Source organism: Haliotis rubra, unplaced genomic scaffold, assembly GCF_003918875.1.
Source record: "Haliotis rubra isolate DU_JTF1 unplaced genomic scaffold, ASM391887v1 Scf2, whole genome shotgun sequence".
Taxonomy (NCBI): domain Eukaryota; kingdom Metazoa; phylum Mollusca; class Gastropoda; order Lepetellida; family Haliotidae; genus Haliotis; species Haliotis rubra.
The window spans coordinates 7,353,761-7,497,939 of NW_025766002.1; the positions used below are offsets into that span (position 1 = coordinate 7,353,761).

At 39.0% G+C, this 144,179-nt stretch overlaps 7 protein-coding genes and 2 long non-coding RNA genes across 10 annotated transcripts; 2 read left to right on the forward strand and 7 right to left on the reverse strand.

Annotated features, from left to right (window-relative positions):
* Positions 1-4,762: 4,762 nt before the first annotated feature.
* LOC124275447 (pathogenesis-related protein PRB1-3-like) lies at positions 4,763-10,961 on the reverse strand. The gene is made up of 6 exons (XM_046711014.1): positions 10,874-10,961; positions 7,770-7,950; positions 6,796-7,020; positions 5,954-6,066; positions 5,425-5,459; positions 4,763-4,874 (listed from the first exon to the last, which is right to left on the reverse strand). Exons 1-6 carry the CDS (start codon positions 10,948-10,950, stop codon positions 4,867-4,869), a joined length of 639 nt encoding a protein of 212 aa, XP_046566970.1. The 5' UTR covers positions 10,951-10,961; the 3' UTR covers positions 4,763-4,866.
* Positions 10,962-16,278: 5,317 nt separating this feature from the next.
* Positions 16,279-34,330, reverse strand: LOC124275448 (peptidase inhibitor 16-like). 2 transcript variants are annotated; one of them, XM_046711016.1, is made up of 6 exons: positions 34,226-34,330; positions 30,705-30,885; positions 29,733-29,957; positions 28,712-28,824; positions 16,935-16,969; positions 16,279-16,396 (listed from the first exon to the last, which is right to left on the reverse strand). In XM_046711016.1, exons 1-6 carry the CDS (start codon positions 34,300-34,302, stop codon positions 16,389-16,391), a joined length of 639 nt encoding a protein of 212 aa, XP_046566972.1. In that variant the 5' UTR covers positions 34,303-34,330; the 3' UTR covers positions 16,279-16,388. The 2 variants fall into 2 exon arrangements, with proteins under 2 accessions (XP_046566972.1, XP_046566971.1); XM_046711015.1 differs by lacking the exons at positions 16,279-16,396; positions 16,935-16,969 and adding exons at positions 27,572-27,683; positions 28,221-28,255.
* Positions 17,459-22,623, reverse strand: LOC124275450 (peptidase inhibitor 16-like). Its single transcript, XM_046711018.1, has 4 exons — positions 22,532-22,623; positions 19,271-19,451; positions 18,312-18,536; positions 17,459-17,576 (listed from the first exon to the last, which is right to left on the reverse strand). The coding sequence occupies exons 1-4, from the start codon at positions 22,606-22,608 to the stop codon at positions 17,460-17,462; spliced, it is 600 nt and encodes a 199-aa protein (XP_046566974.1). The 5' UTR covers positions 22,609-22,623; the 3' UTR covers position 17,459.
* Positions 28,851-29,554, forward strand: LOC124275457. Its single transcript, XR_006898293.1, has 2 exons — positions 28,851-29,254; positions 29,443-29,554. It is a non-coding gene; the product is annotated as an uncharacterized LOC124275457 (long non-coding RNA).
* Positions 34,331-44,535: 10,205 nt separating the features above from the next.
* Positions 44,536-51,080, reverse strand: LOC124275451 (GLIPR1-like protein 1). The gene is made up of 6 exons (XM_046711019.1): positions 51,036-51,080; positions 48,510-48,680; positions 47,663-47,887; positions 46,324-46,436; positions 45,234-45,268; positions 44,536-44,683 (listed from the first exon to the last, which is right to left on the reverse strand). Exons 2-6 carry the CDS (start codon positions 48,678-48,680, stop codon positions 44,679-44,681), a joined length of 549 nt encoding a protein of 182 aa, XP_046566975.1. The 5' UTR covers positions 51,036-51,080; the 3' UTR covers positions 44,536-44,678.
* Positions 51,081-53,850: 2,770 nt separating this feature from the next.
* Positions 53,851-62,169, reverse strand: LOC124275449 (venom allergen 5.01-like). The gene is made up of 6 exons (XM_046711017.1): positions 62,091-62,169; positions 57,970-58,150; positions 57,210-57,434; positions 55,427-55,539; positions 54,266-54,300; positions 53,851-53,958 (listed from the first exon to the last, which is right to left on the reverse strand). The coding sequence occupies exons 1-6, from the start codon at positions 62,165-62,167 to the stop codon at positions 53,951-53,953; spliced, it is 639 nt and encodes a 212-aa protein (XP_046566973.1). The 5' UTR covers positions 62,168-62,169; the 3' UTR covers positions 53,851-53,950.
* Positions 62,170-67,432: 5,263 nt separating this feature from the next.
* On the forward strand, positions 67,433-84,911 carry LOC124275229. Its single transcript, XR_006898242.1, has 3 exons — positions 67,433-67,444; positions 82,297-82,302; positions 84,812-84,911. It is a non-coding gene; the product is annotated as an uncharacterized LOC124275229 (long non-coding RNA).
* Positions 84,912-91,174: 6,263 nt separating this feature from the next.
* On the reverse strand, positions 91,175-95,527 carry LOC124275460. The gene is made up of 5 exons (XM_046711027.1): positions 95,412-95,527; positions 94,206-94,332; positions 92,537-92,695; positions 91,710-91,794; positions 91,175-91,261 (listed from the first exon to the last, which is right to left on the reverse strand). The coding sequence occupies exons 2-4, from the start codon at positions 94,314-94,316 to the stop codon at positions 91,717-91,719; spliced, it is 348 nt and encodes a 115-aa protein (XP_046566983.1). The 5' UTR covers positions 94,317-94,332; positions 95,412-95,527; the 3' UTR covers positions 91,175-91,261; positions 91,710-91,716.
* A 28,052-nt stretch (positions 95,528-123,579) lies between these two features.
* LOC124275459 lies at positions 123,580-128,659 on the reverse strand. The gene is made up of 5 exons (XM_046711025.1): positions 128,549-128,659; positions 127,604-127,739; positions 124,923-125,084; positions 124,054-124,156; positions 123,580-123,663 (listed from the first exon to the last, which is right to left on the reverse strand). Exons 2-4 carry the CDS (start codon positions 127,721-127,723, stop codon positions 124,076-124,078), a joined length of 363 nt encoding a protein of 120 aa, XP_046566981.1. The 5' UTR covers positions 127,724-127,739; positions 128,549-128,659; the 3' UTR covers positions 123,580-123,663; positions 124,054-124,075.
* Between the last annotated feature and the right edge of the window lie 15,520 nt (positions 128,660-144,179).

Consider the following 144,179-nt stretch of genomic DNA (forward strand, 5'->3'; position numbering starts at 1 on the left):
TGCACAATCTGTACTGGCTTACCTTATGATCGGCTTATATTAGCCCTTCGGGGAAGAAATTATAATTATTATTACATAAGTTTAATTTTAATAACAATGTGATTTACATTCTAGAGAAAGTGGGTACTGTTCAGAATGGAGCACCATATTATACTCTAATTCTCCCTGTGATGGCTCGTGACCATATTCCAGCAATATTCCAGCGATATAACGGCCGTCTGTAAATATTGGAGTCTGGACCAGACAATCCAGTGATCAACAGCATGAGCATCGATCTACGCAATTGGGAATAGATGACATGTGTCAACCACGAGCCTGACCACCGATCCCGTTAGTCGCCTCTTACGACAAGCATGGGTTACTGAAGATCAATTCTAACCCGCATCTTAACGGGTTGTGAAATATTAACACTCCAAAGACCGAAGCTCAAAAAATATGGCTCAACTAGAATTCAAAGAAAGGTGACACCATGCTGTCGTTTGGGCAATATTTCATCACTATGAATCTTTATGTAAAGATGGATAATTTGAGACAGTTGTTTGAATGGTTTCTCAGGTGGGTCAATCAGTGGAAATCTCCCAAATCATTGGAAATGACATTACACGATTTCACCTAACGACTTAAGAGCACAAGTGAAAAGACCCAAACGAGGCATGATAAAGTAATTGAGATGTGAGCTGTTATAAACATTAATGTGATACAATTATGATAAAATCATTTGGAAAAGCATAATTACATTTGTACTCTGAAATTCTGCCAGTTGGATAGAAGAACGTATATCACATCCTTGTGTAAGGGTCCTGTTAGGTGCTTCATGGTGCACAATTGTGAAGCCAATATATGACTATAACATTAGGATGGTGAGTATATCTTGACAATTCCAACTATTGCCGTATAATGTTATTATAATAGAGGGGCATCTCATTCAAAGACATATATGATTGATTTCTCACATGATTAACTATCTGACTCTTGCTTCATACCCGGAGGAACTGGCAGGATCGTGGGTTCGAACCCTAGTTTCCGATTATATCATAAGCACCATGCCACTGCTCGTGTAACGACCAGCATTGTTCCAAAATTTAGCTAACATGCTGTTGTGAAGCACGGTTACACTGGCATGGTGTTGAACCCAACGAACCAATATAGGAACTGTTTTTATTTGATGCAATTATTTGTCGGATAATGGTACGTGTACTCATTGGATGGCAGTTGAGTGACGTCTTAGATTACATGAAGCGCAGATTTGAGTAGAGAGAACGAATATTAACCTGATGTATCCTCGTAAGTGAAGACAGGCACCGTCATCACTATACGACTGTCTTTTCTTTAATTCAAAATTGTTTCGAGGGAGAAATTATCACGACATCAATAATAATATGGATTCTTATATTGCGCTAAACTCCACACCAAAGTGTGCTCAAAGCGCTAACAGAGTTCACAGATATCACATGTGTGTTTACAATCCATTTCTGTTGATCAGGTAGGTCTTAAGATGCTTCTTGAAACAAGCCTTTGGGAGAGCGTTCCATTTAACGGCAGCATTATATGCGAAGGATCTTCCGCCTGATTTTGGGGACCTTTAGTAGCATTTGTTCACTGGAACTGAGAGTTCTTGTAGGGACATAGTCTTCTACTAGATCACACACATAACCTGGAGCTGTATCATTGATACACTGATATGTGAGGATGAGGATCTTATGATGCATCCTTTCTTTGACCGGCAGCCAGTGGAGATACCTGAGTACTGGAGTGATGTAACAGTGTGACAATTCTAGCCGCTGAGTTCTGGATGTTTTGCAGCTTTCTGATTTGCTGCGCTGGAGCCCCTACAAGCAGACTATTACAATATTCAATCCTTTCTAGGATCATTGAACGTGCAAGTGCTGCAGCTGTTTGTTCTTTGAGAAGGTGGCGTATGTTACCTATGTTTCGGAGGTGAAAGTAGCATTTTTTGGCGAGGTCATTGATGTGCTTGTCCATGTTGAGTGATGAGTCTACCTTCACACCCAAGTTTCTACCATCTGTCAAAATATTGATTTTATCATTGTCGACTGTGATATGAGTTGCTTCGATCTTTTGCAGGCTTTTGTCAGGTCTTATGAACAAAGCCTCTGTCTTATCGTTCTTTAACTTCAGCATGTTCGCGTTCATCCAGGCGCTAACTTTGGATGTTCAGTCTTCCATCGCACTTAGTCCTGACTTCTGTGATTGGTCAAAAAGAGCAAAACTATTGTACAATTGCGTGTCATCAGCAAAAGAATAATCATTGATGGCACAGTTACTAATGACTTGTGAGACAGGCTTGCTGTAAAGCATAAATAATACTTGGCCCAGTACCGAACCTTGGGGTACGCCACAAGTCAAAAGAGTGTTGTCAGATGATGTAGCATTAATGCTAACTCTCTGGTATCTGTCTCTCAGGTACGAGCGGAACCAGTCCAAAACAACGCCGTCTAAACCATATTCAGTATGAAATCGGTCTATTAGCAAGGTGTGGTCAACAGTATCAAATGCCGTTAATAAATCTAACACGAGCAAAAGCGCAACATTTCCTTCATCCACACTGGTTCTAAAATCGTTTAATACTTTATTGAGAGCTGTCTCTGTACTGAATCCACTTTTGTAAGCCGACTGATACTTATCAAGCAGCCGCCGAGACTGAATGTGATCCAGCAATCTTGTGTTAACAGCTTTCTCTAAGATCTTGGATGAAAATGTCAAATTTGATACAGGCCGGTAACTTCGCAGTTTGTTGCGATCAAGAATAGACTTTTTAATCAGCGGTTTAATGACAGCAGTTTTCATACATTTTGGGACTTGTCCTGAAGTCAAACTGAGGTTTACATATATGCAATAACAGGCAGGAGACAGTCCAGGACTTTCAGAAACAACTTGGTAGGTATGGGATCAAGCTGACAGGATGTTGGTTTGGAACTTTGGATCAACTTCAGTATTTCACTGGAGTGAAATAGAGTGAATACTTCCATGGTTACTGGAGTACTGTCTGTGTGAGGCAAAGTGTTTGGATCACATGCACTAAGAGAACTCCGTATCTTGCAGATCTTCTTGTTAAAATACTGGTTGAAAATTTGTGGAGTTTCAACAACCTCTACAGTTTTACCCATCAGAAAAGACGTGGTAGAAAATTGCGCTTTTGGATTCTGCAATTGGGAGACAATGAATTGGTGGAAATAATCAGATTTCAATCTTTTCAAAAGTTTAACTGAATTGAAAATGTGTCTGTCAATCTCCCAATCTTGTCTTTCGCCACCGCCTTTCAGCCTTCTTGATTTTGGCCTGATGAACTTCACCCAAATACCAGGGGTTTTGATTTATTTTCACCATATTTTCACCTTTATTTTATTGAGGACAATGGACTTCAAGAAACCTCGAATAATGTGTTTGAAAATGTCAATGGATTTGAATGCTTTAGTAAACACGTTAAGGTAGCCTTGTAAAAGGGCCTTTGCAAACTGGACATGGCAGTCTATCAAAAACTATAAACATAGTATCCGATTCGAGTTCCAAGTTTGACCTTCACCATACACATTTAGTGTTTCATCAATAATTGACTTGTTTTTGTTTTTTTCATTTTTCCGTTGAGTGCTGCTGATCAGGAAAGATACACTCACCTTTTGCTTAACAATTGGTATCATGCTTTAGATCTACAGTGGATTTTGTTGTTAATAGATATTTCAAGTGATTATGGAAGACTGTTATCGCTATATTTACTTTGTAACATCTGCAGCGCAAGGTAGAAAAGAATGTAGGTCTAGACATGGTTAAAGTGTGTCTGGACATTGCCAATTTGAGTTAACAGTATTCAACACCCGATGACTGTCTTAAGAGGGGACAAAAGGATCGGGTGGTCCGCCTGGTCCCGACTCAGTTGAGGAATTATTATCGTGTTCAGATAATATCGTGTTCAGATAAACAGGACAGGGTAACTGATCTATTAACGTAAATGTACCATTGGGATTCATGAGTGTAGTTACTGTGTACAATGCGGCGATGACATCAGTATAGAAATTGCTCACAATTACTATGTTTGAATTTGGAAAGCAATATGATAATCGGAATCCGGTTATGCACATGCGCTATATAGTTCCGTCATCACGGTATAACGTTGTTACAAATTCAAATCCTCATATGTACTTTTAATTTTCCATTACTGCAGATTAAGTACGGTGCTCATGACTACTTATGTATATTGGAACTAAACTGGGTTGAGAGCAAGAAATCTATATCTCCAAAGCTCTCACTGTATTCCTCGGGTGGCTGGTTCGATTCTGCAAACCCATAACCATAGGGTTAATACATTTCGTGTAAAATATGCATCCTTGACCTGTATCTCTTAGTAACTGTGTCGACCCGTGAAGATCCGGGTTAGAATTGGTCTTCATGTTTGTCGTTAGAAGGGACTAATTGGATCGGGTGGTCAGGCTCGCTTACTTGGTTGATGCAGGCCATCGAATACTATTTGCATAGACCGATGCTCATTCTAGCACTAGACAGTCTGGTGGAGACAGATTATTTACAGACTGTCGTCATTAAGATGGAAAACTGCTGAATGCGGTATTCTGAATTGTACAAACTAACCAACAAAAATCGTGCGAGAGATCCAGAGAGAAATTGGAGTGGTGTCACCGGCCTCCGATTCACGGCTACAGGAGTGTTGTAAGCAAGTAACTAGAACTAAACTGACCTGGGCACAAACCCAATTCAACCTGGGTTCAGATGATATAAAACAGAGTCGGCATTGTTTGTGTTTGCTACTTTTGCAATCACTTTGCTTTATTTAAACACTTCGAACAGGCAACATCCGGTCGAAAGTCGTCCATTAGTATCCATCGTACGAAGCCTCTATTTCGCTGTAAATAAATCAACCAAACATCAAACGATGCCTGAAAGATCTTGTAAAAAGGCGAATTCCTTAATTTTCGATAGCATCCTGAATACACATACACTCACGCACACATATATCTGTCTATCTATCTATCTATCTATCTATCTATCTATCTAACTATCTATCTATCCATCTGCATTGTATGTATTGTGAACATATGTGTTATTCCCAAAGATAAAAAGTGAGGTCGGTTTCCTACTAATTACAGGTAGGATATGTGTACAGTAAAATCATTAAAATCACATCACATCAAGGGTTGGGGGTCAAAGAAACATGATGTCTACACATTATTCTTTTTGCTGTGCCAATTGCTATGTTTCCGTCACTTGTGGACGAACATATATTTAACGAGGAAAGTATTCAACCATCTTCTAAAGTCAGATGGCGTTCTTGATTTCAACACGCCGTTAGATCAGCAGCGAAATACATGATAATAATTGCAATTACGGCTTGTATCAAAGCTTTACTTTAGTAAAGACAACCCAGTTGTTGAATTTCAAAATGTTGGCATTTACCTGGTTCGTAAGCTTCCTCTCCCATCCAGTTACCCCTGGAACATGAAGTAAAATATATTATGTCTTGGACGGAATTTTGTTGTTGTGATGGAATATATCATTGAAGGGCGCTTGAATTGAAATACACCAAAGGCATTGAATTAAAGGAAGTTAATAATAATATGAATGTTGGTATTGTTGAGGATCTGAATGCAACATCTAATGAATGCAACATCACAGAACACAGTGCATATTACACGTGCAGAAAAGAGTGTGTACTTCCACCTTCAAAATCATTTCAGCAATTCCCTTCTGAGGGTAGTACATGTATTCTGATTGACAAGATCACACATGGACCATTATTATTGAAAACATACTCTCGAATTACATGATCCAGTCACTTTCTGGTTGTTGGCTGTGGCGTTACACTCACTATTTTGTCATGTCACGGGTACCCAATGAGTTGCTGCTTGCATGAACAAACACCACTGGAATCTGTGGGCCGTGAATGACCACACACGGACAGGCAGATTAAAGGACAAATACTTACCTGGGCTCATAGTAACACACCAGGAACCGTACGTCATTGTCCTCTCGGAACTGAGACATATAGTTGCAGTTATTCATTGCACAGCCAAATTCCCGAGTCTCCTCCCAGTTGACCTGGATGATAAATCCATTATTTAGACGTTGCACTGATTAGAATATCATAAATAATAACGACAAAAGCCAGTTCAGTCCATAGGAATCTTTAGCATTTTGTTTTTAAATGACCATCAAGTAGTGATGATACCAATTATTGAATTTAGTATTGACGGAATAACTAAAAGGAGAACGAACGCCAATGAACCGACTAGAGGAGATGCATGTCCTAGCTGAATAACGTTGTAACTCGCCTATCGTCAGCCTGTAAGTATTGGGACACGTGTCATACAGATAATGATTTTTAATGATATTTTATAATGATTACCCACTGGGTCACGATTACAGGTAGTCATCCAGATAACACTTTGTAACCATTTCTGACTCAGTACCGGGAACTCATCACAACTCGGCATACTGGGGTACTGGTAGAATACAGAACAACAGGGAGACGGTTAAGGAAAGCCACCTGAACGGAATGCTGTGAGGAAAATATCTAAGAAGACATCTTTAGAAAACCTATGCGATAAACATGAACACCTTCAACCATCAAATGCAGAAAGGGATTATACGTACAAAAATCAATCTGAAATCTGTTTGGCATGATTGTGTTTACGAATCAACATCAGACAGTGTTAACACCAAGTATTCGCAAACACTTAAAGTCAGTCCTTCCCCACGTGTAATGTAAGATAAGTTTGTAATATATGTGTGTAGATAGTAGAGTGCACCTTTGATTCTCAACAATACCTGTGAGTAATAGCAGCTCTGGGAAGGAGAGCATTCCCTGTCATCGAAGCGGAATGAGTCGACCCCGTTCCTCCAAGCGTTATAGCCTCTATTCATGACCCCTTCCTCCGATCGGGACGACTGCTCAATGTAGAGGTTCTCGCCGAACTCGGGTCTTGATGAGTATCTGAACTGACATCTGTTTGCATATCTCTGGGCTTCTCTTGCTAAATCTTCGTTCCATCTCTGCAACAAACAGTATTTAAGCTTAAGAAGCAATTCGATGTATCCACGAGACCATTGCCAATATGTCTAAAGGCTTACTAGACTGTGCTAGGGCCTACATTTCGTAAAGCAATATACATTTGATTTTGACTTGAAATATAACACATGTGAAACGAATGCTCATGAAGTAATACGTTCTCGTGTTGACAAAATTCAAAAACTGCTATTTTGTTTGACAACATGAATCCAGATGTTTTTATTGGGGAAAGTGTGAATAAGCAGTTCTTCTAATCTAATATAAACCTTCGTATTGGTACAGTGCAATCCCTTTTATTAATTTCCTTTCAGGAAGTGCATGGAAATTCCATATCATTGTTTAATGCATTCACCAAACCTTCGGTATGTGACTTCTTAACATAACACGAACGGTGTTTAAACTCTCTTATCTCCCCGATCGACATTCGGCTCGTACAAGCAGCATCCACATCAGTCCATCCACACATGCACACGCGCACGCACGCACGCACACATACACGCATACATACATGCATACACATCTACATTTTGAAAGCGACCTTAAACTCCATTACTCCTCATGTGAAATATTTTATTGATGCAATGCTGCAGATTGTTGACAGATTCGTAAAGCTGAGAGTGATATGGTTAAAGAAAAAAAGGAAGAAAACAAAACATATACGTAATCAAATCAACAATATTTTGAAATGCTTTGTCTAATGTCATGAAAAGGGACAGTAGTTTCAACTACTTACGAGAAAGGGATAGCTTTCCTCTCCGTACTCATTAGGGAAATCTCCCTCACCCATCATCTGGCGTCCCTCGTTGTGTAGTTGAAGCATGGTGTTCTGATATTCTGGCATCATTACATTCGCCATGGAGACGCCCAAGACACCCAGAAAAACTACGGTCCACATCATTGTGATATTGGAAGATCTGTCAACGTGATGAAACTAAATTTTTACTGCTCCTGTATTGCAGTCAAATAAGTGAATTAAATTTTAATTCTTCACTTATCAATATTTTAGCTCGGACACACCGACATTGAAACGGTTAATCCTTCAGTTATTAATATTTTAGCTGGGACACACCGACATTGAAACGGTTAATCCTTCAGTTCATACGATCGATGCTGGCGAAGAATAACAACTGACCATATAACACCGGAATTTAGAGAAATACTGAGCATATTGCTTGACGTTTAACGCTGACACTCGGATATATTCTAGCTATACAGACGGTGTTCTGTACATAATCGAATATTGACGAGTCTATTGGTTGACTTCATGAGCACCTATATCCGCAACGTAGATACATGTATCACGTAGTCACCTAGCCTGACCACCCATTCCCGTTAGTCGTCCTTTATGACAGACAGGTGAGCTGAAGATCAGTTGAACCTGGATCTTCACGTATATTTGGAGTGAGTGAGTGAGTTTAGTTGTACGCCGCACTCAGCAATATTCCAGCTATGTGGCGGCGGTCTGTAAATAATCGAGTCTGGACCAGACAATCCAGTGATCAACAGCATGAGCATCGATCTGCGCAATTGGGAACCGATGACATGTGTCAACCAAGTCAGCGAGCCTGACCACCCGATCACGTTAGTCGCCTTTTACGACAAGCATAGTCGCCTTTTATGACAAGCATGGGTTGCTGAAGACCTATTCTACCCCGGATCTTCACGGGTTAAGTATATTTCGAGAAATAGGAACTACAGTTATCGAAACAAGCGCAAACACTTGTCATTATCAACTTTACGCGAACACCTGCTCGTTAATCTTTGATACAGATAATACATATACACATGCTTATAACATAAGTAATCGAAATGGCACAAAGGACTTTCTTTGCCAGTGATTTCTTGATTATGGAATAAAGTCATCTTATCTACTTTTTGAGTTGATTACTCTTTTATAACAAAGTAGACATACACGAATACTGTAAAGTCAATACCATTTGAACTACAGTTAGCGGAAATGAGAAATTGCTTACTTCATTTCGAAATGAAAGGTAAAATGCATTTTGTCTAAGACTCTACAATTCACCAGTCAACCATAACACACGGATTCTCCAGTTGACATAGTGTTTTCATTTGAGAAAATTAACACCAATTGTCTGCCTTTATGATTATCAGGCTCCCATACATAGATTGCCGAAGAAATTACCAATGGATAGGCATGAACACGAGCTGAGGTTTGGAGCAACGCATGTTAAGGCTTTTGAACCTACAGTCTCTTTGTTTACATTTTATCATGACACACATACTCCTTTACTAAACAAACCTCCTTTACTTCTGTATTTTTATCTGGCGTGAAACAGTGGCATATGAAGTCAGCCATGAAAACATGGAGATAACTGTTATTATTCTGTACTATAAACATTTCAATATACCATTGTGTTATATGCTTATCAAATATTACGTATCTATACAGACTATGCCAGAGACTATGTTTGAATATGTGAATATGTTTAATATTATATCCTGAGATGTTTTCATATATGTACTCTGCGTCTTAATGGAAGAAATAAAGCACATTTATTCATTCATTCATTCATTGTGATGTAGGAAAATATTTTTAGAAATACCAGAAAAACCAGAACTCCAACTTACAATCTCATTTTGAAAACGAAATGAGTGTAGGCTATTCTGTGTGTAGAAACCAATATGCATACAAAATGAAATCATAAATAAAACTACACAAAATGTTACACAATATCTATCAGAAGAATGCTCCAGATATGTACGTATACATCTCTCTTCCCCCCAAATAGCATAGACTGCAGTAATGATGCAAACATTATGTGAATGTACTATTATTAATTATAATAAATGTTTTAGAAAGCTAGAAAATGAAAAGGAAAGGAACGTTTAACCAATGAACAGAGAATAAAATTGTGTCAACAGAGGGAAAGTAAGACGAAGTCAAGGTAGAAGCTACTCGTGTTGGTTGCCTTGGTCTGTATACATATACAAGTCACAAAACGATCCTGTATATAGGAAATCAAAATGTATATTGGATCTATATGTCAACAGTAAATACTGAAATATATTGACTATTGTACTGCTCTGCCTCTGATATCACTTTCCGCCTATTAAGATTTAAATTGAATGTTTTCCTCAGAAAGTCCATTTCGACATTTCGAAAATATGTATATTAGTTTGTATGAAAATCTTCCAACATATCCGGTTTGTATTTAGGGAAATGATTAATCTTTGATATCCATGTGATGTCAAGGCTATAATCTCTTCCGTTGTCATGCCTAACTTGTACAAACAAGGAAACTACTGGAATTGACATTTTGGGACATGGCAGTCTTTCTTAGCAGTCACACATTAATTATCATTTATGATCCCGTAACAAATACCATCCATATGAATATTGAATATACATACCGAAAATTGAAAACAGCGAGATATTGTATTCAGTGATGTTTCCTGTTAAAATTTAATTTCTGAAATGATTTCCCCCTGTAAATCAGGGAATCCATATCCATTGCTTACACAATAGCACTACTTAAGCACTAAGTTAAATCATGAATTATTCAGAGAATGTCCATTACATAAAACTGCACAAATACAGTTTGAGAAAACGAGGGTGCCCCTGTAATGTCGGTTTTACAAAATGGAGCTCCCATCTCAACTGAACGAGAATGTCCATAGGTAGGTGTTTCAACAGGATTGATATATTTAAATATATTTGAAATGAATAAATTCTCAACGGCTTCTTCTGTACACAGTTCAATTGTTATGTTAAATAATGCTAATGACGTTAATCCTTTGTAAAATTTGCCAAATTTGTGCCTAGTCCTAATAGACAATGTCAAAATGAAGGTCGGACATCACACGTGTTCTTACCTCAAGGGAGCTGATTCCACTGTTCGAAGACTTGGGTGGGCCTGCCTATTGAAGCCCTTCTTATATAATTGTACCATTAATTAAAATGTATTCATGTCCTTTAACTATGCAGATGTTACTGATTAACACTTGATCATTTTATGACATGCTTTGATGTTTAATGTGTTGATCATTATAATATTACGTAGTAGGTGCATATGTATCTTATCGGAGAACATTACGGACAATCACTTTCAGTGTTTAAATCATTATAGCGATGTTCAGAACTGTAAACATAATTGTATAATAAATTTGTTTCATTGTATCGAGAAAAAATTTGAAAATGCACCAAAGAGCGTTTGTTTCGGACGATCCTGCACAATCTGTACTGGCTTGCCTTATGATCGGCTTATATTAGCCCTTCGGGGAAGAAATTAAAATTATTATTACATAAGTTTAATTATAATAACAATGTGATTTACATTCTTGTGAGTGAATTAATATTTAACGTCACATCGGCAATATCTCAGCCATATCGTGACGAGATTTACATTCTAGAGAAAGTGGGTACTGTTTCAGAATGGAGCACCATATTATACTCTAGTTCTCCATGTGATGGCTAATGACCATATTCCAGCAATATTCCAGCGATATGACCGCCGTCTGTAATTAATCGAGTCTGGACCAGACAATCCAGTGATCAACAACATGAGCATCGATCTACGCAATAGGGAATAGATGACTTGTGTCAACAAAGTTAACAAGCCTGAACACCGATCCCGTTAGTCGCCTCTTACGACAAGCATGGGTTACTGAAGATCAATTCTAACCCGTATCTTAACGGGTTGTGAAATATTAACACTCCAAAGACCGAAGCTCAAAAAATATCGCTCAACTTGAATTCAAAGAAAGGTGACACCATGCTGTCGTTTGGCCAATATTTCATCACTATGAATCTTTATGTAAAGATGGATAATTTGAGACAGTTGTTTGAATGGTTTCTCAGGTGGGTCAATCAGTGGAAATCTCCAAAATCATTGGAAATGACATTGCACGATTTCACCTAACGACTTAAGAGCACAAGTGAAAAGACCCAAACGAGGCAGGATAAAGTAATTGAGATGTGAGCTGTTAAAAACATTAATGTGATACAATTATGATAAAATCATTTGGAAAAACATAATTACATTTGAACTCTGAAATTCTGCCAGTTGGAAAGAAGAACGTATATCACATCCTTGTGTAAGGGTCCTGTTAGGTGCTTCATGGTGCATAATTGTGAAGCCAATATATGACTATAACATTGGGATGGTGAGTATCTCTTGACAATTCCAACTATTGCCGTATAATGTTATTATATTTAGAGGGTCATCTCATTCAAAGACATATATGATTGATTTCTCACATGATTAACTATCTGACTCTTGCTTCATACCCAGGGAGGAACTGGGAGGATGATCGTGGGTTCGAACCCTAGTTTCCGATTATATCACAAGCACCATGCCACTGCTCGTGTAACGACCAGCATTGTTCTAAAATTTAGCTAACATGCTGTTGTGAAGCACGGTTACACTGGCATGGTGTTGAACCCAACGAACCAATATAGGAACTGTTTTATTTGATGCAATTATTTGTCGGATAATGGTACGTGTACTCATTGGATGGCAGTTGAGTGACGTCTTAGATTACATGAAGCGCAGATTTGAGTGGAGAGAACGAATATTAACCTGATGTATCCTCGTAAGTGAAGACAGGCACCGTCATCACTATACGACTGTCTTTTCTTTAATTCAAAATTGTTTCGAGGGAGAAATTATCACGACATCAATAATAATATGGATTCTTATATTGCGCTAAACTCCACACCAAAGTGTGCTCAAAGCGCTAACAGAGTTCACAGATATCACATGTGTGTTTACAATCCATTTCTGTTGATCAGGTAGGTCTTAAGATGCTTCTTGAAACAAGCCTTTGGGAGAGCGTTCCATTTAACGGCAGCATTATATGCGAAGGATCTTCCGCCTGATTTTGGGGACCTTTAGTAGCATTTGTTCACTGGAACTGAGAGTTCTTGTAGGGACATAGTCTTCTACTAGATCACACACATAACCTGGAGCTGTATCATTGATACACTGATATGTGAGGATGAGGATCTTATGATGCATCCTTTCTTTGACCGGCAGCCAGTGGAGATACCTGAGTACTGGAGTGATGTAACAGTGTGACAATTCTAGCCGCTGAGTTCTGGATGTTTTGCAGCTTTCTGATTTGCTGAGCTGGAGCCCCTACAAGCAGACTATTACAATAGTCAATCCTTTCTAGGATCATTGAACGTGCAAGTGCTGCAGCTGTTTGTTCTTTGAGAAGGTGGCGTATGCTACCTATGTTTCGGAGGTGAAAGTAGCATTTTTTGGCGAGGTCATTGATGTGCTTGTCCATGTTGAGTGATGAGTCTACCTTCACACCCAAGTTTCTAGCATCTGTCGAAATATTGATTTTATCATTGTCGACTGTGATATGAGTTGCTTCGATCTTTTGCAGCCTTTTGTCAGGTCTTATGAACAAAGCCTCTGTCTTATCGTTGTTTAACTTTAGCATGTTCGCGTTCATCCAGGCGCTAACTTTGGATGTTCAGTCTTCCATCGCACTTAGTCCTGACTTCTGTGATTGGTCAAAAAGAGCAAAACTATTGTACAATTGCGTGTCATCAGCAAAAGAATAATCATTGATGGCACAGTTACTAATAACTTGTGAGACAGGCTTGCTGTAAAGCGTAAATAATACTTGGCCCAGTACGGAACCTTGGGGTACGCCACAAGTCAAAAGAGTGCTGGCAGATGGTGTAGCATTAATGCTAACTCTCTGGTATCTGTCTCTCAGGTACGAGCGGAACCAGTCCAAAACAACGCCGTCTAAACCATATTCAGTATGAAATCGGTCTATTAGCAAGGTGTGGTCAACAGTATCAAATGCCGTTAATAAATCTAACACGAGCAAAAGCGCAACATTTCCTTCATCCACACTGGTTCTCAAATCGTTTAATACTTTATTGAGAGCTGTCTCTGTACTGAATCCACTTTTGTAAGCCGACTGATACTTATCAAGCAGGCGCCGAGACTGAATGTGATCCAGCAATCTTGTGTTAACAGCTTTCTCTAAGATCTTGAATGAAAATGTCAAATTTGATACAGGCCGGTAACTTCGCAGTTTGTTGCGATCAAGAATAGACTTTTTAATCAGCAGTTTAATGACAGCAGTTTTCATACTTTTGGGACTTGTCCTGAAGTCAAACTGAGGTTTACATATATGCAATAACAGGCAGGAGACAGTCCAGGACTTTCAGAAACAACTTGGTAGGTATGGGATCAAGCTGACAGGATGTTGGTTTGGAACTTTGGATCAACTTCAGTATTTCACTGGAGTGAAATAGAGTGAATACTTCCATGGTTACTGGAGTACTGTCTGTGTGAGGCAAAGTGTTTGGATCACATGCACTAAGAGAACTCCGTATCTTGCAGATCTTCTTGTTAAAATACTGGTTGAAAATTTGTGGAGTTTCATCAGCGTTTCCAGAATCTGGAAGAACAACCTCTACAGTTTTACCCATCAGAAAAGACGTGGTAGAAAATTGCGCTTTTGGATTCTGCAATTGGGAGACAATGAATTGGTGGAAATAATCAGATTTCAATCTTTTCAAAAGTTTAACTGAATTGAAAATGTGTCTGTCAATCTCCAATCTTGTCTTTCGCCACCGCCTTTCAGCCTTCTTGATTTTGGCCTGATGAACTTCACCCAAATACCAGGGGTTTTGATTTATTTTCACCACATTTTCACCTTTATTTTATTGAGGACAATGGACTTCAAGAAACCTCGAATAATGTGTTTGAAAATGTCAATGGATTTGAATGCTTTAGTAAACACGTTAAGGTAGCCTTGTAAAAGGGCCTTTGCAAACTGGACATGGCAGTCTATCAAAAACTATAAACATAGTATCCGATTCGAGTTCCAAGTTTGACCTTCACCATACACATTTAGTGTTTCATCAATAATTGACTTGTTTTTGTTTTTTTCATTTTTCCGTTGAGTGCTGCTGATCAGGAAAGATACACTCACCTTTTGCTTAACAATTGGTATCATGCTTTAGATCTACAGTGGATTTTGTTGTTAATAGATATTTCAAGTGATTATGGAAGACTGTTATCGCTATATTTACTTTGTAACATCTGCAGCGCAAGGTAGAAAAGAATGTAGGTCTAGACATGGTTAAAGTGTGTCTGGACATTGCCAATTTGAGTTAACAGTATTCAACACCCGATGACTGTCTTAAGAGGGGACAAAAGGATCGGGTGGTCCGCCTGGTCCCGACTCAGTTGAGGAATTATTATCGTGTTCAGATAATATCGTGTTCAGATAAACAGGACAGGGTAACTGATCTATTAACGTAAATGTACCATTGGGATTCATGAGTGTAGTTACTGTGTACAATATATACTTACTCTGTTTCAGTGAACATGCGGCGATGACATCAGTATAGAAATTGCTCACAATTACTATGTTTGAATTTGGAAAGCAATATGATAATCGGAATCCGTTTATGGACATGCGCTATATAGTTCCGTCATCACGGTATAACGTTGTTACAAATTCAAATCCTCATATGTACTTTTAAATTTCCATTATCGGGTGGTCAGGCTTGCTGACTTGGTTGCCACATGTTCATGCTGTTGATCACTGGATTGCCTGGCCCAGACTCGATTATTTACAGACCGCTGTCATATAACTGAGTCATATAGGAATATTGCTGAGTGCGGCGTAAAACTAAACTCAACTCACTCACCCCATTATTGCAGATTAAGTACGGTGCTCATGACTAGTTATGTATATCGGAACTAAACTGGGTTGTGAACAAGAAATCTATATCTCCAAATCTCTCACTGTATCCCTCGGGTGGCTGGTTCGATTCTGCAAACCCATAACCACAGGGTTAATACATTTCGTGTAAAATATGCATCTTTGACCTGTATCTCTTAGTAACTGTGTCGACCCGTGAAGATCCGGGTTAGAATTGGTCTTCATGTTTGTCGTTAGAAGGGACTAATTGGATCGGGTGGTCAGGCTCGCTTACTTGGTTGATGCAAGCCATCGAATACTATTTGCATAGACCGATGCTCATTCTAGCACTAGACAGTCTGGTGGAGACAGATTATTTACAGACTGTCGTCATTAAGATGGAAAACTGCTGAATGCGGTATTCTGAATTGTACAAACTAACCAACAAAAATCGTGCTAGAGATCCAGAGAGAAATTGGAGTGGTGTCACCGGCCTCCGATTCACGGCTACAGGAGTGTTGTAAGCAAGTAACTAGAACTAAACTGACCTGGGCACAAACCCAATTCAACCTGGGTTCAGATGATATAAAACAGAGTCGGCATTGTTTGTGTTTGCTACTTTTGCAATCACTTTGCTTTATTTAAACACTTCGAACAGGCAACATCCGGTCGAAAGTCGTCCATTAGTATCCATCGTACGAAGCTTCTATTTTGCTGTAAATAAATCAACCAAACATCAAACGATGCCTGAAAGATCTTGTAAAAAGACGAATTCCTTAATTTTCGATAGCATCCTGAATACACATACACTCACGCACACACATATCTGTCTATCTATCTATCTATCTATCTAACTATCTATCTATCCATCTGCATTGTATGTATTGTGAACATATGTGTTATTCCCAAAGATAAAAAGTGAGGTCGGTTTCCTACTAATTACAGGTAGGATATGTGTACAGTAAAATCATTAAAATCACATCACATCAAGGGTTGGGGGTCAAAGAAACATGATGTCTACACATTATTCTTTTTGCTGTGCCAATTGCTATGTTTCCGTCACTTGTGGACGAACATATATTTAACGAGGAAAGTATTCAACCATCTTCTAAAGTCAGATGGCGTTCTTGATTTCAACACGCCGTTAGATCAGCAGCGAAATACATGATAATAATTGCAATTACGGCTTGTATCAAAGCTTTACTTTAGTAAAGACAACCCAGTTGTTGAATTTCAAAATGTTGGCATTTACCTGGTTCGTAAGCTTCCTCTCCCATCCAGTTACCCCTGGAACATGAAGTAAAATATATTATGTCTTGGACGGAATTTTGTTGTTGTGATGGAATATATCATTGATGGGCGCTTGAATTGAAATACACCAAAGGCATGGAATTAAAGGAAGTTAATAATAATATGAATGTTGGTATTGTTGAGGATCTGAATGCAACATCTAATGAATGCAACATCACAGAACACAGTGCATATTACACGTGCAGAAAAGAGTGTGTACTTCCACCTTCAAAATCATTTCAGCAATTCCCTTCTGAGGGTAGTACATGTATTCTGATTGACAAGATCACACATGGACCATTATTATTGAAAACATACTCTCGAATTACATGATCCAGTCACTTTCTGGTTGTTGGCTGTGGCGTTACACTCACTATTTTGTCATGTCACGGGTACCCAATGAGTTGCTGCTTGCATGAACAAACACCACTGGAATCTGTGGGCCGTGAATGACCACACACGGACAGGCAGATTAAAGGACAAATACCTACCTCGGCTCATAGTAACACACCAGGAACCGTACGTCATTGTCCTCTCGGAACTGAGACATATAGTTGCAGTTATTCATTGCACAGCCAAATTCCCGAGTCTCCTCCCAGTTGACCTGGATGATAAATCCATTATTTAGACGTTGCACTGATTAGAATATCATAAATAATAACGACAAAAGCCAGTTCAGTCCATAGGAATCTTTAGCATTTTGTTTTTAAATGACCATCAAGTAGTGATGATACCAATTATTGAATTTAGTATTGACGGAATAACTAAAAGGAGAACGAACGCCAATGAACCGACTAGAGGAGATGCATGTCCTAGCTGAATAACGTTGTAACTCGCCTATCGTCAGCCTGTAAGTATTGGGACACGTGTCATACAGATAATGATTTTTAATGATATTTTATTTTATAATGATTACCCACTGGGTCACGATTACAGGTAGTCATCCAGATAACACTTTGTAACCATTTCTGACTCAGTACCGGGAACTCATCACAACTCGGCATACTGGGGTACTGGTAGAATACAGAACAACAGGGAGACGGTTAAGGAAAGCCACCCGAACGGAATGCTCTGAGGAAAATATCTAAGAAGACATCTTTAGAAAACCTATGCGATAAATATGAACACCTTCAACCATCAAATGCAGAAAGGGATTGTAAGTACAAAAATCAATCTGAAATCTGTTTGGCATGATTGTGTTTACGAATCAACATCAGACAGTGTTAACACCAAGTATTCGCAAAACACTTAAAGTCAGTCCTTCCCCACGTGTAATGTAAGATAAGTTTGTAATATATGTGTGTAGATAGTAGAGTGCACCTTTGATTCTCAACAATACCTGTGAGTAATAGCAGCTCTGGGAAGGAGAGCATTCCCTGTCATCGAAGCGGAATGAGTCGACCCCGTTCCTCCAAGCGTTATAGCCTCTATTCATGACCCCTTCCTCCGATCGGGACGACTGCTCAATGTAGAGGTTCTCGCCGAAGTCAGGTCTTGATGAGTATCTGAACTCACATCTGTTTGCATATCTCTGGGCTTCTCTTGCTAAATCTTCGTTCCATCTCTGCAACAAACAGTATTTAAGCTTAAGAAGCAATTCGATTTATCCACGAGACCATTGCCAATATGTCTAAAGGCTTACTAGACTGTGCTAGGGCCTACATTTCGTAAAGCAATATACATTTGATTTTGACTTGAAATATAACACATGTGAAACGAATGCTCATGAAGTAATACGTTCTCGTGTTGACAAAATTCAAAAACTGCTATTTTGTTTGACAACATGAATCCAAATATTTTTATGGGGAAAAGTGTGAATAAGCAGTTCTTCTAATCCAATATAAACCTTCGTATTGGTACAGTGCAATCCCTTTTATTAATTTCCTTTCAGGAAGTGCATGGAAATTCCATATCATTGTTTAATGCATTCACCAAACCTTCGGTATGTGACTTCTTAACATAACACGAACGGTGTTTAAACTCTCTTATCTCCCCGATCGACATTCGGCTCGTACAAGCAGCATCCACATCATTCCATCCACACATGCACACGCGCACGCACGCACACATACACGCATACATACATGCATACACATATACATTTTGAAAGCGCCCTTAAACTCCATTACTCCTCATTTGAAATATTTTAATGATGCAATGCTGCAGATTGTTGACAGATTCGTAAAGCTGCGAGTGATATGGTTAAAGAAAAAAAGGAAGAAAACGTAATCAAATCAACAATATTTTGAAATGCTTTGTCTAATGTCATGAAAAGGGACAGTAGTTTCAACTACTTACGAGAAAGGGATAGCTTTCCTCTCCGTACTCATTAGGGAAATCTCCCTCACCCATCATCTGGCGTCCCTCGTTGTGTAGTTGAAGCATGGTGTTCTGATATTCTGGCATCATTACATTCGCCATGGAGACGCCCAAGACACCCAGGAAAACTACGGTCCACATCATTGTGATATTGGAAGATCTGTCAACGTGATGAAACCAAATTTTTACTGCTCCTGTATTGCAGTCAAATAAGTGAATTAAATTTTAATTCTTCACTTATCAATATTTTAGCTCGGACACACCGACATTGAAACGGTTAATCCTTCAGTTATTAATATTTTAGCTGGGACACACCGACATTGAAACGGTTAATCCTTCAGTTATCAATATTTTAGCTCGGACACACCGACATTGAAACGATCGATGCTGGCGAAGAATAACAACTGACCATATAACACCGGAATTTAGAGAAATACTGAGCGTATTGCTTGACGTTTAACGCTGACACTCGGATATATTCTAGCTATACAGACGGTGTTCTGTACATAATCGAATATTGACCAGCCTATTGGTTGACTTCATGAGCACCTATGTCCGCAACGTAGATACATGTATCACGTAGTCACCTAGCCTGACCACACATTCCCGTTAGTCGTCCTTTATGACAGACAGGTGAGCTGAAGATCAGTTGAACGTGGATCTTCACGTATATTTGGAGTGAGTGAGTTTAGTTGTACGCCGCACTCAGCGATATTCCACCTATGTGGCGGCGGTCTGTAAATAATCGAGTCTGGACCAGACAATCCAGTAATCAACAGCATGAGCATCGATTTGCGCAATTGGGAACCGATGACATGTGTCAACCAAGTCAGCGAGCCTGACCACCCGATCCCGTTAGTCGCCTTTTACGACATGCATAGTCGCCTTTTATGACAAGCATGGGTTGCTGAAGACCTATTCTACCCCGGATCTTCACGGGTCACGTATGTTGGGAGAAATAAGAACTACAGTTATCGAAACAAGCGCAAACACTTGTCATTATCACCTTTACGCGAACACCTGCTCGTTAATCTTTGATACAGATAATACATATACACATGCTTATAACATAAGTAATCGAAATAGCACAAAGGACTTTCTTTGCCAGTGATTTCTTGATTATGGAATAAAGTCATCTATGGCTTGAGTTGATTACTCTTTTATAACAAAGTAGACATACACGAATACTGTAAAGTCAATACCATTTGAACTACAGTTAGCGGAAATGAGAAATTGCTTGCTTCATTTCGAGATGAAAGGTAAAATGCATTTTGTCTAACGCTCTACAATTCACCAGTCAACCATAACACACGGATTCTCCAGTTGACATCGTGTTTTCATTTGAGAAAATTAACACCAATTGTCTGCCTTTATGATTATCAGGCTCCCATACATAGATTGCCGAAGAAATTACCAATGGATAGGCATGAACACGAGCTGAGGTTTGGAGCAACGCATGTTAAGGCTTTTGAACCTACAGTCTCTTTGTTTACATTTTATCATGACACACATACTCCTTTACTACACAAACCTCCTTTACTTCTGTATTTTTATCTGGCGTGAAACAGTGGCATATGAAGTCAGCCATGAAAACATGGAGATAACTGTTATTATTCTGTACTATAAACATTTCAATATACCATTATGTTATATGCTTATCAAATATTACGTATCTATACAAACTATGCCAGAGACTATGTTTGAATATGTGAATATGTTTAATATTATATCCTAAGATGTTTTCATATATGTACTCTGCGTCTTAATGGAGGAAATAAAGCACGTTCATTCATTCATTTATTGTGATGTAGGAAAATATGTTTAGAAATACCAGAAAAACCAATAACTCCAACTTACAATCTAATTTTGAAAACAAAATGAGTGTAGGCTATTCTGTGTGTAGAAACAAATATGCATACAAAATGAAATCATAAATAAAACTACACAAAATGCTACACTATATCTATCAGAAGAATGCTCCAGATATGTACGTATAAATCTCTCTTCACCCAAATAGCATAGACTGCAGTAATGATGCAAACATTATGTGAATGTACTATTATAAATTATAATCAATGTTTTAGAATGCTAGAAAATGGCAAGGAAAGGAACGTTTAACCAATGAACAGAGAATAAAATTGTGTCAACAGAGGGAAAGTAAGACGAAGTCAAGGTAGAAGCTGCTAGTGTTGGTTGCCTTGGTCTGTATACATATACAAGTCACAAAACGATACTGTATATAGGAAATCAAAATGAATATTGGATCTATATGTCAGCAGTAAATACTGAAATATATTGAATATTGTACTGCTCTGCCTCTGATATCACTTTCCGCCTATTAAGATTTAAATTGAATATTTTCCCCAGAAAGTCCATTTCGACATTTCGAAAATATGTATATTAGTTTGTATGAAAATCTTCCAACATATCCGGTTTGTATTTAGGGAAATGATCAATCTTTGATAATTTATCTCCAATAGTAACGTCTAAATCGTCAAATAAAGGATTATTTCATTTTATAAAAATCGTTTAGAATATCAAACTTGTATACAGGCTAATAGTCAAGGCTATAAGCTCTTCCGTTGTCATGCCTAACTTGTACAAACAAGGAAACTACTGGAATTGACACTTTGGGACATGGCAGTCTGTCTTAGCCGTCACACATTAATTATTATTTATGATCCCATAAAAATATCATCCATATGAAAATTGAATAAACGATAATATACCGAAAATTGAAAACAGCTAGATATTGTATTCAGTCATATTTTCTATTAAAAAGATTCTGAAATGATTTCCCCCTGTAAATCAGGGAATCCATGACGTTAAGCTCCCATTCTTACTTTTACTGTGGCTGAAGGAAGTTCAGTCTATTGCTTACACAATAGCGCTACTTAAGCACTAAGTTAAAGCATGAATTATTCAGAGAATGCCCATTACATAAAACTGCACAAATGAATTTGAGAAAACGAGGGTGCCCCTGTTAAGTCGGTTTTACAAAATGGAGCTCCCATCTCAACTGAACGAAAATGTCCATAGGTAGGTGTATCAACAGGATTGATCTAAGTAAATTTTAATATGTTTGAAATGAATAAATTCTCAACGGCTTCTTCTGTAAACAGTTCACTTGTTATGTTAAATAATGCTAATAACGTTAATGCTTTGTAAAATTTGCCAAATTTGTGCCTAGTCCTAATAGACAATGTCAAAATGAAGGTCGGACATCACACATGTTCTTACCTCAAGAGAGCTGATTCCACTGTTCGAAGACTTGGGTGGGCCTGCCTACTGAAGCCCTTCTTATATAATTGTACCATTAATTAAAATGTATTCACGTCCTTAACTATACAGATTTTACTGATTAACACTTGATCATATTATAACATGCTTTGATGTTTGATGTGTTGATCATTATAATATTACGTATTAGGTGCATATGTATCTTATCGGAGAACATTACAGCCAATCACTTTCAGCGTTTAAATCATTATAGTGATGTTAGTTAGTGCATTGATCATTTCACAGAACTGTAAACATAATTGTACAATGAATTGGTTTCATTGTATCGAGAATAAAACTGAAAATGCACCAAAGAGCGTTTGTTTCGGACGATCCTGCACAACTGTACTGGCTTGCCTTATGATCGGCTTATATTAGCCCTTCGGGGAAGAAATAAAAATTATTATTACATAAGTTTAATTATGATAACAATGTGATTTACATTCTAGAGAAAGTGGGTACTGTTTCAGAATGGAGCACCATATTATACTCTAGTTCTCCGTGTGATGGCTAATGACCATATTCCAGCAATATTCCAGCGATATGACGGCCGTCTGTAAATAATCGAGTCTGGACCAAACAATCCAGTGATCAACAGCATGTTAGCATCGATCTACGCAATTGGGAATAGATGACATGTGTCAACCAAGTTAACGAGCCTGACCACCGATCCCGTTAGGCGCCTCTTACGACAAGCATGGGTTACTGAAGAACAATTCTAACCGGTATCTTAACGGGTTGTGAAATATTAACACTCCAAAGACCGAAGCTCAAAAAATATCGCTCAACTCGAATTCAAAGAAAGGTGACACCATGCTGTCGTTTGGGCAATATTTCATCACTTTGAATCGTTATGTAAAGATGGACATTTTGAGACAGTTGTTTGAATGGTTTCTCCAGTTGGTCAATCAGTGGTGCACAATTGTGACGCCAATATATGACTATAATATTAGGATGGTGAGTATCTCTTGACAATTCCAATTACTGCCGTATAATGTTATTATATTTCAGGGTCATCTCATTCAAAGACATATATGATTGATTTCTCACATGATTAACTATCTGACTCTTGCTTCATATTCGGGGGAACTGGTGATCATAGGGTTTCAGGGACCGGAAACTACATTGCAGAGATTCTACTGATCTACTGATCGTGGGTTCGAACCCTAGTTTCCGATTATATCACAAGCACCATGCCACTGCTCGTGTATTGACCAGCATTGTTCCAAAATTTAGCTAACATGCTGTTGTGAAGCGTGGTTACACTGACATGGTGTTGAACCCAACGAACCAATTTAGGAACTGTTTCTATTTGATGCAATTATTTGTCAGATAATGGTACGTGTACTCATTGGATAGCAGGGGCGGTGGGGTAGCTAAATGGTTAAAGCGTTGACTCGTCACGCCGAAGACCCGGGTTCGAATCTCTACATTGGTACAATATGTGAAACCCATTTCGTGATGTTGCTGGAATATTGCTAACAGAAGCGTAAATCCAAACTCAGTCAGTCAGTCAGTCATTGGATGGCAGTTCAGTGACGTCTTAGATTACATGAAGCGCAGATTGGAGTAGAGAGATCGAATGTTAACCTGATGTAGCCTCGTAAGTGGAGACAGACTCCGTCATCATTATACGACTGTCTTTTCTTTAATTCAAAATTGTTTCGAGGTAGAGATTATCACGACATCAATAATAATGTGGATTCTTATATTGCGCTAAACTCCACACCAAAGTGTGCTCAAAGCGCTAACAGAGTTCATAGATATCACATGTGTGCTTACAATCCATTCCTGTTGATCAGGTAGGTCTTAAGATGCTTCTTGAAACAAGCCTTTGGGAGAGCGTTCCTTTTAACGGCAGCATTATATGCGAAGGATCTTCCGCCAAATGTCTTGAGCCTGATTTTGGGGACCTTTAGTAGCATGTGTTCATTGGAACGGAGAGTTCTTGTAGGGACATAGTCTTCTACTAGATCACACACATAACCTGGAGCTTTATCATTGATACACTGATATGTGAGGTGAGGATCTTATGATGCATCCGTTCTTTTGACCGGCAGCCAGTTGAGATACCTGAGTACTGGAGTGATGTAACAGTGTGACAATTCTAGCCGCTGATTTGCTGCGCTGGAGCCCCTACAAGCAGACTATTACAATAGTCAATCCTGGCTAGGATCATTGAACGTGCAAGTGCTCCAGCTGTTTGTTCTTTGAGAAGGTGGCGTATGTTACCTATGTTTCGGAGGTGAAAGTAGCATTTTTTGGCGAGGTCATTGATGTGCTTGTATATGTTGAGTGATGAGTCTACCTTCACACCCAAGTTTCTAGCATCTGTCGAAATATTGATTTCATCACTGTCGACTGTGATATGAGTTGCTTCGATCTTTTGCAGCCTTTTGTCAGGTCTTATGAACAAAGCCTCTGTCTTATCGTTCTTTAACTTCAGCATGTTCGCGTTCATCTAGGCGCTAACTTTGGATGTTCAGTCTTCCATCGCACTTAGTCTTGACTTCTGTGATTGGTCATCAAGAGCAAAACTATTGTACAATTGCGTATCATCAGCAAAAGAATGATCATTGATGGCACAGTTACTAATGACTTGTGAGACAGGCTTGCTGTAAAGCGTAAATAATACTTGGCCCAGTACCGAACCTTGGGGTACACCACAAGTCAAAAGAGTGTTGTCAGATGATGTAGCATTAATGCTAACTCTCTGGTATCTGTCTCTCAGGTACGAGCGGAACCAGTCCAAAACAATGCCGTCTAAACCATATTCAGTATGAAATCAATCTATTGGCAAGGTGTGGTCAACAGTATCAAATGCCGCTGATAAATCTAACACGAGCAAAAGCGCAACATTTCCGTCATCCACACTGGTTCTCAAATCGTTGAATTCTTTATTGAGAGCTGTCTCTGTACTGAATCCACTTCTGTAAGCCGACTGATACTTATCAAGCAGGCGCCGAGATCGAAGTTGATCCAGCAATCTTGTGTTAACAGCTTTCTCTAAGATCTTGGATAAAAATGTCAGATTTGATACCGGCCAGCAACTTCGCAGTTTGTTGCGATCAAGATTAGACTTTTTAATCAGCGGTCTAATGACAGCAGTTTTCATACATTTTGGGACTTGTCCTGAAGTCAAACAGAGGTTTACAATATATGCAATAACAGGCAGGAGACAGTCCAGGACTTTCAGAAACAACTTGGTAGGTATGGGATTAAGCTGACAGGATGTTGGTTTGGAACTTTGGATCAACTTCAGTATTTCACTGGAGTGAAATGGAGTAAATGCTTCCATGGTTACTGGAGTACTGCCTGTGTGAGGCAAAGGGTTTGGATCACACGCACTAAGGAAACTCCGTATCTTGCAGATCTACAGTCTTACCCATCCGAAAAGACATGGTAGTGAATTGCGCTTTTGGATTCTGCAATTGGGAGACAATGAATTGGTTGAAATAATCAGTGTTTTACCTGAATTGAAAATCTGTCTGTCAATCTCCAATCTTGTCTTTCGCCACCGCCCATCAGCCTTCTTGATTTTGGCCTGATGAACTTCACCCAAATACCAGGGGTTTTGATGTTTCTTCACCACATTTTCACCTTATGTTATTGAGGACAATGGACTTCAAGAAACCTCGAATAATGTGTTTGATAATGTCAATGGATTTGAATGCTTTAGTAAACACGTTAAGGAAGCCTTGTACAAGGGCCTTTGCAAACTGGACATGGCAGTCTATCAAAAACTATAAAAATAGTATCCGATTCGAGTTCCAAGTTTGACCTTCACCATACACATTTAGTGTTTCATCAACAATTGACTTGTTTTTGTTGTTTTGTTTCATTTTACGGGCGATTGCTGCTGATCAGGAAAGATACACTCACTTTTTGCTTATGATGCTTTAGATCTACAGTGGATTCTATTGTTAATAGATAGTTTAAGTGATTATGGAAGACTGTTATCGCTTTATTTACTTTGTAATATCTGCAGCGCAAGGTAGAAAAGAATGTAGGTCTAGACATGGTTAAGTGTGTCTGGACATTGCCAATTTGAGTTAACAGTATTCCACACCCGATGACTGTCTTAAAAAGGCACAGATGGAATCGGAAGGTCCGCCTGGCCCCGACTCACTTGAGGAATTATTATCGTGTTCAGATAAAATCGTGTTCAGATAAACAGGACAGTTTAACTGATCTATTAACGTAAATATACCATTGGGATTCATGAGTGTAGTTACTGTGTACAATATATACTTACTCTGTTTCAGTGAACATGCGGTGATGACATCAGTATAGATATTGCTCACAATTACTAAGTTTGAAGTTGCAAAGCAATATGATAATCGGAATCCGGTTATGGACATGCGCTATGTAGTTCCGTCATCACGGTATAACGTTGTTACAAATTCAAATCCTCATATGTACTTTTAAATTTCCATTATTGCAGATTAAGTACGGTGATCATGACTACTTATGTATATTGGAAGTAAACTGGGTTGTGAACAAGAGATATATATCTCCAAAGCTCTCACTGTGTCCCTCGGGTGGCTGGTTCGATTCTGCAAACCCATAACCATAGGGTTAATACATTTCGTGTAAAATATGCATCTTTGTCCTGTATCTCTTAGTAACTGCCTCGACCCGTGAAGATCCGGGTTAGAATTGGTCTTCATGTTTGTCGTTAGAAGCGACTAATTGGATCGGGTGGTCAGGCTCGCTTACTTGGTTGATGCAGGCCATCGAATTCTATTTGAATAGACCGATGCTCATTACTTCTAGCACTAGACAGTCTGGTGGAGACAGATTATTTACAGACTGTCGTCATTAAGATGGAAAACTGCTGAATGCGATATTCTGAAGTACAAACTAACCAACAAAAATCGTGCGAGAGAGTGGTGTCACCGGCCTCCGATTCACGGCTACAGGAGTGTTGTAAGCAACTAACTAGAACTAAACTGACCTTGGCACAAACCCTGGTTCAGATAACATAAAACAGATTCGGCATTGTTTGTGTTTGCTACTTTTGCAATCACTTTGCTTTATTTAAACACTTCGAACAGGCAACATTCGGTCGAAAGGCGTCCAGTAGTATCCATCGTACGAAGCCTCTATTTTGCTGTAAATAAATCAAACAAACATCAAACGATGCCTGAAATATCTTGTAAAAAGACGAATTCCTTAATTTTCGATAGCATCCTGAAAACACATACACTCACGCACACCCATATCTGTCTATCTATCTATCTACCGATCTATCTATCTATCCATCTGCATTGTATGTACATGTATTGTGAACATATGTGTTATTCCCAAAGATAAAAAGTGAGGTCGGTTTCCTACTAATTACAGGTAGGATATGTGTACAGTAAAATTACATCACATCAACCACATCAAGGGTTGGGGGTCACAGAAACATGATGTCTACACATTTTTCTTTTTGCTGTGCCAAATGCTATGTTTTCCTAACTTGTGGACGAACATATATTTAACGAGGAAAGTATTTAACCATCTTCTATAGTCAGATGGCGTTCTTGATTTCAATACGCCGTTAGATCAGCAGCGAAACACGTAATAATTGCAATTACGACTTGTATCAAATCTTTACTTTAGTAAAGACAACCCAGTTGTTGAATTTCAAAATGTTGGCATTTACCTGGTTCGTAAGCTTCATCTCCCATCCAGTTAGCCCTGGAACATGAAGTAACATATATTATGTCTGGAAAGGGCGATGGAAGTGAAATATACCAAAGGCATGGAATTAAAAGAAGTTATTAATATGAATGTTGGTATTGTTGAGGATCTGAATGCAACATCTAATGAATTCAACATCACAGAACACAGTGAATATTACACGTGCAGAAAAGAGTGTCTACTTCCACTTTCGAAATCATTTCAGCAATTCCCTTCAGAGAGTAGTACATGTATTCTGATTGACAAGATCACACTCGGACCATTATTATTGAAAACATACTCTCGAATTACATGATCCAGTCACTTTCTGGTTGTAGGCTGTGGCGTTACACTCACTATTTTGTCATGTCACGGTAACCCAATGGGTCGCTGCTTGCATGAACAAACACCACTGGAATCTGTGGGCCGTGAATGACCACACACGGACAGGCAGATTAAAGGACAAATACTTACCTGGGATCATAGTAACACACCAGGAACCGTACGTCATTGTAACCTTGGAACTGAGACATATAGTCGCAGTTATTCATTGCACAGCCAAATTCCCGAGTCTCCTCCCAGTTGACCTGGATGATAAATCCATTTATAGACGTTGCACTGATTAGAATATCATAAATAATAACGACAAAACCCCGTTCAGTCCATAGGAATCTTTAGCATTTTGTTTTGAAATGACCATCAAGTAGTGATGATTCCAATTATTGAATTTAGTATTGACGGAATAACTAAAAGGAGAACGAACGCCAATGAACCGACTAGAGGAGATGCATGTTCGGTTGAGATATAGCTGAATAACGTTGTTACTCGCCTATCGTCAGCCTGTAAGTATTGGGACACGTGTCATACAGATAATGATTTCAATGATATTTATTTTATAATGATTACCAACTGGGTTATGATTACAGGTAGTCATCCAGATAACACTTTGTAACCATTTCTGACTCAGTACCCGGCACTCATCACAAACTCGGCATACTGGGGTACTGGTAGAATACAGTGAGTGAGTGAGTATGGTTTTACGCCGCTTTTAGCAATATTCCAGCAATATCACGGCGGGGGACACCAAACACATTGTGCCCATGTGGGGAATCGAACCCGGATCTTCGACGTGACGAGCGAACGCTTTAACCACTGAGCTACCCCACCGCCCTGGTAGAATACAGAACAACAGGGAGACGGTTAAGGAAAGCCACTCGAACGAAATGCTCTGAGGAAAATATCTAAGTAGACATCTTTAGAAAACCTATGCGATAAACATGAACACCTTCAACCATCAAATGCCGAAAGGGATTGTAAGTACAAAATCAATCTAAAATTTGTTTGGCCTGATTGTGTTTACGAATCATCATCAGACAGCGTTAACACCCAGTGTTTGCAAAACACTTAAAGTCAGTCCTACCCCACGTGTAATGTAAAATAAGTTTGTAATATATGTGTGTAGATAGTAGAGTGCACCTTTGATTCTCAACAATACCTGTGAGTAATAGCAGCTCTGGGAAGGAGAGCATTCCCTGTCATCGAAGCGGAATGAGTCGACCCCGTTCCTCCAAGCGTTATAGCCTCTATTCATGACCCCTTCCTCCGATCGGGACGACTGCTCAATGTAGAGGTTCTCGCCGAACTCGGGTCTTGATGAGTATCTGAACTCACATCTGTTTGCATATCTCTGGGCTTCTCTTGCTAATTCTTCGTTCCATCTCTGCAACAAACAGTATTTAAGCTTAAGAAGCAATCTGATTTATCCACGAGACCAGTGCCAATTTGTCTAAATGCTTACTAGACTGTGCCAGGGCCGACATTTCGTACAGCAATATACATTTGATTTTGATTTGAAATATAACAAATGTGAAACGAATGCTCATGCATGAAGTAATGTTCTCGTGTTGACAAAATTCAAAAACTGCTATTTTGTTTGACAACATGAATCCGGATGTTTTTATTGGGGAAAGTGTGAATAAGCAGTTCTTCTAATCTAATATAAACCTTCGTATTGGTACAGTGCAATCTCTTTTATTAATTTCCTTTCAGGAAGTGCATGGAAATTCCATATCATTGTTTAATGCATTCACCAAACATTCGGTATGTGACTTCTTAACATAACACGAACGCTGTTTAAACTCTCTTATCTCCCCGATCGACATTCGGCTCGTACAAGCAGCATCCACATCAGTCCATCCACACATGCACACGCGCACGCACGCACACATACACGCATACATACATGCATACACATCTACATTTTGAAAGCGACCTTAAACTCCATTACTCCTCATGTGAAATAATTTAATGATGCAATGCTGCAGATTGTTGACAGATTCGTAAAGCTGCGAGTGATATGGTTAAAGAAACAAAGGAAGAAAACAACACATATACGTAATCAAATCAACAATATTTTGAAATGCTTTGTCTAATGTCATGAAAAGGGACAGTAGTTTCAACTACTTACGAGAAAGGGATAGCTTTCCTCTCCGTACTCATTAGGGAAATCTCCCTCACCCATCATCTGGCGTCCCTCGTTGTGTAGTTGAAGCATGGTGTTCTGATATTCTGGCATCATTACATTCGCCATGGAGACGCCCAAGACGCCCAGAAAAACTACGGTCCACATCATTGTGATATTGGAAGATCTGTCAACGTGATGAAACCAAATGTTTACTGCTCCTGTATTGCAGTCAAATAAGTGAATTAAATTTTAATTCTTCAGTTATCAGTATTTTAGCTGGGACACACCGACATTGAAACGGTTAATCCTTCAGTTATCAATATTGTAGCTGGGACCCACCGACATTGAAACGGTTAATCCTTCAGTTATCAATATTTTAGCTGAGACACACCGACATTGAAACGGTTAATCCTTCAGTTATCAATATTTTAGCTGGGACACACCGACATTGAAACGGCTAATCCTTCAGTTATCAATATTTTAGCTGGGACACACCGACATTGAAACGGTTAATCCTTCAGTTATCAATATTTTAGCTGGGACACACGGACATTGAAACGGCTAATCCTTCAGTTATCAATATTTTAGCTGGGACACACCGACATTGAAACGGTTAATCCTTCAGTTATCAATATTTTAGCTGGGACACACCGACATTGAAACGATCGATGCTGGCGAAGAATAACAACTGACCATGTAACACCGTAATTTAGAGAAATACTGAGCGTATTGCTTGACGTTTAACGCTGACACTCGGATATATTCTAGCTATACAGACGGTGTTCTGTACATAATCGAATATTGACCAACCAGTCTAGTGGTTGACATCATGGGCACCTATATCCGCAACGTAGATATATGTATCACGTAGTCACCTAGCCTGACCACACATTCCCGTTAGTCGTCCTTTATGACAGACAGGTGGGCTGAAGATCAGTTGAACGTGGATCTTCACGTATATTTGGAGTGAGTGAGTGAGTTAAGTTGTACGCCGCACTCAGCAATATTTCAGCTATATGGCGGCGGTCTGTAAATAATCGAGTCTGGACCAGACAATCCAGTGATCAACAGCATGAGCATCGATCTGCGCAATTGGGAACCGATGACATGTGTCAACCAAGTCAGCGAGCCTGACCACCCGATCCCGTTAGTCGCCTTTTACGACAAGCATAGTCGCCTTTTATGACAAGCATTGGTTGCTGAAGACCTATTCTACCCCGGATCTTCACGGGTCACGTATGTTGGGAGAAATAAGAACTACAGTTATCGAAACAAGCGCAAACACTTGTAATTATCACCTTTACGCGAATACCTGCTCGTAACTCTTTGATACAGATAATACATATACACATGCTTATAACATAAGTAATCGAAATGGCACAAAGGACTCTCTTTCCCAGTGATTTCTTGATTATGGAATAAAGTCATCTATGGCTTAAGTTGATTACTCTTTTATAACAAAGTAGACATACACGAATACTGTAAAGTCAATACCATTTGAACTACAGTTAGCGGAAATGACAAATTGCTTACTTCACTTTGAGACGAAAAATAACTTTGAGATGAAAGGTAAATGTATTTTGTCTAAGACTCTACAATTCACCAGTCAACCATAACACACGGATTCTCCAGTTGACATAGTGTTTTCATTTGAGAAAATTAACACCAATTGTCTGCCTTTATGATTAGATTGCCGAAGAAATTACCATGGATAGGCATGAACACGAGCTGAGGTTTGGAGCAACGCATGTTAAGGCTTTTGAACCTACAGTCTCTTTGTTTACATTTTATCATGACACACATACTCCTTTACTACACAAACCTCCTTTACTTCTGTATTTTTATCTGGCGTGAAACAGTGGCATATGAAGTCAGCCATGAAAACATGGAGATAACTGTTATTATTCTGTACTATAAACATTTCAATATACCATTATGTTATATGCTTATCAAATATTACGTATCTATACAGACTATGTCAGAGACTATATTTGAATATGTGAATATGTTTGATATTTTATCCTGAGATGTTTTCATATATGTACTCTGCGTCTTAATGGAGGAAATAAAGCACGTTCATTCATTCATTTATTCATTCATTCACTCACTCATTCATTCATTCATTGTGATGTAGGAAAATATTTTTAGAAATACCAGGAAAACCAGAACTCCAACTTACAATCTCATTTTGAAAACGAAATGAGTGTAGGCTATTCTGTGTGTAGAAACAAATATGCATACAAAATGAAATCATAAATAAAACTACACAAAATGTTACACTATATCTATCAGAAGAATGCTCCATATATGTACGCATACATCTCTATGCCCCCAAATAGTAATGATGCAAACTTTATGTGAATGTACTATTATTAATTATAATCAATGTTTTAGAATGCGAGAAAATGACAAGGAAAGGAACGTTTGTCGAATGAATAGAGAATAAAATTGTGTCAACAGAAGGAAAGTAAGACGAAGTCATACAGTTATCAAGGTAGAAAGCTACTCGTGTTGGTTGCCTTGGTCTGTATACATATACAAGTCACAAAACGATACTGTATATAGGAAATTAAAATGAATATTGGATCTATATATGTCAACAGTAAATACTGAAATAAATTGAATATTGTACTGCTCTGCCACTGATATCACTTTCCGCCTATGAAGATTTAAATTGAATATTTTCCCCAGAAAGTCCATTTCGACATTTCAAAAATATGTATATTAGTTTGTATGAAAATCTTCCAACATATCCGGTTTGTATTTAGGGAAATGATCAATCTTTGATAATTTATCTCCAATAGTAACGTCTAAATCGTCAAATAAAGGATTATTCCATTTTATAAAAATCGTTAAGAATATCAAACTTGTATTCAGGCAAATAGTCAAGGCTGTAATCTTTTCCGTTGTCATGCTTAACTTGTACAAACAAGGAAACTACTGGAATTGACATTTTGGGACATGGCAGTCTGTCTTAGTCGTCACACATTCATTATTATTTATGATCCCATAAAAAAATCATCCATATGAAAATTTAATAAACGATAACATACCGAAAATTGAAAACAGAGAGATATTGTATTCAGTGATGTTTTCTGTTAAAATAAAATTTCTGAAATAATTCCCCCAGGGAATCCATAACGGTAAGCTCCCATTCTTACTTTTACTGTGGCTGAAGGAAGTTCAGTCTATTGCTTACACAATAGCGCTACTTAAGCACTAAGTTAAAGCATGAATTATTCAGAGAATGTCCATTACATAAAACTGCACAAATGAATTTGAGAAAACGAGGGTGCCCCTGTTAAGTCGGTTTTACAAAATGGAGCTCCCATCTCAACTGATTGATCTAAAAAATATTAAATATATTTGAAATGAATGAATTCTCAACGGCTTCTTCTGTACACAGTTCAATTGTTATGTTAAATAATGCTAATGACGTTAATCCTTTGTAAAAGTTGCCAAATTTGTGCCTAGTCCTAATACACAATGTCAAAATGAAAGTCGGACATTACACATGTTCTTACCTCAAGGGAGCTGATTCCACTGTTCGAAGACTTTCGTGGGCCTGCCTATTGAAGCCCTTCTTATATAATTGTAACATTAATTAAAATGTATTCATGTCCTTCAACTATACATATATATCTGATAAACACTTTTAACATTATAACATGCTTTGATGTTTAGGTAGCTGATTATTATAATATTACGTATTAGGTGCATATGTATGGTATCAGAGAATATTACGGGCAATCACTTTCAGTGTTTAAATCATTATAGCGATGTTCAGTTAGTACATTGATCATTTCACAGAACTGCAAACATAATTGTATATACAATAAATTAATTTCATTGTATCTAGAAAAAAAATACAAAATGCACCAAAGAGCGATTGTTTCGGACGGTCCTTACACAATCTGTACTGGCTTTCCTCATCATCAGCTCATATTAGTCCTTCAGGGAGAAAATATAATTATTATTACATACGTGTAATTATAATAACAATGTTATTTACATTCTGGAGAAAGTGGGTACTGTTTCAGAATGGAGCACCATATTATACCCTCATTCTCCATGTCATGTCTTGTGACACAATCAAGGCCACAAGGCTTATCACCTTATCCGTTTAGCTGTCTTACAACAAGCACATACTGTCTATTTTGAGATGGAATCGACAGATGATATCCCAAATTATTACATACGCTCAAGACACTGTTACGCTCCTAACATGTTACAACCAGCCAGTACACTCTGAGAATCGTTTAAAATACACCCATGGTGTTTTGAAGTAAATAAATGGACAGAAAACACTTTGTATGTGTAAACTGTTGCTGTATAACTTTAGGGAATAAGACAAGTGAGTGAGTGAGTTTAGTTTTATGCCGCACTCAGCATTATTCAAACAATATGGCGGCGGTCTGTAAATAATCAGACCAGACAATCTAGTGATCAAAAGTATGAGCATCGATCTACGCAATTGGGATACGATGGCATGTGTCAACAAGTCAGCTAGCCTGGCCGTTAGTCGTCTCTTACGACAAGCACGGGTTACTGAAGACCAATTCCAACCCGGATCTTCACGGGTTGAATAAAGACGATTTACTATACACTAATATGCATTAAACCACGATCATGACAAAAAACTCAACACGACAAAACACTCTGTCAATCATATATAAATCGACAGTAAAGATTTCAATAGTCATTAAAAACTCACTCAACCCATATACGTATCTGACTATTGTGTTTGTGAATCACGATGAAATAGTGACTATGCGTGGCAGTAACACACGCACAGGAAAGGAAATAGTTTACCTCGAAGGACAAAAACATGGGAAATATAATATCCTAAATGTAAAAAAAATCATTATATATATTAGAGCAGCAAGAATCACGGATCGGTCTCCGTATTAGGGAACCCGAATTGGCGACATGAGTCACCCCTCCCCCATCGGTCAAGAATCCGATGGGGAAGATATAACCCTGGCGAAAGACACAAACTGACCACAGGGACCTACACCAAACATGGAATGGGGGAAAAGCCGGGTACGGGCAAGGAATGTCAGCTATGTCAATTAATGGATGGTATAAATGATTGTGAACCAGCAGTGCTGGGCAGTTCGGACTGAAACTCAGAGTTCAGAGCCACCCCTTGTAACTAGACCAGAATAAATCGTGTGGACCCCAAGACGGACTTGTGTGCTGATTAGAGTCATATCCCCCAGAGCATCAACCTACTGAGGCGGATATTTGTTGGTCGAGTGCTGCTGATGGGGAAAGATACACTCACCCTTTACTTAACGACTGGTATCATACTTCAGATCTACAGTGGATTCTGCTGTTAAGTGATATTTCAAATGATTATGGAAGAGTGTTATTGCTTTGTTTAATTTGTATTCTCGGCAGCGCAAGGTAGTAAAAATTCAAGGTCTAGACATGGTTCATGTATGTCTGGGACATTGCCAATTTGAGCTAACAGTATTCCACATATGTCATATAAGAGAACTAATGGGTTCAGGTGGTTAGTTGAGGAATATTATCGTGTTCAGATTTTGTAGGTAGATGATAGTTGTAACGAGATCAGTACTATTCCGTGTTAGATAACGATCCTAGCTTTGTATGTATCTGGCTGTGGATGTATGTTTAACCGGGTCCGTGTACACGCGGCCATAATAAATAAAACGCCAAGAACAGGAACATGGTGTCAGAAGTGGCGCGTTCATAAGCACTAAATTTCGACTCCACCCGTCGCAACGAAATGTCGGAGACCTCCGTTACAAACCTTACCTCAGTATGTCAATACCTGGCCTAACCTTTATACACTCAAAAGATTACTTTGTTCAAAGAAAGCTAAATATGTTAAACACTTGTCAAAATTTATTAAATGTATCAATAGAAGTTTAGATATAAATATTTATGTAATTAAATGTTTGTATCATTCTCTAATGACACCCTTGTATATATGAATATGTATGTACATGTATATTGTATTGTACATTATCCTGCCTCAATTATATCCCTCCGATGCCATCTTGGTGTCTGTGTGTATATAATGTTTTCCAGTTCACTCATGTACCACCGTTGGTGGAAGTTGAGAAAATAAAACCTTCGAGACCTTCCTACAACTTCGATTGGGTGTCAAGCCTGGATGCAGCAGCTTGGCCTGAAACGACCGGGTCAAGTCTGCTTTACAGTTCTGAAGTTTTGCGGAACTCGTACACGTGGTTTCGTCAGCAGGTTAGCTATACAGCAGAGGTCTTGCAACATAAACATTTGAGAATTCTTCACTCAAACATGGCGCTTTATGGTATTAGAGAGCTTGATCTATACTAAGCAGTAAAAACCCCGTCAGTTTGGAATTTTCCTTCGCAGAAACGAATAACTGTAAACTCATTTAATGTTTTGATTTAGTATTTTTTGACAACATCTCCAACTTTACCTGAGCAAAGACATTCCTTCCCAAACTCAGAATTGAACCCAGGAAATGGTCTCAAAACGCAACCTCATCTCGGAGATGGTACGGTGTTCTCCATGTTTTCGTGCAACTCATGCTGCACGTGCTGTTCACAAGGACCAGCCGTATATAATGCACCCCCAAACCTGGTTGAAACATTTACATTACAACATCAGCAGGATGCCGCGACTCACGACAGCTGGGAGGAACCAGGCCACACTGCACAAGCCATTGCCAATCACTTCCACGTCAACGTTCGGACCATCTACAGGCTGCAGCAACGTTTCCGGGCCACCGACACCACAAATGATCGCCCCTGTACTACAAGACGACAAGACCGCCATGTTGTACGACAGCATGTACTGAATCCCTTCATGCAGGCATCCGAAACAGCACGCCACGCAGTGGGAACCTCCATTGCCGTAGACCTTACCGTGGACCTATCCTCACCCCTCGTGGTAATGGAGAACTGTTATGTTCACAGATGAGAGTCGGTACTGCGTATCAACTGCAGATGGCAGAACAAGAATATGGCGACGACGTGACGATCGTTACTCAGACCAATGTGTTATGGAAAGAGACTCGTTGGGAGGTCAAGCAACATGGTATGGGATGGAATAGCCCAGAGAGTGCGTCCTGTGGTGTTCTAGAGCCTTGGTCAGGGGAGAAGAGGCGGCATCACAGTGGTGCGCTACATCGACCAAGCTCTCAGACCCCACGTCATACCACATTTCGCACGTCACCGGAACAACATTTCCCAGCATGGTAACGCCCGGGCCCATACTGCCAGAACTTAACGGGACTTCCTACAGGTGAGGGTGAGGTGAAATTGGGTTTAACGTCGTGCTTGAGAATATTCGCTCATATGACGATGTGCATGCGTGTGTATGTGTATGTGCGGCTGCTTGTACTAGCCCAGACTTAAGCTGGTTTTATAGTGCTAGCACACTGAAACCATGCCGCAGTGAAGCATGAATACCCCACTCAGACACATTATACTGACTCTGAGCCGACCAGTCCTTGTTGTACCCATAAATGCCGAGCGCCAGGCAGGGACCAACAAGTACCATATTTTAACGTCTTTTGTTATGACGTGGTCGGGGATCGAACCCGCGACCTTCAAATCTCGGGCGGAAGCTCTAACCACTACACCACGTAGGCGGTCGACTTCTTACAGCAAAACGGTGTCAACTTTAGGCGTGACCAGCCTTTAATCCTGATTTAAACCCATTTGAACATCTTTGCGATGAAATTCAGAGGAGACTAAATAATTTCATACCAAGGCCGAACACAGCCGATTTATTGCGCCAGGCCTTTCCCAGAGTCTTGTTCCAGGTGCCAATGGCCTTCATCAATCGATTGGTGCACTCAAGCATAGAAGCTGTGCTGCAGTTATTGCCGCTCGTGGCGGTCACACTAGATACTGAAGTCAAGAGTCTGAATGGACTGCAAATGTTCACGCAATGTCTTGAAATTGTACTTAGTTATTCATTGTTGTATCAAGATATTGTACACAAAAATGTTTTTGATCCGCTTATTATGTCTATTTTTGTAATGTGCCTAATTATATAATTTCGAATTGTACCCACGTTTTTGCTGCTGAGTATATGTGTCTGATGAACTCTTGATATCTGCATTAAATGTAAAGCAGTGAAATCTTGACAACTATACAGACTTTACCGTAAACACTTCAAAATGTCATCCAGCAACTTTCCCGCGCCTACTCCTATGGACTTTAAGGGATCTAGATGTAAACTGGACATTCTTTTGCTTTCAGTGGGAAAATTATGCAGCTGCTGTTGAACTTAACACAAAAAGTTGTCAAAATCGTGGCTGCAACTTTATTGAGTTTGATGGGTAAAGAGTGCCTTAGAGTGCAAAGAGTACTTGGATCTCTCAGATTAAGACAAAAAAGGACCCCAACCTCATTATCAGAGCATCAGAAAACATTTTTCTTCCGACAAGGAACGTCATGTACGAACGGTATATATTTAACACCACAAACCAAGAGAATTCAGAAAGCCTCGACCAATACGTTGGTATGCTCCGTCGACTCGCCTCCTCATGTGAATTTGGCATTCTACACGATGACCTTATCAGGGATCGAATAGTATTAGGCACTAAAGATACAGATGCACGAGCACGGATACTCCGTGAGTCGAAACTCGACCTTAACCATGCCATTGACACATAAAGAGAGCCTGTGAAATTGCTGAGAAGCAGTTACAGAAGATCACACCCGTCGGCAACGAATCTGTTCATAAAGTTAAACAAGTGAAGAGAAAAAGTGCTGAAACAGAAGCAGAAGTCACAGGGCCATACCGATAAACCCATATATGGTTAAAAGATTTGCATTTCAAATGTAAATATTACGGTGGACAGCACAAAACGACAGAGAGTCGCGTCCAGCTTATAACAAAGAGATGCACATTTTGCAAAAGACTTCATTTCGGCAGTTGTTTAAAAGATCCAAGGAAAATTGCATGTGAACTATCTTGATACACACGAAGACTCTGATGAAGATGAAAGTTCAGGTTAACGTGAAAGTTCAGATGGACGAATATACTATGTATCACATGATGTTGGTTCTTTGCAGTCTCGTGGAAAACAGTGGTTTGTGGACTTAAACTTGAGAGTTCCTAGTGAAGAATGGAAATTTGATTTGGAGTGTCAAGTACACCTTGCAACCAAATGAGCTTCAAAGACTATTGCTATTTGGCTCAATGCGTCCATTATGAAATCTCTAAGCGAGGCAACTTAAAGTGTGTGAACAATGGTGAAACTCATATCCTGAAATTCCAAACTTTTGAATGGGCAACAGAGACAATTTCTGTCTGCAGAAACATGTGAAGTCTTGAATCGCATGAGTCGGAGTGACAGCGTCTACAGTGTTTGTGAAGTACAGTCTCAACACTAGTTGACTACTTTCCCCTTGGTTGCTATCGTTGGTTACGTATGCCATCTGGCATAGCCACAGCTCCTGAAGAATTCTAAAGACGTCAGCATGAAGTCTTGGAAGGATTATTCGGTGTTGAGGTAATCCATGATGATATTCTCGTGTATGGATGTGGCGACACACTTGAAGAGGCAACATGGACCGTGACAGGAGCTTGATCAGTTTACTTGAGAGAGCCAGAAACTCAAAGTCTAAACTACGACTTCGACACTCAGCAATGCACTACCTTGAACACCTCCTCACAGCCGAGGGTCTGAAACCAATTGAAAAGCCGGAGAAGGTGCGTGCAGTCACAGACATGCCCAAGACTAACAGACGCAAAGAGTGTTCAACGCTTCATTGGATTCACCAACTAGCTATCCAATTTCTTGCCCCGCCTCTCCGAGATATGTGAACCTCTCAGACGTCTTCTTGACAAAGACACAGTATGTTAGCAGAGTCAACATGAAAAAGCCCTTGAACAAATCAAGGAAACGATCACAAGTACTCCTGTGCTCAGGTACTATGATGCCGAAGATGAAGTGACAATCAATCTGATGCAAGTGAAGTAGGCCTTGGAGCTGCCCTACTCCAAAATGGACAGCCGGCATGCTTTGCCTCAAGATCACTCTCTCAAACTGAACAGCGCTACGCACAAATTGAAAAAGAATGTCTAGCCATTGTGTTTGCTTGTGATGTGAACACTTCGAACAGTACGTCTAAAGACACAACGTAATTCATGTCGAAACCGACCATGAGCCTCTGGAAAGAATCTTCAAGAAGCCTCTTTTGTCGGTTCCGAAGTGACCACAGAGAATGCTCCTTCGACTACAAAAGTATCACCTTGACGTCAACTACAAGAAATGCTCTGAAATGTATACTGCAGATTTCCTCTCACAGACTTCGCTTCCAATGGGAAAGGTGGAACCTTCAACTGAAAGACTATGAGATATGCTCCATCTCCAGTGAAACCTCATTCATCAGTGAACCAGAAGAAGTCAACGCAGCCGAGTACATTCCTGTCACTGATCAGAGACTTGATTCAACGCTTAACAGATCAAGACACCACTCTACAGGCTTTAAGGTCAACGGTTCTTGCCGTATGGCCAGAACTACGAGAAGAAACGCCTTTATGCATCGGAGATTTCTGGAACTTCAGAGAGAAATTACTTAGAGAGGACTTTGCGCAACTTAAAAAAGCAAATTCTGTTATGACCGTGAATCGAAACAGCTTCCTGAACTTACCAATGGTCAAGCTGTATGTGTCCAAACATCGCAGTGGAAGGTGGAAGCTAGGAACATGTATACAACAAGTCTCACCGAGATCCTACATCGTCAACATTGATGGGAAGCAGTACTGTCGTAACCGCAAATTCCTGAACGGAACGGCAGAGAACATTCTGAAGGCTACGAAGATTTCCGAAAATAAAATAGGACTATTCTACATTTTGGATCCAGACATGGTTATCCCCCTGTGTCAACAACACCAGAGAAGGTTGTTAAACAACAGCCACAACTTGACGTACAAACAGAACCTGGTACCCGAGGTGTCCAAAGATCGACCCGATCTGTGAAACCACCAGACTGATTCACATGAGACTATGTTCTTTTTAATAGTGTTTGGATCAAGCTAATGTTCCAGCTTAGTGTATTCTTCAAATTACATTTTATCAGGAACATTAAAGATTACAAGCTAGCAAAGTGCTAAAATCTTTTTACAGTTTTATTGAGTCCCAGCTATCACTGAATATTTCAAAGACTCTAACGTGAAATCTGAAATAGCCTTTTCAGTCTTAAGTGCATATTCAATGATGCTCATTCACAGCAATGTGATTGTTGCAGTTATAATCATTCAAGTTCTGAAATTGAAAGTTCTAAAATTCTGTTAAGTTAAGTATGAAAAAGGGAATGTTACGTATGATTTCAGTTGCTGCCATATTTTGTATATTTGTGAATGTTTCTCTGATATTCGAGAGAAATATATTGTGAAATATTTAAGTCAGCCTCCGACGATAAACAACTTTATACATACTACGCAATCTGCTAATGTCGATGTGATTAAGAATGTTTCTTTATTTTTATATTATGTACAAATTAGAATTAAGAGCAGAACATTTTGATAAATCATTGTGTACCATTCATGTGATGTGTGATCATGCATTTGACTGTATTATGGGCCAGTGGCCTTTTACTGAATAAAACTGTCTGTCTGTATGTCTGTCAGTTGCTGCTGCTGCTTTGTCTGCATCAGTTGTGTAGATGCCGCTGTAATATTGATAGAGAAAGTGTGTGCGGAGCGTTCAGAAACCGTCACTCACTCACACAGTAGCAAATATTGTTCACTCTCATGTATAGCATAGGGTGTCAGATTACACCTCTCTGTACGATATTTGTACTGTCAGGACATTTGTATTCCTTTGTAGAGCAAACACAACAGGACACGTTAACTGATCTAATAATGAACATAAATATGTTATTGGGATTCATGAGTCGTTACTTTGTTCAATGTATACGTTAATGTCGAGATTTTCGTTTGTTTGTAATAAACAATTAACCGGCTCACGTCGTCAGAAAATAATGCTGTCTTCACTCACCATCATCTGATGTCTCTTTCGGGCGTTCTTGCAATGTTATTTGGCATGTTCAAGGCTTCAAAATATTGACGATATTTTAGTTAACATACGATGACATCATTAAATAGATATTGCTCACTAATGCAGTGAGTGAGTATGTTTTTACGCCGCCTTTATCAATATTCAGGCAATATCACGGAAATGGGCTTCACACATTTTACCCATGTGTGGAATCGAACCCGGGTCTTTGGCCTGACTAGCGGTCGCATTAAACAGTAGGCTACCCCACCGCCCCTTACTAATACAGGGTTTCAATTTGGGCAGCAAAGTGCATGATAATCTGCATCCGGTTATGGACATGCGCTCTACAGTTCCGCAATCGCGGTATAACGTGGTTACAAATTCAAATCCTCATATGTATTTTTAAATTTACATTATTGCAGGTTAGATACGGTGTTTATGACTACTTATGTATATCGTAATCTAATTCTCCAAAGTTCTCTTTGTATCCCTTAGATGGCATTAGTCGCAGATGCCATTCTGCATATCCAGAACCATAGGGATAATATATTTCGTGTGAAATACCGATCTTTGACATGTATCTCTTAGTAATTCTGTCGAGCCGTGAAGATCCGGGTTAGAATTGGCCATCGCGGTTGTCGTAAGTAGCGTCTAACTTTTTATATTTTTTTATTTACGCTTTTTTTGCTTGTTTATAGGTACAGTACATGTGGTCAACGTATAACATTGATAGGTACAATTGAGCTGATATACAAGATTACAAAAGCAATCAATGATATTTCTATAAAAAAAGTCTGCAAATGGCATCACATACCATGATGCCATATGTATGGGTACGGGTATGTATGTATGTATGTATGTATGTATGTATGTATGTATGTATGTATGTATGTATGTATGTATGTATGTATGTATGTATGTATGTATGTATGTATGTATGTATGTATGTATGTATGTATGTATGTATGTATGTATGTATGTATGTATGTATGTATGTACGGGTACGTATATGTGTGTATGTATGTAGATACGTATGAATGTACAGGTGGATATGCATTCAATTTGTATCTATATGAAATAAGGATGACAGACAAAATCATTCATCCCTCTCCTTATAGTGCTGGAAAAGTGTATGTAGAGATGACCAAAAGGAGAAAAATTTGTCAACACCACAAGAGGAAGAATAAACATATCTTGTAATGTCATAATACTTAATTATCTCCCTTTTCACATGACTGATAAAGGGTACAGTTGAATTTCTGCTGTGTCTAAAGATAACTTGCTTTACAAGAAGTATTATGGCATTAATTGGATTATTATTTTTTCCTCTAATTCCAAGTAAGACATTCTGTTTTGTGAAATATAACGGAATATTCAAGTCAGTGAAAAGCCATGAAAGTAGCGTCTAACTGGTGGTCAGGCTCGCTCACTTGGTTGACGCCTGTCATCGAATCCCATTTGGGTAGATCGATGCTCATTACGTCTATCACTGGATTGCCTGGTCCAAACTGGATCTACACACAGTACATGGAAAACTGAGTGCGGCGTTAAACTACCAAACGAACAAGTAAAACTCCCACTTTTAGTAAATGTTCCTGGGATCTGTTAAACGCGCCGTTAAAACGGTAACAACCTGGTTACCAAAGTTTAATTTATTTTGTGGGTAACAATGACTTCACTGGGGGTAATCCTGTTCTATGCCAGTTTTGATGGTTGCCTGTACCTAAAACTACTTGAAAGAAGACTCGAGTATTCCATTCCACATAAGATCAGTCAGTAAACATTGCTTCGTAATACGCTCAGCAGATAAAAGCAACAAAAACAGTCCCATAATATGATTAAGTAACAAAGAAGCTTTGTAGCCATTCTTTAATGACATGGAAATGAGATGTGTACATAGTTTGCAAGGACCATTCAGTATATATCCGTGAGTGTGATTGATGTGTTGTGCCGGACCATCCATGAACCTCAGCCCCTCAGTTCCAGTTTGAGAGGTTTTATGCTGCAACAAATGAACAAACATTAGTGTGGTCACACGTACATGCAACGGTGGAGTAGCCTAATGGTGAAATCGTTAACTCGTCACGGCGAACGCCCGGGTTCGATTTCCCACATAAGTACAATGAATAAAGCCCTTTCTGGGGTCCCCCGGCATGATTGTACCGGAAAATATTTAAAACGGCGTAAAACCCGACTCACTCACTCACACAAATAAGTACAATCTAGCAGGTTGTTGTACTCCAGGTTGGGGAATCATCTCATGGCGAATCTCGTATTCGTGATCCTGAGTGAGTGAGTGTGTGAGTGAGTGGTTTTACGCAGATTTTAGCAATATTCCAGCAATATCACGGCGAGGGACACCAGGAATGGGCTTCACATCGTGATCCCGAAACACACCCACTGGCTGTCCCTCATTTGACTATACATCATGCACGGCATGGATATATCCCCCTTTTATGATGTTTGCAAAATATGAGAAATATAATGACTGTTGTTGGTTATCACAAATAAGATAAATATCTCTAATAGAGAGAAACAGTAATGTAACCGACCTTGTTGGTATGGCTTTTCTCCGTACCAGTTGCCCCTGTAAAACAACAAAGAGATATCGTTATGACATCATTGCATTACAGAACGTTTGTCATCAACTATTTTTGTGATCCTTTCACCACTTTAACTTCTTGTACGCCCAGTGGAACCATGTTTCGTGATTCCATAAATATCGGGACTCATCAATTAGCTTGACGTTAGCTGCGTTGTCAGATTATTCAAGCCGTTCCAGAGTAAATTCTGACATAAATGCCCTTGCAACGTTTCTAGTGTACCAGAAAACTATGTTGTCACCTCCAATCTGTATGATCACTTTCATGTTTGTTCAGAACTGAAACCTAACACCTGAAGTGATTTAGTTCCAGATTTCAGGAGACTTTGAACACAAATGACCAGAAGTTTCAGACCCATTCAGGTTACACATCGTAACATCTAAATATCTATTCATTCCTACATCTCAAAGCCATATCTATGGCAAAAACGTGAATGATAGTATAAGGTCTGAATTGTTGAAATGCTTTGCTTCTTAGCCGCGTCAAAACTGAATTACTCCCTTACTAAACTATACTGAAATTTAAAACCTAATGGATATTCAGTGGCATATTCAGATGTAAATATGAACTATTTCAGGAAATTGTTATTTACATATTCCCATTTATAAAAATGCAATACACATCGAAGAATATATAACACTGTAACCTTTTACTCCGCACTCAGCAATATTCCAGCTATATGGCGGCCGTCTGTAAATAATCGAGTCTGGACCAGACAGTCCAGTGATCAACAACATGAGTATCGATCTGTGCAATTGGGAACCGATGACATGTGTCAACCAAGTCAGCGAGCCTGACCACCCGATCCCCTTAGTCGCCTCTTACGACAAGCATGGGTTACTGAAGATCAATATTCTAACCCGGACCTTTACGGGTAGTAATGCTGTTAAATCCGAGGAACTTACTCGTGGTGTTTCAGTGATTTGACTCACATTATAGTAAACACGCTTCATGATTCCATGCGCAGTTGATACTAAGGGAAACATCGAGACAGGTTTATGTGTCGTGTTGCAGTTATTACAGAGGTAATTTTACTCACTTGGGATCGTAAAAACATACGAGGTATTGAATATTCTTTCCTCCAGGCATCTGGGGTATTTGTCTGCACTTCTTCATTGCACAGCCAACCTTCCTTGTTTCGGCCCAGATCACCTGAAATCAGTCAAAAACATTAAATAGATAAATGGTATATTCATTGGATAGGATACATTTGGATATGTATGTATTAATAAATGACATTTTGTGTTGATGTTTAAAGTCTTAGACCTAAGCTAAGAGGTTGACTTGAGATCAGTGCTGGTTATTGATCAGATGTCATGATTACTGTTAGTGACAGAGTGAGTGAGTGATTGAGAGAGGGTGGTTTTACGCCGCTTTTAGCAATATTCCAGCAACATCACGGCAGCGGACACCAGAAATGGGCTTATTTTGTACCCATGTGTGGAACCGAACCCGGGCCTTCGGCGTGACGAGCGAACGCTCTAACCACTAGGCTACCCCCAACGCCCCTGTTAGTGACAGAAAGGAAGGGCACATGTGAGTATGGCCTTCTAGATTAAATACGCCGCTGCAAAAGTTGAAGAGACACACGACAGTTAGATTAAGTAATTTTTGTAAACTATTTGCACAAATGTTTTAGCTCTCAAACGTAATTCAGCGTATTCACTTATCATAAGGTAAATGGGGGTGCTAAGATGTTGGTTGCAGAACAGGAAGAACAATCCCAGCTGATGTGGGAGTCCAATCACCTGGGGCCTCATAGGGTTTGAACTATATCGGTTAAACCATACCATCGTGATCGGACCATTTTCCGCCCCCTTCAAATACACCAAAATCACTGTGCCGAACTTTAATGTATCTACAGTCCTTTGCACCAGCCATTTGTTTAATCTATCATAAAACGTCAGATTTCAGATCCTGTTGGATACAGAGGTTTCAGGACCATGCATCTTATTTATGTTTTGTGCACTTATCCCTATTTCGAGTTATTTAATCATTCATCGTTCTCATTTGAGTGAGTGAGTGAGTTTAGTTTTACGCCGCTTTTAGCAATATTCCAGCAATATCACGGCAGGGGACACCAGAAATGGGCTTCACACATTGTACCCTTGGGGAATCGAACCCGGGTCTTCGGCGTGACGAGCGAACGCTTTAACCACTAGGCTACCCCACCACGCCCGTTCTCACTTGAACCCAAACGAGTGTCACTTACTTTAAGTAAAACCCTGGTATTTCGCATTCCTATATTTTCCGATTGTGTTGAACCGTGCACAACTCAAAGTGTATTTAGGTAGTCCCTTCAACATCCACACAAGGTTGTGTGCCTGTAAATTGAATGTTGTTGTATGGTATTGAACCAACAGACGAGGAAAACACACCTGGGAGTAGTGGCAGCTGCCAGTGTTCATGCAGGAAGCCCCGTTGTAGTTGAACTGACCCACTTCATCCCACCACCCTTGGAAGCCGTTCACCACGATGTCCTCCTCCGGCTTCTGAGACATCTCCATGTAGAGGTTCTCACCAAACTCCCCTGCGGAGGTGTGCTTGAACTGACAACCATCGGCCCATGCTTTCGCCTTCCTGGCAAGACGCTCATCCCATGTCTGAAGGCATGAACAACTGGTATTTATTTATTTTGTGCATTTATTGCTACACGAAACTAGGAAACGAATGTCATTAACACTATTTAGAAGCATTATGAATTGTTAAGAATTTTCAATATTTTTCGTGGAAACATGATGTTAACATAACTCAGAAATTCAAAACAGGCATAACTGCATCTTGTAAAATGGTAAAGGTTGGATCATGACACTTTAAATGAGTAGATGCAGTGAGTATGGCTTTCAGCAATATTCCGGCAATATTATGGTAGGGGACACCAGAACTGGACTTCACACATCCGAGGAATCGAATCAGGAACTTTGGCGTGACGAGCGAACGTGTTAACTCCTAGCGTACCCATAGCATGTTCGTGAAACAGTGAACGCCAAAATCAGGGAGGAACGCCAAGGCACCAATCCACGAGCACTGGGTGCCACCCGTTCCCCCCTCGCCCCTGGGGGAGGATGTATCTTCAGAAAGATGAAATTATGACATACTGCAACCTGACATAACGCCCCTTTACAAACATATCAAAGTTTTCCCATCATTACCATATTAAAGTCATGTTTGAGAAATGACACCTGTACATAGGGTCTCTACACTGGAATGGTAAATAGGTTTTACCAAATCGGGAATTCCGCCTGCCCTTGGTTGCCCGGAAACACGGCCGTCGTTGAGTAGATGTCGTCCTTGGTTGTGTATCCTCAGTAAGAGGTTCTGTAAGTTTGATTTCATGACCCCACCCTGACAAGCCACGGTCAGCACCGTGAGGACAGCCACACCCAGGAAGTTCATCTAGGAGGGAATAAAAACACCACGTAACGAAACACGATGGCAAGTTTGCAGTTTGATCAGGGATAAATCATGCAACTCTTTAGTAGAGCTTTCAAAACGTCATATGGCAAACATATGCATTTACAAATTACAAAGCATCAGGGACCCAAATGATGTCTGATGCTTTCCCCTATTTTGACTTGCATCATGTCTGCCCGTGTTTTCTAGCTGACTTGCACGTGTTTAGGATTAGTGCCACGGGACGGGTAGGATACACTCACTTTTTTGAGAACACATGGTAACATCACAGACCTATGACTAAGTCAGAATGGTATGGTGGACATATATTTAGTATTTGACGCTTACATAAAAGAGATAAATCAAAACAAAAGAAAGCAAATATTTCATTGTTTTTTTAATTCTTTTACTTCTCCCAACCCTTGTAAAACATATGCCATTTTTCTTAACGTGTTTCTTTTCGGCAAGTAACGTTCCGGAAACACCCATGAAACATCTGACAAATATGACATGTACATGGAATATGTACATAAACACAATGTTTCCGCATTCATGCCATTGACTAGACTGCTTCAGTGGGGCTGTCTTCTTAGCGAAGGTCTGCGGTTCGAATCCAATTCAAGGTCACTTTATTCCAATAAAAGCGACAAACCCTTTTCAACATCTATAAGATATCTGCCCAAGGCAGATTGTACGATTCCGACTATATCCTGAGCATGTGTATATCAGTGTCAAATGGTGATGTTACTCGTCACATACAATTGCAAAGGCCTTTCCATTGTTCGACTGGAAAAAAACACCGGCACAGGAACATATGGTCAGATTAGGTGGCTGAGGGTGTGGGTTCGAATCCCGGAGTGGACTCAACCAAATAGGTACTAGAATTTGTGCTTTATTAAGAAAGTGTAATCCCAAATATAACATGTGTAACAAACACACACTCATCAAGCAACAAAGACAATTGTCAAGCAACACACAATCGCCAAGCAGCAAACACACAATCATCAAGGAACAAACACACGTGTTTAGCGACAAACAATCGTTAAGCGACAAACACACAATCATCAAGCAACAAACACAATCGTCAAGCAACAAACACAATTGTTAAGCCACAAACACAATTGTTAAGCCACAAACACAATTGTCAAGCAACAAACACACAATCATCAAGTGACAAACAGTCGTCAAGCGACAAACATACAATCTTCAAACGACAAACACAATCGTCAAGTCACAATTACATATCGTGTAAGTGGCCGATGGTTCCTGAGGTCAACATGTATGCTTTAAGTGATTCTTTCATAACATTATCACTGTATTATGTGTTTCCGCCCCGTGGAATATGTTTCGTAAAATAATCGAGACTGACTTTCTCTGGCGTTTGTTTTAATTTACTCAAAAAAGATACGATGTACTGTTTTCATCAAACATTTCAGTTTATGATGGTTTCAACATTCATTATATAGAGCACCATTTCGTTAAGGTCATAATCACATTGCATGAAAACATTCGCTGATTCCCGATGCAGATTCTTCATCTTCCGTTCAAACGGGCACTTTCTACAATAAGCAAATATTACAAGGAAATGGAAAAGGAGTATTACTTTCTCTTGATCTGGCTGATATATCATCTAAATATACGCAGGAACTACTAACTTTGTTTCACAGATATGATATACATAAGTTCTAAACAAGGGCATCTTTGAATAAATTTAAATAGCTGTCCAAATCAACAATGAATATACTTTGAAACATATACCGTTACGATGTTTGATCATCATTCCATGTTAAACTGTAAACTTCGAAGCCTTACAGTCCTCAAATAAACTGGTTTCTGATTGTCAATTATAGCCAGTTTCTTGCTGGTATTCAATGTAAAGAGAGATACAAAGATCGGTTTGACTATTGCAGGATTTGGCGTTAATGTATCCTCTAAGTTGTGCAATACTGAAACTAAACGTTTTAAGCCTACCGACAGTTTTTCACAAGTCTTGGAGTGGCATTCTAGAAGTTGGGTGGATGAAGAATAAGGACTATTTTAATGGATATACAACTTCTTTATTCTATATAGGCGACGTTTCTACACAGATTCTAATGTCGATTCTTGTCGAAACGGCGCCTATATAGAATAAAGAAGTTGTATATCCATAAAAATAGTCCTCATTCTGCAGTTTTTCAAAAGTGTTAAATTTGCTGCTGTCACGATAAGGCGATCATGCCAGTGAGATTTTTCATTTTAACTCAATATTAGAGGAATGGGTTTACATATTTCAAACATGAGGAGAATCGAACCAGGGTTTGAGGTGTAACGAGCAAACCCCGTAACCACTGTCCCAATCAGAAGGAAATACTCCCTTACCTTTATGACAGTCGTTTCTACGGGAGCAGCACTGACAGCAATGTGGAGATACATGTAGTCGCTATTTAAACACACTGCTTAATTGATTAATTAGAAACAATTGTCTTCTAAACATGCAACGATTGCCCAATGCAGAGATAACAGCTGTTATAATGCGTGCAATTATAACCATCTAGTGGCATTGCGGACACCACAGAGCAGAAGTTGAGACAGCGCGTTGTCCATAATGAGCATATGGAATGTGTGAGAGGGGGGATATAGGAATATCTGCATAATAATTTAACGACTATAGCGTTAGCAAGGTAACACTGGCTGAGGAGTGAGTGAGTGAGTGGGTGAGTGAGTTTGGTTTTACGCCGCTTTTAGCAATATTCCAGCAATATCACGGCGGGGGACCCCAGAAATGAGCTTCAAACATTGTACCCATGTCGGGATTCGAACCCGGGTCTTCGGCGTGACGAGCGAACGCTTTAACCACTAGGCTACCCCACCGCCCCCTGGCTGAGGAAACAGTGAAGTTTAGTTAACTGTTACAATGTAGGTGTGTGATATGAAAGTACTTTATCACAATTATGAATATCGGAAATGTTTGTAGTTTAGCCGCACTCTTCTCTATTCCCAGGTGGTGGGGTAACCTACTGATTAAAACGTTCGCTCGTCGCACCGTAGACCCAGGTTCGATTCCCGCTTTGTAGAATGTTTGAAGCACTTTTCTTCTGTTCGCCTTCATGATTTTTGTGGAATATTGCAAAAAGCGGTGTAAAACTAAACTCACTCACTCTTCTATATTCCAGCTTTACCACGTCAGTCTGTAAATAATCGTGTCTGGACCAGACACTCCAGTGATTGACATAATGAAAATCCATTTACGAAAATGGCATTTTGTAAATGATGTAGGATATATTTAGCGGTATATGTTTATTGTTTTCATCATAAAGTCGACTTGAGTCATATTCCACACGGCGCTCTTAGATTACGACTGCTGAGTCATACGTTGTTAACGTAAGTGACTTACTCCATGAACAAGTCAACCCTTTGTGAGTCGAGGCCCAGGACGTTGACATCAACATTAACATCCATGCATGGAAAATTACTCGCAAATTATATATTATCCACAACTGGTCGCGTTAACCACAGGATTAAACCACAGCTCTTCACAGAGATATAGCTGAATAGTGTACACTTATAGTTGCTTGGGCATCTAGACGAGAGTTTTGGAGAGTTCCTGTTGTAATTTGCGGTGGCCCAAAATGTTGATGTTTGTGACGAACGGCGCCCTGTTATTTCGCTTTATGATTCCGTGAAGGGTGTTTAGAATGTATTGACACACAGCTGATTATCGGTTATGTTAATGACACGGGACACATATCTCTTTAACGTACGTTACAGCGACAACTATATAAATACATAGTGTATATATATTTGTCTGAATCTAGCCCTTCGTCTTAGGTGCATACTGTTGCCCTAGGATATGTTTCCGTGTAGGGTGTTTAGAATGTATTGACATACAGCTGATTATCGGTTATGTTAACGACACGGGACACATATCTCTTTAACGTACGTTACAGCGACAACTATATAACTACATAGTGTATATATATTTGTCTGAATCTAGCCCTTCGTCTTAGGTGCATACTGTTGTCCCAGGATATGTTTCCGTGTAGGGTGTTTAGAATGTATTGACATACAGCTGATTATCGGTTATGTTAACGACACGGGACACATATCTCTTTAACGTACGTTACAGCGACAACTATATAACTACATAGTGTATATATATTTGTCTGAATCTAGCCCTTCGTCTTAGGTGCATACTGTTGCCCTAGGATATGTTTCCATGTATAGAGGATGTGTCGATTTCTTTTCCCTATCATTGAACTGACTGACGAGAGTTTGTCGTCTTTATTTACAGAGGAACCCAATGCATGGTGTGTGTTATTTCTTGTTGTTTGTTGTAGTGTATGTGTGTAGTTTAATGATTTCCTTCCACGTTTCAATGTTTAATTAATATGTGTCTTCAGAAACCTAGACAACAGTGTAACCAACAGTATTGCCTTGGTAAGATACAGAATGTGATGCAGTGAGAGGCGGAGGGCTAGGATTCGATTTCCACATAGGTACAATGTGTGAAGCCAACTTCTGGTGTCCCCCGTCGTGATATTGCTCGAATATTGCTAAAAGCGGCGTAAAACCATCCTCACTCACTTGAACTAGAACACTAGAAATGAGAATAAGTCCCTTCGGCAGTGTGTCGGCAATACACTACATTATTTCGCTACAGTATCGCACGCTAAAACAATTCGACAATTTAAAGGTTTCACATGGACACTTCATTTGTCGAATGTTGAGTGAGTGAGTGACTTTGGTTCAACGCCGCTATGAACACTATATTCCTGTTACATCAGCATGGTGTAGAAGGAAAGGGATGCAGGTATTAGACATTTACCTCTTTGATGCCACCCATGATCACAGGTACTGTGATGACAAAACTAGAAACATTATCGGAGCGAACTGGGATTCGAACCAATTATTGGACAGTCAGTGGTTCACCAAGGGATGCAACTCTGTACGGGCGCCAAACGTGCCCCAGAGTACGTGAATGAGTTTGGTTTGAAAATGGTTCCATCATATGAGCTTGGTGTGAGAGATACCTGGACTGGAAGGAGTCGTATCACGCCTGCAGATTCACGGCGGCAGGAGGGATGTTAGCAACTAACTAGCTACAACTAAACTGACCTCGGCACGAACTAAACTGACCACACCACAAAACCATTTCAAACCTGGTTAAGATAACATAAAACAGAGTCGGCATTGGTTGTGTTTGCTACTTTTGCAATCACTTTGCTTTATTTAAACACCTCGAACAGGCCGCATCCGGTCGAAAGTCGTCCATTATTATCCATCCTATGAAGCCTCTATTTCGCTGTGAATCAAACAAACAAACATTAAACGATAGCCAACACCACGCACGCACGCACGCACACACACATTAAATTAGAATTAAACATGATGTGGATGCAGTATTTTTTGCTGTGCCGAATGTTTTTCCTTTTGGACGAACGACAACTACAGGTATTTAACGAGGCAAGTATTCAACCACCTTGTATAGTCAAGAGGTTTTCCAGATTTCAACACGCCTTTCGCCTACCAGTAAAATATATATGTGTTTATCACAAATCTACTTCAGTAAAGGCATCCCGATTGTTGAATTTGAAAATGTTGGCATTTACCTGGTTCGTAAGCTTCCTCTCCGATCCAATTACCCCTGGAACATGAAGTAACATACATAATTTCTTAGACGGGATATACTGCTGCGATGTAATGTATCATTGAAAGGTCCTGGAATTGAAATAAACCAAAGACATGAAATTAAAGGAACTAACAATTTGAATGTCGCTATCGTTGAGGAGAACGTTTACGATATCATGGCGTTGCATCTGACGCAACATCTAATCACAATGGCATTTCACATCTCACATTATCAGTACGTATTACACATGCAGAAAAGAAGTGTGTGTCTTCTAGCCAGTTGAGCTAAGCACACGCTTAATAATGCTTCCGAGTGAGTGAGTATGGTTCTTTGCCGCATTCAACAACATTCCAACTGTGGCATGGGGTGGGGTTGGGAGTCTCAATTAGAGGCAAACCATAGATGGACAACAAGGGGATGGTTTCGGCAATACCAGGACGGGTTTTTCGGTAATGGCCGAAGCAGAGGCGAGTGGTATGCCACGGCAACCATTCTTGACCATAATCGGTATGGAGGCGGTTGTGTCATTCATAACTGGCCAACTGATTTGGTTATTTTGGATAGACGTCTGATTGGCCAGCGATATTTTGCGTTGTTCCAGTCCTTAGAATTATTGTCAGAACTTTTAAACAGCAAGATGACAATGCCAGACCACATCGTGACAAGGTCGTCACCGAATATTATATCTCCAACGAGACAGCAAACGGACATTAGACTGTCCCGCTAAGTCCCCACTGACATATCCCAGTAGAGCCTCGGACGGGGGACCAGAGACCAAGCAGGAACCAGCTGTAGTGGCTCAGCTTGGGGCAGCTGTTCATGCGGAATGGAGGTCTTCACCAAACGCAATCATCCGTAAGCTAACGAACAGTGTGCCATCAAAAAACTTGTTAGGACATTTTTCGCCATTCCACCTTCGAAATTATTTCATCATTTCCCTTCTGAGGGTAGTATATGAATTCAGATTATCAAAAATGGACCATCGTTAATGAAAAAATAATGATACTAGAATAACACTTTCTGTAGGCTGTGGCGTTACACTCACTATTTTGTCGTGTCATGGTCGCTGCTTGCAAAACACAAACACTGGAATGTTTGGGCCGTAAATGACCACACACAGGCATTCAGGCCAAGTACTTACTTGGGATCGTAGTAACACACCAGGAACCATACGTCATTGAAACCTCGGAACTGAGGGATTTGGGGGCAGTTCTTCAAAGCACAGCCAAGTTCCTCAGTCTCCTCCCAGATAACCTGGATGATAAATCCAATATTTTGAAGATGCACCGATAAGAATATCATAAATAATACCGACAAAACCATTTTCATTTCACAGGAATCTTGAGCATTTTGTTTTCAAATGACCATCAAGTAGTGATGATGCCAGGTGTAAGCAAAAAGGTGTGCATATCTTGCCACTGCGATGGTATCCGGCATGAAGACATGCAAAGGCAAGGCAATGTTTCACTTGAGAAAAATCCACAGACGTTCATACAGCCAATCTAATTAAGGGTTTTACCTGGACGGTTGGGTCCAATTTGGCAATATCCGCCATATTTCTATTCTTAAGCTTTTCAAACGTTCATCAAACAACATGTGAGCAAGAGTGGTATGACGCTCTTTGAACTCATCATGCAAAGAGCATGCGCCCTCGTACATCAAGAGTTGTGACATCAAGGCCCTAAAGCTGGGAAGCAGCATAAAGGGAATCATGACAATTGAAATATTGAACTCATCCCTCTTGTTAATGTCTTGTGGAAACACTTTTGTCGCCCTACATCTAAATTCGAATGCGAAATTGCTTCGAAACCCGTATCTTCTATAAATTTAGTATGGCGGTGTTCGTCTGACTAGGAGATGCGCGTCCTGGTTGAGAAGAAGCGGAATTGTGTTGTTCCACGTCGCACTGAGCTCCATCCACGGCGGCCAAGTAAGTATTGGAACACGTGTCAGGCAGATAATGAATTTTATGCATTACCCACTGGGTCACGATTACAGGTAATCATCCAGACAACACTTTGTTACCATTTGTGACTCATTAGCCGGCGCTGATCACAAGCTCGGCATACTGGGGTACTGGTAGAAAACAGAGCAACAGGGAGACGGTTAAGGAAAGCCACGTGAACTATGAAGGCGCTTGATTTTGCTACAAGGTGATCAAAAGGAAAGCGACTTCCACTTTGAAGGCAACTGATCTCGTAAATAGGTGAAACAAGTTAATTAGCACGCATTTTATTGCAATAGTTAATTCATTTTCGTCAGATTTGCATTAGAAAACCGTGGCGGGAAGTAGATGACAAAACATTGAATTATTATACATTTGACAAAGATTCAATTCTTGCTTTCTATCAAAACGATATATATGTTATCTTTGAGGGTCTATTGTATGAAACCAATGTTTCTTGTACACCGTCCGACATATATATTTTCAGGAACTGCTATTCGAAGTTTCTCGAGAATTTATACAGATCCAACGTACATGTATTCGCCATGTTGCAACTGAAACTGATCACGTAAATATACTGATTACTGTAAACTGATGACTACGACGATCTAGAAAGACTTTGTACTCAGTCATGTGATGCTGTTTCACGCGTATTAATGTCAACATGTGTATGTCTCTTATTCGCAGAACAAAAACCCCCAAAGTATTCGATATAACATATATAAACCACAACAGAATGTTCTGAAAACAATCTCAAGAATATAAAATTAGACATCTTTGGAAAACCTATGCGATTGACATGTACACCTTCAGCCATCAAATATGCAGAAAGGGATTCTAAGTACAAACAATAAATTAATATGGAATCTGTTGAGCATGATTACCACCAAGTGCAGTCCCCATCGGTAATGTAAGATGAGTGTATATAGTTTCCACAAAATATGAAACGTAAGAAGGAACCTTGGATTCCCAGCTATACCTGTGAGTAATGGCAACTCTGGGTAGGATTGCATTCCTTGTCACTGAAGCGGAATGTGTCAACCTCGTTCCACCAAGCATGGAAACCTCTACTGATGACCTCTGCCTCCGATCGGGACGACTTCTCAATGTAGAGGTTCTCGCCGAACTTTGGTCTTGATGAGTGCTTGAACTGACATGTGTTTGCATGTGTCTGGGCTTTTCTTGCTAATTCTTCGTTCCATCTCTGCAACAAACAGTATTTAAGCATAAGGAGATTTTGATTTATCCACGAGACAGTGCCGATATGCTCAAATACTTACTAGACTTGGGCCTACATTTCGTACAACAAATATACATATGATTTTGACTTGAAATATAGCATTGCGACACGAATGCTAAGGAGTAATATGTTCTTGTCTAACAAAACAAGAACTGATATTTTGTTAGATAACATGTCTCCAAATGATGTTTTATGCAGGAAAAAAGTATTAATAAGCAGTTCTTCTAATCCAATATAAACCTTCATATCCATTTTAGTAAGTTCCTTTCGAGATGTTTCCAAAGTGCAAAGCCATAACTTCTCGCCCGCACGCACGTACATACCTACATCTTGAAAGCGACCCTAGTCTTCATGTCACATATTCAAATGATTCAATGCCCCAGAGCTGCAAATTGTTGACGGATTCGTAAAGGGACAAGTGATAATGGTTAAAAAAATACATATCCTTAATCCATGTATAGTAATGTCGTATAAGGGGACAGTAGTTTCAACTACTCACGAGAAAGGGAATGTGTTCCGCTCCAGGTTCGTAAGGGACCTCACCCTCGTTCAGCATCTGGCGTCCCTCGTTGTGTAGTTGAAGGATGATGTTCTGATTTTGTGGCGTCATTACATTCGCCATGGAGACGCCCAAGACGCCCAGAAAAACTACAGTCCACATCATTGTGATATTGGAAGATCTGTCAACGTCATGAAATCAGATTTCTTAACTTTGTTTCTGTTTTGCAGTCGAATAAATGATTTAATCCTTCAGATATCAATATTTTAGCTCGGACTAACCGAAATTGAAACGATCGATGCTGGCCTGGAAGAACAACTGGTTGGTATTATTGGCATCAACTCACACCGTTGGCGTACGATACCACACAATTACCAAACATTTGTCAACGTCATGAAATCAGATTTCTTTACTTTGACAGTTATATTACAGTTAGTCTATCATACATACTCTGAAACAAATATATCCAATGCAGCCATTGCTAGAATGTGTGACAAGTCTATATTACCACAGTTTCAGCGGTTTATTTTATTTTATTTTGAATTAAAACTTAACTGTAAAATATGTTCATGTCAGAAACTAGGTGTTAGTCTATATTACAGTCGAAAGAATCCATTGACAAATTTCAATAAATCATCTTACACTATTAATTTTATCAATGGTAGTCATCTTTGAATTTGTAAGAACCCTAAACAAACACTTGTCACACCATCTGACTGCGGTCTGTAAATGATCGAATCTTGTCCAGGAATGCTGTGATTGATTTCATGACATTAACGGAATTATATATAACTATTTACGGAATTCCAGAATAGAAACTGATGCCGCATGTGCATTTAATGAACACTTCGTACACGAATCTACAGTAGAGAACCCTTCACAAGCCTTACCTCCATTACCTCAACGAATACAATTCAAATTTAACGAAATTATGTTAACTCCTAACGAGATTCTAGATATGTTAAAGTCTGTTAATACATCCAAAGCATCGGGCCCAGCTACGGCTACCATATTCCCCTTACAAAAATCTTTGATTTATCATTACAGAAATCGGTATTTCCTCCAGTCTGGAAACATGCATAGGTTACTCCCCCTTGTTTTTAAATATGCCTACAATAATCTTAGAGATAACAATTTCATTACTACTTTTCAGTCAGTATTCAACACTTCTTCACCTGCCCATTGTATAATGAAATTTTATCAACATGGATACGACATACCTTCGGTATTATATGTTAATTTTAATGTAGACTCTGAAACTAACAAAAAGTTGATCTCCTCTTTTCACCATTTCACCAGTTTTCAAAAAAGATTTAACATGACTTAAGAAATTATTCATAAAGCTCAACAATTACTTTATTGGCAATTGATTTGTAAATAGCTTTCGCAAATATGTTCATGATCGGGAGAGGCATATATATAAGCCCAATGAGCTTGTTTGCCAATCCCCTTTTCTTTCTCTTGATATAAAATACGTTTAAACATATAACAAGTATTCACGGAATTCCAGAATATAGTTACATTTATTCTACTTTATATTCATTGACAGCTTAGGTTGTATCAGTTGATTACTCATTTTTATAAAAGTGGATATGCACGAATATTGTTAATTCAATAACAATTCCAACGTTACTGTCGATTTATATGAGAAATTACTTATTTCATTTTGAAACGAAAAATAACTGTTAGATAAAAGGTAAAATTTATTCTGTCCAGAATACCAGTCAACCATCACAATCGGGTTCTCCAGTTGACATCGTGTTATCACGTGAGAAAAATGACACCTGGTATCTGCCTTTACGATTATCAGGCTCCTTTACATAAATTGTAGGAACAATTACCAATGGATAGGCATGGACACGAGCAGGCTTAAGGCTTTTGAACCTACAGACTATTTATCATGCATACACACATACTATTGCAAACCTTTTTTACTTTTGTATGTTCTATCTGACGTGAAACGGTAACAAAGATGTTGAATATGAAACTAGCCACGAAAACATCAGTGAATGAGTGAGTTGAGTTTTACGCCGCACTCAGCAATATTCCAGCTATATGGCGGCCGTCTGTACTTAATCGAGTCTGGACCAGACAATCCAGTGATCTACAACATTAGCATCGATCTGTGCAATTGGGAACCGATGACATGAGTCAACTAAGTCGGCGAGCCTGACCACCCGATCCCGTTAGTCGCCTCTTACGACAAGCATGGGTTACTGAAGATCAATATTCTAACCCGTATCTTCACGGGGTCACGAAAACATGAAGATACACTGTTATCACTATGTACCGTTCCACATTCATAAGAAATATCTGCTAAAAGCATTTAATTATACAATGTTGTTTATGTGCTTATAACTTATCTTTTCAGCTATTCATGCAATGTAGCTGGGAATATTTTATGGAAAGACCACGAAAATTCAAACTCTTACTTACAATTTCATCTTGAAAACAAAATGCGTGTATGCTATTTTGTGTGTGTAAAGCAAAAGGAATTGAGGAATAAAACTACACAACATTTTACACATTTTCTATCATAAGAATTCTAGAGTTATATAACATATAATTCTTAATCTCCCCAAACAGTATATACTGAGGTATTCTGACGTTACCTGTAATACAAATATATCTTCATGATATAGTCACATCTGTACAATCAATCTCTGTTTGTAGCAGAGATTTCTTATAAATGTTGAAATGTTGTTTTTTTGTATCTATTTCTATGAATGTACTGTAGTAAATTTTAATCAACGTTTTGAACGACTGCGAGAAAATGAAAAGAAGAGAAGCGTTTATCGAATAAACAGCCATTCCTACTTTATCTTCAACAAACAAAATAATACATTTGTGTGAACAGAAGGAAAATAAAACGTAGTCATTCAGTTAACAAGGTTGAAGCTATCAGTGTTGGTTGTCTGGGTCTGTCGACTTATACATGCCACAAAAAGGAAACTTACATAGGAAATCAAACTATATATTGGAACTGTATGTCTACTTAAATACAGATGTAAACAGTAATTGGTGAATTGAATAGAATATTGAACATGCCGCTCTGCCCCCTTCTTTTGATCTCACTTCCTCCTATTAAGGTTCCAATGGAAACTTTTCGGTGTTATATTTTCACATTTAAAGAGATCTTTAACAATGCGCATTTTCTTTATGTGGCTTATATTTTTCTTTGAATATAGGAATTTAATGTTTTCCTCACAATCGAAAAATATGTCTATTAGTTATTGTATAAAAATCCTCAAAACATTTCAGTTTGTATTTAAGGAAATGTTCAATCTTTGATAAGTTCTCTCCTCTAGTAACGTTTAAATGGTCAAACAAAGTATTATTTCATAGTATGGAATTCGTTAAAAATATCAAATTTGTATTTAGAGAAATAGTCAAGCTTGTTATCTTTCCCGTCGCCATGCCTAAATTGTACATTGGTAAACACGGAAACTACTGGAATTAACATTTCGGGAGATTGTTGTCTTTCTTGTGATTAGATCTCTTGGCCGTCACACATAAATTATCATTTATGACCGTATAGCAAATATAATGCATATGAAAACAGAATAAACAATAACATACCCAACATTGAAAACAATGAGATATTGCATTCAGTCATTGTTTTCTGAATAAATAGAACTCTGGAATGATTTGCCCGTGTAAATAAGTGAATCCAGTACTCTTAGCTCACATTTGTACTTTTGTTGTAGTTGAAGGAAGTTCAGTCAAATGCTTATAAAATCACGCCAAGGTATATCATGTTTTTATAGACAGGACTGCCTCTGTAGATCTCCAGGTGAAACTATTTATCACCATGTAAGGGAATTTCCATTATACCAAATTGCACAAATGAAATTTGTGAAAAGGGTTGTTACTGATAAGTCAGTATTGCAAAATGGGAGCTCCCATCTCGGAAATGCACGATTGTGTCAAACCAGATTGATCTAAAAATGATTTAAATATATCTAAAATAGATAACTTTCCTACTCCTCCTTCTGTACACATTTCAATTGTTATGTTAAATAGTGCTAATGATGTTCACGTTTTGTGAGATGGCTAAGAGTTTGTGCCGAGTCCAAATGTACAATGTCAAAATGAAAGTCGGACATCACACATGTTCTTACCTCAAGGGAGCTGATTCCACTGTTCGAAGACTTGGGTGGGCCTGCCTATTGAAGCACTTCTTATGTAATTGTACCATTAATGAAAATGTATTCATGTCCGTTAACTATACAGATATTACTGATAAACACTTGATCCTATTATAACATGCTTTGATATTTTGGGTGCTGATTATTATAATATTACGTATTAGGCATACATGTATGTACATCAGAGAATATAACGGGCAATCAGGTTCTGTGTTTATCATTTCTTTGGGGGTAGCGGGGCCAAAATCCAATTACTATGCTGGATATGAAACACTGTTTTATTTAATGTTTGTTTGTTGCAAGAAACCTTTATTTGAACACCCTTCGATTTTTGTATTCCTACAATGTCAGTGTCCCAATCAATGCCAACGTATCCCATAATTGATCTACAAAATGGCTGATTGAGTAAAAAGTATTTCACACAATTGCAGAGGCATTAACGATAAGAATAAACGTACAGATTTGTTTACCTTCCTAAAACGAAAACGAGCACAGGTATATTGTTTACAGGACGTACACTTTACTAAAGATAATGAAACAATGTATTCGAGAAGAATGGGACAATAAAAAATGTTACTTTAGTCCATTCAAAAGTAAATCAAGGGAGGTAGCTATTTTTGGGTCAAAGTATATCCATCACCTTTGAAGTATTGAACTACAGCGAGGGAAAGGGATCTGGAAATTTAATAACTCTCTTTTAAAGGATCCAGATTATGTGCAGTAAGTTTAAAGAGCCATAAAGGAAACTATTGATCAATACGCATGTGAATGTAATGTTAGCATAAATGACTAACCTTTATTTGAAATGATAACGTTGAGTATCAGAGGTAAAACAATTGAGTACTCTGCTAACAAGAAAAGAGAAAGTGAAAAAACAGGAAAAAGAAATATAAACTAAATTAGAGAATACCAGTCAAGATTAAGACAATGAAAATGATATAACTAATATTCTTACTAATATAATTAAGCTGGAAAAACAACTTGAATATATTGTAAGATTAGGAACACAAGAATTTATTGTTAGGTCAAAAGCAGATTGGTTGGAACATGGGGAGAAACCAACAAACTATTTTTTTGTTTAGAATCTAGAAACTATTAGAATAAGTCAAGTAGGCGGCGAGAAGATAACATGGTAATATTTTGGGGAACAAGATGAAATTATGGAAGTAGTAAATGCATTCTACAGGAAGTTATATTCAAAACAAGACGTGTCCACCATAAACTTAAATACATTACTTGATAGGTTTAACGTTCCTAAACTATCCCAGGATATTTCTCAGATATTAGAGAGCGAACTTGTCTGTGATTAGGTACAAGAAGCTGTAAAGCATCTTAAAAATGGTAAAAGCCCGTTATCTGACGGATTTACTGCCGAGTTCGTTAAGTTCTTTTGGGATGACATTGGAAAATACTTGATTAAATATCTCAGCTTTGCATACACAAGTATCAATATCGCAAAGAAGTTGCCTCTTAACTTGATTCCAAAGTAAAACAAACCAAAACAAGGTTTGAAAATATGGGGCCCAATTTCTCTTCTATTAATCTTATATAAAATTGCCTCCATTGCCATTTCCCATAGAATTAAAAACGCATTTGAATCGCTTATACACGAAGACAAGAAAGGATTTATGTTTGGCCGATACATCGGAGAAACAACCAGGCAGATATGATATGATTCAACACACGGAAGATCATCAGATCCCTGGTCCATTACTTATAGTAGACTTTAAAAAAAGCATTCGGTACAGTTGATTGGAATTATATTGAAAACAAACCCACTGTCTTTTATCGGTTTTGTGGACTCAATAAGAAGATTGGATAAATAGTTTCTATAAAGGAAAAGAATCATGCATTCCAGTAAAGGGTTTTGGATCAAACTTCTTTTACATAACCAGAGGATGTCGTCTGAGAGATTCATTATCTCCTTACTTATTTCTCCTTTGTGTAGAAATCGTAACAATACAAAGACATAAAAGGTGTCCAAATTGGAAATATTGAATATCTTCTTTCTCTGTATGCAGATGACACTTCTTGTACATTCGATGGGTCTGAAAGATGCTTCTACGCAGTATTTCTAACTTTTTGCTCGTTTCCCTAGTATGAAAGTAAACATTGATAAGACAAGCGTATATGGATAGGTTCAAAGAAAAGATCAAAGTTGAAACTATGTCAAGAATGGAACTTGGATTGGAAACAGGAACCTTTTAAACTGCTTGGTATTAAGTTTTCTATGGATTTAAGTGACATATCGACATGAATTATGAAAGCAAACTTAGACAATGTGAAACATTAATGGCAATATGGTCAGCTCGTAACTTAACTCCATTAGGTAAAAACACCATTCTTAAGTCACTGATACTTCCAATACTTAATCATCTGTCTTCTTCACTTCCAAACGAAAGTGACATTGTTATTGACACATTTCAAAGGAAATGTTTAACTTCATTTGGAGTAATAAATCTGACAACATAAAACGATCTCCAACATAAATATTCCGTTTTACACAGTTCTAATACAAGGTTGGTTGTTGTTTATAGAGGGTTTGAACAAAACTAATTTAAATGATACTGATATATGTGAGTGAGCTGAGTTTAGTTTTACGCCGCACTCAGCAATATTCCAGCTACATGTATATGGCGGCGGTGTGTAAATAATCGAGTCTGGACCAGACAATCCAGTGATCAACAACATGAGCATCGATCTGCGCAATTGGGTACCGATGACATATGTGTCAACCAAGACTGCGGGCCTGACCACCCGATCCCCGATACTGATATTATGTCTCCATCAGTTTGGTTTAAAGATAACATACAAGTGTGATACTATAAAACAGTCTTTAAAGAAAACTTGTACAAAACAGGCGTAAGATACATAAACATTTATATTTACGAAGCGGGACAATTTTACTCATGTAGAGACTTTTGTAAGCAAAACTCCATTGTCATAAACTACTTAGGTTATTTAGGCATTATACAATCTATTAAACACTATTGTAGGAAACAAAAATTAGTAAATATGATCCTTTATTACCATTTTACGTTGCTCATTTACTGAAAACTCAGAAAGGTTAACAATATTTCTACAAAACATTGATAAAAAAAACAAAATACCAAAATTTCGCGAAATGGTAACAGATACTATCCCATGATATTAATGATAGAGGACGCACAAGCTATAATATATTAGTGTTTCAATGCACATAGTCTACCCAGTTTCAATGATTCCAGTATCAAATTCTTACCCACAAATTCTCGCCTTTATAAAGTGGGATATGTTGAAAGCGGTATATGTAGCTTTTGTTCTACAGAAAATGAATCTATATTCTTCGTCTTTTATTTTGGAAAGGAAGTATAAGCGTTAACAAACTTTTCAAAGACAGTACATCTTATGAACGCACCACCATTACCCTTGATCATCACCCCTAAACACAACGCATGGGATGCACGTGCACAACGCAGTAGCCCCATACACGTGTATGGGGTGTCATTCTCGATTTTCAAGAAGGTTAACAAATAACTGCATGTAGACCAGTAATTTTGACAATCACCTTGCATCTGTTGATCACACAGTGGTTAGTGTTTGTTTCTTGACGTTTTCTTTTTGAATTTGCAATGTGGCGTATGCAACATGATGAGCGTGAAGTGACCAATATCTTCAATGTATCGAAGTCACTCATTACCAGACTGGAACAGATATCAGCAAACCCCAAATGATGACAATCGACCTCGTTCAGGTCGTCCAATGTCAACAACAAGCGTACAGGATCGTTTTATTCAGAACCAGGCTTTAAGAAATCCAGCTGTAACGACCAATCAAATTGCAGCAATGTATCATACTCCTGGTGTTCGTGTTACGGGTCAGTCGATTAAGAATCCCCTCCATGCAGCTCACTTCATGCTCGAAATCCCCGGGTTGTTCCACCTTTGAATGATCCTCACATGGCTGTAAGAAGAGAATGGTATTTGAAACGTAGACAATGGAGGAATCGTCGTCCATGGTCACGAGTCATGTTTTCGGATGAGTCTAGATTCACTTTGGACTTCCTTGACATTGTGTTCGTGTCTAAGAAATGAACGCCACACCAACATCAACGTGAGACCACACGATCGATCTGGAGGTGGGTCACTTATGGTATGGGGTGGTGTCACTAAGACTGACCGAACCCGTCTCTATGCTGTGCAAGGAAGGGTCACAGGGCAGTACTACCGGGACAACATACTGACTCCATTTGTTGTCCCACTTGCAAGGCATTTCTGTCGTTATTTCGTCTTTCAGGATAATCACCCCTAGCAACATTTAACAAACATTTGAATATTGCTATATTTTCTTTAATATTTATAAATGGTAGTATGGAAGGAAATGCTGTTTTTGTTATGTTGTAGGGAAAAAATGCACTCTCATTACACGCTATTCAACTTTACACGACTCAGCAGAAGTAAAGACACTTCCGTGTTCAAGAGAGAAGTAGTGCGTACGAAACACGTATGACGTGGTCACATAAGCTCCGCCCACTCATGTTTATTTATGATTACTGTGCACTTAAGACCATTGTAGGTTTTAGGGCACAACAGACGTGTACGTCAACGTCAAAGGCCGCAGATTACGCTGGATGAACTTGGCCGAGCGCTTCAGGAAAAGTGGAGCAGACTCTCCCAATGGATCAATGGGAGACTGATACGCAGTATGCCTCATCGGTTGAATAAATCTCTGACCCTTCGTGGTGGAATCACACACTACTGATTGAAAATCGAGCAATATGAATCTTTTGTAAAACTGTAAAGTTTGGAACAGGTGAGTTTGTTTTATTGGTTTATTAGGTGGGTCAATCAGTGGAAACCGCTAGAAATATTTGGAAATTACACTGCACGATTTCATCCAACGACTTAAGACCATAGCTGCAAAGACCCACACCAAGTATGATAATATAATTGAGATATGAGCTGTTAATTACATTAATGTGATGGAATAATGACAGAATAATTGGGACAAAAATACTTAGTAATCCTGTCATTTTTACTTGTGTAACGGATTGGTGCTGTTGGGTGTTACACGGTGCATAATTGTGAAGCTAATATATGATTATACACTAGGAAGATGATTACCTATCATTCCAATCTCAAATACTGCCGACTAACACAATACATTTCATGGTTGTCTTCACCAAAGCTATATATGATCGATTTGAGCTCACATTATTAATCACCCGACTTCTATTTCATACCCGGGGGAACTGTTGATCCCGGGGTCCCAGGGACCGAACACCTCCCCCCTAGATGCCCTGTGTACTAATGATCCACTAATCGTGGCTGCGTTGGGATAGTCTAGTGGTTAAAGCGTTCGCTCGTAACGCCGAAGACCCAGGTTCGATTGCCGACATGAGTATAATGTGTGAAGCCTATTTCTGGTGTACTCCGCAATGATATTGCTGGAATGTAGCTAATAGCGGCTTAAAACTAAAAACTCATTCACTCACGCCACTAATCGTGGGTTCAAACGCCCAGTTTCCGAATATTTCCACAAGCACCATGCAACAGCTAATGTATCGACCAAGGCTGTTCCAAAATTTAGCTGATAAGCCGTAGTTTAGCACGGTTACACTGACATGGTGTTAAACCCAACGAACCAATTTAGGAACTGTTTCTATTTGATGCCATTTTCAGGTAATTGTACGTGTACTCATTGGATGGCAGTTCAGTGACGTCTTAGATTACAAGAAGAGCAGATTGGAGTAGAGAGATCGAATGTTAACCTGATGTAGCCTCGTAAGTAAACAGAGGCACTGTCATCATTATGCGAATGTTTCTTCCTAAATTCAAAATTGTTTCGAGAGAGAGATTATCACACCACAGCCATCTTTATTTAATCGAGGACAATGCACTTCAATAAACCTCAGAATTGCTAGTTTTAATCGTTTTGTGTTCATATGACTGCATCTCAATGTATTCAACTTTGTTAAACTTTCCCCCTTACGTCGAACCGTTTGTGTCTTTTTGAGGTACAATGGAGCATGTTCTTTCTACAAAGATTCCAGGGAGCGTCATGCGAGCCATGCTCAAAGTTGTTTAAGTCACGCCTTCAAAACATTTTTGTGTTTTCAGATTTTCAGATCAATGGCCATTTTTCGAAGACATTTCTCGAAGCCATGGTATCTAATGCTAATGTTGATATTGTTGTTACTTTAAACTACAGGGCGGTATAAAAATGTGTTGACCAAATGATGTGCAATTTATAATCGGTATGAGGCTCAGTTGGTCAAGAGAAGACTCTCTGAACGAGAAGAGCAGCCTCTTCTTGATGAGTGTCTTTAGCCTGCTTAAAGAGTGAAGGAAAAAGTTGTGTCAAAACGTAATCATGAGGTATGGATTATGTATGTATTAAATAAGACTGACGAACACCTTGGCAGTGAATGCACAGCAATACAAGAAGCACAGTATTTTACGCGATCCTTTCATGGTACGACCCAGTATATGTAAACGGTGTCATGGAAAATGATAATTTTAGGATACTTTAGAATAGTCCCATGTACAGCCTTAGACGTATTGAGGCCAACAAACCTGACGTTGCTGGAACATGAACCCGGGTAAGGCAGACAACAAAGTTCTTAGTGGGTTCGACTAATCAGCACTTTCTAAGTCCCATTCGCTCTCCAAATCCTCATTCGACACTTTTGAAAGAACTGTTAGGGGGTCATGAGAGGAAATTCTGATCTTTATCTTATGAAGATACATGGGCGCTTACTTGAAGATGTACAGGGGGCCCGGGTTCGATTACCCACATGGGTACAATGCGTGTCCCCTGCCGTGATATTGCTAGAATATAGATAAAAGTGGTGTAAAACCCAACTCACTCACTCACGCACGATGTACAGTAAACTACTGGTTATTTTCACGGTTATTGATTAGTGCTCCCTTTCAGCTCGCTATTATCGCAGTTTTCTGTATTTTCGTCTTGTACAAAAGGACAACAAATAAAGGGTACCACACCGTTTTATCATTACAAGTACATTGTACGGTTCCAATCATATGAGCATGCGAATTATGTAAATACACGGTAATGATGGTGGAAAGTGTTTTCAGTGGTAATGGACCCGTGAAGATCCGAGTTAGAATTGATCTTCAGCAAGTCGTGCTTGTCGTAAAAGGTGACTAACGGGATCGGGTGGTCAGGCTCGCTGACGTGGTTGACACATGTCATCGTATCCCAATTGCGTAGATCGATGCTCATGCTGTTGATCACTGGCTTGTTTGGACAGACACGATTATTTACAGACGGCCGCCATATAGCTGGAATACTGTTGAGCTGCAGCGTTAAACAGCACACCAACCATCAGTCCTAATTTATAAGTAATTAACGGTAATATGTTTGTCAGCTGGATTGCTTGACGCCTACTGCATTTTATGAAGTAATTTCTTTTCGGAAATATTTCGTATAGTTATGTACAAAAATATGTTGAGAAGCAATACATTAAACATTAGCATACATGAATACAGCTCTTCATCATACTGCATAATAGCATGGCATAGCATATTGGCATTGGCATACATACATAATTATAAAGCTGAGACAACATGAATTTAGTTGAGATAACACGCATTGACATTACAGCTGTCTCAGGTCAATAATTACATTTGGGTTTTGAATATCAGAACTTATAGAAAGTGGATATATACTGTATATATTGCCTCATTCCTCTCATATGAAAACAGAAGCGACAAAACCATTTCCACATCCACAACAAATCTCTGTTAAAAGAAGAGTCGATTGTACAATTGTGACTATATCTTGCGTATATACATTCTCTTCCCACAGAGGTTACTTGTCATATCTTCCTACGAACCTCTGTTCTAATACGGCCCTTTCATGGTGTGAGCGTTCAAGACTCGTGATTGGATGCAATCGGATTTAGTTGTGCAATCAGCGACGTTGTTTCAAAAGTGATCATTCGCAAGGCCTCGGTAATTTCCGTATGCTTCGAGAAAACTAAACTTCTTCCCCTGCGCGATGCGCAAATGTTTCTTCTAGACAGAACTCAGTCATGTTAAGGCGGATCAGTGGCGTCTCCATCGCCCTCGTTGACAACGGACAAGCTAGCCATTTAACGTCTTGTGTGTAACATCAACACAAGTCCCCGGCAGATGGGGGATATTTGTGGCCCCACATTTGCTTGTGTTAGTCAAGTTGAATCTAAGTCGATGTAACACGTGTTCTGATTGGATAGAAAGAAGGGAGATAATTCGTGTTGCGATCTTTTGCCGCTAGGAGATTTTACGAGAACCGGGAAATATGGCCGTATTAGAACAGAGGTTACGTAGGAAGATATGACAGGAGTAACCTCTGTGGGAAGAGAATGGCGTATATATAGTATGGCCAAAAAATAATTGAGAATTTTAGGAATATGTTTAATAGGATTTCTAGTACAAATAACCTTGACCAGCTATCAAGTGCTTGGTTTCATTCAAGAGAGACAACTCTGTTAATCCTTTTCACTAGTTTGTAAAGAGTTATCCCCCCTTTGTTTACTTACTAGCAGACGACATTTCCATGATCCTCAGTATTTATGATTTAGAGAAGAGGAAGTTGAGTTTAGAGTATTATAACAAGGACATCACATCAGCTAAAGTGATTTCAAGTAGAACAGGCATCCGTCTGTCCACTATTTATCTTGTTTTGAAAAATATTGCAAATGGATATGGCATTGAGCACCAGGGAGGCGCAGGTAGGCCCAGAAAATTGACTGTCGGTGACAGGAGGCGGCTTGGTATACTTGTTACTAAAAACAATTGAAGGAGTTTAGAAAACTTAAGGCTGGATATGATTGATAGAGGAACTGTGGCTGTCTGTAAGGAGACAATTAGAACTGAGCTGCATGCAATGGGTTGGCAGAAAAGTCGAGGAATTCCATCACCGATCATGAAACCTGAACAAAAGGAGCGAAGGTTGAACTGGTGCTTACAGCATAGAAATTTTAACTGGGACGATGTGATTTTCTCAGATGAAAGTTCTGTGTGGCTGTTTTCCAGCAGGACAACGACCCAAAACATCGTTCAAAGCATTCACAGGCCTGGTTTCGGACCCAAAATATGACATTATTAGATTGGCCAAGCTATAGCCCTGACCTAAATCCAATAGAAAATGTTTGGGGACTTATGAAGGAAAGTGTCAATAAGAAAAATCTGATAAATATTGCTAAAATGAAAGACGAGGTGGTCCGATATTAGGACAGCATGGACCACGACTTTCTAACTTCTTTGATCAGTAGTATGCCCCGCCGCATTGAAGCCTACATTGCTGCCCATGGTGACTTGACAAAATACTAACTGTTCACCAATCTGGAGTTATGTTCTGCTTATATTCACATTAATACGTGAGTAATGAGTGAAAAATATGAAATATGTGGCTTCGACACTTCACCTTATCGGCCAACATTGTTAGCTCCGTTTTCGTGTACTGCTAGTAGACGACTCTGCCATGTCGAAGTATTGATAACACTAGTCGTCTGCTGATGCTAGCAGGGGAGATAACTCACAACCGTAACTACAGACATAATTGTATCTCCGGCACTAAAGATTTCAACCTTACTTAAGGTTGCCGCTAAGTATCCTTCCAGAGTTAAGGTTGACCAAATGTAGCTTTGTGCAACGGGCGTAACTTTCTATTAACGTTAACTGAAGGTTAACCTTAGTGACTAAGTTCAGACTTACTAAAGGTTGTTTTGTACAACGGGACCCTGGTCCCTTCAACAGGTGAACTGACCGTTGAGACTATGACGTCATAACGTCCAGATGCATGTGACATCACAATACACAAGGAAGTGTAGGGTATAAGTGAAGTTGAAAACTTGAAGTGTTAATTACATAATGATGATAAATTCATGCTAGATAATAGAGTTGAAACTTGAATTGTCAATACACAACAATTGCTAATTACACAAAAGTTACTTGATAGCAGGCTTTCCAAAATGAATAGTAGGCTTTTCAAAAGGAATAGATAATAGGCTTCACATTTATCAAACGTTCCTCAAAAGTTAATCAAGACGTCCCACACACTTGGCAGGTATACACCTTGATCACGATTCATTGCCAGTTTATGTCTCCTCATCTCCACAGCCTCCTGTAGTATCCTCCGACGCCAGGCGTTGTTATTGCTCGAAAGCACCCTGATGAAGGGACCTGGAATGGTCCCGAAACGTCGTGAGGGAAATAAAAAAGAAGTTGTATCCATAAAAATATCTTGGACATCTATGTACAACTTCTAAATTCCACTGAAAGACACAATATTCCAACAGCTCCAGCCTTTGGTGTTTACATTTCACAACTTTTGAGGTACACTCGAGCATGCTCCTTTTAACAAGATTTCAAAGAGCGTCACACCATTCTTGCTCTAAAGTTGTTCGATCCATAAAAATATCTTGGACATGTTGGAATATTGCTCCACGTGAAAGGATAGTTAATTATTAGTTTATTATAGCTTTGATGCTGCTTTACCATGAACAATTGTACTGATCCGTTGACCGGGGTAATCATGGTGATTGCGTTTGAGCATGCGTCGTTGGATGGCCTATAGCCTCTATAAATATCCCATGTATGGTTATATATATAGTACCGACTGTGAAGTAATCTGTATAAAGTCAGTAATTTGATTTTTTTGCACTTTTTTGTAAGCTTTACGTGCACCATCAACATACTTTATGGGAAATACTATAATATATCTTTATCAGCATTTGATTTACCCAGAAAGCATAGATAATACACATAGGCAAAATGTTGGTTAACAGTAAACTGCAATTATAACTTACTCAGATATAACTAATTTTATCTCGTTTGACCCGTAGCTCGTTATCCGCAAATGGCCGGGACAAACATATATTTAAATTTGGAAACGTGAAATTGTATTTTACGCCGCAAAAGATGTCAGCCATATTAAGGCGGTGTATATATGATCGAATTAGGATATAGTGACATGAATAATACACATGTCAACGAGCCTGACCACCTGATCACTTTATTCTTCTCTTGCGACATGTTTACATGGTATTTTGAAATTCTAACATGGTTTAGATCTTCAAAGTCACTAGACACTATTCCCGTGAGATCCGGGTTAGACTCGTTCTTCAGTAACTCATGCTTGTCCTAACAGGCAACTTACGGGATCGGGAGGTCAGGCTTGACACATGTCATCGTATCCCAGTTGCGTAGATCGATGCTCATGCTGTTCATCACTGGTTTGTCTAGTACAAGCAGCCGCACACACACACACACATACACGCATGCACGTCGTCATATGAAGTACGACGTTAAACCCCATTTCGCCTCACCTCACCTCTTTAAGTGACATTGAGAATCTGATCTGATGAATAGGAACATATTTTATGGGTTGACATCACTTGTTTGATAGCGGTGTTAGCATCTACACCAAAACGACGCTTCTATTGAACAAGAAGTTGTCAATTCAAAAAATCTGTCTCGACTAACCATTTTCCTGGATAGTGTGTAGTTAGCATTTGATGGATAATTACTGGAGATAAACTGAGTTCGTCACTAGTCTCTTTCAGTACAATTATGCACATGGTAAGTGATCAGAATGTTGTCAGATCCATAATTACTCCTAATTCCTGTAATTAGGAAATAACTTAGATGCCATGAATACGTATGGTACAGCTCGTACCAAAACCAATGCACACACACTGACCATATAATAAAATTACTAAGCTAAGTATTTCTGGACCAAAAATATAAACGAATGCTAAAGCAAACACGGGAATCAAATTCACACGACAATGAAATAGACACATCTGTATCTCAGAGGCACCTGGGAACCTTGAACGTGATGAAATAAACAAGTTTCATTACACATTCTTTACTGCAATACCTATGTTTACCACTGAGTCAGTGAGTGAGTGATAACGATGTAAGAATGTACATCGAAACGTCGCTCTATGCAATAATTGAGAAGTTGTCATCAATAAAGTTGTATGTTTCATTTTGAGTCAACAACTTCTAGAATGCCGATCAAAAATGAGTGAGTTTCTTAAACGCCGCACTCAGCAATATTCCAGCAATGTGGCGGCGGTAGGTAAATAATCAAGTCTTGACCAGACAATCCAACCATGTACGCAACTGGGATACGATGACATGTTTACCACTGAAGGACATGCATAATCATCAATATCAAATAGAATTACATTGAATTTCACGTATTAATCGAAACTTGTCTCACAGTAACAAGCTCATGTGCATTCGCAGTTTGAGTGTCGTCCTTTGTTGATCGGCTGGTGGGTTTTGGTGACCTTGTTGATTGTATGGCACCGTTCTTCGACGGCCTCGAGACGTTTCTTATAACATGAAGGACTGGTTTATCTGACTTGGTAATGTGCAGTTTGGTTGTAGGTTGTATAACACCACATTCAGCAAGATTCCAGCTATATGGCGGCGGTCTGTAAATCAACGAGTCGAGTGATTAACAACAACTGGAATACGATGACGTGTCAACCAAGTCAGCGAGCCTGACCACCCGATCCCGTTAAGCGCCTCTTACGACAAGCATGGGTTGCTGAAGATACAATCTTTCCCGGTTATTCATGGGTGTTATGTACAGACCGCCGTAATGTGATTTGAATGTTGGCTGTGGCGTAATTCACAACAGAATAATCTGAATATTTAGTTTTGTGTTCCTGTTCGATCTAATTACAATATAATTTTTTGTAGACAATAAATCTACAACATGTTCTGGGAGATACCACTTGTGACAATACCAGGCGTCTTCGGCGACCTATGCGCAGTAAAGAGTTGTCATAAAGGCGTTCTCAAAACAGCGGTCATGAGTTGGCATTTGAGAAGCGCCATGATTCAAGGTCTGCCAGCGCCATAATGGTGCCAATTTAGTTCAACGTCTGAGGCTGTCATCTTTCTAGGTTTCCTCCAGCTGACAATCTGTAATATATCTGAAACAGTGCCACAGCACCGCCAAACCACTCTCCCATCAAGAAATGTGTCAAACACCAACATTCCTATTATGTAACACAGGACACAGAAACAAAACCTTGCACGAAAACTACACCCAATTCTTAGAGAGAAATTAAAACACCAAACCATTATGAAGTTCTTGAAAGGCATTTAGCAGTTGGACGACTGACTGACTGACTGACTGACTGAGTGAGTTTTAGTTTTACGCCGCTTTTAGCAATACTCCAACAATATCACAGCGGGGGACACCAGAAATTGGCTTCACACAGCAGTTGGACGAACATGAATACATAACACTTTATTGTGAATAAGAACTTATTTTTTATTCTTTATACGACGTATATTCCAGCAATATTACCGCGGGGGACACCAGAAATGGGCCTCACATAGTGCACCCATGTGGTGCATCGAACCCCGGTCTTCGGCGTGACGAGCCACCGCTTTAACCATGAGGCTACCCCACCGACCGAAACGTCACATAAAGAATATAAAAAAAGTTGTTACCCATATTAACGTGTTATGTATTCAGTCTAAATAGTAGCAGTATAATTGCCTGACCACCCGATCCCGTTAGTCGCCTTTTACGACAAGCATGTATTGCTGAAGATCAATTCTAATCCGGATCTTCACGGGTGCACACAGAAGGAAGAACCAGTAACACAGCAAATGTACGTCCACATCTTCAACAAACGGCATTAAGTGCACAGACATTAACGGGTAATCACTAGATATGCACTACAAATTTTTAATGGAAATCACACTTGATTGCCTCTGTTCGAATCAGTTCAAATGAGTTGCATTTCTTCAAAATAAATTGGGTGACTTTAAATCTTCATTTTGACTAAAGTACGTTCTTAAATGGAGACTTATTTCAGTCCCACGTTGTATACAGGTTACGCGTGGTGTCTGGTGTCGATGTACGGAGCTACACACGCTCGACAGTTTATCGTGTAACCGTGTATGAATGTTTATTGTACATGTGATGTTTACTGGCCAGCATGAACCACTACATGGCAGATGGAACAGGGGAAGCAACTCTTGTGGGTAAAAGTACATATATGCCAGTGCAGTGAAGCATGTTTTGGTGTGTGATTCACATCAAGTCGAAGCTATGACATTGTGGAGAACGTTACTTACAACTAGTCAGATGATGTCTCCTCCCATCCAGCAATTCGCTGGACCCTCTCGTCATCCTGTGTGTGTCCCTTAGACATACTTGGTGCTCATGGAACCACCAAAACGTTAGCCTTGTTTACAGGTCGTCGTATGCCAGAATTGTGGTGTTCTTCACCATGATATAGTATAGTATTCCAAGAAATTACTGAGAAAGTTGTTTCGACAAATATCTAATACATGTATATAATGTATGTAAATTATAGAAGTTTTACTTAAATGAATATGTTGAGATATGATTCTCTTACAATCTAAGTGTTTTTTCAGTACTTTGTGAGACCTCCTTGCCCTGCAATACACGACTGAATGCGCCTAGGTACACAACCAATCAAAGTTTGTAGAAAATCGTGTGACAGCGTATCCCAGTATTCGAACACTTCCTTCTTCATAGCCTCAATATTTCTAAATCCTTTTTGGTTTATTCTGTCCTTCATTAGTCCCCACACATTCTCAATAGGGTTAAGACCTGGGCTGTAGGTGGGCCAATCTAAAACTTGATCATTTTCGTCCTACAATCACTATTTTGTGTAGCCCGCAGTGTGTTTTCGGCGTTATGTTGGAAAATTCAGTTATTTTCATACAGTGTTCGGGCCGTTGGAAGGGGTTGACCATCAAAGATATCAACATCATTCCTTCGTCAAATTTCCTAGTTAAAAAGTTAATTATCAGTATTAGGAAACACGATTTTACTCAATAATTTCCGGGAATATAGGTTCACTCCGCTTTTAGCAATAGTCCAGCAATATCACGGCTGGGGACGACAGAAATGGGCTTCATATAATGTAAATCTGTGAGGAATCGAACCCGGGCCTTTTCGTAAGGGGGCGAACGCTCTAACAACAAGGCTACCCTACCGCTCCTCGCCCTGACATAGGGATGGTTGTTGCTCAAACCCATTCGTTCATTCACTCACGCAATCACTACATGAAGTATAAAGAGCCCGGAACACCAACATAACGTGTGTACATCTAACTGATTATTTGTTCCTTTAGCCTCCGTTTATTTCCCTTTAAATGTAACGGATATTTGATAATAACTGTAACCAGCCATCGAAACACCTCAAGGGGGATAATCCCAGGGAGTCACAGCTAAAACTTACATTTCTGAAGGGAATATTGTATTGTTGACCGTAACAAGATTTTATTCGAAATATTTTAATTACACAAGTTTGTGTCATTTTTTCACACACGTGGACGACGGGAAAATCAGGCATTATACTCTTTTGAAAACCCAAGGCAATAACAGGAAATATGGATGTTCAAAACAACTGACCATTATAATCCTACTACATAGTGTCCTCATATTCACAAACAAATCATCTGTAGTCAGATTCATATCTTGTGGTCTTGTTTTGATGGTTTCACTTGGTTTCACTTGGTTTCACTTGGTTTCAATTGATTCCCCTGATTTCCTTCAGAACATCAGCTAGTGTTGAAACAGCCTGTAAAATATATTTCAAAATATAGATCACATTAAAATCAACAAACCACACAAAAAAGCTTACTGGCACAATGTCACACCACATTTCTCTAAAAATACATAACGCATTTCTCTCAATAATACTAACTACCGGCTCTCCGGGAAGCTACCATATAATTTATTCCAAAAACAAATTACGCATTTAGATTACAGCATTACATTAAAAAGATCGAGTGATGTAATGCAATGTTGCATTAAATCGACTCTCGCGCCCCGGCCGAACATTACTTCAAGCGAACCCCAAAGAGTTATGTCCCTTGGAGCGCTCTTTACGAATATCCTATAAGGCTAGTTCGACAAACACCGACAACATCACGTGCGACAGTTTTCGATGTACGGAGCAATCGTTTACATTCCATATATATGGCAAGTATTATCTGTTTGGAAGCTGTTCGCCTCGAAGTTTCAATTATCGATTTCAGGCAAGTCGTTAGGGATAATAACTTCTTTTATTGCATCAATAGGAAGCTAAAGTGAGTGCATATGCCCCCAATATATAAAATATAGGCCAAAATAGTGTCGAAAATGTGTGACGTTGTGCCTTTAACGAAGTGTTTCATGACGGACAAATATGTCGCAACACGCCCACCTTTTCCATTTGTTCATCCGACACCCGTGCGAAGCACAGTCGGATGTGAGGCCGTGAGGTTCGGTCCACTGAGAAGATGAAGCCGTCCATGACGAACACCCCACTCTCCATTAGTCTGTCCACGACAGGCTCGGACTTGTCCACGCCCAGTAACGTCACCCACTGAAACATCCCTCCACCTGCCGGAGACCACTCACACAGACCTGCATTCAAAAGTTTAAGTGAACGAGGACCCTTTGTAGCAATTCCATCTCTGTCACGACAGTGGACACCAAATGGCAATTTAAAGCTTAGTTTCTGAATATATATTATATTTTTGTTACAAATTCTCTATAAATTGAAAAGGAGCCCCAGTGAGATTTTAAATTCAGAACCTTGTGGAATCTAGACATGCTTCATTCAGGACTTTAGTAATGCGGAATGGGCTCGGTGGAAGGGAACATACTGCGGTTCAGGGACTGTGAGGCAGACTAGGGAATTCATGGTAAAGGTCGGAACGGTCTGGCGAACACTGTGAACACTTGCTGCTCCTAGGCCATCGCTTATGACTGTGTCAAAACGACTTGAGAATCTTTCCATTGATAGAGGAATTATTTTAAGTATTGAACGGCATTAGTACTCAATGACGTAGCTTCAGTGAATCTAACAATAGTCACCCTCAAAATAATGAGTGAGTGAGTGAATAAGTTTTTTTCTCCGAGTTTTGCAACATTCCAGCCATATAAAAAAAAAGGGACATCAGAAATGGCTTCACAAATTGAACCCATGCGGAAATCGAACCCGGGTCTTCGGCGTGACGAGCGAAGGCTTTAACCACTAGGCTACCCCACCGCCCCCAGTGTTATTTACAACTTGAACACTCTGTGCTTGTGGTGACAGGAATGCTTTTAGGCTACACCCCATCATTGATGTCAAACATGTACCACAGGGCCGGATACAGCTTTTTGAGAAGAGGTGCACCTCGCGCTGTACCTGTCAGATACTTGTCCATGTATGATACAAGTATATCATTCCTCTCCTTGTAGAAGCCAGCTATCTTCGCCAAGTGGTCCAAGTATTTATCGTAGCCCCAGGCTTCCACGACTTTGTAGATCAGCATCTGTGCATTAAAGATAGGTTTAACATAAAATGCCAGAATCCGTAAGCTAACATATGTCTGTGCACAGAGGAAATTCAGTTTGTGGATGGTCCGTGGGGGTTGATCGTTTCCATTGCCACAGAAACACAATTTCAGCACGTTATCAAAATATTAATGAGGTAAAATATCCATCTGTTAAACTTTACACGGAAACTTTTCATTGCTGTTATACTTTCAACTTTAGAAATAATTTTTACAATGCACTTTTATGCGTGTGGCTAGTATATATCTTATCCGATCACTGAAAATCAGTGGTGACATAAAGTAAATCTAAGTTGTTTTTTTTGTTGACGCATGCAGAATTATTATCTCTGTCGTACGTCGGCGGCCTGTGAGTGAGTGAGTGAGTTGGGTTTTACGCCGCTTTTAGCAATACTCCAGCAATATCACGGCGGGGGACACCATAAATGGGCTTCACACATTGTGCCCATGTGGGGATTCGAACCCGGGTCGTCAGCGTGACGAGCCGATGCTTTAACCATTAGGCTACCCCACCGCCCCTCGGCGGCCTGTGAACAGTCGTGTCTGGAACAGACAATCCAGTGATCAGTATCATGAACAACGAAAGCTGCCAATGCTTCATCAACCAATGCATGTCGTAAGACACGACTAACGGGATCGGGTGGTCAGGTGTTATCGTCTCCCAACTACGTAGATCGATGCTCATGCTGTTGATCACTGTATTGTCTGGTCCAGACTCGATTATTTAACAGGCCATCACCATGCAGCTGGAAAATTGCTGAATGCGGCGTTAAACAAAAAACACGCCAGTGGGGGGCTCAGTGGTATGAGGTGCCGTCATCCGCGGTTGAGGCCATTTGAATGTCGGTTCGCATCCCGATTCACCCCGATTAAGTTTCCGTGGATTTCACCAAAGTAGTTCTCTTCTGAAACATTTATCACTTCGGGCTTTCCTTCCACATTGAGCCGACACCCAGTGGTATAACATGAATACTGATTAAAGTTGCATTGAACTGTTTCCTCACTCCCATACATCTTCTACTAAGCAGTCACATTGTGATCACTCAACTGAACAGGCTTGTCGCAATCGGAATATTCCCAATGCCTTGAACAACAACCAGAGAGCCCCTCACCTGTGATACCGCACTTGGTCCACCAGAATCAAGGTGCTGGATATCAGCCATTTTGTCCACAATCTGCTTCGGTCCAAACGTGAACCCAAGACGACACCTTTCAATAAGATCAGTATAGAAATTAGGGAAGCACATCTTGGCATAATGACGATAAATCATACACCTGCTGGCGTCTGTTTTCGTGTTCTACATGACCATCACCAACACTATGTTATAAGGCAGTGTTATAAGTGAGTGAGTGAGTGAGTGAGTGAGTGAGTATGGTTTTACGTCGCTTTTAGCAATATTCCAGCAATATCACGGCGGGGGACACCAGAAATGGGCTTCACACATTGTACCCATGTGGGGAATCAAACCCGGGCCTTCGGCGTGACGAGCGAACGCTTTAACCACTAGGCTACTCCACTGCTGCCAGTGTTATTAACAACTTGAACACTTTGTGCTTGTGTATATTACTAATGACAAATAAGAGGATCGGATGGTTCATTTGACTTTCATGTGCTAACCGAAAACAATGTTCACTCAAATATAGTCACACTGGGAACTTGCTTTAAATATGCTACCCCCATCTGTGATGTTATTCTGCACAAAAAAACAACAATTCGTTTTCGTTTTATTTTAAACTTGACGGCAACCGTTTACCCTGGTGATAACGTCTTCGAAAAGGTATCCGTTCTAATTACACGTCCATCCGTATCCAAGGACAAGAGACTTGGGACTAGGGTCTGCAAGGAGAGTGTTTTCAAATATTGTACTGCCATAACCGACACACATAACAAACATGCGTTCTTCCTACCACAACAAATGATTATTGGCGTTTATCGACACCTATCCAGTTGGTTGAGCGCTTTGTGCCTGACGTCAGATTAAAGTAGGAGATGTACTAGTACTTGTTTCGGGAAAGCTTGTAACTGAATATCAGAGCCCACCCTAGCAGTATTGGTTGACAATTAAGCAATGTGTATTTCTATAGCATGTTTTGTTAATAAATCTTAACAATCAGCTGTGAACGTCGGTCATTATAAAATGATGTTCAATCAAACGTAACAATAACGTAGGTATAGATGGATCGATCAAACTTCTTATCTGCAACTACCTTCTGACAGATATAGATATGTTCTATTTTGGAAAGTCGCCTATTCAACATTTACGACCAGTCAATAGTCACCGCTGCAAGTTTAAGGAGCTGCCATATTATTCGTAAAAGTCTGTTTTCCTCAGCAATTTAAAACATGGAAACATGTCATCTATTTGCATAAATGTAATGTACATCATTTTTATCAACTATTACAAGCCATTGCAACACTGACGCTCTGCAGGAAATAGTACGGATCATCTTCCAAGATGAGAATGTTAAATTCTCGGGCAATGTTGTAGATCTTCCTCTTCCTTTGTTCAGTCATAACTGTACCCGTGGGATTGCAGAAAGAAGGGATGATGTACAACAGATGGGGGCGCCTTCCTTGTCTGTCCTCATCCCACTCACACATCAAGTGACGAAGGTGAACAGGGTCCATCCCTCCATCATCACTTCTCACAGGGGCAGCCTTAATGTTCCGGATCAGGTACTGAAATATATAGAAGGTGTATCAGCTATATTCTTAATACAGGACTTCTTCCGTCATTCACCAAAGAAGGGGTGATTTCTTTAGTTGCGATGCCCGTTGTTTCTCAAATAAACATCAGCATTATTCAAGCCCTGCCAGCATATGCTAAGAACGAAAACGCTACATGTTGTTTTAAGCTACATGTTGTGGTATGTGCTTTGAAAACTACGAATTAAAATGGTAATAAATACTATATATTACACTGATTAAAACAAAAACAAAATTGAAATGTGGTAACAATTTGCTTGCAATCTAGGAGGAATACACAAAAACATCAACAATATCAACAATGCCGGAAAGTATGGTCACCATGACTACGCCACCAATCTGTCACACGGTTGTCAAAGAATGATTGTCGTGATTGTATGAACCAGCTGGTGAAAGGACTTACGTAAGTACATCGATTTAATCGTTTGTTCGACACAAACGCAAAACGATGAGTTAGAAAGGATATGCCGGGGTGAAACCGTAAATTCGAGACATCAAAGTTCGATGAAACGAATGTAGTCAAATACAGCTTACATTAGGAATGACGCTTTGGTAGATAACTTCTTCAGAGAGGAAGCTGTCTCCGTCTTCAAGAAGAATGTTTAGAACCTGAAAAGTTGAATTAAGATAATTTTCTTATTTGTAACAACTGAACGTGATGTCGTCACATGTTCGACATGAAACATACAATTTGGTTTCAAATCAAGGGGTTCATATCATAACAAATAAACAACAAAAACAACAGACTGCCGGTTTAAACGTTTGTTGATTTTGATAAAAAATATATACTATAGAATTATTATAGCGCGCCGTCACTTTCAGTTTACTGTCAAACAGTTAGTGAGTCTCCTACCCTGTTGACCCGTGAAGATCCGGATTAGAGTTGATCTTCAGTAACCCATGTTTGTCGTAAGAGGAGACTAACGGGATAGGGTGACCAGGCTCGCTGACTTGGTTGACACATGTCATCGTATTCCAATTGCGTAGATCGATGCTTGTGTTGTTGATCACTGGATTGTCTGGTCCAAACTCGATAATTTACAGACCGCCGCCATATAGCTGGAATATTGCTGAGTGCGGCGTAAAACTAAACTCACTCACCTTGTTGGCTCCCCATCTACCACCGTTTGTCATCAGTAGAGTGAGGGAGGAGGGCAGGTCATTGTTGTCCATTGTCGGAGGGTCGTGAACACGCCTGTACAGTCCCCTGCAACCACCCCCGTATGCCGGCTAACCTGAATCAAGTTGTGTAATGTTGTAATAGACCTAGTTGTTCACAAAGTCACAAATGTATTATTATTATTATTTACAGAACGTAGACCGTCCATGAATTTATGTGTTAAACAGTTCGGAAGGAGTGTTGCTAGATTCACATCAGCTATCTTGCCAGCATCTCAGTGGAAGCAGTATGTGAAGTTATAAATCGAAACCTTTGCTTAAATTGTATATGTGTTGACTCTATAAAATATAAAAATGGCTTTAAAGGCAATGAAAATAACATGACCTACGCAAATATTACAAAATACATAAAAGATTTTAATGATAAAACTTACGAATATCTCAGATGATGAATATGACTAGGCATGCACATTTACATTCATTTATAAAAAAACTATATAACTCCTAGGCCCCATTTGACAAAGCGAAAGTAGCGCTATGACTGTCGTAAGTCTATGTCGTAAATATGGGAGTTACGATCACCTTAGCGCTACGATCTCATTGTGAAACGGGGCCCGTCTTATAAAATAGAGAATAACGAAAACAAACAAAAGAACAAAACGAAAACATAGCAAAGTGTCATGGTTATATTTTGTGGAACTTTAATCCCAATGGAAAGAGGGTGACAGTTTGTAGTTATTCATCCAGGACGCAGTGACAATCTCACATACGGAATACCAACCCAATTGCGTCTGTGTACTGTAGAAAGGTTTTCGTCTCATCGTGATCAATATGAACATCTGATCCATCCCTGCAATGTACACACAAATCGTATTATCATCGCAGAAATATCCATATAATTTGTTAAGCGATAGACAGGAACACTTTTTACTTAGAATGACCAGAAATGTGCTTTGGTTGTAAAGAACAGGGTGTCGTTGTACAAAAACAATCGTAGCTAATATTGTTGTAAATCTACGTTAAGGCACAGGGGTTACGATTACCTTAGCGCTAAGACCTAATAGTACCTGCTCTGATCTACGGCTTGTTTTATGTACACAAAGATTGGCCAACATTCAACAAACACTGAAATTCCTTTTACCAATTTGTGTGTGGGTATAGTTTTACGCAGCGTATAGCAATGTCAAAGCAATATAACGACGGGGGACACCAGAAATGGGCTTCACACATTGTATCCATGTAGGGAATCGAACCCGGGCCTTCGGCGGGACGCGCGAATGCTGTAACCACTAGGCTACCCCACCGCCTTACCAATTTGTGAACACAATGTGTGTAATTACCTTAGTGTGTATGTAGCCTTGATTACAGGGAACTGCAGGCTGTTTGGCAGACCACCACTCATAGGTACTTGACAAGCTGCTGGTATTTTTCTCTGATATGCTGAATGATACAATTCTCAAATATATTCACCATAAACATAACACAGAATTCACTCGCAACTAGGGGTGACTATTGAGGGGGAAACAACTATTGTGATAGAGATAGTCTATTGCGACAGACTATTGCAATACTATTGCAATAGTTTTTTATCCCCGTGAATTGTCTCATTTGCAGTCATTTCCCAATTGAATGTATAGTTTATATGATATAAAAACAAACTGAAGTAGTTTCAGTCTCTCCTAATAACTAACAAGAAACTTGAAACCCAGATCAAGTGAACAGTTAAAACATAAACTCAACTAAGCTTTAAGTCTGTACCCAAACAATAAAAAACAAACCGAAAAAAACCCATAAATATTTAATAAAAATAAAGTCAATTACTAAACTATCGATAGTCAGACATGCAATCGATGCAGGTTGTATGCATCGATGCATCGTTATTTTTTCGTTTCTAACATCGATTAATTGCTATCGGAGACTGAACAATTGCAATCCATCGATAGTTCCATGCATTGTTACAGCCCTACTCGCAACAGAAGCATCACAGGCAAAGAAGTACAAATATGTCTTTTTGTTCAAATAACCTCAGTTGAACATCTTGAGTTTAAGTCATACTGATCCTGGGGTCATCACGAGAAAGATGGCGGAGCGTTTATCCAACATCACAACAAATTGCATTAAAAAGAAAAATAAGATATCATTGAACGACATTTTTGAAAGTGTGTTTCGAGAGAGGCACAGAAGTTATGTACCAAAGGCCAACTCAAAATCCCACACAGACAAATATATGGAAAACAGTTATGTCGGGGTTAGGTTCGTTCATTATCCATATGGTGAAACAACCAGTGTCATACAGCATATGTGCGCATGTGCACATATCACTTTTGCCTAGCAACCATTGTTTCCGTATATCATCGTCATTATCATCATATCATCTGTGACGTCATTAAACAATTGAACGTGACGTCAATGAACAGGGATCGCACACTTGCTTACCGTGTTTTACTGCACAAATGGATAATAAAGAAATTATTACACTCGCAAGTGTGCCACACAACTTATACGAAACTCGTGCAAAATTGTCTATTGCCCTGGCTCTCGGTAGGGCAATACAAATTTTCACGCTCGTTTCGTATAAGTCATATGACACACTTGCTCGTGTAATAATCTCTATATACAGACCCGTGCCAGATATATTCGGACACCTGACGTAATTTCCATAGACTTACATGTTATTTCAGTGTAGCATAAATAATTTTCATTAAGTGAGTTTAGGATGGATCTCTGTAAAATGTGACAGGCAAATTTAATGCTCAGTACAGACCGTCATATCTCAAAGCTGGTGCTGGTTGCATTCCGTTTGTAGTTCTATTAAAGAACCGGCCATAGTCTTCGATACGTTGGGTACCACTCGACCGGGAGCTGTAATGCCAACAAAAACAACTCATAGCTTCACCTTAGACATTTGTGAGTTATTTTCCATCGAAAAAATCCTTGCCAAAGAGCCCACATGTATTCGGCATCAATACTACTGGTGTCATACGAGTAAGTGAGTGAGTTTAGTTTAACGCCGCACTCAGCAATATTCCAGCTATATGGCGGCGGTCTGTAAATAATCGGATCTGGACCAGACAATCCAGGGATCAACAGCATGAGCATCAATCTACGCAATTGGGATACGATAACGTGTGTCAACCAAGTCAGCGAGCCTGACTACCCGATCCTGTTAGTCACCTCTTACCACAAGCATGGATTACTGAAGATCAAAGATGCGAATAGGAATTCTTTGAAGACATTGACGTTTAAAAAACACGCATTAGTCTCTACACTAACGAACAAATAACCCTTCAGTTTTTATGCCATGTTTAAACTGCATGGCTGTGTTTTCGTAATTCGTGTGTGTGAAATCATTGCAAGTATTGAAGTTTAACTATAAGTCAAACTTTGAAAAATCTAAAAAAAACCCATTAAGTTAAAAAAAGCGACATGAACTAAATCCCAAGCAACGCAAGATTGCCATTGAGAAGGACACGTATGTGAATATATTGCCGGGGCTTGATGGGAAGATGGACATCGCGAGTCCGGCACATATCTGGGTTTCTAGAACATCACAAAGTGCACATTTGCTTTTAGGGTTTTTTTTAAACTTGGCCAAATGCATTGTCCTAGACTCCCGAATGTCATACATTCAGTGATCGCGATATGACCTCTTGACATCATCACAAACATACGCACGTTCACACACGCTTCTTCAACCCCAGCAACCACAGGCATATATGACTAGCAAAGAAATAATCTTTCTGTTTCGAGAATTCATCAAAATACCTTATTATGTGTCCTCATAGGACGTTAGTATCCTTCTACAGTACACATACAGTATAAAAATCAGAGTAGTTCGTGATTTGAATAGAGAGTAACTACATACCTCTGTAAGTCTGCCATACTGTCTTACCGAGTGTGCTTGCGAATGAAGTTTGTCTCTTTGTACACATCCACGCAGGGATGACGAACATACCGCATTGTATCTGATTAGCCAGACGTAAAATTCGGCACTTCAACTGACTGCAAAATTATTACGTCTGAGGATTGTAATAATAGTTGGTAGAAAGCTGATTAATCACAGTGATTACGCCGCTTTTAGCAATATTCAACAATATCGCGGTGAGGGACACCAGAATGGGCTTCACACACTGTACCCATGTAGGGAATCGAACCCGGATCTTCGGCGTGACGAGCGAACGCTTTAACCACTAGGCTACCCCACCACTCCTGATTAATCACAACACTCACATCTCGACGTACACTAGTGAAACATTAAACACTGCGGCGTTTAACAACACTCATCATATGAAATAACTGTAGCATATTAAGCTGTTAAGTTTAAAAGAGTAAACGTCATTGTTCAGTCATTGAATTGTTTGGACCAGACTCCGTAATATCACAAACAATATTTCTCAATGCGGCATAAAACAACTCTTACGCCGTAATGTACGTGGAACATGTCCCACTGCGGCGTTAAACAACATTCAGGCAGTGAAATATTAGGTTAAACGTTACTAGATATTACGTTATTAGAAGTGAAATATTAGGTTAAACGTTACTAGATATTACGTTTAATTATTAGAAGTGAAATATTATTGGTTAAACGTTACTAGATATTACGTTATTAGAAGTGAAATATCAGGTTAAACGTTACTAGATATTACGTTATTAGAAGTGAAATATTAGGTTAAACGTTACTAGATATTACGTTATTAGAAGTGAAATATTAGGTTAAACGTTACTAGATATTACGTTATTAGAAGTGAAATATTAGGTTAAACGTTACTAGATATTACGCTATTAGAAGTGAAATGTTAGGTTAAACGTTACTAGATATTACGTTATTAGAAGTGAAATATTAGGTTAAACGTTACTAGATATTACGTTTAATTATTAGAAGTGAAATATTATTGGTTAAACGTTACTAGATATTACGTTATTAGAAGTGAAATATCAGGTTAAACGTTACTAGATATTACGTTATTAGAAGTGAAATATTAGGTTAAACGTTACTAGATATTACGTTATTAGAAGTGAAATATTAGGTTAAACGTTACTAGATATTACGTTATTAGAAGTGAAATATTAGGTTAAACGTTACTAGATATTACGTTATTAGAAGTGAAATATCAGGTTAAACGTTACTAGATATTACGTTATTAGAAGTGAAATATTAGGTTAAACGTTACTAGATATTACGTTATTAGAAGTGAAATATTAGGTTAAACGTTACTAGATATTACGTTATTAGAAGTGAAATTTTAGGTTAAACGTTACTAGATATTACGTTATTAGAAGTGAAATATTAGGTTAAACGTTACTAGATATTACGTTATTAGAAGTGAACTGTTAGGTTAAACGTTACAAGATATTACGTTATTAGAAGTGAAATATTACTACTGCGGCGTTAAACCCGTCCCTACCCTTTATGAAGATTACAAGCGTTGTATTGTACAGAGAATCTGCGCCAACCTTTAGTCACTGTCCAAATGAATTATTATTATCACGAATCATTCGCATGTTCTGTACTTATTTATAAGAAACGTTACGTTACATACAAAGCTCCCATTTGGGATCACACTTTACAGATTCTAGTGCTTTGAATCCCATCCGGTATTCGAACCCACACTCTCAGCACACAAAGATAAATTACGATCAGGACTCCGAGTTAACTTGTCATACTGAACGACGTAGCTTTAACGCGGATAGAATTTTAATCGGCACGTGGGGTGATCATCACGCGTTACGAATCTCGAAATTCTGGCATACGTGTAGCAAGGTTATTGACCTGGAGTCCGATAGACAGTAGACTACAATTATATGGAAACGGTAGCGGTGGGGTTGCCAAGTGGTTAAAGCGTTTGCTCGTCAAGTCGAAGACCCGGGTTCGATTCCCCACAGAGGTACTATGTGTGAAGCCCATTTCTGGTGTCCCCCGCCGTGATATTTCTGGAACATTGCTAAAAGCAGCGTAGATCTTAACTCACTCACTATAAGGAACTCAAAGGGACCACTAAGTACCCTTCGTGTTAACCATAGTTCGTTATACGCATTGAACAAAAAACAACAAAACAAACAAAAACATTAAGTTAAACACCTTAGCTCGTTATGAGCGTGTTAGTTATAATATTTTACTGTATTTGTCTGTTCAATCGTGCGTTGTTGAATGTAAATAGGCCTTAACTGCTTAAAAAGCCACAATTGACCTGCATTGACACTTTCGCAAACATATTCCATAATCAAAAGAAAACTCAAAAGAAGTCAATGTATGATTTCCACCTGCATCCCAATCACGTGACCCGTGAAGATCCAGGTAAGAATTGGTCTGCAGCAACCCATGCTTCTCGTGAGAGGCCACTAACACGATCGGGGGGTCAGGCTCGTTGACTTGGTTGACACATGTCATCGGTTCCCAGTTGCGTAGATCAATGTTCATGCTGTTGATCCCTGGATTGTCTGGTTCAGACTCGATTATTTACAGACCGCCACCATATACCTGGAATATTGCTGAGTGCGGCGTAAAACAACAAACAAACCAACGATCCCAATCACGTTCGTGAAAATATGAATAGTGATGATAATAGGTATCTCGAAAAGCGCAAATCCTGTTAGATGGTTCAAGTCAAATAAGGAATTGCACCAGACAAGAAAAAATCAGTGATGCGTCAAATTTAGCAAGTTTTAATTTTCAGTCATTGTTTTGTCTCGAATATTGTGAAGTGAATAGACACGTGAATGATAGCGTGTGGTATTTTCATCATTCTATTCAAAGGTCATTATAGATTTAATAGGGCATGTTGTGTTGAGATTGTATGACTGGATCACTGAGAATCGGCAATAACACCAGGTGTTCACGAAAAGGTTGATTATACTTATAGCAGTACCTCCCGCCACGCACACAATTTACACGTGTTACAACATATTTGGTTACTGTCTCTTAAGCATCTCAGCAATTCTCCCAGAATACGATGACTGTATGTAAATGACTGATTACTGACCATGCAATCAAGTGTTGAACCAAAATTTCCAGAGACACGAGAGCGTATTTTACTGATTTTTTATTTGTAACTAAAAACGATAATATGTTAAATTTCAAAGCACTGTGTCTACGTTTCCCTGAATATCAAGTGGAAATGGCTTAACTAAGACACTGACAGTGAAACCGTGATCCAGAAGTTGTAAGCAAATGTTTTTTTAAGAAAACGTACATACTCTTAAATACCTGTGCCTTGAGGAATGTTGACGTCATAAGTGAGTGAGTTTAGTTATAGCAATATTCCAGAAATATCACGACGGGGGACACCAGAAATGGGCTTCAAACACTGTAACAATATGGGGAATCGAACCCGGATCTTTGACGTGACAAGCGGATGCTTTAACCACTAGGCTACCCCACCAGCCCTTGACGCCAAAAGCATGAGCTTATGGAATAGGGTTTGCCGTGAATGTACATTCAAGAAAGATCTGCAGGTTGATGGGTGATATAAAAATAATCATTACGTTGCAGGCAGCAATCTAGCAACTATTCGCGGCGAATTGAGATTTGTAAGATGGTACCGTATTTTATCAATTAACTGTCGTGAACGTGAAGATCCGGGTTAGAATTGGTCTTTACCAACCAATGCTTTTCTTAAGAGGCTACTAACCGGCTCGGGTGGTCAGACTCGCTGACTTGGTTGACACGTCATCGTATCCCAATTGCGTAGATTGATGCTCATGATGTTGATCACTGGACTATCTGGTCCAGATTCGATTATTTACAGACCGCCGCGATATAGCTGGAATATTGCTGAGGACGGCGTTAAACAACGCCCATTGTGTGCCATCAAACTCGTTTTGGTAGTTGCTGATGCTATTGCCTAATTTTCACCAGCATTATTTAACTGACAAGAAAGATCTATCATAAAACCCAAAAAATATCAAAGATTATCATTTGACTATCTTTTATTTATCAACAAAACTCATTACAAATCGACTAAATATCCCTGCAACATGTCCGCTTCTTTCCATCAGCTGAAACATAACAGGAGAGATTATTAAATATGATAAAACATATATTTACTGAATTCTGCATTCATTACATGCGTAACACGTTTCTTTGGAAACAGCCCTTAAATATCTTGTTTATTCTTTTGCTGGAAATTGCTCAATATCTTTGAAGAATGTTTTAACAGGATGTACATTTCACTTGTTTTGACAGGGACTTTTAATTAACTACTTGTAACTATTTTACAGGGTTGTTTTAACACATTGAATAGCCTAATTGACTAGCAGAGGATAACACGTCACAATGATAATAACAATACCCTTTCATAAATCTCTGCTCAAAACAATGCATTGTATGACCATAAATGAGACAAACTATGTAAGATACGATTGAATTCACCGACTGTGTCATGGTACACTTCAGTTTCTAAATGTGCTTTTCAGTGACTTTATTACAATCATCAAAATGTCTCACCTTTCTCCTACTCAAAGGCACAGGCACCATAAACGTTTCCATCGGGACATGCAAAAGCATCGCAAGCGACACTACTAGCGCTAGACTGAAGTAAGAAACATAGACATCCCCATTAGAAATCAGACAGTTGTGATTTGTAAAAACACGAAACATAGCAAACGATTACTGTTTCTGTTGAAAGCGATTCTGTTCGCGTTTGACCACAGGCAAACTGTAGCGCAAATAGGGTTGCGCAACAGAGAGAAAATGACCAGTCTTCCTATATGCGAGCGAAGCAAGCAAAGATTGGCAACGTACTTCCTTTGTTTCGGTTCCAAAAATATTTTAAATGTCAAAATAGAATATCGCCACCATCAAAGGTAGGCACCCATTTCCAACTTTACATTTAATAACTGCTCATGTAAAACATTTCATTCAACATTTTCGTCCTTCGCCTCCTTGATAATATTGATCAAGGAACTGATGTGAAGAAGGAAAGGCTAAACTTATGTTCTTCGGAAGCGATATTGGCGTACATGTGTTTGTTTGTTTGTTGTTTTACGCCAGATTCCAGCTATATGGTGTCGATCTGGAAGTATTCATGTCTGGACGAGACAATCTAGTGATGAACAGCATGAGCATCAATCATCTCAAATGTGATACGATGACATGTGTCAACCAAGTCAGCAGGCCTGACCACCCGTTCCCGATAGTCGCCTCTTACAAGAAGCCAGGTTGCTGCAGGCCAGTTCTAACCCGGATCTTAACGGGTGTGGTCGTAATGAGGCTATTGGCGATATCACTAGGGATTTCACAAAGTTGACTTTGTAAGTCAAGTCAAAACTTACTGCTCTGTCGCCGGCCAGTTTGGATGCAAATCCGACAGCATCATCAGCGTTATCGCCCGCTTCGCTGTATGCGGTTCCACCCATGTCGTCAGCTACGCTGGTGTCGCACGCCTCAGCAAACCCGTTAGCGTCAAGGTACAGACCTGAGCTTCCCTCTTCCTGGTAGGAAAATACAACATTTGTTAGGGACAACACCTGAGCACAAACGAGAGCGTGTTAATCTGTTAATAATGAGAATCAACTGGATACGGACTTTCGGAACTGCTGTTCTCACCGGAAGTACTCTCGATATATTCTCATATGTTCAAAAGTGGTATTCGATCGTAGCGGAAACGAAAAAACGGTTCCACAACCTCAATTCAAAAGCTTAATTTTATGATGCGGATTATTTGTTTTTTAGAGCACTCCTGTGTAAATAATGTAGTTAGTGCGTTATTGAATTGTGGTGTTTAGTATGGAATCAGGAATCATGCTGACCAGCTAAGCGGAACCAGGAAAACTTACATACAGCAACAAGCACAATTAGACAAAACTAAATGTACATATGCAGAGACGAAACGTTCTTTTATGTAGCGAACAGTCACTATATCATAGATAGAACTGAATCAATCGCTGAATACCTGCTCTAATATACTTCCCATCAAACGTTTAGACTCACTTAAAACAATATTTGTTATGTATATATATATGGTTACATCGAAGACTGATTTCTCCACTAACTTGGGGGAACCAACTGCAAACCTTATGCAGATGAACTGCACGAGGATCATGCATCAAATTGTTGAAAAGCATGTGCAAATATCGTGCATGTGACTAGAAGCGTTTTGGTGTAAAGTTTTGTTAAAAATTCGCCAATTTTTCTGATTTTTATCATTTAAGGAACTCATGACAATAATCTTTTCAGCGTTACGAATTTGTTTTTCAATACATCAGTTCATGTGTAAACAGTACCTTTAAACAGTATGGAATATTTTGCAAAATATAGTTTAGAACAGTTGACTGAAGTAAGTGGCTATGTTTACACTAGTGAGTCTAAAGTTTTGATGGGAAGTATATGTTTCATTCGTATGAGAGAATGACGTCAATAAAAGAGGGAATGACGTTACACTTATTGTGACGTCACGCCACTGTTACATTCATCGGGTTAATGTTGGAATGATCGCAATTCTAAACTGTTCATTTTAAGTTTGACCGTGTTAGAAATTTTACGAAAAGGAAAAAAATTATACTGAGATGTGCACTTGAGGCATGCAACTTGGTTTTAATTGGATATTGTTTACTGCTTGTGCACCAGGATACATCTATATTTATATATTCTGTTTGTTAAATTTTGTTGTTGTTGCTCTAATGCAGGTAATTAGAACAGTGGCAGTTTTGATAACATCGAAAAAGGAAAAAAATGTTCTTAAAGTTTCGAAAATGTCATTGATCAGACCTCCATAATCTGTTGACATAGTTGGCTCTGATGCACTTTATAAGGGCTGGTTACATATATTAAAAACCCTGATGATTCTTTATAAAATATATATGTTCAATAAATGATCACGAGTAGGTTATATATTACTGAAAACTAACAGAGAGGATATATGCAATTTGAATGATAGTTTGGATTTAGATTTCGGTTAAATTATGGTAAACAAACAGCAATTGCAATTTCAGAAAGACTTACAAGATTCGAGTTCCCGCTTTCTTGTATGACAGCCTGGGTGAGAGCCTCTCTGTTGCAGGATACCATGGCAACAACGGCCAGGACGAAAACAAGACAGGTGATTCTCAGCATTTTGATTCTGTCGGGGCTAAAAGGAAATTGCTGAATGAATGGCATACAATAAAAGAGACATTTGTCGCAATTGTCGAGTCGTTGCTGAATGATTTACGTTCTTCATATCGTTAAAAAAGTAGAATAGGATATCATTTGGCACCAGCTAATCTTTTTGTAAGAACATATTAACATACAGATGATGAAACCAGTCCTCTCGGATTGTGATGCTGTACGTTTGTTTTTGTCAGTGAGTGAGTGTAGTTTTGCGCCGCCGTCAGCAATATTTCAGTAATATCAAAGCGGGGAACACAAGAAATGGGCTTCACACATCGTACCCGTGTGGGGAATCGAAGCTCTTAGACGTGACGAGCAAACGCTTTAACAACTTGGCTCTCCAAACGCCCCTATTTGTTTCAAACCATACGATGTGTCAATACGGTATGACAGGTGTTATTGCAAATACGAATGCAAGAGTATCTTTATAAACCATCTCTCATTTATTCAAGAGTGGGTGAATGCGTGGGTATGGTTTTACGCCCCGTTTAACAATATTTCATCAACCAGAAATAGACTTCACGCATTGCATCGATGTTGGGAATCGAACCGTAATTGCGTGATGGGCGAACGCTTTAACCACTAGACTAGCCTTAAACGTTTGTTTAAGAGTTGAAATGTCTGTACACAAATATATCCCTATTCTAAATGCATTCACACCGGAATGACAAACATCAACCAAATTCCTAAAACTGTTTCAGCTGATGGACATTGTATTTCAAAAGCAAACAAATGAAACAAAGAACAAGTTTCAGATGAAAACAAGAAACTATCTTCTGTTCTTTAACACTGTCATATTGCTCTGAATTTGTTAATTCTGACATTGTTGTAACCTTCTTCAAGACATTGATCAGTTTGGACTTCCGTGCCGAATTTAGCTGATATTATGTGATATAACTGAAGTAATGTCCAAAGGTGCTTTAAACAAAAAGATCCGCGTTAACAGTAACTAAAATCGAACTTGGCAACAACAATAGTTTCAAGTTAGACATTTTGTCTGATTAAAAGACAAAAAATAAAGTTATGAAAATACAAAAGCCAAAATAAAGTTAAACTCACGTGGTAGTAGTGTGGCTGACTGCAAAAACGTTGTGAGATCTTGTGATGCAGACAGACTACACGGGGCCTTTTATACCCTTGTCGATTGACAACGATAATTTTCAGTTGCACATCCCTAATTACACGTGTCAATCGTTACGTCGAATATCATATTTTGACAGGACGTCAGACAAACTGAGCAATTAACGTAATTTGTAAAAAAGATGCAATCCAAAGCACATGGTATTAATGCTAACACTGCGAATTTTGTTACATTTCAAAAGGTCCATTATTGTCCGTAATGCAAAAAATTGATGCAAAATATGTCATGATTGTTTTAATTAGTGACGGATAGTGCCTAACGCGATACTAATAGCGAAGGGTGAGATTGGTTCGTTAGATGTATGGAACTACGGAGCTGTCATTATCACATGTAATGACTAGCTTGCACCAAAGGAACGAAGTCTAAAGAAAGAACTTATTTGAAATGAATGCGAATTACTGAATTGTTTGGATTCTGTTCAGGCGACATGTTTTTACGAAGTTGTTTGGTCCATGCATTATCTGCAACATGTGTTGATAATGTTGATGTTGATGCAATAGTAAGGTTTTATTGGATGCGATCTACACACTTAGAAATTAAAGAAGGGCGTCAATGATATACACTGCCAATACCATGAGATGCACATGGTTGTGTGGTTGTGTGGCTGTTGAAAATACTCCGTTGCAGCATTCATATCAGATTTAACGCCTATTTGTCATCTAGCAAATAAAAGCGACAAAATGATTCCCGTAAACAATGAGAAATCTCTTCCAAAAAGGTGGGACTTTATCCCGAGCGTGGAATGATTATGAAATTTTGATGATAAATTTAAAGTGTCCAAGGAAGGATGGACGTGTCCTCCCCTTTGGCTGACATATAAAAGGATGAAGTCAAGTTTTATCGAAGCCTTGCTCCACTTAGTAATCCTGAAAGGTAACCTTCAGGCATTGAAAATACTTTCAAAATTGCATGATGTGTGTTGATCGTGTGGTGGTTACCCTAATTACCAGATTTCAATGCCAAAAACCTCCAGCCATTATCACTGTGGCATACAAATAGATAGACCAAGATAAATCCCAGCATCACAATAATACATATATTAAAGTAATAACCATTCCCAAATCAACCAAATTGTAAATCCCAACGATGCCATTTAGCAGCGTTGCGAAATACAAGTTTGACGACTGGTAGTGTAGAGTTCGTGATCTAGACTACAAGTTGTCAGACCTCTAATGTTGTGGAGGCTGCAGTGGCTGAGTGGGTTAGGTATCTGACTTTGAGCGCTGGCGATTAGGAGTGTGAGTTCGAATCCCAGATGAGACTGAAAAACGTACTAGCATCTCTACTTACTGAGAAAGTGTAATCCCAACTATAACATAGGTTACATGTGAGCACTTTCTAATGTCATTGTGTTTTCCCTTACTTTAATTATTCAAATAGACAATACTCCAAAGTGTAATCCCAACTATGTACCGTTACATGTGACCACTTTCTAATGGCATTGTGTTTTCTCATACTTTAATTATTCAAATGGACAATACTCCAAAGTGTAATCCCAATTAAAACATAAGTTACATGTGACCACTTTCTAATGTCATTGTGTTTTCCCTTACTTTAATTATTCAAATAGACAATACTCCAAAGTGTAATCCCAACTATGTACTGTTACATGTGACCACTTTCTAATGACATTGTGTTTTCCCTTACTTTAATTATTCAAATAGACAATGCTCCAAAGTGTAATCCCAACTATGTACCGTTACATGTGACCACTTTCTAATGACATTGTGTTTTCTCGTACTTAAATTATTCAAATAGACAATGCTCCAAAGTGTAATCCCAACTATGTACCGTTACATGTGACCACTTTCTAATGGCATTGTGTTTTCTCGTACTTTAATTATTCAAATAGACAATGCTCCAAAGTGTAATCCCAACTATAACATAAGTTACATGTGACCACTTTCTAATGACATTGTGTTTTCTCGTACTTTAATTATTCAAATAGACAATACTCCAAAGTGTAATCCCAACTATAACATAAGTTACATGTGACCACTTTCTAATGGCATTGTGTTTTCACCAATTTGGAAAAATACGTAATAGTTTTTAGTCAGATAGTTTTTCAGTTTTTTAGTATATGTAGTAACTATGAACTTTTATGTAATGGGGTAATACTTGCCTTAGTACATCTATCCTAGGAGATGGCCGTTTTATACAACCATACCAAGGCTAACATGTCCGAAATAATCGAATATCTGCCTTCTGAACACGAAATATGCTGTTTAAGTCTGTTAATGATCTTTTCTGTAAAAACCATATTTTAAAATATCATCGTATTCGTCGTCATCGTAATATCAACACGTGAAATCTCAACAGGCTTGTCATGCAATGACTAGGGATCCAGCATAAATACTTTTGTCTTGGCATTCACTTTAAGATGTCCTGAGACTCACATCATCAGTGTACACGCTATAACATGTAACTGAAGCCGATATATTCTCACACAGAATGCATGACCATTAGTTCCCATCAGCTAATGGCTAAATATTGCAAGAACAGAAAATCGATGCTAATATTTGCATCCTCGTACCAGATAAACATTTCATAGACAACGTTAGTGTGTGAATAGCGTATTGGGAGTATTCTACAATGCTATAGTCAACGCCTGGCCTCTTTGTGAGAACAGAAAGTCAAGGATCTTCCATCGTGGTAATATTGGCGTCACGGTTACAGATAAACATTTCGTAGCGTTCAGTACTTCGGCATCCGCATTACCTTTTAACAGGGTTTAGCGTACTTAAAGGGGTAGGCACCCTTATGAATTATAGGCGCTTCATTTCCTACTGCTTATGAATAAACTTTAAAGGACTGTTTACCTTTCAATTATTTAATCAAGTACTCAGTTTCATTTGGTTTTGTACATTTTGTAAAGCTTGGTTAAATAATCTACCGCAAAGCGCTTATCTGGGGCTGTATGTGAAATCTACCACGTGTATGTCAATTTCATCCATTTCAACATGATGGTTGTAACTGATGTGAAAAGTGTGTACGATACCTGTGACAGTGTTACAGGACGTATTTGTGATATTATCGCCAGACACTGTCAGCATGTGAAAAATGTATTTGAAGTATTTTTTGTTGTTGAAATGCTGTAGTCCTGGTCTTCGGCATGACGAGCGAACGCTTTAACCACTAGGCTACCCCACCGCCCCTGTTACCTAGTGACACATCCAGGTCGATGTCCTCAAGGGAAATAGGTGTGACGGTCATTTCAGTCGTAGTGTCCGCTGGCACATAGCTCATATTGCTAATATTTTATTACACTTGTATTTCCGGTGTGTCGATTATATACAATCATTGACTGTAACATATGCTACAATCATTGCCTTCACTTGAGGATGATCCAGTGATTTGTCGACCCTGAGGAAGATTCGGTTAAAATCACTTGTGGAAGGTCGATAAATCATTGGATCAACAACAACTGATGTAACTGTTGATGCAAAACTGAGATCGCCATGATTTTAAGATTGATTAAAGTTTACGTCTACCAGCCTTCTTGTCGGCCATTTTTGGAAAGGGAAGCAACCCCGAATTAGCATCGTCACAGCCACATAGCGATGCCTACCTTGTCCAGTTGCAATGGACACGTGGGATCGGGAGTTACGTTATGTGAACAGAGTGAGGCCTGTGGAATTTTATATTACACGATGTTGTGTCAAATGGTCCAAGTGACAATGGAACCAATTAAATGAAGAACATTTGGCATTCACATCAGAAAGGATGTTAATTAATTATAATACTGACTATACTGAATGTATCATTCTGTGTAAGAGTTATTACATGCAGTGTTGATACACGACTATACTGAATATATCATTCTGTGTAAGAGTTATTACATGCAGTGTTGATACATGACTATACTGAATGTATCAATCCGTGTAAGAGTTATACTGAATGACTATACTGAATATATCATTCTGTGTAAGAGTTATTACATGCAGTGTTGATACATGACTATACTGAATGTATCAATCCGTGTAAGAGTTATTACATGCAGTGTTGATACATGACTATACTGAATATATCAATCCGTGTAAGAGTTATTACATGCATTATTGATACATGACTATACTGAATGTACCAATCCGTGTAAGAGTTATTACATGCAGTGTTGATACATGACTATACTGAATGTATCAATCCGTGTAAGAGTTATTACATGCAGTGTTGATACATGACTATACTGAATGTATATCCAATCCTACATGACAGTGTTGATACATGACTATACTGAATGTATCAATCCGTGTAAGAGTTATTACATGCAGTGTTGATACATGACTATACTGAATGTATCAATCCGTGTAAGAGTTATTACATGCAGTGTTGATACACGACTATACTGAATGTATCAATCCGTGTAAGAGTTATTACATGCAGTGTTGATACATGACTATACTGAATATCCAAGTTCCGTGTAAGATACATGCAGTGTTGATGATGACTAGTTATTGTAGAGTTATTACATGCAGTGTTGATACATGACTATACTGAATGTATCAATCCGTGTAAGAGTGTATTACATGAGTTGATTACATGACTATACTGCAGTTATTACATGCATTCCGTTGATACTTGATACGACTATACTGAATATATCAATCCGTGTAGAGTTATTACATGCAGTGTTGATACATGACTATACTGAATGTATCAATCCGTGTAAGAGTTATTACATGCAGTGTTGATACATGACTATACTGAATGTATCAATGTTATATATGCAATGACCTGAATATATCAATCCGTGTAAGAGTTATTACATGCAGTGTTGATACATGACTATACTGAATGTATCAATCCGTGTAAGAGTTATTACATGCAGTGTTGATACACGACTATACTGAATGTATCAATCCGTGTAAGAGTTATTACATGCAGTGTTGATACACGACTATACTGAATATATCAGTCCGTGTAAGAGTTATTACATGCAGTGTTGATACATACTGAATGTATCAATCCGTGTAAGAGTTATTACATGCAGTGTTGATACACGACTATACTGAATGTATCAATCCGTGTAAGAGTTATTACGTGTAAGAGTTATTTCATGCAGTATTGATACATGACTATACTGAATGTATCAATCCGTGTAAGAGTTATTTATTACATGCAGTATCAATCCGTGTAAGAGTGTTATACATGACTATATGATCCGTGTAAGAGTTATACTGAATGTATCAATCCGTGTGATAAGACTATACTGAATGTATCAATCCGTGTAAGAGTTATTACATGCAGTATTGATACATGACTATACTGAATGTATCAATCCGTGTAAGAGTTATTACATGCAGTATTGATACATGTATCAATCCGTAAGAGATGCAGTATTGATACATGACTATACTGAATGTATCAATCCGTGTAAGAGTTATTACATGCAGTGTTGATACATGACTATACTGAATGTATCATTCCGTGTAAGAGTTATTACATGCATTATTGATACATGACTATACTGAATGTATCAATCCGTGTAAGAGTTATTAAATGCAGTGTTGATACAAATACAACTGAATGAAAAAGTGTCAAATCGCGATGGAACCAATTAAATGAAAGAACATGTGACAACAACTGATGTATATATTTTCTCAATTTGTTACTCATGTATCACTTGCTTGACAACGACATTAGAACCTATGTCGAAACGTCGCCTCCACAGAATAAAAGAAGTTGTATATGCATAATAATTGTCATTTTCTTCACATAAAAAGGATGTTAAGTTAATTATAATACTGAATATTTTGCATGCATCAACTCGTGTAAGATTTTTATTTTAATAAAACTGAATGAACAAACGAACACGAAAAGCCTTCTAATCCATCTGCAAAAGACTCATCTAACGATTTTGTTCCACAAATCAAAAGAATGTATCATATCAAACTTAATCATTTTGCTATATCAAGAACGTGTTTGTGAATCTACCTCAAATAATGATACCAGGTACTCGCGAAAACGGGGTCACAGTCTCATTGTTGGCACCGGTCACACATGTTGTAATGTCTAAATAAAAAGCACAATCATTCCCATATTCATTAAAGCTAAACACAAAGCGATACGGTTGCGACAGAATGACTGATGACGCTTTGCGTTTGCAAAAATTTGAATATCCCCAGCCATACCGGTTGAACCCTTCATAAACATATGCAAAAACACGTCAACTGATCACTTTGAATGTTTAACCTTTAAATCTACTCTTCCCTGTGACTTAGCCTGTGTCCATGCATATTTTCGAATAAATCAACGTTAAACTATCTGTGTCCTAGATCACTATAACTATACGTTTACACGTCCATATATACTAACGAGAAAAGTTACTGCGCATAGCATAAAATTGCATGACACAAACGTTATTTGAAAAGTTATACACATAACCCTAAATACACGGATAGAGTGTGTTTTTGAATGTGATACGTTGAAAAAATATGAAAGACAGGCCCCATTCGTTAGTATTTGTTTCAGTGCATCGACCTAAGGGCACCAGAAATAACACTGCACCAAGAACACAACTGCGCGCTGTAAAGCAGTTAATCTATGTTAATTGATGTCAGATGCTGTGACCGGTCTTCATCGTTGTGCCCTTGATCTTTGCACAGTGACCAGTCTTCATTATCATAGTGCCCTCGATCTTTACACAGTGACCCGTCTTCATTATGATCTTTACACAGCGCCAATGTATGGCAGTAGGACCTTGTTTGCCACTTGACTGAACACCTCGTCGCAACATTGAAGTTCCTTGTTACGGAGTTGTCGAAGCAGAGACCATATAATAGTTATATAATGGTCTCTGGTCGAAGGTTATGGTGTTTCGTGCAACGAATACAAGACCCATTGTAATACCGAACTAAGCTGGTTTTTCAAGTATGTGAATTAATACATTAGTATTTGTATGCATTACTTTTGCTAAATGGCAGTTAATCCATAGCAAGATGAAATATCCAAACTTGACACAGACAGTGCCCTAGAGTACTGACTGAGTAAGTTTAGTTTTATGCCGCGTTGAGCAGTATTCCAGCAATATCAAGGCGGTGCACACCAGAACACAGGCCCTCGTGTCTTTGCAAGGATTAAAGATTTTTTAAAAATATGTAAAACCTCGAAATGCTTGACAATACAATTATACATCATGACAAGGCCGGACATTTCGGTGCACCCCACCCGCCAGCTTTGCCTATCGCCACGTTACTATCGCATGCAATCGATTAAAACTTAATGTAAATATAATCATGGATGATTGGCCTATCGAGCACGAGTCATGACACCTAGTGATTCTTTATTGTTATTTCTGCAAATCGATTGAAACCCGATTTTGACTCTCAACTAAACGATCATGACACAAATGGATGACGATATATCCGCACAAAACGGGGGTGTGGTCGAAGCCAGCCCTCTGGTCGGTTGATGCTTGTTAAGGAGACATTTACAACTGATGCTTTCTTTTGAGAAGCCATTGCTGGAAAAAAATCTTACATTTCCTCCAAGTCAAGCAGTCGATGAAAGTAAACATTCCCGCGAATTTATAAAAAATGTGCAAATTTACAAGCGTTGGCCAATCAGAGGGCTTGCTCCGACCACACCACCGTCTTGTGCGGATACATCGTCATCCATTTGTGTCAAGATCGTTTAGCTGAGAGTTAAAATCGGGTTTTTTAATCGATTGCATGCGATGGTAGCGTAGCGATCGGCAAAGCAGGCGTGTGGGGTGCACCGAAGTGTTCGGCCTTGTCATGATGTATTGTATTGTGAAGCATTTTGAGTCGGGCTTCATCTCATATTTTTATATATTTTTTAGAATCTTTAATCCTCGCAAAGACACGAGGTCCTGTGCACAGAATGGGTTTCACACATTGTACCCATGTGAGGAATCGAACCCGGGTCTTCGGCATGACGAGCGAACGCTTTAACCACTAGGCTACCCCGCCGCCCCCTTGAGTATACTATTAAACACTTGGCAAAAATGGTCACCTTTTTTGAAGTTATGGGCATCGCAGAGAACATGCACAAAACATCTATAACAGACTCGTCAATCAGCACGTCTCCCAGCGACCTACCAGTTTTAATGGGTCGCAAAATCCAATGATGCAAACTATTTTCTATTGTACTGATATACTTGCAGTGCTATTTAAATCGTGGTACAGCACCCATATAAAGTATGTAATGTTATTCATCTGTTATCGCAAATGATTTAACCACAACTCTAATTCGTTGTTTACAATTAATGCGCGGGACATAGATATTGTCCTTAAGTTCTAAATGGGTATAATAGGGAAGAAAAACCGAAATTGTGAAAAAATTCAGAATATATTTCTGCCCTTCATAATTTACCAACGACGGGTTTACATTTGCCAGTGTGTTTATAGTTTCGAACTACATGTATTTTTTCTGTGATGGACAATACTTCTTCTCCAACAACCACCACTCCGACACCCATTCACAATTTCAAAGAGCTCAGAAGTTGTCCGATTAATTGTACAACATTCGAGGCCTCAGTAAAGCTTCTAAAAAGTTTTATGGTAGACATGTGGAAAAGACATTTCCAAAGCACTGACACAAATGATGTCCTGTGCAATTCCATATAACCCCTTGTTATTTCAGCTAATACTCCATCACACCAAACTCGTTCTCTCTACGCTCTTGAAAAATGTTCGGATCGGGCCCGTACTGTGTGCGAACGGACTGGACGTAGTGGCACCTGTTTACAGTCTGTTTAAGCACTTCATGGACGGGTTCGGTCGGACTAGGGACGGAAGGGGGATCTAGAACGTTGAACTTGTCCAACACTCTATGCGTTCTAAAATGGGACGAAGTGACAACGTACATAAAACGAGACTGCCGTACTACAAAAATGGAATTGCCGTACTATATAAACGGAATTGCCGTACTTCAATTTTACTGGAGACGTGTGCGACCGTAAGGCAGTCGGGCATCAATTGCAATACCTTTAAAATTCCGTGCAAATATGTTCAAAACAAAATGATCTGTTCTGAAGTACGTTTTTACACGGTTCTAAATGCTCGCAGTGGGTTCTCATTACGTTCTAATAGTTTTTGAGTACGTTATGTAGTTCTTACGCAGTTCTTACTTACTTCAACACCGTGTGCAGTACGATGTGACAAGGTAGGGTATAAATACATGCGTGTTTAACACGTTCGTCATTTGGGACAGTGATGTCAACCTGTGAAACATGAACAAGTTTGCAGCTGTCAACATGTTGAATGCTGGTTTCCTGCGATTTTTAGAGCAGAGCAAGAGTACGGTTGATTGCCAGAGCAAGAAAGGAGGAAAAGACAAGAACTTGTTGGGCGAGGAACTGGCTTACACATGAGAGGTGAACAGCTGTGGGACATTATCATCAACTGGTGGAGGAGCTCCGCCTTGATGATCATGAGTCCTTTTACAATTTCTTGAGAATCACCCCACCCATGTGTGATGAACTTCTTGAACAAATCTCCCCTTTCATTAAAAAACGAAGACACCAATTACAGAAAGGCATGGTGATGTCGATGTTTCCATCTTGAAACTGAGAACGGGAATGAGAACGGGCAAGAACGTGCTGGGTACTTATAAAGATCGGGCCAGCACGTGATTGCTGTTACGATTGCACGCAGTAGAACGGAGTGAGAACGTAGTGCAAACGGGAAGAATTGCCTGAAAACCATTTGGTCGAGTTAAGAAGGAGTTAGAACGGGGTTGTGCGTATTAAGAACGAGATAGGTCTAGTTCAGAACGGATATAAACTGACTAAGGACGGGATTGAACTGCTTGAAAACGTTGTCCACACGGGGTGAACGGGCAATTTTACCCAGTCTTAACGTAACACCAACTGTCTGGGGACGGGGTAAAGACGGGATAGACGTACCGAGAAGTGTTTATGACCGAACTATCATCGTAATTTTTACAAAAGTTTTAACCCGTTCAATCTTACAACTGATTTTTGGACGTGGCTGGACGTACTAAGAACTACCGTGGTATGACCCAGGCTCTAACAAAAGTTACTAGTCTGTCCATCGTAATGCAAGTGGGGCAGGAAAGGCTCACTTTCATCACCCGGTATCATCGTTATTTGATACTTATTCATAGCCACATGCTCATGACTTGTCGGTATTGTATAATCGACTCTGCTTTTAGCAGTGATTTCTTAACGATGTGGAGGGTATTGTCACTTTTTATCTAAATGGCCACCGCCCATGATCACTGAATCAACGCGCGAGGGAATGATTCATTGCAGATGGCAACTGGTAAATGGTTGTAATCATTGGTAACCACTACCTAATTATAAGTCGCCTTCATGAACAGGATTTCCAGGGCACGTCATTTTATATTTCACCGTCCCACATGTGTTTTATTGAACATTTGTTCTTTTACCTCGCCAGTGACGAACATCGGTGTTAGTTAACACTGATTTGTCCGTCAGCCGGGCTTTTTATCTACAACATGCTTTCACCTTTGAGTGGATGCAACAAAAGTGATAATTAGCACGATTAAAAAAAATGTATTTTGTTGAAATTATTTTCAATTGTGTTTTTGTACCCACTAAGGACTTTTATCCAGACCACATCTACAGAAAAAAACCATTTAGTTGTAAACGGGCATTTGATTTTAAATTAAATGAAAGAACTTAGTTTTCATCATGCATTTTTAATGATTTGGATATTGAAATGTTCCGTGTTACAATATTGTACTAATTTCAACTAACTGTGGTGGTCCGCCTCGGGAGCTATTGTCCAACAAGGATGAGGGCAGCCTATGTGAAACGTTGTACTATAATAGTCAATGAACTTAAAAAGAAGCATATTTACCACGTTTTAGATACTGGCTACAAATACTGTTATAATAAGTTCCAGTGATGGATCAAATCTTGCTGGTATCGGGTAGAAATGACCGAGCCGATAGGGCCAATCATAACTAATAAGGTGGTATGCTTTTTTTTGTGATTTACGACTATATGAATAATAGTTGACCATTCATATTTATCTTACCTCACACATAAATGTCGCTTTCTGAATGGCTGAGCGCTCTTCTAATATTTTAAATTTTCAAGCGAGTAACATTTCAATGCAACCGGGAGTCAATGGCAACTCATTTGGTACTTCGTGGGAGTAATTCTTTATCTCGAATTACGTTGAATGATGTATGATGTACGGAAATTACCGATGTTTTGCGAATGCAAATCGATGGAAGGGAGATAACTAGCGATGGCTACAAAAATATTTGTACCCGTGCTTCAAACAATTCAAAATTAACATCAAGGTGTTCGGTAAGATAAATACGTTGTTCACTGGTCCCTCGGGGCCCATGGGTTGATGTACCGTCGATGTTTGTTTCGGGCTCAGTGAACAACTTATAATATACTTTTTTCACCTTTACTCCCAAAGGAATCTGTTTATGCGGATAATTAAGACCGATAGTACATCAGGGTGAACATTTTGCTAATAATTAATCAGAAACTGTTACATTCATTTTGCACATAGCATATTTCTGACCTGATGAGACGTACAATATAAGCATACGTATTTCCCGTAGAATGTATTTTTCGAAAGCCGTATAAAACCACATGACATTTTAAGCTGAGTCTTGTAACACTATGAACAACGTGCACATTGGTTTCACATCTATCCATATCAAAACCTGAACCAATTACTTCATTTCTTAAGTACACAGGTGAAGCCTTATTCAAACCCGGACACATCACGGGGTATGTAGATACATCACTTGATGAGATACAACTGTATAATCAAAATGTGTACAGAGATCTTACAATATATACTTTCGGAAATATTCCAAAGACTTGAAACAGTATGGGAGGTGAGGTGAGGTGAGGTGAGGTGAAATTGGGTTTAACGTCGTGCTTGAGAATATTTCGCTCATATGACGACGTGCATGCGTGTGTATGTGTATGTGCGGCTGCTTGTACTAACCCAGACTGAAGCTGGTTTTGTTGTGCTAGCCCACTGAGATACCATGCCGCAGTGAAGCATGAATACCCCACTCAGACACATTATACTGACTCCGAGCCGACCAGTCCTTGTTGTACCCATAAATGCCGAGCGCCAGGCAGGGACCAACAAGTATCATATTTTAACGTCTTTGGGTATGACGCGGTCGGGGATCGTACCACTACACCACGGAGGCGGTTTGAAACAGTATGGAGAGTTGTGGAAGACTACGATGAGTCTACACGGAATTATGCTTATATATATGCCACTTGATTTGATAACCTCATCATGGTTATTACCATTATAATTATGGGTATTCTTATACGGCAATGCTAAGCTATACAGATGATCATTACCATGTTAATATAAGCACCTACGTGTAGCTTTGGTCATCCTGTTGACAAGGTTCTTACGATAATATTTCCGTATTGGAAACACTTTATGAATGCATCGGCGTGTGTTTGGAATAGTTCTAACCGTATATTCCAGTGTGATACGGTTAAATTGCCAACGACCTCTCACATTTAATTGTAAGTTCACATTGCTCAAAACAGATTCGCAGTCAACACAAAATCACCCGATCACTCACCACTTTTTCAGAAAAAGAAAAATATATGCTAGTTTCGACATTTCTCGAAGTCACTGAACTTATTTTTCAAATGTTATGTAAATTTTAATCCGTACGTTCATATTCATATTTGTACATGTGACCATTTCATTTCATTAAAACCAATTTAGATGATTAATTTAGTCTGGTTAGCTATATTCTATTTCTAGTCAAGTATCTTTTCAATATTGACCTGATAAAGAAGTTTTGAAAAATGTTTTATAATTAATATAGTCATGCCAATAATGGTTGTCACCCCCTCCTCACCCCAACCCCACACACCTCACACCCCCACCCCACACCCCCTCTCCAATTAAAATAGGTCGTGCTCATCACATCGGATGGAAAAGCAACACTGAACAAAAATCAACGAAAGATCCGTATTGAAATCATCAATGAATGTGAGTGAGTGAGTGAGTTTAGTTATACGCCGCACTCAGCAATATATCAATGAATGTGGGGGCAAATGCTCAGTAAACCACTCTTACAGAACCAATCAGATTTCGATAGAGTTATATTTTTGTTGTTAATTGATCTTCTCTTCGGGACATGAACACAGTCTGAATAAACAAATTTGGTTACTTGTCAGATGATCAACCAAACTAGTTTGAAACGAATAATTAATGAACATACATGTAGGAACGACGGAAAATAAATACAACATAAATAAAACATCACGTGTTAAATATTATGATACATATAAACACTTATTCATTGCAATATTTATGAGTTTACGATTTCCATTAATCTGTACATGAAGACAAAGTGATTCGTGAGAATGCAACATGCATTCTCTGATTGAGTCACCTCAAATACGTTGTTCTGTCGTCGCTCATCATTGATGGCGCATGCAGATGGCATTTCGAAGGATAATATCTGATCTGATTAATTCCAGAAACGTATTTAACATTGCCATTTCCCATGCCATGAGCTAGTTAGTATATAATATAGATTATCAATGGATGGGATGATGAGCTAATTAGCAAGTAATTGTGATCAATCAACTCTAGAAGTACCTAAAAAATTATTAGACGTGATTAATAGATAATTAAGTGTATTTCTTTTATCTATCTCATCTGCAGTTACTTACCACTGCATCAATATACATAACTGTGTCATCTACGTCCGATCAGCTAAAGAAGATTTGTCTGGCAACTTCATGCAAACTTTAAGTCAACTTTATAACAAAAGCTAATCTAGCTTAAATAGCTTTGTCGATAGGTCATATCGATTCTGGCTTCAAAAATCATTATGACATTATGAGTATTGATCTACACTGTTAGGATACGCTGACATGCATGAAAGAAATCAACGAGCCTTATTACCGGATCCCGTTAGTCGCCTGTTACATCAAACGTAGTCAATAAAGAAATATGAATATATAAAATTATCACATATATAGGCTATATTGCATTAAGTAATGCTTCGTACCCGTGAAGAATTGATCTTTAGCAACCCATGCTTGTCGTAAGTGGCCACTAACGGGATCGGGTGGTCAGGCTCGCTGACTTGGTTGACACATGTCAATTGCTTATATCAATGCTCATGCTGTTGGTAACCCGATGGTTTTACAGATCCCCGCCATACACCTGAAATATTGCTGTGTAGGGCTTTAAACACCAAACAAATTAGTAATACACACTAATTATAAGAAAACGTATTGAACCAGATGTACAGTATAAAAATCAAATAGCACATATTTAATGAGTTAGATGAGTAAGGATTACACTAACATAAAAAGTGCCTTTTCTTGAATAGATCATTTTAGCCAGACGGGATGTCATACTCTTGATAATTGTTAATGAAAGGTTTGTGACGGCTGATTTCTATGACGTCAGAGATTAAAATGTTTGTTTAGAAGTGTGTAGTGGAGAGTATTTGGACTTTGTCATACTGAATTTTGTGACCTGGAAACATTTGCCAATGACCTGAAATTTAATTTGTTGTCTGACTGTTGACCTTTTATGTTACACAGGTAACTACTCCGAGGTTTGACCAATGTAATTATAACAGATTCTGACAAGTATGTTTGAACATATGGCTCAGAGTGTGAGTGTAACTGAAATAAGCTGACAGTATAGATGAACGAGAGAATTCCCATTTCCCAAATGAGTCTGTAAGCTGTATCGGCTGAATAGAAACGGCGCATCCCTTACGAGGTGAGGTGAGGTGAAATTGGGTTTAACGTCGTGCTTGAGAATAGTTCGCTCATATGACGACGTGCATGCGTGTGTATGTGTATGTGCGGCTGCTTGTACTAGCCCAGACTGAAGCTGGTTTTATAGTGCTAGCCCACTGAGATACCATGCCGCAGTGAAGTATGAATACCCCACTCAGACACATTATACTGACTTCGAGCCGACCAGTCCTTGTTGTACCCATTAATGCCGAGCGCCAGACAGGGACCAACAAGTACCATATTTTAAGGTCTTTGGGTATGACGCGGTCGGGGATCGAACCCGCGACCTTCCGCTCACCGGGCGGACGCTCTAAACATTACACCACGGAGGCGGTCACATCCCTAACGACGACATAAGAAGAAAGAAATCTCTGCTAAAAGCAGAGTCGATTGTACAAATGTGACTGTGTCATGAATATGTGTCTGTTGAAGCCGCATTCAGCAGTATTACACGGTCTGTAAACAGTCGAGTCTGGACCAGACAATCCAGAGAGATACGATGATGGAGCATGTGTTTATGAATCACTGTCCAATAGGGATGATACTGGTGTTAGCGAAAATACACATATGTAAACGCTGTCAACTGAAAGCGTTTCTTGTCATCTGTTATAAACTTAACATGAATATATAGAGTCCGTTTTCACCGTGATTAACTGCGTTAACACAAAAGTTTTAGTATGAGATATGTACAAATAAACCGACTGACCCAGACTCTGAGAGACAAAAAAGGTTAAGTTGTGATTCTTAACTACAAATTGTTTATATTTGGGATTACATGTCATCAGCAAAATCCCATCTGGGATTCGAACCCACTTTCTCAGAGTAAGGTACCAAATCGTCAGCACACAAAGCCAGAGGGAAACCTCGGTAGATGAGATGGGGTTTAATCGTTGACTTTGTCAGTGGTGATTCGATGCAAGGTCTATGTGATCTAATCTCACATGATATTTTTCTTGACAAAATGGTTAACAGAACAGTCAATGATATTTACACACAAATATCTAAAAATTCAAACTACAGCTCATATGGTATGTGCTCAAAATCGCAGATATTTAATGTGAGAATGTATATTGATTGAAGCACACGTTTTACACGTGCATACCAGTATGCTAGGTATGGTATGTTTACCTGTTTGGACAAACATTTAAAGATCATACTTGGATTCAGGTGGTGCTTAATAAATGATCATGTGTATATGTCTCATTGTAAGGAACTTTGAAATCCAATATAAAGCATCCTCAGAGTTCTTTTACAGGCGTGTCGTTCATTTTGAAGTGCAGTGGGTTGCTTGACGGTAAGGCGTTATAAGTTACCTAGAAGTGTTGTGCAGAAAATAATGAGACTATAACATCCGTTGAACCATGCGTATGTCTGCTATAGAGTGAAAGACGACAGTTAACAATAATTATTGTATTCTAAAATTAACTAAGTTTACAAATTAATACAAATCGTTACAAAGATATTTCAGTGGAGGAACAAAATAGGGTAGCACTACAAATGCACAGGCAGTCTCATACAAAAGCAGTGATTGTAGCATAATACATATATGATATTATTACTAACCCGTTGAAAATTTGTACAATGTTATTACACATTGTAATAACATCGCGTGATGCCGTACAATGTTATAACACATTGTATAATAACATCGTGTGATGCCGTACGTATGACGTCAAAGTGATTTACAGTTCTGACGTCATAATGCTAATACCTCTGTCACAATAGTATTAGACCTTGCTTGACTCGCGGAAAGCTGAGAGTCATCACAGTCATTTAATACTTTGGAAAGTACTTTGCTAGATATTATTTTACTTATGTTCGGTGAGTAATAAAATACTAAACTATGTCCCGTGTAACACCATACTTATGAAACTCGTGAATGGTATTAGTATCTAACTCGCTTTATCTCGTTAGATACCAAACCATTTACTCGTTTCATAAATATGGTATTACACGGGACATCGTTTAGTATTCTCTATATATGCACCTCACTGCAACAACGGCTAAGGCTCAGTATCCAGGATAATAATAATGTCCACACAATTGATGGCTTTCTTTTAACTTGAGATGTAATGCGAAATGAGAGGCAAGAGTTAGCTCCCCGTATATACAAAAGGAAAAACTCCAGACGATTCCCCAACTACGTGGGTCAGAATGTAGGGGAAAGGTCGATAGGATTGTAATTTATTACAGAACAGTGTCCTTTTTACATTATTAAAGCATCGTCCTGAAGAGATGGCCGTATCAATATTATGAAAGGTTTTTGCCATTCTCTAGTGTTCAAATGGCCATGGTTGGATAACTTCCTATGACCTACGAGTATAGGAAACCGTGAGGACATGAACTATGATGTGGATAGCTGCTGATACTATCATCAACTGTTTTCGTGTTGCAAAATGCAAAGAAACGCCCAACGCAATCCTCACTTAAACAAATATGTTTAATATGACTTAGTCGGAAATAGTTATTTGAGGTTTTGATTTGTTTAGTAATATATTGAAGAATACAAGCTGCTATTGTGTTGTTTGGATCTGAGAATGTCAATTTACACCAATATGAAATTAGACGTTTCGAAATTTGAATCTGAATGGGTTCTCTACTACGTTCCCCGAACACCACGAAAATAAGTGTGTTATGTATTAAATCAGTAGCTTATTTAAAATGTTTTAGATTTACTGTTTCTTTCATGTCAGTCTTCTCATGTCCCCATATTTCACATCCATCAAATGCAGAAAGGAGCAGATCTAGTGGCAATTTAACATTTCTAACACGTTTTAGTAGTGCTATTGATACTTTCATACCGAGATCAGGTGTGTATTTAACAGCAAAAATATCATGAGTATGAGTTTGTTTGTTTGTATAATAGCTGTACGACGCAGTCTGTAAACAATCGAGTCTAGACCAGGCAATCCAGTGATTAACACCATGAGATACGATGATGGAGCATGTGTTTATGAATCAATATCAAATAGTGCTGATACCGAGTGTTAGCGAAAAGGTGAGCGTATCCTGTCCCATCCATCATAAACATTTTCAAAGGCTGGTTAACTGAAAGGTTTATTGCCTTCTATGCTTGTATACAAGCCCTTAACTACAAATTGTTTACGTGTGTTATATTTGGGATTACATTTCATCAGCAAAGTCCCATCTGAGATTCGAACCAACTTTCTCAGAGTAAGGTACCAATCGTCAGCACACAAAGCCGGCGGGAAGCCTCGGTGGCTGAGGTGAGGTTTAATCGTTGACTTTGTGTGCTGGTGATTCGATGCAAGGTCTATGTGATGTAATCTCACATGATATTTTTCTTGACAAAATGGTTAACAGAACAGTCAATGATATTTACACACAAATATCTAAAAATCCAAACTACAGCTCAAATGTTATGTGCTCAAAATCTCAGATATTCAATGTGAGAATGTAAGTGAGCTGGAGGTTTTAAGTTAAGATTAGGTATACATTTGGTTGTATTTCGATTGACCTATATCGTTCAGGTACAGACGGTATATATACGATATATATACATGATAAACAAACGATATATATATATATATATATATATATATATCGTTTGTTTATCATGTAAAATGCCTGCAGAGTACTATAACGTTCTCTACGTCTCATTATTTTGTTACGTACATGTATAAAGACGACATATATGTCTATTAGATTTTGAGGAACTATGCTTCAGTGTTGACAGTCAGTAGCTGTGATGCGGACAGTTCAGCGTTCGCGCATTTGGAATAGTCAAAGGGACACAACAGTTTCTGTTATTTTCAGATCAACAAGCAGGTCTCACCAAGGTTGCTTTAAAATAGTTCATCCTGCCTTAGTGTTGCTCCGTGTATGTACTCGCTCTATTACCCTGTGGTGTGAAAACTGACTGTTGTTTCACAAATAGCCGACACTAACGTAAGAGCGTTTTTCTAAACACAAAGTCCATTCTACGATTGCGACTATATTACTGGATTATGTTTATGAATCACTCTGTGTGAGTGTCTGTGAAAGTCTGCGTCATGCCATGTCTAGAAAAGTTATGTTTTAGTAATGTTATCAGTTGCACATACTACAACTATGAATTTTATACCCTAATGTCCTTGGGGCCTTCGCAGCTCGTGAACATGATACCCATAGCGTTGGGGACATTGTTTGAAGCACGTGCTTTACACGCGCATACCAGTATGCTAGGTATGATATGTTTCTCTTTGGACAAACATTCAAAAATCATACTTGGATTCAGGTGGTGCTTGATAATTGATCATGTGTATATGCGTCATTGTAAGGAAATCCAATGTAAAGCATCCACAGAGTTCTTTTACGGGCGGATCGTTCATTTTGAAGGGCAGTGGGCTGCTTGACGGTAAGGAAATTATAATAATAAGTCATCTTCTATAGCGCACAGTCTCTAAACACCAAGTGATTGCTCGCGGCGCTTAATCAGAATCTGATTCTTATTACCCCGGACAACCTAAGCTGCCTGTTAGGCGCTAGAAGGTTATAGTCACATGACTTTATCCCACCGGGTACCCATTTTCTGCTTGGTGAACAGAGGCAATTTGACCATTCTCACTTGCCTAATTATAAGACTATAACATCCGTTGAACCATGTGTATGTCTATTATAGGGTGAAAGACGACACTTTTCATAAAAAACTATATCGCAGTGGATTAAAGATATGCTCGACTCGCGGAAAGCTGAGAGTCATCACAGTCATTTAATACTTTGGAAAGTTCTTTTGCTAGATATTATTTTGCTTATGTTCGGTGAGTAATAAAATGCTAAACTATGTCCGTGTAATACCATACTTATGAAACTCGTGAATGGTATTGGTATCTAACTCGCTTTATCTCGTTAGATACCAAACCATTCACTCGTTTCATAAATATGGTATTACACGGGATATCGTTTAGTATTCTCTATATATGCACCTCACTGCAACAACGGCTAAGGCTGAGTATCCAGGATAATAATAATGTCCACACAATTGATGGCTTTCTTAACTTGAGATGTAATGCGAAATGAGAGGCAAGAGTTAGCTCCCCGTATATACAAAAGAAAATACTCCAGACGATTCCTCGACTACGTGGGTCAGAATGTAGGGAAAGGTCGATAGGATTGTAATTTATTACAGAACAGTGTCCTTTTACATTATTAAAGCATCGTCCTGAAGAGATGGCCGTGTCAATATTATGAAAGTTTTTTGCCATTCTCTAGTGTTCAAATCGCCATGGTTGGATAACTTCCTATGACCTACGAGTATAGGAAACCGTGAGGACATGAACTATGATGTGGATAGCTGCTGATACTATCATCAACTGTTTTCGTGTTGCAAAATGCAAAGAAACGCACAACGCAATCCACACTTAAACAAATATGTTTAATATGACTTAGTCGGACATAGTTATTTGAGGTTTTGTTTTGTTTAGTAATATATTGAAGAATACAAGCTGCTATTGTGTTGCTTTGGATCTGAGAATGTCAATTTACACCAATATGAAATTAGACGTTTCGAAATTTGAATCTGAAAGGGTTCTCTACTACGTTCCCCGAACACCACGAAAATAAGTGTGTTATGTATTAAATCAGTAGCTTATTTAAAATGTTTTAGATTTACTGTTTCTTTCATGTCAGTCTTCTCATGTCCCCATATTTCACATCCATCAAATGCAGAAAGGAGCAGATCTAGTGGCAATTTAACATTTCTAACACGTTTTAGTAGTGCTATTGATACTTTCATACCGAGATCAGGTGTGTATTTAACAGCAAAAATATCATGAGTATGAGTTTGTTTGTTTGTATAATAGCTGTACGACGCAGTCTGTAAACAATCGAGTCTAGACCAGGCAATCCAGTGATTAACACCATGAGATACGATGATGGAGCATGTGTTTATGAATCAATATCAAATAGTGCTGATACCGAGTGTTAGCGAAAAGGTGAGCGTATCCTGTCCCATCCATCATAAACATTTGCAAAGGCTGGTTAGCTGAAAGGTTTATTGCCTTCTATGCTTGTATACAAGCCCTTAACAACAACTTGTTTACGTGTGTTATATCTAGGATTACATTTTATCAGCAAAGTCCCATCTGAGATTCGAACCCACTTTCTCAGAGTAAGGTACCAAATCGTCAGCACACAAAGCCGACGGGAAGCCTCGGTAGATGAGGTGAGGTTTAATCGTTGACTTTGTCAGTGCTGGTGATTCGATGCAAGGTCTATGTGATGTAATCTCACATGATAGTTTTCTTGACAAAATGGTTAACAGAACAGTCAATGATATTTACACACAAATATCTAAAAATCCAAACTACAGCTCAATGTTATGTTATATGTGCTCAAAATCTCAGATATTCAATGTGAGAATGTAAGTGAGCTGGAGGTTTTAAGTTAAGATTAGGTATACATTTGGTTGTATTTCGATTGACCTATATCGTTCAGGTACAGACGAATATATACGATATATATGATAAACAAACGATATATATATATATATATATATATATATATATATATTGTTTATCATGTGAAATGCGTGCAGAGTACTATAACGTTCTCTACGTCTCATTATTTTGTTACGTACATGTATAAAGACGACATATATGTCTATTAGATTTTGAGGAACTATGCTTCAGTGTTGACAGTCAGTAGCTGAGATGCGGACAGTTCAGCGTTCGCGCATTTGGAATAGTCAAAGGGACACAACCGTTTCTGTTATTTTCAGATCAACAAGTAGGTCTCACCAAGGTTGCTTTAAAATAGTTAATCCTGCCTTAGTGTTGCTCCGTGTATGTACTCGCTCTTTTACCCTGTGGTGTGAAAACTGACTGTTGTTTCACAAATAGCCGACACTAACGTAAGAGCGTTTTTCTAAACACAAAGTCCATTCTACGATTGCGACTATATTACTGGATTATGTTTATGAATCACTCTGTGTTAGTGTTTGTGAAAGTCTACGTCATGCCATGTCTAGAAAAAGTTATGTTTTAGTAATGTTATCAGTTGCACATACTACAACTATGAATTTTATACCCTAATGTCCTTGGGGCCTTCGCAGCTCGTGAACATGATACCCATAGCTTTGGGGACATTGTTTGAAGCACGTGCTTTACACGCGCATACCAGTATGCTAGGTATGGTATGTTTACCTGTTTGGACAAACATTTAAAAATCATACTTGGATTCAGGTGGTGCTTGATAAATGATCATGTGTATATGCGTCATTGTAAGGAACTCTGAAATCCAATGTAAAGCATCCACAGAGTTCTTTTACAGGCGGATCGTTCATTTTGAAGGGCAGTGGGCTGCTTGACGGTAAGGGGAATTAATAAGACTATAACATCCGTTGAACCATGTGTATGTCTATTATAGAGTGAAAGACGACACTTTGCATAACAAAACTATATCGCAGTGGATTAAAGATATGTTTAAGATAATATCTGAATGAATTCTTGAGTAAAGGTTTCAAATGATGAAGTTTGCAATATTCAATCACTATCACAGAGTATCCTTGTATTTAAAGCTCGTCATCACCACGCTGACCCGTGTTCGATTCCCCATGGATGCAATGTGTGAAGACCATTCCTGGTGCCTAACGCCATAATACTGCTAAACGGCGCAAAACTAAACTCGCTTTGCATGTGTAAATAACTTAGGGTTATGTTCCTGGGCCTAAATTTTCGAAGCTCTCTTAGCGCTAAGATAGTCGTAAGTTAATGTTAATGCATGGCACTTACGACTATCTTAGCATTAAGAGAGCTTCGAAAATCTAGGCCCAGGAACAGTCATTTATTTTGCACACGTATTTTCACTTAAGAGAGTGCTTAGCATTGGAACTGTCTAATCTCCAAAGTGATGAACGGTGATATATAAGACCCGGGTTCGAGTCCCCACATGGGTACAATGTGTGAATCCCATTGTTCTCATACGTGATATTGCTGGAATACTCCTGAAAGTGGTGTAAAACCATGCTCACTCACACTTGGGCATCAGGCAAGGCTGTGAATTATCCCCTTTCTTTTTTTCACATGAATAATATAGTTGATTCTCTGAGATGTCAAATGCACTACATGCATTTCTTCTCGTATTTGCTGAGGAAATCTTGCTGGACGTGTCTGATGATTAATTCACAAAATGGCCTTCATAAATGGTAATTACGTATTAACATGGTTAAGATTGAAATGGTATATATAAGAAATTGCGGTAAGCTTTGATATGATTAAAAGTTGAATATTTGCAATAAAGTTGATGAAATCGTGCCATCCTATGTATGCCATCAAAAGTGAAATGTACATGTAATGCAATTAATTCAGCGATCACTGGGTATGTTTCACACTCTCACTACAGATGTATGTCTTCATGTCAGTCGTCAAATATGGTTTAATCCTTTTCCTAACATTGAACATACATGTATTCCTGACAGCTTTTGCAAGCGTATCCTTGGATTGAAAAGTATTACTAGCAAAGCACCCAGAGATGCTGTGAAAAGATGTTCTGTTGCGTCTTCATTCCTTGAGAAGTATACGATTCACTGCAGTGCCATCTGTCGAAATTAGTGCCCGATCTGTCCATGATGTATTCATGAACCAGAATTCCCCTAAAATCTCACAAGCTGGTATTGTAGTTTTCATGTAACAATAGTAACAAGAATTTTCGAACGTTTTCTAAGGGTTATCCAAACATAAAGAAGAGACTCTTGCAACATCATTTCACAGTAATGTTCCAAGATTCCATTACATATTTTACGTGTTGATTCTCAAGTTGAACTAAAAGTTCACCGGAAATCAACCCATAAAAGAACTCGGTGTGAAACCAACAAATAACAAGTCAATGGGATACAGTTAACAATTGTATTCTAAAATTAACTAGGTTTACAAATTAATACAAATCGTTACAAAGATATTTCAGTGGAGGAACAAAATAGGATAGCACTACCAATGCAGAGGCAGTCTACTACAAAAAGCAGTGATTGTAGCATAAGACACAGATATGACAATATGCACCTCAATGCAATAATGGCTGAGGCTGAGTATCCAGGGTAATGATAATCTCCACACAATTGCTGGTATTCTTTTAACTTGACATATAATGCGCCATGAGAGGCAAGAGTAAGCTCCCCTTGAATACCTCAGAAAAAGACTCCAGACAATTCTCCGACTATATGGGTCAGAATGTTGTGGAAAGGCCGATAGGATTGTAATTTTGTCCAGAAAACAGTAGTCTTAATATAGAACAAGACTAAGAAGAGAGAACAGAGCTCACTACTTCCCCTTTATTGTATGTCAACAGGTGCAATGTATTACACTTGAAACACTAGAAATAACACCGCCACAAAAAACGGATATTTGTCTTATTTCTTACAAGACATCTTTGTATTTATCCTTTCCATCACAAGCTGATGTGATATGTTTCCTGAAGCATGACTAATGGGAAGTTTGGAAAATATGTTCTATGCTCTGAAAAAGCGAAACAAGTTTCCGAAGGTTTTAAATACACAGGTAAGTAAAGGTTTCTCAGATATGCCATGTATAAATATAATGCCAATTGTAGGTCTGTACATTAATCTTGTCAAGCGCAGTCAAAGTCTCTCAGATATGCCATGTGCAAATATGATGCCAGTTGTATGCCTGTACATTAATCTTGTCAAGCGCAGTCAAAGTCTCTCAGGTATGCCATGTATATAGATATAATGCCAATTGTATGTCTGAACATTAATCTTGTCAAGCGCTGTCAAAGTTTCTCAGATATGCCATTTGCAAATATAATGCCAATTGTATGTCTGAACATTAATCTTGTCAAGCGCAGTCAAAGTTCTTCAGGTATGCCATGTGCAAATATAATGCCAATTGTATGTCTGAACATTAATCTTGTCAAGCGCAGTCAAAGTCTCAGGTATGCCATGTGCAAATATAATGCCAATTGTATGTCTGTACATTAATCTTGTCAAGCGCAGTCAAAGTTTCTCAGATATGCCATGTGCAAATATAATGCCAATTGTATGTCTGAACATTAATCTCGTCAAGCGCAATCAAAGTTTTTCAGGTATGCCATGTGCAAATATAATGCCAATTGTATGTTTGTACATTAATCTCGTCAAGGGCAGTCAAAGTCTCAGGTATGCCATGTGCAAATATAATGCCAATTGTATGTCTGAACATTAATCTCGTCAAGCGCAGTCAAAGTTCTCAGGTATGCCATATGCAAATATCATGCCAATTGTATGTCTGAACATTAATCTCGTCAAGCGCAGTCAAAGTTTCTCAGGTATGCCATGTGCAAAATATGATGCCAATTGTATGTCTGAACATTAATCTCGTCAAGCGCAATCAAAGTTTTCTCAGGTATGCCATATGCAAATATAATGCCAATTGCGTGTTTGTACATTAATCTCGTCAAGCGCAGTCAAAGTCTCAGGTATGCCATGTGCAAATATGATGCCAATTGTATGTCTGAACATTAATCTCGTCAAGCGCAGTCAAAGTTCTTCAGATATGCCATGTATGCAAATATAATGCCAATTGTATGTCTGAACATTAATCTCGTCAAGCGCAGTCAAAGTCTCTCAGGTATGCCATGTGCAAATATGATGCCAATTGTATGTCTGTACATTAATCTTGTCAAGCGCAGTCAAAGTTCTCAGGTATGCCATGTGCAAATATGATGCCAATTGTATGTCTGTACATTAATCTTGTCAAGCGCAGTCAAAGTCTCTCAGGTATGCCATGTATAAATATGATGCCAATTGTATGTCTGTACATTAATCTCGTCAAGCGCAGTCAAAGTCTCTCAGATATGCCATGTGCAAATATAATGCCAATTGTATGTCTGAACATTAATCTTGTCAAGCGCAGTCAAAGTTTCTCAGGTATGGCATATGCAAATATGATGCCAATTGTATGTCTGTACATTAATCTCGTCAAGCGCAGTCAAAGTCTCTCAGGTATGCCATGTGCAAATATAATGCCAATTGTATGTTTGTACATTAATCTTGTCAAGCGCAGTCAAAGTTTTCAGGTATGCCATGTGCAAATATGATGCCAATTGTATGTTTGTACATTAATCTTGTCAAGCGCAGTCAAAGTCTCTCAGGTATGCCATGTGCAAATATGATGCCAATTGTGTGTCTGTACATTAATCTTGTCAAGCGCCATATGATGATGCACTGTAAAATTTGGACAGTGGTCCAAGAGAGTTGGATTTAATAGAGCATTTAGCATTAAATGTTTGTTTCACAAACCTCTTCAAAATCGCAGTAAATACAAAATACCCAAAACCTAAACCATTTGATTTTGATGAAGACACATCTTGAATATACACAATGCCATATAGAAACTGGTCGCATGTGACACATGTTATATTTGGGATTATTCTTTCTACAGATTGTTGTAATTTGTCAGACAGACAGACAGACAGACAGACAGGTTTATTCGGTAATTTTAGGCCCAAGGCCCATAATACATACTTTGGCAAAAGTAAATACATACTGAGTAAAGCTAAGTAAAGCTTTAGTATTTATTTGTTTTTACAGATAATCATTCCTTCTAAGGCGAACTTATGAAAGATATTTACTCAATGATTTTTAAAATATGTATATTGTCTCGATGACAACAATCGGATGAAGGTTTCAATTGTCGGCGGTTGAGTCAGATATATTGAAAAACAATCAGATCTTTGTTGGGAATATTTTGGACATATTAATAAAATATGGAATTCATCTTCGATGTAATCAAGGCCAGCAGCATGACGAAAAAGAGGCAGAGACGTTTATTATACGGGGTGTTTGTATGACGGCCACATTCCACTGCGAGTCTGAAGTTACAGCACCGAAACTGAGTTATGATTTTACGTTGATTTGGTAGCACCACTGGTTTAATATGGTACGACGCTTAGAGATGATTTAAATTGTGAATAGTATTTACATTTGGGTGACGAAAATAGTGATGCATGCCAGTTTTGAGTGAAGCAGTCATAGAATCTCTGTTTAAAAATTACCATGAATGTGGATATACAGCCTATGTCTTGAGATATCCATAAGAAACCAAATCCATATTGGAATAATATCAACCTGTATATGAGAAGCCCATGTTGTTTTACCATTATCATCGAGAGTTTTCATCATTAGATATGCCTGATAAGGAAGTCTGTTTCGTGGAAGCTGCATCAGTCTGCACCAGTACTTGACTGCTCTTGAGATATATTGATACTGAGGGGAGCTCTCCCACTCTCCCAGAACCATGTTGTTATTGGTAGTTTTTACAGACTTTAAGAAATGACGTGCAAAATCTGGTGTGCACAGTTTCAATAATTTTACAGTAGCTTGTTCCCCATATTTCAGATCCGTAACAGAGTATTGGTGCAATCATAGAGTCAAATATCTTAAACAAATCATGATGGTTAATATATCCAAAACATTTTTGATAATTGTTGATAGAAAATATGGCCTTCCTCGCTTGAGAGACGATAAACAGGTTTTCGCTTTTGTCCATGATAATCTTGGAGTAAACACAATACCTAAGTATCTATACATATTAACAACCTCAATTTGTGTTCCATTTAAAACCACTTCTCATAATCCCTGGAGCGGACCTCCATTGCGAAATACCAGTATTTTCGTCTTTTCAGGTTCACCTTCATTCCAGTCTCTGCATTCGAACCCAGTGGAAACCGCGGTGGTTGAGCGGATTGAAAGGGTGACATTGTGTGCTGGCGATTAGGTGCTTTACGCCGTGGGAGCAATTATCACTTGTCAGAGAGATATACACAAAGTACGTGATCCTAACTACCAGTTGTCCGACTTCCTTTTTTTATTTATTATTTTTTGTAAAAGCCACGGTGGTTGAGAGGGTTAGGTCAGTGACTTTGTGTGCTGATGATTAGGTGTCTGAATCAGAGAGTGTGGGTTAGACCCAACAAAAGCACTAGAACCTGTACTTTATTGAGAAAGTGTAATCCCAACTATAACATGTCCTAGACACACCTTGTATTAAATACGGTGTCATGCTGGTTCTTAAATATGGCAGAAGATGGTAGATGAAGGGATACAATTACTTGATTGAATGACATCTGACAATAATCTTGAAACCTCATTAAACTATCTTTTCAAGGCCAGAGCGGCCAGTTATGTGGCTGGATTAAGGCATCGTCCTGAAGATATGGTCGTGTCAGTATCATGGAAGTGTGTCGCCATTCTCTAGTGTTCAAATGGCCATGGTTGGATAACTTCCTATGACCTACGTAAATTTGTAACCGTGAGGTCATAGACTATGATGTGGATAACAGCTGATGCTATCACCAACTGTTTTCGTGTTGCAAAATGCAAAGAAACTCCCAAAGGAATCACAAAATCACAAATACTTATCATTGGATGATCATATTTTATTAATCCACACCAGTCATTACAAAACGACCGAATATCCCATAGTACGTGTCCGTCTTGTTCCGGTCAGCTGAAACATAACAAAAGTCATACTCACTCAGAATATATACACCTGTAGAGTTTAACTGAATGCATATTTCTTAAATAATACCTACCAATAAACATATCTGAATATTTGGTTTCGTAAATGGCCTATTTTCGTAACACTGTGTGCTCAGACTTGCTGGAAATCGTTCACAATGTAAACCGATCTTTAAAAAATGTTTTATAATATAACATGTTACTCGTTTGAAGAGACTCGACTATCTAAACTGAAATCAAACAATGTTTTGTAGTATTCAATAATGTTACAGGTTGTGACAATTTTCAATTGATTATGTGTTTAACTATAAATGAAACAATGATGGAAGATATCCGTGTCGTTAAGACATGAGTTCTCATCTTGTATTCAGTGACCTACATGTTGATTGCAATCGTTTCTTCTAGGCTTTGAAAGCACAGGCACCGATGACAGTTCCATCCGGGCATTTGTAAGCATCACAAGCGATCTTTCTAGCGTTAGCCTGGACAGAGTAACAGAGAGCTTCATTTAAAAATCATTTGGCGAAGACCCAGTCTGAATAGCTTGGTCTAAGACAGTCAGATACTTTTGAATATTTACTTTATGCTTCAGTTTACATTTTTATTGACACTCAATGTAGGGTATCGTTGGCATCTGGCTTATATTCTCATGGATGTACCTCTACCATGGAAAATGAGGCCATCAGTTCCTATTGGAAGTGCACTGGGTTAATTGGGTTGACGCCGGTATGAACAATATTTCAGTTACAATGCAACATACAACGGTAAAAAAGAAGCGCTGATGAAACGCTATGAAGAAAATCTGCAGCGCCTAGCGTTATACTAATTGACTCAAATGATATACCCCAGTGGGTCAAAATGGAATCATTGAAGATCCATAATGATAATGGGTAAAAGAGTTATGAACTCATCGTGAGACATAATGACTATATTGAACAATGAAGAATCCTTGCTGCTTAAGGACAATACTTAGTTGTGAGTCTTAAACCTCTGAATAATCAATATCATCTAAACTGAAAGTTCGACATGACATTATCAAACATACCACGCCGTTCATCACTGGATTGTCTGGTCATGTCTGATTGTTTACAGAAAGCCTCACAAGAACCAAACAAGCAAACACATGTACCATGCACCAAACAATTATTCGCTTATAAGGAAGCGATAGTTAGGGCATTACCGTTAATATAAATAGGGACTTCGTGCAGTCAGTTTGGAATCACTTCACACTTGGAAAGAATTACTTACCAGTTCAGCACTGTCACCCAGTTTGGATGCAAATGCGAGAGCGTCTTCAGCCGAATCCCCAGGTTCAGTGTAGGAAATCCCACCGAGTCTTTCGACCTCTGTAGCCTCGCATGACTCAGCCATACCATCAGCATCAAGGAAAAGCTTAGCTCCTCCAAGCCTCTGCAGTTAAATACATATATGTGCTGGAGAATTAGAGTTAAAGTAATACAACCAAGTGAAGGTGCATAGTAGTGAGTGAGTTTAGTTTTACGCCGCACTCAGCAATATTCCAGCTATATATGGCGGCGGTCTGTAAATAATCGAGTCTGGACCAGACAATCCATGGATCAACAGCATGAACATTGATCTACGCAATTGGGATACGATGACATGTGTCAACCCAGTCAGCGAGCCTGACCACCCGATCCCGTTAGTCGCCTCTTACGACAAGCATGGGTTGCTGAAAATAAATTCTAACCCGGATCTTCACGGGTGAGGTGAATAGTAATCAAAAACTACCCTTTCTACACCCATAAGAAATATCTGCTTAAAACAGACTCGATTGTAAAGTTCAGTCTATATCATAAGCATGTGTTATGCATCACTGTCAAATAGTGATGATACCAGGTGTTCGTGAAAAGGTGAGCGTATCCTGCCTCATAGGTGGCACCCGTCATGAGCATATGCAAAGGCTAATCAATGGTTCACCTAAAGAAATCGGGAACGTGTGTCACACGTCTAAATCGGAAGTCATTTTTGTCTTTGGAATGGTCCTCCATAGGTCTACCATGAATCATGGGCTTGAATGTTGGTGGTTTTATAAAGGATCGCAGATTAAGGTCGTGCCATACTATAAATATCTCGGACTGATCTTTACACCCAAAGCCGTATGGACTCGAGGAGCAACAACAACTTTAGCTCAACAAGCCGAGAAAGTGTGTCAGGTAATTTACAAACAACATTGTATGTGTGGTGGACTGCCGATCAATGTAACTGCAAACCTATTCGACAGAATGGTTTTTCCAATCTTGACATACGGAGCGAATATCTGGGGTTTTCAACATGTTCAGCGCATTGAAAATGGTCAGCTGAAATATTTCACGAAAATTATATATGTACCTAAAAATGCATGCAATGCTGCCGTTCTTCGAGACTGGGGAAGAAATACTATTTTAAATTTCGTCACACATGTAATGATGTAGCTCACATACTGGACCAAACTTCTTTTGATGGAAAATCGCCGACTCCCGAAGCAGACCTATATGATGTTATATGGATTGGACAGTGTAAATCGTACGTCATGGGCTTCAAAAGTTAAACAGATTTTATTTTTATATGAATTTGGATACACATGGATCATGCAGGACTTTGGCAATAGAACACTCTTTCTAACAGAAATACAACAACGTATCATCGACATAGGTATTCAACAATGGCAAGCAGACATTAAAAACAACTCTAAACTATCTTCATATTCTACCTTTAAGTCAGTTTTGAATGTCGAACAATATCTAACTCATATCAACTTAAGAATTTACCGTCAACCTTTATCAAGATTATATCTGCGGATGCCACAACTTAAGGATTGAACTTGGACGAAGACTCGGAATAGATCAGGAAAGCAGATTATGTACTCATTGTAGCCGCAACGGAATAGATGTAGTTGAAAATGATTTCCTTTTCTTACTTGTATGCAAAGCCTTTTCAAATCTACGAAAATCATATATTCACCCTGCATACCATGAACACCCTTCTGTTGCAGCATTTGTAAACCTTATCAATTCCACATGTCCTCAAACACTGCTAAAACTAAACACTAAGTATGTGTTTCTAGCATTTAAACTTAACCCTTCGGAAAACACCAATAATGTTATTATCATGCATTGTGTATTACTATAGTACTACTTTGTGGAATTTATTTATCGTTTATATATTGAGGTAAAACAAAATGTGTATGTGCGGTTACTGTACGTCTTATGGGCCTGTGGCCTTTGACTTGAATGAATAAAGAAAAAATAAAAAAAATAAAAAGGATGTTGTAAACTTGCAACTTCTGAACAAGTGGTGTATGACGCTCGTGAAAATGTTGGTCAAAACGAGTTTAGCTCAAGAGTTGTGGAAAGTAGACACCTTAGGGACTTTAAGGGAAAGTTGACTAATGAAAAGTTAAAATGACCCCCTTTGTCGTCGAGCCTTGTAGAGAGTAATTTTGTGACACTGAATATCTAAATCTAAAACTCATGAAGTCTCATTTATCTCCTTTATTTCAAATTCAGCTGAGTGAAAACAGTGAAATTCAACATTATGTTTGAAGGTTTTAGATCACCGGTATACCGTAGGCTTTAGTTTAACTTCTAGTCCAATTCCTTTGTCTTGATTTTGCCAACCCCAGGAAAATTCTGATTCATGTGCGTAAACAAACACATCCACATGGAGGGGAGCACAGCAGGTGTTTATGGGGGTGTTACTTCCAAAATCTTTCTTGACCTGAACATCCAGGATGCTTCTTTTAAACGGAAGCATCTTCACATCAAACGTATCATTCAAACATTGCAGAAACGAAAAATGAATATAAATACTTGTAATATAAAGAGCGATGTGTCTCTGAGTTGAATATGTTGAAGGTAGGAGAGTTCTGTTTAAGATGGGATTTAAATTTTGGATTGATTATGGTAAACAAACAACAATCAAAGACTTACAAGTTTCGTGTTGCCGCTTGCCTTAATCACAGCCTTGGTGAGACCCCTCCTGTTGGAGGCTAAGGAGGATACCATGGCAACAACAGCCAGGACGAAAACAAGACAGGTGATTCTCAGCATTTTGAATTGTTCTGGGCTAAAAAGAAAGTTGCAGAATGAATGGTATAATATTTTGTACCAATGTGGGGAATCGAGCCTCTTAGGCTTGACGAGGGAACGTTTTTACCACTAGGCTATCCAAACACCCCTATTTGTGTCAAACCATACGATGTGTATGACAGGTGTTATTGCAAATACGAATGCAAAGGTGTCTTTATAAACCATCACTCATTCATTCAAGATTGGGTGAGTGAGTATGGTTTTACGCCGCGTTAAGTATTATTTCATCAATATCAGGGCGGGGGAAACCAGAAATAGACTTCACACATGGCACCGATGTGAGGAATCGAACCCGAGTCTTTCCGTGATGAGGGAATGCTTTAACTACTACACGCCCATTCGTTTAAGAGTTGAAATATATGTACACAAATATATCCCTATTATGCATTCACACCGGAATGACAAACATCAACCAAATTCATAAACTGTTTCAGCTGATGGACATTCTATTTCAAAAGCAAACAAATGAAAACAAAGAAAAAGTTTCAGATGAAAACAAGAAACTATCTTCTGTTCTTTAACACTGTCATATTGCTCTGAATTTGTTGATTCTGACATTGTTGTAACCTTCTTCAAGACATTGATCAGTTTGGACTTTCGTGCCAAATTTATCTGAAATCGAACTTGGCAGCAAGACTAGTTCAAAGTTAGACATTTTGTGTAAGTATTTTCAAGAGCCACACAACCACACAACCATGTACATCATATGTTACTGGCAGCGTATATCATTGACGCCCTTCAAAGAAAGTTATGAAAATACAAAAGCCAATATATAGTTAAACTCACGTGGTAGTGTGGCTGACTGCAAAGACGTTGTGAGATCTTGTGATGCAGAAAGGACTACACGGGATCTTTTATACCCTTGTATATCGTTTTGACAACGATAATTTTCAGTTGCACATCCCCAATTACAAGTGTCAATCGTTACGTCGAATATCATATTTTGACACGACGTCAGACAAAATGAGCAATTAATATCGAAGAAAGAAACGTACGTCTCCAAACGTAATTTGTACAAAATGTAATTTTAAAAAATAGAATTAATGCTAACACTGCGTGTTCTGTTACATTTCAAAAGATCCGTTATTGTCCATAATGGAGAAATTGATGCAAAATATGTAATGATTGCTTTAAGTAGTGACGGATCGTGCCTAAACTCGATACTAATAGTGAAGGGTTATGTTGGTTCCTTAGATGTGTGGAGCTAAGGAGCTATAATTATCGCATCTAATGACAAGCATGCACCAAAGGAACGAAGTCTAAAGAAAGAACATATTTGAAATGAAAGCGATTTACTGAATTGTTTGGATTCAGATCAGATCTCAAGAGGAAATGTTTTTACGAAGTTCGTTTGTTCCATGCATTATCTGCAACATGTGTTGATAATGTTGATGTTGATGCAATAGGAAGGTTTTATCGGATGTAATAGGTAGCGATCTACACACTTAGAAATCAAAGAAGGGCGTCAATGATATACGCTGACAGTAACATATGATGCACATGGTTGTGTGGTTATGTGGCTCTTGAAAATACTTCGTTGCAGCATTCACATAAGATTTAACGCCTACTTCTCGTCTAGTAAATAAAAGCAACAAAATGATTTCCGTAAATCATTAGGGATCTCTTCCAAAAGGTTGGAATGACGTCATGGAATGACTAATAGTATGAAATGTTGATGACAATGTGTCAGCGAAAGGATGGGCGTGTCCTCAACTTTTGGTGACACATGAAAGGGTGAAATCAGGTTTTATCGAAGTCTTGCTCCACTCAGCAACTTGAAGGTGTCGGCCCGGGAAAGCGAAGGTTTGGGCCAGATTTCGCTTTCCCGGGCCATAACCACATTGAAGCATTGAAAATACTTTGCATGATATGTTTTGATGGTGTGGATGTTAACATGGCCAGATTTCCATGCCAAGGACCATGCCATTTTATCACTGAGAATTCCTATGGCATACAAAGAGATAGACCAAGATAAAATCCAGCATCACAATAGTGCGTATATAAGGTATAACCATTCCAAACTCACCAAATTGTAAATACCAACGATAGCATTTTAGCAGCGTTGCGAATACAAGTTTGACAACTGGTAGTGTAGAGTTCGTGATCTACATTTGTAACACGACCATTTGTCAGACTCCAAGTGTTGTGGAAGCTGCACTGGCTGAGTTGGTTAGGTATCTGACTATGAGTGGTGGCGATTAGGAGTGTGGGTTCGAATCCCGGATGTGACTGAGAAAAGTACTAGAATCTGTACATACTGAGAACGTGTAATCCCAACTGTAACATGGGTTACGTGTTACCACTTTCTTACTGGCATTGTGTTTTCTCACCCATATGTTAAATAGGTAATAGCTTTTAGTCAGCATCAAATATCAAAGCCAGGGAATAACCAGTATAGATTATCTGCGAATTCCAATCGGGTTTCAGGTGAAATTAGCTGTAACAGTTATCATACCAATCGTCGTCATACGATGAACACATACTGTTTTAGTATATGTAGTAACTATGAACTGTTATGTAATGGGTTAATACTTGCCTCAGTCCATATATCCTGGTGTCCGCCCGGGAAATACCACATTTGGAAAATACCAATTGCCGCTAAAGTCACATTTCAAGTACAAACCTTGGTGCCGTGAATCGCCGCCAAAGCTGCGATGAGTAAGGGGATCAATACCGGTTTTTTTCCAATAAGCGTCATCCATTGATCACAATGGATTACAATTGTTTTAGTGACTTGTCTTTTGTTTGTTTAGTTAACATATGATGGGCGGCTTCTTTATTCTCGTTGAAGTTATTAGTTAACATGAGATAAAATGATACATGCTAATGGGTCATTCTATGGAAACGGGCAATTTCAGCTTTTGCTCTTAAGAAAATTTTATTTGTAATTTTTTGTCTTCATGTAAACTACTTTGGTTTGTATGATTGGTATATTGCATCAGCAGAGAAGTTTGGACAATAATTTTCCATCAAATTTATTGTGACGTTTCAACTTTAAATCAACGTGTCATTACTGCAACGGTGTAAAAATACAGATTTTGGAAAGTCTAGTCATACATTTTGCTTCTGAACATGAAATATGCTGTTTAAGTGTTTAATGATCTTTCTGTAAAAACTATATTTTAAAATATCATCGTATTCGTCTTCATCGTGATATCAACACCTCAAAACTCAACAAACTTGCCATGCAATGACTAGGCATGCAGCATACCATAATATTGTATTGGCGTTCAATTTAAGGTGTCCTGGGACTCACATCATAAGTGTACACGCTATTACCAGTGGCTGAAGCTGATATTGTCACACAGAATGCATGACAATATGTTCCCATCAGCTAATGGCTAAATATTGCAAGAACAGAAAGTAGAAGCTAATATTGGCATCCTCGTACCAGATAAACATTTCATAGCACAACGTTAGTGTGTGAATAGCGTATTGGGAGTATTCTACAATGCTATCAAGGATCTTCCATCACGGCAATATTGGCATCACGGTTACAGACATTTCGTAGCGTTCAGTACTGCGGCATCCTGAATACCACTTAACAGGGTTTGGCGTAATTAAAGGGGTATGTCCCCTGCATGAGTGAGTGAGTTTAGTTTGACGCCGCACTCAGCAATATTCCAGCTATATGGCGGCGGTCTGTAAATAATCAAGTGTGGAGCAGACGATCCAGGGACCAACAGCATGAGTACCGATCTGCGCAATTGGGAACCGATCAAACAATGACCCCCACCCCCAACCCCTTTCTAGTCCATGTCTACAAAATTGATAGCCCCCCTACCTCCCAACAACAAAATGGATGACCCCCAACCCCCACCACCTTTAATATCACACACACACACACACACACACACACACACACACACACACACACACACACACACACACACACACACACACACACACACACACACACACACACACACACACACACACACTGAATGATAAAACGAACACGAAAAGCCTTCTAATCCATCTGCAAAAGACTCATCTAACGATGTTCCACAAATCAAAAGTATATCATATCAATCTTAATTATTTTCCTATATCAAAAACATGTGTTTGTGAATCAACCTCAAATAGTGATACCAGGTATTGGCGAAAAGGGGATCATAGTCTCATTGTTGGCACAGTCATTCATTAAAGCTGAAAACAGAGCTGACTGTAAGATTGCGACAGAATCGTGATCAGACGTTCCTGAATCACTGGTGACACTTTGCGTTTGCAAACATCTGAATGTCCCCAGCCATACCGGTTGAACCCTTCGTAAACATATGCAAAAACTAGTCAACTATTCACTTTGAATGTTTAACCTTTAAATCTACTTTTCCCTGTGACTTAGCCTGTGTCCATGCAAATTGTCTGATATGAAGTCGTCACACTATCTGTGTCCTAGGTCACTAGAACTGTACGTTTACACGTTCTTATATACTAACGGAAAAAAGTAACTGAGCATAACATAAAATTACATAAAACAAAAGTTATTTGAAAAGTTATAAACATAGTTCTTAATAAACGAATGCCATATGTTTTTGAATGTGATACGTTGAAAAACATTATAAAAGACAGGCCGCATACGTTAGTATTTGTTTTAGTGCACTGCCCCAAGGGCACAAGAAATAACACTGCACCAAGAACACGACTGTGCAACAGTTAACCTAGGCTATATGGTGTCAGATGCTTTGACCGTTCATCATCACTGTGCCTTTGATCTTTGCACAGTGACCTGTCTTCATTATAATAGTGCCCTCGATCTTGATACAGAGCCAGTGCATGGCAGTAGGACCTTGTTCGCCACTTGCCTGAACACCTCGTCGCAACATTAAAGTTCATTGTTACGGTGTTGTCCAGGGTTATGGTGTTTCGTGCAACGAATACAATACACATTGTAATACTAAACTAAGCTGGTTATTCAAGTATGTGAATTCCTACATTAGTATTAGTATGCATTAGGTTTGTTAAATGGCAGTTAATCGATGACAACATGAAATATCCAAAGTTGCCACAGACAGTGCACTAAAGTATGGAATGAGTGAGTGAGTTTAGTTTTATGTCCAGTTTAGCAATATTCAAGCAATATCACGGCGGGGGACGACAGAAACAGGGTTCACACAATTTACCCATGTGAGGAACCAAACTCAGGTCTTCGGCGTGACGAACGAACGCTTACCCCAGCGCCCCAAAGAGTATGGGTAGTTTTCACGAAACAATTAGCAAGAATGCTCACTTTGTGAAGTTATGTGCGTTTTATAGAACAGACACGAAACATCTATAGCAGACTTATCAATCAACACATCTCCCAGCGACCTGCATATGGCAACCGGTAAATGGCTGTAATCATCTGTAACCACAACCTAATTACAAGTCGCCTTCATGAACAGGATTCGCTTTCCAGGTCACATGTTATATTTCATGTTCCATCGTCCCCCATATTTTTTATTCAACGTCTGTTCTTTTACCTCGCCAGTGACGAGCATAAGTATTAGTTAACACTGATTTGTTCGTCAGTCGTTTTTTTTTTCTCACTGCAACATGCTTTCACTTTTGAGTGAATGATAAAAAGTGCTATTTCGCCCGATATAAAAGAAGTATATTTTGTTGAAATCATATTTAATTGTGTTCTTGTACCATGTACTTTTATCCTGGCCATATCTGCAGGAAAAAACATTTAGTTGTATACGGGTGGTATAAACTACCTGAAAGAACTTTTTTGCATAAATGTTTGAATTGATTTGATTGATTTGAATTTGAATATTCAAATGCTCCATTTTTCAGTATTGTACTAATTTCAACTAAAATCGTCGAAGGCTAAGCCTCGGGAGCTATTGTCCAACAAGGATGTGAGCCTATGTGACACGTTGTAATATAATAGTCAATGAAATGATCATCAACAAGAATATTTTCCACGTTTCAGATTTTGGATATAAATTCTGTTTATAAGTGATGACTTTAACCTTACTGGTATCGGTTAGGAATGACAGAGCCGATAAGGCAAATCATGTTCAATCAGGTTGTTTACTTTTTGTGCTACTGACTTAAGACTTTTTGACCATTCATATATATTTCATTTCTTCTTTTACATTTACGCTCAAAGGAATCAGTTTATGCAGATAAGTCAGACCGATGATGTTTTTACATGGTGAACATTTTGCTACAAAACTTGTTACATGGTTACATTCGTTTTGTACACAGCATACTTCTGACCTGATGGGACGTAATATATAATCTTACGCATTTTCCTGTAGACATAAAAAGTACTAGTATTTGGGAAAGCCGTGTTATTTCATTTGAAACCACATGGCACTTGACACACTATGTCCAACGTGAACATTTGGTTTCACGTCTATCCATGGCAAAACATGAACTAATTACTTTCTTTCTTAAGTATACAGGTCAAGCATCGCTGTGCGCTGCACGGCCGAGATTTATTCCTGCAACTGCAACATACATTCGTTACACACACCTGATCACAATATCTTGCTGCTGCCCGCCACGTAAAACCAGAGGAAAACAACTCTCTTGGAGAAAATACTCTGGAACCGTGTTCCCTCAACGAATGCAAACAGCAACTACCGGAGGGTTTAAAGTATACATGTGATCTAGTATACATATCCTGCACACTTTAAATACAGGACACAAGTAACTTACATAATATACTAAACAAGTATATTTTAATGCTGCCCAGAAACGTCATCGGGTATGTAGGTACATCATGTGCATTTTCTCAGATTCAATTCTTTTATCAAAATGTGTACAGAGATCTTACAATATATACTTTCGGAAACATTCAAGAGTTGAAACAGTATGGAAAGTTGTGGAAGACTACGATGAATCTGGACGGAATTAAGCTTATATATGCCACTTGATTTGATAACCTCAGCATGTTTATAACCATTACAAATATGGTTATTTTTATATGCAATGCTAATCTATACAGATGACAATTACCATTCTAACATAAGCACCTACGTGTAACTTTGGTCATCCTGTTGACAAGGTTCTTAAGATAACATTTCCACTTTATGAAGGCATCAGTGCGTGATTGGAGTAGTTCTAACCGTATATTCCAGTGTGATACAGTTAAATGGCCAACGACCTCACACATTTAATTGTAAGTACACATTGCTCAAAACAGATTCGCATTAAACACAAAATCACCCAATCACTCACCACTCATTGAAACAGGAAAGAAATTGCTTGTTTAGACAATCCCGAAAACGCTGAATTTATTTTTCAAATGTTATGTAAATTTAATCCATGTGTTCATATTAATATTTGTACTTGTGGTATTAGCACTGAACTTCAGTAAACCCATCTACATGATTAACTTAGTCTGGTTGGCTATACTGCACATTCTATTTGAGTTCAGTTATCTTTTCAATATTGACCAAATAATAAAGGTTTTGAAAAATGTTTTATCAATGTAATGAATCGCTAAAATGTTTTGACTCGCCAACTTCTATAACACTTATCAAATACATGTAATTAGAATCGTTTTTTTGGATTCGTGTAATTGTGTCATCAAATAGTTCACAAATATATGTGTGAACACATCAGTTTGCTGGATATTTTCGCTATCACGAGGAACGGAAATGCCAAGATAAATAAGCGACTTTTTCTTCCGAATTAGCTGATACCATCATTATAATCGATGCCATCATGGTAACCGTCACTTATAGCAACAAAGAAAATATGTCAAGCTCATCGCTTCGGACGGCAAAGAAACGTTGAATAAATATCAACGAGAGGTATCTGTATCCAGCTGCCATCAATGAATGTGTGGGCTGATGCTCAGTAAGACCGTCTCCGTGTTGTAGTGGTTAGAGCGTCCGCCGTTCTAGCCCCGGCCGCGTCAAACCAAAAGACGTTAAAATGTGGTACTTGTTGGGCCTGCCTGTACATGAAGACATAATAAGTGATTCGACGTGTTATCCCTGTGAACATATATAGGAAAATTTGCTACATGCATTCTCTGATGAAGTCGCCCCAATACGTTGTTCTGTCGTCTCTCATCATTAATGGCGCATGCAGATGACATTTCGAAGGATTGTATCCGATCTCATTTATTCCAGAAAGGTATTTAATATTGCAATTTCCTATGCCACGAGCTAGTTAGTATATGATATAGATTATCAATGGATTGGATGATGAGCTAATTAGCAATTGTGATTACAAGTAATTGTGATCAATCAACTCTAGAAGAATATCAAAAATTATTAGACGTGATTAATAGATAATTAGGCGTGTTTCTTTTTCCCATCTCATCTGCAATTACTTACCACTGCATCAATGTACATAACTGTGTTATCTACGTCCGATCACCTAGAAGATTTGTCCGATCAGCTAAAGAAGATTTGTCTGGCAACTTCATGCAAACTTTAAGTCAACTTTATAACAAAAACAAATCTCGCTTAAATAGCTTAGTCGATTATGAACTCACAAAATAAATATTAACGGTTTGTTTTGGTTTGGTTTAATCATTCCACCCATATGCTGGCACGCTGTAAATAATATAGTTTCAATCAAGTAACTGACTTCATGAGTTTTGATCTAGACTGTTAGGATACGCTGACATGCATCAACGAAATCAGCGAGCCTTATTACCGGATCCTGTTAGTCGCCTGTTACATCAAACGGAGTAAACAAAGTAATATGAATGTTTAAAATGACCACATATATATGGTATATTGCATCAAGTAATGTTTCGTTCCCGTGAAGATCCGGGTAAGAATTGATCTTTAGCAAGTCATGCTTCTCGTAAGTGGCCACAAACGGGATCGAGGGGACAGGCTCTGACTTGGTTAACACATGGCATCGTATCCCAAATGCTAAGATCGATGCCCATGCTGTGGTAACCCGATGGTTTACCGACCGCCGCCATACAGTTTTAATATTGTGGGACTTTGAACAATAAACATATTAGTAATGCACAGTAAGGATAAGAAAACGTACACAGATAATGAACGAGATGTACAGTATGAACGAGATGTACACTATAAAAATCAAATAGCACATATTGAATGAGTTACATGAGTAAGGATTACAATAAGATAACAAGTTCCTTTTCTTGATTAGATCCGTTTAGCCAGGTGGGGTGTCATACTATTGATCATTGTTAATTCAAGGTTTGTGACGGCGGATTTCTATAACGTCAGAGAATATATTGTTTGTTGAGAGGTGTGTTGTGGAGAGGATTTGAACTTTGTGAAAATGAATTTTGTGAGTTGGAAACCTTTGCCAATGATCTGAGGTGGCTGATGGCTGTTGACGTTTTATGTTCTTTTAAGTATTTTACAAGTAACTAACTGAGGTGTGGCCAATGTAACAGAGTCTGACAAGCATAGCTACCCTAAGGAACCACGTATGAACATATGGCTGGACAGAGTGTGTCAATCCTGAACTACATTAAATAGCCATGACTGAAATAAGCTGACAGCAATAGACGATTGAGACAATTCCCATCTCCCTAATGAGAGTCCATGAACACCGTTCTAGCTGTATCGAATGAATAGAAACATCAAAACCCTTTACATCTCCCGAGAAATCTCTGCTAAATACAAGGGTTGATTGTACTATTCTGACTATATTATCGTGAGTATGTGTTTGTTTGTCTGTCTGTATCACAGCTGTAATGTACGACGCGGTCCTTAAACAGACCAGGCAATCCAGTTGTTGACACCATGAGATACGATGATAGAGCATGACATTGTGTCTATAAATCAATATCAAATAGTGAGGGTACCGAGTGTTTGCGAAAAGCTGAGCGTATCCTGCCCCATCGGGGGCACCCGTGAAAAGGCTGGTCAACTGAAAGCATTTCGTGCCTTCTGTGCTTGTATACTGACCCTTACTTACAAATTGCTAACGTGTGTTATATTTGGAATTACACATCATCAGCAAAGTCCCACTTTCTCTGAGTAGGGTACATATCGTAAGCACACAAAGCCGGTGAGAAGCCTCGGTGTGAGGTGGGGTTTAATCGGTGACTTTGTCTGCTGGTGATTCAATGCAAGGTCTATGTGATTTAACCCCACATTGTATTTGTCTTGACAAAGTGTTTCAAACAATTGCCTAAAGTTCATATATCATATGCTCAAAATATCAGATATTAAATGTGAGAATGGAAGTGAGCTGGAGGGACGATTAGCTAAGCATCTGTGACCCGTTGTACAAAACAGCCTTAGCGCTAAGACTACCCTAAGTCTATGTTAAAGGTCACATGCAACGTAAAACACAACTTTGCAGATTCTTGCGGTATGGACTTACAGATGCAAATCATCAAAAATGCAATTCAACTTATAAAGTTGAAAAATAACGCGATGAAAAAAACCCGCGAAACGATTCACTAAATTCACCCCAGCTTGGGGGGAAAAGTGGTTTCAACAGCTGGGCTGCGCTGCGCTGGGCTTCGCTCATAGCGCATGTGCAGTGAATAGGTTCGCGTAGCTTGGAAGCGGGATGTCCGGATTATAAGGTCGTGAGCAGGAGTAGTCTAATCAAAACATATAGTAAATAATCTACTCGTTACATAAAAGAACCCTGTTAGGATCTAGATCTACTCAGCTATGTGTCAACCAGTAAGGCGTTCGACATTTCAAGACGGAAAACCTTCGCTGGAGGGGAGTACTCGATGAAGGCTTTGGTGTGAGCTGTTTTTCTAATGTTTTGTTGATATTTCACAGGGCGCGAGCTTTTTATATGTTATGATAATAGATTACCGATTTAATTGTTTTTATAATTTCATTTGTCTATTTCACCACACGTTCTTCTTACCGAGTCACTGTCTCAGTTCGATACTTAGGGGATAACTGAAAAAACAGCTTTACCCCAGTAGTGTAGGGATACATTCAAAGTTTTGGTGAATAGGTTTTCAAATTGCGACCGTATATGCTGATACGGTCGGAAATTTATAGCATTGACCAATCAGAACTCGTGTAACATACTAAGTTGAATTAGAATTAAAAGCATTGTCATTATTTAGGGGATAACTGTACTGTGTTTGACGAATTGGGGACGTATACCGGTGGTTATATAGCCGCAAATTTAACGTTATATCGGCTCCGCGTATATCGGCGACGCGTACTGCCTATACCATTACCGATATTTCTTTCCTATATCATTTGAATTAAAATACTACGTTTGATATGGTTTCACAGCTGTTCTGAGATAAATCGCCTGTTATTACTTCGACATATCCATGATATTTTGACGATTACGTACAGCTATTATTGAAAGGATAAGATATCAATTCTTTTTATTTCGTGTTGTGATCATTTTTCTATTCTGATGAAAAGTCAATCCTCTAAGCTTTGAATTATTCACAGACATAGATAGAATTACATACGACGAAAAGTGTTGACACCCCACTTGGTCATTCTATCCGTGTTGGTACTGTTAGCGTTGGTCAAAAGATTTTCCAAATCTGACTCCTGTTCAGGGAAACGATTTTTGTCCTCTGTTTTCACAGATGCGGTATCCCTCGCCGGGACACTGTTATCGACATCGGTGACGCCATGATTGACGGCTGTAAATTCCGCGTTAGACGCGGCGTTGACATCCTCTGTCTTCTCATATGCCGATGTAGCCAAAATGTTGTCGATTTCTTCAGCAGCAAGTAGAATGTTTAGATCGGTCAAACCACTTTCAAATGTTTCATCGTAATCGATAACAAAATCACCGTAATCTAAGCTAGCGTTCTCGCTTGATTGACAGGTCGCCATCTTTGTTTGTCAACAACGTGTGTAGGGATACATTCAAAAGGTTTGGTGAAGCGGTTCTCAAATTGCGACCGTACATGCTGATTATACGGTCGGAAATTTATAGCATTGACCAATCAGAACTCGTGTTACATACTAAGTTGAATTAGAATTAGCTATGACAGAATTTCTAACTCGTTTAAATCACTTCATTCTAATCGGAGTATGCAGTGGATTATTTGACAGAACCTGTTTCCAATGTTGATATCAAACCCAAATGAAGTATTACAATATGATGTAATCGTATTCTTGATTTCACATGGTCATTGCATAAGTCTGAGTTTTTCAAGCAAAGAATTCCAAAGTTCAATAGTACTGGGTAAAAATAATTTTTCTTGATAATCGGTATTTGTAATTCCTTCAACGATTTATCATTGGTTAAACTGTATCACGTACGGAATTTAAACTAAGCTGCAAAAGAAAGTATAGGTCGGAAAAAGTCAATGTACTGTGAAAGTGTTGATAGCTGGTTGAAAGTATGCATTCAGAAAGTTGTCCCCAAGCACAAGGATGCAAAATCGCATCTCCCAAACACATCATGACCGGTGGTGCCACGCTGCACCAGAAAATGGTAAAACACGTGCAAAGGCTGCAGAGGGAGATGCACGTGCCGAATTGGCGTATAAATAAGGTGAAACCATCGGTTGACAACACAGTTGACAAAAGCACACAATCGATATGCCTAGACTGACAAGAGAGGAGCGAGAGAGGGCGATTGGTATGCACCAGATGGGGGCAACACAGGTCCAGATTGCACGAAGGTACGGGTGCACGCCTTTAACGGTATCCAGGCTGCTGCAACGTTACCGACAGACAGGAAGGACTGTAGACAGACCCAGAACGGGAAGACCACGTGTCACAACACCCAGGAAGATCGCCGAATTCGAACAATTCACTTACGCAACAGGTTCGTCACGGCGACGGCGACGGCTGCAACAGCGCTGGGACATCGCATCAGCCAACGCACAGTACTCCGACGACTTCGTGCTGCAGGAATCAGAGCCTACCGTCCCTTCCGAGGAATGTTCCTGACAGCACAACATCGACGCCGAAGGGTACAATGGGCGAGGCAAGTTCGAATCTGGCAAGTGCGAGAATGGCGCCGAGTACTGTTTTCTGACGAGAGTCGTTTCCAGTTGTTCCAGAACGAGTTTATCGCCGAAGAGGTGAACGTTTAGCTCCACCATGCATCCGAGAGGTCCATCCGTTCGGAGGGGTGTGTGTTATGGTCTGGGGAGGCATCTGTGGGGAACAGAAGACTGACCTGGTCATTGTGCAAGGGAACCTGAATGCTGTTCAGTACAGAGAGCAAGTTCTGCGCCCAGTTGTGCTTCCATTCTTGCGGAACCAGCCACAGGGGATAGTGTTTCAACATGACAATGCCAGACCCCACACAGCAAGATTGACACAGGACTTCCTCAACCGCCACAATGTTGTTGTTCTCCCTTGGCCTGCCTGTTCATCCGACATGAACCCCATAGAGCATCTGTGGGACCATCTGGGCAGACGGTTAAGGAATCGTCAACAACCCCCAGTGACGAGAGATGAGATGGAACGTGCCCTGAGAGAAGAGTGGCAGAGAATCCCACCACCGGTCATCAGACGCCTGACGTCATCAATGAGACGACGCGTCATGGCATGCATTGATGCACGTGGGGGTCATACACGGTATTGAGACATGTTCTGTTTGTTGTGTAAACTTGGACAATGATTGACAATCATGTGTGGCTCTTAAGACATCGCTGAAAAATGAGTTGTTGGACCCCACCGTTGTTCAACTAGCGCCCACATGGTATGTGTTGCCTGTATTCCAATCATTTTGTGGTCTAATAATGATCATTAACCCTTCTTTCACGATATACACACGCTTCGCCAATTTGATTTGTTGTGTTTTGTTTACCACTCATCAAACTCCACATATACTTTCTTTTGCCGTTTAGTTTACTTGTGCTGTCCTATTAGCGTCTTTTTGAAACCAGAGGCCTAAATGTTTGTGCTGCTAATACAAATTTCACTCTCACTAATTGAGCATTTTGTTGAAACAAACTATGGCTAATCTGGACTAAGTGTTATCAAAACACTAACCCTAGTCAGCCAAATCCCACTCTGGCTTTGTGAGAGACCTGTTTTGACAGAATCTGTCTAAGTGAGAGGACACCGTGATAAAGATATGTCTTTGTCACAGACAAAACTCAATGTCTGTTTCATTGACACCTATGTGTCTGCCTGCCTGTCTGCTAATGACAATATGCAATACACAACTTCGATCACTGACCACATGCAATTTGAACTTAACACCTAGCAGCATTGATTTATGGCTCGTGCACCCGAGTTCGGTCTCTGTCACATTATGTAATTACACAGACAGGCAGGTGTGATACTTGTACACATGACATGTTATGATGTCTGTTGATTGCAAAATGTTATACACACCTGCTCTGACTGGGTTCGGTATTCCGGCTGCTTCGTTTCTTGGGAAGTAAACCCAAGTACGAAATATTGCAATTTTGATTTGCGATTGTACGCTTATAATTTTGTTTATATGGTTTTTCATAATCAGCAATGTATATTATATGTCATGAATAAGTGATAATTGTGTTTTAATTATGTTTTATTGCGTGTGACTTTTAAGGTATGGGAGTTACGGTCACCTTGGCGCTAAAATCGCTTTGTACAACGGCACCCTGATCGTATTTTAATTGGCCAATATCCTTCAGGGGTTATCTCCCAATTGACAGACACCCATTTGACAGACACCCAATTGACAGACACTGAACTAGAAAGTTAATTAGGGTAACACCTACGGGTATAATGGAACAGTCCACTGTCTAGTGAGTAGAGTAGAGTGAGCCTGAAACAGGTTCGCTACTGAGAAGTTTGTGGGTAAAAAGAACTTTGCTGTGATTAAATGATAAATGATTTCTCTTCTCAAAATTGATTTTACCATCAATTACTATCTAATATAAAGACAGGTTTGTCACTGAGAGGTTTGATGGTGTTTAGTGATAGAGAAGACCCCTTCCCCTGTTCACTGAACCATAAATGCTGTTGTTTTAAGGTGTCTGCGAATTGTCTGTCTGCGTAATGGGAGGACACCCCTTCAGGTACAAACGTATTTGTATAAGAATATACTATCGGTAATCTTCGTTTGTTTGTCATGTGAAATGCCTGCAAAGCACTATAGAGACCTCATTATTTTGTTACGTACGTGTATACGGTCGGCATATATGTCTCTATTACACTTTGAGGATCTATGCTTCAGATTTTTGATACCCGTGAAGATCCAGGTTAGAATTGATCTTCAGTAACCCATGCTTGTCGTACGAGGCGACTAACGGGATCAGGTGGTCAGGCTCGCTGACTTGGTTGACACATGTCATCGGTTCCCAATTGCGCAGATCGATGCTCATGTTTTTGATCACTGGATTTTCTGGTCTAGACTCGATTATTTACAGACCGCCGCCATATAGCTGGAGTGCGGCGTAAAACTAAACTCACTCATTCACTTCAGATGTTTGACAGTCAGTAGCTGAGATAAGGACAGATTCGTGTTCGTGCATTTGGGACAGTCAAAGGGTGTGAAGATTTACTGTTCTAACACATTCTATACAGTCCATTCTACGGTTGCGACTATATCAGATTATATTTATTAATCACTCTGTATGAGTGGTCATCCCACGTGTTCGTGAAAGTCTACGTCTTGCCATGTCAGGAAAAATTATTTTTTAGTAATGTCGTCCTTTAAATCAGTTCAGAAAACTGCGGTTCACATACTACAACTATGAATATTATGCCCCAATGTCTTTGCCCCCTTCGCAGCACTTGAACATGAGACCCATAGCTTCGGGGACATTGTGTGAAGCACGTGCTTTACCCGTGCATGCATTATACTAGCTAAGGTATGTTTGTAAACCTGTTTGGAAAAAATTATAAGAAAAAATGTACTTGGATTCAGGTGATGCTTAATTAATGCTCATGTGTACATGTCACGATGTAAAGAACTTTGAAATACAACTTAGAGCTTCCACGGAGCTCTTTTACGGGCGGATCGTCCATTTTGATCTGCAGCGTGCTGCTCAATGGTAGAGCGCTATAAATAATTACCTAGAAGTGTTGTGCAGAAAATAATGAGACTATAACATTCATTTAACTATGTGTATATCTGTTATAGAGTGAAAGACGACAACATATTGCAGTGGAGTAGACCAAGGTTTAAAATAATATCTGAATGAATTATTAAGTATAGGTTTTAAATTTTGAATTTTGCAATATTCATTCAATATCACAGGAGCGGTAGGGTAGCCTTGTGGTTAAAGCGTTCGCTCGTCACGTCGAAGGCCCAGGTTCGATTCCCGACATGGGTACAATGTGTGAAGGTCATTTCTGGTGTCCCCGCCGTGATATTGCTGGAATATTGCTAAAAGCTGCGTCTACTCACTCACCCTCGGGCAGTGTGTAGTGGTTAGAGCGTCCGCCCGGAGAGCGGGTTCGACGCCCGGCCACGTCATACAAAAGACGTTAAAGTATGGTACTTGTTGGTCCATGCCTTGCGCTCGGCATTAATGGGTACAACAAGGATTGGTCGGCTCGGAGTCAGCATGTGTCTGAGTGGGGTATTCATGCTTAACTGCGGCATGGTATCTCAGTGAGCTAGCACT

Bases quoted from the DNA above. Each gene is read 5' to 3' on its own strand.
- LOC124275460 (XM_046711027.1), bottom strand. From the start codon at position 94,316: ATGCTGAGAATCACCTGTCTTGTTTTCGTCCTGGCCGTTGTTGCCATG. The intron at 92,696-94,205 runs GTAAGTCTTTCT...TTTTCCTACCAG, and splicing joins AAAGCGGGAACTCGAATCTT to GAAGAGGGAAGCTCAGGTCT. The intron at 91,795-92,536 runs GTAAGTTTTGAC...TTCTTACTTCAG, and splicing joins AACTGGCCGGCGACAGAGCA to TCTAGCGCTAGTAGTGTCGC.
- LOC124275448 (XM_046711016.1), bottom strand. From the start codon at position 34,302: ATGTTACAATTATATAAGAAGGGCTTCAATAGGCAGGCCCACGAAAGT. The intron at 30,886-34,225 runs GTAAGAACATGT...TCACGTTGACAG, and splicing joins GTGGAATCAGCTCCCTTGAG to ATCTTCCAATATCACAATGA. The intron at 29,958-30,704 runs GTAAGTAGTTGA...TGTTTGTTGCAG, and splicing joins AGGAAAGCTATCCCTTTCTC to AGATGGAACGAAGAATTAGC.
- LOC124275451 (XM_046711019.1), bottom strand. From the start codon at position 48,680: ATGAACTTCCTGGGTGTGGCTGTCCTCACGGTGCTGACCGTGGCTTGT. The intron at 47,888-48,509 runs GTAAAACCTATT...TCATGCCTTCAG, and splicing joins CAGGCGGAATTCCCGATTTG to ACATGGGATGAGCGTCTTGC. The intron at 45,269-46,323 runs GTGAGTAAAATT...GTTGTTTTACAG, and splicing joins GTATGTTTTTACGATCCCAA to GGGCAACTGGTACGGAGAAA.
- LOC124275450 (XM_046711018.1), bottom strand. From the start codon at position 22,608: ATGGTACAATTATATAAGAAGGGCTTCAGTAGGCAGGCCCACCCAAGT. The intron at 19,452-22,531 runs GTAAGAACATGT...TCACGTTGACAG, and splicing joins GTGGAATCAGCTCTCTTGAG to ATCTTCCAATATCACAATGA. The intron at 17,577-18,311 runs GTATTGTTGAGA...TTTATCATCCAG, and splicing joins AGAGCTGCTATTACTCACAG to GTCAACTGGGAGGAGACTCG.
- LOC124275449 (XM_046711017.1), bottom strand. From the start codon at position 62,167: ATGGTACAATTACATAAGAAGTGCTTCAATAGGCAGGCCCACCCAAGT. The intron at 58,151-62,090 runs GTAAGAACATGT...TGACGTTGACAG, and splicing joins GTGGAATCAGCTCCCTTGAG to ATCTTCCAATATCACAATGA. The intron at 54,301-55,426 runs GTAAGTACTTGG...TTCATGTTCCAG, and splicing joins GTGTGTTACTACGATCCCAA to GGGTAATTGGATCGGAGAGG.
- LOC124275447 (XM_046711014.1), bottom strand. From the start codon at position 10,950: ATGGTACAATTATATAAGAAGGGCTTCAATAGGCAGGCCCACCCAAGT. The intron at 7,021-7,769 runs GTAAGTAGTTGA...TGTTTGTTGCAG, and splicing joins AGGAAAGCTATCCCTTTCTC to AGATGGAACGAAGATTTAGC. The intron at 6,067-6,795 runs GTATTGTTGAGA...TTTATCATCCAG, and splicing joins AGAGCTGCTATTACTCACAG to GTCAACTGGGAGGAGACTCG.
- LOC124275459 (XM_046711025.1), bottom strand. From the start codon at position 127,723: ATGCTGAGAATCACCTGTCTTGTTTTCGTCCTGGCTGTTGTTGCCATG. The intron at 125,085-127,603 runs GTAAGTCTTTGA...ATTTAACTGCAG, and splicing joins CAAGCGGCAACACGAAACTT to AGGCTTGGAGGAGCTAAGCT. The intron at 124,157-124,922 runs GTAAGTAATTCT...TACTCTGTCCAG, and splicing joins TGGGTGACAGTGCTGAACTG to GCTAACGCTAGAAAGATCGC.